This window comes from Musca autumnalis, unplaced genomic scaffold (genome assembly GCF_047663935.1).
Source record: "Musca autumnalis isolate F117 unplaced genomic scaffold, ASM4766393v1 scaffold_2, whole genome shotgun sequence".
NCBI classification, from domain to species: domain Eukaryota; kingdom Metazoa; phylum Arthropoda; class Insecta; order Diptera; family Muscidae; genus Musca; species Musca autumnalis.
Window position 1 is genome coordinate 197,761,203 of NW_027411755.1, and position 144,179 is coordinate 197,905,381.

The 144,179-nt window shown below is 36.2% G+C and overlaps 3 protein-coding genes across 4 annotated transcripts; 1 reads left to right on the plus strand and 2 right to left on the minus strand.

The window, feature by feature from the left end:
* Window positions 1-10,215: 10,215 nt before the first annotated feature.
* On the plus strand, window positions 10,216-18,970 carry Oseg5 (intraflagellar transport protein Oseg5). Its single transcript, XM_073970507.1, has 8 exons — window positions 10,216-10,513; window positions 10,576-10,853; window positions 10,919-11,097; window positions 11,178-11,405; window positions 11,472-11,851; window positions 11,913-12,082; window positions 17,902-18,301; window positions 18,369-18,970. The coding sequence occupies exons 1-8, from the start codon at window positions 10,326-10,328 to the stop codon at window positions 18,943-18,945; spliced, it is 2,400 nt and encodes a 799-aa protein (XP_073826608.1). The 5' UTR covers window positions 10,216-10,325; the 3' UTR covers window positions 18,946-18,970.
* LOC141395086 (glyoxylate reductase/hydroxypyruvate reductase-like) lies at window positions 18,888-30,021 on the minus strand. Its single transcript, XM_073970508.1, has 4 exons — window positions 29,588-30,021; window positions 19,624-19,955; window positions 19,432-19,557; window positions 18,888-19,099 (listed from the first exon to the last, which is right to left on the minus strand). The coding sequence occupies exons 1-4, from the start codon at window positions 29,995-29,997 to the stop codon at window positions 18,981-18,983; spliced, it is 987 nt and encodes a 328-aa protein (XP_073826609.1). The 5' UTR covers window positions 29,998-30,021; the 3' UTR covers window positions 18,888-18,980.
* A 17,885-nt stretch (window positions 30,022-47,906) lies between these two features.
* Window positions 47,907-65,099, minus strand: LOC141395087 (glyoxylate reductase/hydroxypyruvate reductase-like). Of its 2 annotated transcripts, XM_073970509.1 has the most exons (6): window positions 65,045-65,099; window positions 64,646-64,820; window positions 59,949-60,434; window positions 59,546-59,883; window positions 59,348-59,473; window positions 47,907-48,212 (listed from the first exon to the last, which is right to left on the minus strand). In XM_073970509.1, exons 1-6 carry the CDS (start codon window positions 65,088-65,090, stop codon window positions 48,094-48,096), a joined length of 1,290 nt encoding a protein of 429 aa, XP_073826610.1. In that variant the 5' UTR covers window positions 65,091-65,099; the 3' UTR covers window positions 47,907-48,093. The 2 variants fall into 2 exon arrangements, 1 of the variants encoding a protein (XP_073826610.1); XR_012410540.1 differs by lacking the exons at window positions 47,907-48,212; window positions 64,646-64,820; window positions 65,045-65,099 and adding an exon at window positions 54,174-54,351 and having other exon boundaries at window positions 57,811-59,473; window positions 59,949-60,602.
* Between the last annotated feature and the right edge of the window lie 79,080 nt (window positions 65,100-144,179).

Sequence of the window (144,179 nt, forward strand, 5' to 3'; positions counted from 1 at the left end):
CTGTAGGTCGCAATAATAGTCCGATCGCCTCGAAATTTTAACTAAGGTAAGAGTATATGACAAAGAAGAAGCTTGCAATTTGAGATGGGGATCAGGTAATATTTATAACCATCTAAATATTACCTGATCAACATCTCAAATGGACCACAACTTTTGTGTGAAAATTGCGAAAATTTTTAATATACAGCTTATTTATATCTTTATTTCTAGAAGACACATTCCAGCCAAGTAAGCTATAATTGGAAAAGAAACTCTTGGCGTTTCTATTGATGCCAATTGTGTTGGTGTACATGATCAGTTAACAGGGTTACAACCTAATGTATGGAGTTATTTGTTTGTAGTGTAATCATAAACACGCTAGAGGTCGCAATTATAGCTCAATAGTCACGAAATTTTGCACGAGGTAAGAGTTTAGTTCGAAGAAGATGCCTACAATTTTGGATGATAACCTGATATAATTTAGGGGGTGAAATGGGTCATTCATTACTTTTGTATGAAAAATAAAAAAAATATTTTTGGTTTATATTTTATTTCCTGAAGGCCATATACCGGCAAAGTAGCACTCATGGGACCTACTGTTTATCACCGAGTCCGAATGGCGTGTCCTAAGATACAACTTTTAGAGAAGTATTACATGACTGAAATACGCAGGAAAAATGTGGCCTGACCTGGATTTTCTACACATCATATTTTCAACGGTGGCAAAATACCCCTCAGTAATGCTGGCGATATTTAATGAGTATATTAATGTATGTAAAACTTATCTACAGGTGGTGTCTTAGGACACGCCGTTCGGACTCGGCGATAAATAGTAGGTCCCATATTATTGAGTTTATATAAATCGGGGTGCACTCCCTGTCCGTTCTGGGAACAATTATTATATTATTTGTGGAACAATTATTATATTATTATTTAAGCTTGATGTGGTGGCATAATCCAAAGTTATTTCACGGTGCTCTTGAATCAAATTTAAATGGAAGGTGCTTACACCTGGGAAGTTTTTGCGGATTCTGAAACTACAATGTTAATAGATGAGAAAAATCAAAAAACAAAAAAAATCGCCGAAGCGCTTTTTAAATAAATCGCGATTCAAGTTGACATTTTTAGGGGTTATTTAGGTTTTTGCGATTTTGTTGGAAACCGCAAGTCCTATCAAAATATAAGTTAGAAAAATGTTGTAGCTATCAAAATTCTCTACAAGATTGACCTTAATGATATTTTCGTAGGTTTTACAACTTTTGAGATATAGAAGTTGAAATTGGGACAATTCAAATTCAATTCAATTCTGTATCGTCTCCTTATAAAACAATGTCATGACTGCAATTTCCCAACTTAAACTTATATTTCTAAAAAATGGTACAACCTTGGAAAAAATATATAAGCCAGCCTTGTAGAGAATTTTCACAGCTATAACATTTTCTCAGGTCCCATGCCGATAAGACTTGCCGTATTCAATCAAAATGGCGAAACCATAACAAAAAAACCTAAAAATGTAAACTGAGCTTCTTTATCTCAAAAATGGCACAGCCTGAGAGCAAATCATAAACATCAAGCCTGTAGAGAATTTTCACGGCTACAACATTTTCTTTAGCTCCCTTTCGATTGGACTTGCGGTTTCCAAGCAAAATCGTGAAAACCTAAAAGACACCTAAAAATGTGAATTTTGACCGCGATTTATTTAAAAATCCCTACAGCAATTTTTTCTTGTTTTTCGATTTTTCTCATCTATGAACATTGCTGTTTCAGAATTCATAAATTTTTTCCCTGTGTAAGCGGTTTTCATTAAAAGTTAGTTAAGGCGCACCCTTCATTACATTGTTTTATAAGGAGGCGATACAGTTGGTGCATTGTCCCAATTTGAACTTCAATATCTCAAAAATGGTAAAACCTACGAAAATATCAATAAGGTCAATCTTGTAGACAATTTTGATAGCTGCAACATTTTCTTTACTCTCATTTTGATAGGACTTGCGGTTTCCAAGTAAAATCGTAAAAACCTAAACAACCCCTAAAAATGTGAACTTGAATCGCGATTTATTTAAAAAGCGCTCCGGCGATTTTTTTGTTTTTTGATTTTTCTCATCTATGAACATTGTAGTTTCAGAATCCGCAAACATTTCCCAGGTGTAAGCACCTTCCATTTAAATTTGATTCAAGGGCACCGTGATTTCTTACAATAAGTTTTTTACAGTGTTTTATTTAACTTGCTTTGGTGTCTGTTTAGTTCAAATCTAGTAACTCATTTTCCACACAGTTGCAGTTGACCAGTCGAATTAAAACTTTGCAGATTTGGATGACAAAACATGATTATGAAACCAAAACCATGAGTCCAATTTTTCATATAGCCCCCATATAGCGGTGCCACACGATTTAAAGTATTTTAAGAATTCTATATTCATTTTTAGGCCGAATTGACTGTAATTTGGCATTTGGGGTTCCCAAGGTTTTCGTATAGCCTTCATAAGCGGTACCACCCGATTTCAGGTATTTTAAAGATTTTATCTTCATTTTCAACCCGAATTGGCTGACGCTTGGCATTTGGAATTCCCAATGGTACAGAAACTTCCCCACCAAAAATTATGGACATAAGTCCAGGTTTTGATATAGCCCTTAAACAACGGCACCACACGAGTGCATGCATTTTAAAGTTTATATCTTAATTATACCCTCAGCATTTATGCTAACGAGGGTATATGGTAATATTAAAAAATGTTTTACAATCGTTGAAGTTGAGGTTCACCATTTAATAAGTCGCGAACTGTCAATATATTTTATATAATATGAATATATTTTTATTAATTGAAGTGTTTTAGCCGGGGTCTCATAATATAGAACATAATAAATAAATTACGTAGAAGCTGTGTTTGTGGTAATATATAAAAATGGGTAAAAATGTGTTGAAGTTAGCAAGTTTTTTTGTGTTTTTTCTTGATTTCTGGTCAAACCAGGGAAAATTCAGACCTGAGCTCAAAGAAAGAATTGAAGAATACCCCTTGGGCAACATGGTTCTAATGTATGACTTCTCGATATATACAGTGCATCCATCTTAAATCGATGCTGACATTTTGAAGTTTTGAAATCGGGGTTTTTTGAATTTTTCTTATAATTGGAGGGCGCAACCAGATAATGACCTAAACTATTTATTGGATTGTAGAACTCGTGATTCCACGTCGTTTGATGTATATCTCATAAGTGTGCTCCGTACAGCTCCCTAGTAATAGGAGTCCAAAATCGAATTTTTGGTGCGTAAATTTTCCTTAAAAACCTATTTTTTGGCTTCAAAATTTACAATTGTGACTCAGGTACCCTTGAATCCCGCGTGATTTTAGTTTTTTTCCGCGCCGGATTTAATGAGCCCTACCGCGATCGAATCCATCCACTAAAACCGCTGATATAGATACCCTGAAAATAGGAAAATAAGCAAAATTTTATTTTGACTAATCCGCATACTAAACCGCGATTTCCCTTAAAATTTTTTACATATATGGAATCCTTTATACGCGATTATAATATTTGTCAAAAAGGTGTGTCATAAATTACAGAGATTCGGGAGTAGTATTCGTATTTAATCAAAAATAGAATCAGGTAGCACATCCGCGGTTCTTGACGAATCTGTATAAAATTTGTCTTATTGACGTATTTTTAACAGGGGATCACTGAAATCGGATGCGCCTATGAATCATATGAATTGCGTTATTTTTACCCACATGAATCATTTTGGTGTAGTAAGATGCAACTGATGGCACACTTTGGTCGCTGAATGAAACATGGAAAAATGCAAACATATTGACAGAGATGCACTCGCTCTATGCGAAAAGCACATGCGCCTCAACTGATTTTAACTATTTCGCGTGTTATACGGTTTTTAACTTTTATGTTTTTTCTTTGATTGTAATATCAATATCACTCTTTATTTCCTAATTCTAGTGCTTATCACACTAAGCAAATATACTTTCACTATGATAAACTATTTTCCTTGAAGAGGTTTTAGCAAAATAATTCAGGTTTTGTTTGGAAATTTAGCGAAATAGTAGAATAACTCTCAAAAAATGTTCTCAAATTTTTCGTATTAAACCAAAAAATATATTCTTGAAATAATGTTCCAACAATAAACTTTTGTCTTTTGTTGTAGCTGCAATATGCAATTTAAAATCCTAATCTATAAAGTTTTGGTCTCACATTTTTCTGGACATTGTCTAGATTCTGTACGTAATTTATTTTTTAGAGATTTTTATGGACTCTTAGTTAGGATAAATAAAATTTACTCCTAGATTCCTTCATTATTTTTTGATTTTCCGCGAAAATGAAAATAAATTTAGCAAATATTTAGGCGTCTACGGATAGATATTAAATGTTGTTACCGATTTATATATAAATTTTGGTATTACAACTCAAAGGGAAATTTTAAATATTTTTTCTTTATAAGGGAATAAAACCCCCCATAACTTTTGGGCGCAGCATCCAAGTTTGTGAACGCGAACAGATTTGAAACCACGATTTTTTTCTTAACCCATGTACCAAAAATCGTGAATGTGCTTGTAAACAAATTTTTTAATTTTTTTTCGATGGAATTGTAAAGGAATTTTGAAATTTACCATATACACTTTCATACGGGCAAAATGTGCCTCATCGAAATAATGGTTTTAGACCCCAAGTATGTTTGGACGAAATGTGTTTCAGACAATTTGGAGTCGATTTAGCAATGTCCGTCCGTCTGTCTGTCTGTCCGTCTGTCTGGCTGGCTGGTGCGCACGATAACTCTCGAACGGATGAACCGATTTGGTCGGAAATTTGGCTTTCGCAATATTTTGTCCAATCTTAGTTTAAGTTCGAAGATGGGCTATATTGGTCCACTCCTTCCGGTACCTCCCACACAAAAGTTCGAAAATGTTCGGAAAATGTGTGCGCACGATAACTCTTGAAGGGAGTAACCGATTTGGTCCATACTTTGCATATCGTGAAACTTGTACCAGACTTAGATAAGGTTTCAATATGGACTCAATCGGTCCACTCCTTCGGGTACCTCCCACACAAAATTTCGGAAAAGTTCAGTTTAGGGACATCTCTCGAATCGCTTTGATTTTTGTTTTAGCAACTTGTATTTACTGCCCCCATACGACGGTACAAGTTTAATTAGCGGCAAGTCCATACTTCCTTAGAAAATAGCATGAAAGTTGCAATAAACACCTATAACACCGAGTGAGGAGGTTTGAGCGCAAGATAACTCTAGAACGGATCTGCCGATTCAGTCCAAAATTTGGACTTAGTAATATTTTGTCCAAACATAGTTTAAGTTCGAAGATAAGCCATATCGGTCCACTCCTTCAGGAACCTCCCCCACAAAAGTTCAAACATTTTCGGAAAAATTGTTCGTACGGTAGCTCTTGGAGGAAGTGGCCGAATTGGTCCATACTTTACACATCCTAATATATCTACCAGATATAGATCAGGTTCAAATATGGACTATATTTGTCCGCTCCATCCAGTTCCTCCCAAAATTTCGGATAAGTTCACTTTAAGACCTAATATCGAATCACTTTGATTTTTGTAAAAGTTTTTTTCAGGGGCAAGTCCATACTTCTTGAGCAAACAGCCCGAAGGGTGTTAAAACCCCCTATGACACCATATGTAGTGGCTAGAGATCCACTTCCATAATGGTCAATGTCGATCGATTCCTTTTAGTATATCCTCCGCAAAACGTTTGATCTTTAATCCTAATCAACATTTTTGTCGGTTCAAACGCTCAAAATTTTTAAAACCCCTAAATACATACGTTTTTTGGGAAAAAATTGTTTCAATATATACAGGCTGACACTGTTTTACTTGTTTTTTCCCAAAAAACGTATGTATTTATGGTTTTTTTTTAGTTTTGGGCATTTGAGCCGACAAAAATGTTCATTAGGATTAGAGATCAAAAGTTTTGCGGAGGAGATACTAAAAGGAATGGATCTACATTGACCATTATGGAAGTGCATCTCCAGCCACTACATATGGTGCCATAGGGGTTAGACTCTTCGGGCTGTTTGCTCAAGAAGTATGGACTTGTCCCTAAAAAAACTTTTACCATCGTAATTGAGGCAGCGAATGCAAGTTGCTTCAACAAAAATCAAATTGATTCGATATCAGGTAAAGTGAATTATCCGAAATTTTGTGTGAGAGGTATCGGATGGTGTGGACAAATATAGTCCATATTTGAACCTGATCTATATCTGGTAGATATATTAGGATGTGTAAAGTATAGACCAATTCGGCCACTCCCTTCAAGAGTTACCGTACGAACAATTTTTCCGAAAATTTTTGAACTTTTGTGGGGGAGGTACCTGAAGGAGTGGACAGATATGGCTTATCTTCAAACTTAAACTATGTTTGGACAAAGTATTACTAAGGCCAAATTATGGACCGAGTCGGCAGATCAATTCGAGAGTTATCTTGCGATCCAACCACCTCACACCATGTTTTGCAACTTTCAGGCTATTTTCTCAGGAAGTATTGACTTGCCCCTGATAAAACTTGTAGCGTCGTATGAAGGGCAGTGAATACAAGTTGCTAAAACAAAAATCAAAGCGATTCGAGAGATGGCCATAAACTGAACTTTTCCGAAATTTTATGAGTGGACCGATATTGAAACCTTATCTAAGCCTGGTAGACATTTCACGATGGCCAAAGTATGGACTAATTCGATTACTCCCTTCAAGAGTCATCGTGCGCACAAATTTTCCGAACATTTTCGAACTTTTGTGGGGGAGGTACCGGAAGGAGTGGACCGATATAATCCATCTTCGAACTTAAACTAAGTTTGGACAAAATATTGCGAAAGTCAAATTTTGGACCAAATCGGTTGATCCGTTCGAGAGTTATCGTGCGCACCAGCCAGACAGACGGACGGACATTACTAAATCGACTCCAAATTGTCTGAAAGACATTTCGTCCAAACATACTTGGGGTCTAAAACCATTATTTCGATGAGGCACATTTTGCCCGTATGAAAGTGTATATACCCTCGTTAGCATAAATGCTGACGGTATAAAGAAGAATTGTATTGGCCAACAGCCACTTCTCGTCAAACAAAAAGAACGCTTTACAAAACACTGTACTACCCCTGCTGATGTATGGTTCCGAAGCCTGGGTACTTGCGCAAGCAGACATGAAAGTGCTTGGTGTGTTTGAGAGAAAAATTCTTCGAAAGATCTATGGACCAATCTGCATTGACGGTGAATATCGACGTCGCATGAACCACGAGCTGTATCTGCTACACGCAGAGAAAAAATATAGTTGGAACAATCATATTCTAAGAGCAAAATAGTGTATTTTAAAATTCTTAAAATATGTATTGTGTCATCATGTTTCCTAATAAAAAATATATGGTTGAAACAACAATATATTTTCAGATTTTTAAAATACACTATTTTGCTCTTAGAATATGATTTTTCCAACAATATCTCTTCTCTGTGTGTATACAACGACATCAGTATTGTTAAACGTGTCGAGATGCAACGATTGCGTTGGCTAGGCCATATAATAAGAATGAGCGATGACGAACCCGCTAAAAAGACGTATAAATTCGGGCCACATGGCGGTGCACGCAGAATTAGCAGACCAAGGAATAGATGGAGCAAACAAGTGGATGAAGAGATGAAAAGGAGCGGTATTCCAGAAAGCGAAGCAATAAACAGAGAGAAATGGAGATATTTTCTCAGATCGGCCTATCGAATAAATGTTCTGTAATGGGCCAGCTAAGTAAGTAAGTATGTGGTGAAATTTTTATGTTTGCACAAAATACCAAAATCCTATATATTCATAATTAGCATAAAAAATATTTTGTGGTTGCTGGACGGTTGGGCAGTTATCGATAATTGCAAAAAATCGTCATTCAAAACTGACAATGTGTACTGTACTTAAGTCGCTAAAAAATTTAATATTTGTTCTTCGCAAACGTTTTTTTTTTAGAAATCTTGCAAATTCTGATCATCGATATACAATGGATATATGTAATTCTGACTCGCGGGACTGGAATACATATGTGAACACATGTACAACAACATAATCATAACAACATAAACTCTGTTTGTCATAACTTACGGTTACAACATATGAAATTAACACCAAAATATTTTTAGTTTCCAAAACCACTAAAAATCTATTGCAATTTAAATGTTTTTCATTTTTTTAAATTATTTCAACGCAAGTTAAATTGATTGTTGTAACTAAAATATATATTTTTTAACTTTCAAATATTGACAAAACTGAAGCATAAAATGTAAATTTTTCACTAAAAAAATTAAATAAAAGAAATGCAAAAACACAAGTCAACAATAAACAATCCAATGAAATGTGTGGAGACAGTTAATATCCTTAAAAGGAAATGGAAAATTTTCGCTGATTTTTCGTGATTTTTTAGGTTTTACCTTTTTTGCCATGAGGCCATTCCGAATTGGTGAGAATTATTAAAATTAGTTCAGCCGTTCTTTAGTTATAAGCGTAGTAACTAACACAATTTCCTTTTATATACAGTATAGTCTCGATAATCCGGACACCACATGTTTCGGCAATGTCCGGATTATCGAATTGTCCGGATTACCGAGTAGTCACAAAAACACATAATTTTGTAAGTTAAAATCATTAATATCGGAGGTTTACTAGATAGTAACCTGACATCTATGGTAACCGAATTCATATTAAGCAAATATCACGGGTTGCGACCATTTTAAGTAGGTTTCATGGCTACCAGATTTTCTTCTTAACTTCTAAAACTTCTTTACAATAGCCCATGTACACATATTGATTTTCAGTGTCCATGGGACATAAGTCTCTTAGGACTTCAGATATAACTTCAAAATTCAAATGCACACATCTCATTATGGTAAATATACTCTACTTTAGCCATTTCTATGAACATCAGCAACTGGCTTTACCCTGTCGTCGAAACCAAAAAAGGTATTGTTTTATATATGTAAATGTTATATAAATGTTGGAATACGACAATGGAATTTAAATCTATTGGTTGTATAATTACGAGATTACACTACAACAATCAGTAGTTGCCTGTGATTTTGTATATCAAAGAATGAAAATAAAAGGAGTCATGCGATTTTTAATAATTTATTGCAATTTCTATACAAGAAATGCGATCGGTAAAACTAAATTGTTTATAATTTCGGTAATTAACGATATTTTTCAGTAAGTTAGTGATGAAAAAAGTGGTCGTTAAGTTCCGCCTATAGCAAGAGTGCTGTTAACTTTTATTTAAACTTTTCATTCATAATTTTGCGTTTCTATTTTACCGATGTTTGTCGGTAACTCAAAATATGAGTTTGAGAACCTAAAAAAATCAAAAAACTAAGATATTAATTCCTACGATTTAAAAGTTTTAAACATTTCTAGATAAAATACCATTGGAATACATTATACAGAACTAATTCCTTCAGAGGAAAGGAACACCCAAAATCGATTTTTAAGGGAACTAGGCTACACAACACTACGTTGAAAATACTGTTGCTTATTATAGTTAGATATCGATGGTTGAACGGGAGAAAAATCATTCGACAGATTCAGATAGTTAATTCTATATTGACTGTATAACTGTGTCAACAGTGGCTTGCCAGAAAGACGAGATGTGGAACGAAAACTTAAAACTTAATTTTTCCTATTTATACACCAATTGCTATTGCCAAGAACGAAAACGTCAATGAAATAAATAAGAAACTAATGCTCAAGATAGGAAAAAATATTGATGTCCGGATTATCGAGGTACGAAAAATATGAGATGTCCGGATTACCGAGTCTACAATGTAAAACATTCTAGTGTCCGGATTAGCGCGTTGTCCGGATTATCGAGACTATACTGTATATAGATTTTACATTATATATGTATTTTATATTTCATTTACATATTATATTTTATACATTAGTTTTTTAGGTATAAACGGCTTTTGGTCGGGATTTTTTATAAAACTTATGGTGTTGGCAACTCTAGCAGATATTACGCACCTTACTCAATTTCTCATCTAAAAGGGAACTGTCAGGCGCCATCTAGAGCATTCTAGCGGTAACTAATTCCCAATAAATAAAATAACCGCTATTTCTTTGCAAGCCAAATATCTTAGTCGATTCCACAACCAGTAGGAAATCTAGCAAAGAAAAATTGTAAACAACCCACTATTTTGTATTCCAGCAGGTGTTTACCGCCAAAAATTTTTACCCACAGGTTTATTTGTTGCCATGACAATTGTTTGTTAATGGTTAAATGACAAGTTGTTTTCTTTAGTCCTTAAAAATTCATTGAGTTTAGAAAAACCTCAAACGAAATATTACGGGAAATCAATAAAATGAAATTAAAGACTCATATCTGTAAAAAGACACCGTCAAATGTCAATGGAGAATATGGTTTCAACGTGATTTCCAACAAAGACATTGGAGGAGGACAACAAAATAATGCCAAAAGTGATAAAACTTTGGAAAATCTACCACTGAGTTGTGTGGATTGGAGCAGTAATGATGAAATTTACTTTGTGAGGTTAGTATGGAGTGGGCGAAAAATAAGTGAAACATTTAGTATTGATTTGATTCTCTCTCTAGTGATGATCATCAAATTTTCAAATGGAGTTCCACAACTAGAGACTCTGTGGAAGTGGCCAAATTGCCAGATGACTTCATACCCACCGACTTACATTGGTTGTTGTTGGGTGGTCGCAGCAGTGGAGGGGGTAAAGGCAGTGACACCTTGCTAATATGCAGCAACGATGGACGTTTTATTATTTTGAATAAAAGTTCACGTGTAGAGAGAAGCATTACAGCTCATACAGCTGCAATTTCATCGGGTAGATGGAGTCCAGATGCAGCTGGGCTATTAACTGGTAAGAAATGAAAGAGATTTATTGGGATGAAGTTGTTAACTGTGTGTGTGGGTTTTATTTCCTAGCTGGTGAAGACGGTGTCATTAAAATCTGGTCTCGTTCGGGTATGCTACGTTCAACGGTTATACAAAGCGATGAACCAATTCGATGTGCCAGATGGGCACCTAATTCAACATCGATTGTGTTTTGTCAAGGTAGCCATATTTCGGTGAAGCCATTGGCGGCCAACAGCAAGCTTATAAGGGTGAGTAGGATTATGAAAAAGAGGAATTTTAAAGATTTTAATTATGGCACTCCTTTGCTCTCCTTCTCTCTTTTTGCCAGTGGCGTGCCCATGATGGTTTGGTTTTATCCCTAAGCTGGTCAGCACAATCGAATATCATAGCCTCTGGAGGAGAAGATTATCGGTTTAAGATATGGGATTCACAGGGTGCAAATTTATTCACCAGCACCACTGAAGAATATGCCATAACTGCAGTGGCCTTTAATCCTGAAAAGGATATACTATTGGTTAGCACTTTTAATATGTTGAAATTGTGTTCCACGGCAGGGGTTAGTATTAATATTTCTTCTAAAACCAAAATTATAATTAAAATAATTATTTTCTTACCTTGACAGTGGCCCTACAGCACGGCACGTTTCAATGAACCTGCCGTTGGTTCATTCCATGCCCTCTCATGGTCCTCAGATGGAACCCAGGTGGCTTGTGGTACCTCAACAGGTCAATTAATTGTCGGCTATATTGTACAGAAGCAAATGATTTCGAGAAATTTGAAGGCAACAACAACAGGACGCAAGTCGTTACGTTTAGAGGATATAACCAATGGTAGCAGTGATATGTTGGAATTTACGGAACGCATAATTAACTTCGCTTTGGGTTATGGCCATCTCATTGTGGCCACATCAAATCAAATTCATATTTATAATGAAAAATATATAAATACGCCAATTATTATTGATGGCCGTACCGACGTGAGAGTTATACAAGTGGGAAAGAAGTAAGTGAGAGAATTTTCTAAAATTTTGAAAATTATAAAAATCTGCAATTTTCTTTTGTAGATTTTTCATGGTCTTGGACTCAACATCAATATGGGTTTATACATATACGGGACGTTTACATTTGAATCCACGTTATCCTGGTAGTCAAGCTCAAATTCCGCTGCTTAATGGACGTAGTATTTCTTTGGGATTGGATACACTGGTTGTTCGCGATAATTCCGATACTATGGGTAAGTTAATCGGAATTTGTTTACAAGGCCTTACAGTTCTACTTGTAAATTTTAATTATACCCTCAGTCCATGGTACAAGAATAGTAATAATAGTGGAATGCCGTCTGCCTTTAGAATAATTTTGGTATATAAACTTTTTTACGATCAAAAATGTGACCCATCGAAATAATGGTTAGGACAAAATCTATTTCAGATAATTTGGAGTCGTTTTTTCGCTAAAATGCTCTCCACGATAACTTTCTAAGGGAGTAACTGATTTAGTGCAAACGATGCTAATGTTTCTTCCAGATATAGATCAGATTCGAATATTTGCCGACATATACCCTCAGCCTATGTGAATTGAAACTTTTATCTACGGTCAGATCGAATGTATTTCTGGCCTTTTCATTATTTTGTGCCCTTTTTTGGACATTTGAACTTGCCGACGAAAATATGGATTAGGATTAAAGTTCACAAGGGTTGCAGAGGACGTACTTATTTTGGGAGTTATATCTTTCCGATAAATGTTGCGCCCACTAGTGCGTCATCGTATAACTTTTGGACCAGTATGCCAGGAAGCATGGACTTGTCCACGGAAGACATAATACCGCTGTAAGCAGGACAACAACAAACAGCATCGGTATACATTTTCAAATGATCTTCGAACAGATCCTAAACTGCACTTAGACACAAATGTTGAACTTTTGTGGAAGAGGTACCCTAAGGTACCTCCATTTTAGAAGTTAAACTAAATCTGGACAAAATATTATGAGATCAAAAGTTTAGACCAAATTTGTTGATGAGATATCGTGCATACCATTTAAGTGAATTTTTTTTTTAATATTTGGGGGAAGTACCGGAAGTTGTGGACCGGTATTGCTTATCTTCGAACTGAAGCTATGACAAAATATGACGAAGGCCAAATTTTGGACCAAATCGGTTAGCTCGAGAATTATCGTGCTCTCCACCCACTACATATGGTACTATAAAGGGTTTTTTACGCCTTTCGGGCTGTTTTCTCAACAGGTATGGACTTGCCCCTGAAAAAAACTTTTAACGTAGTAATTGAGGCGCCAAATGCAAGTTGATTCAACAAAAATCAAAGTGATTCGAGAGCAGGTCTTAAAGTGAACTTATCCGAAATTTTGTGTGAGAGGTACCCGAAGGAATGGGCAAATATAGTCCATATTCAAACCTGATCTATATCTGGTTAATATATTAGGATGTGTAAAATATGGACCAAATCGTTCCGTCCCTTTAAGAGTTATAGTGCGCACAATTTTTTCGAACACTTTTGAACTTTTGTGGGGGAGGTACCTGAAGAAGTGAACCGATATGGCTTATCTTCGAACTTAAACTAAGTTTGGACCAAATATTATGAAGGCCAAATTTTGGACCAAATCGGTTGATCCGATCGAGAGTTATCTTGCGCTCCAACCACTACACACAGTGTCATAGGGTTTTTTTTGCATATTTCAGGTTACTTTCACAGGAAGTATGGACTTGCCCCTAATGAGACATGTACTGTGGTAAGCGTGGCAGTGAATACAAGTTGTTAAAACAAAAATCAAAGCGATTCGAGAGCAGGTCCTAAACTGAACTTTTCCGAAATTTTGTGTGGGAGGTATCCGTAGGAGTGGACAGATTAAGTCCATACTAAACCCTCATCTAAGTCTGGTAGAAATTTCACGATGTGCAAATTATGGACCAAATCGGTTATTCCCTTCAAACTCACAAATTTTCCGAACATTTTCGAACTTTTGTGGGGGAGGTACCGGAAGGAGTGGACCGATATAACCCATCTTCGAACTTAAACTAAGTTTGGACAAAATATTGCGAAAGCCAATTTTGGACCAAATCGGTTCATCCGTTCGAGAGTTATCGTGCGCTCCAGCCAGCCAGCCAGACAGACAGACGGACAGTGCTAAATCGACTCCAAATTTCGTCCATACTTGGGGTCTAAAACCATTATTTCGATGAGTCACATTTTGCCCGTATGAAAGTGTATATACCCTCGTTAGCATAAATGCTGAGGGTATAAATAGAGTAGACACCTCTCACATAAAGTTTTAAGTAGTACTTGTTGTTGTTGTAAAAGTGTTTATTATTATGTTTGTATGTTCGTTCTTCTGTTCAATCTGGCTCTGGCAGCCAGTTTCTGTATGTCGAAAGAAGAATGTGTGCGAAAGAAACACGTCCAAACTCATGTGTGTTTTTCAACTTTGTTTTTTTGTTTTGAAGCAAAAGCAAAGGTAAAATTATTTCGAAAACTAAAGTTCGGGCGTGTTTCATTCGCACACATTCTTCTTTCGACATACAGAAACTGGCTGTGGGTCTATCTCCAGTTCCAGGAAAAGGGCTGCTTCGATGGGATGTAGCCACAGATCCACTGGAGTTAGATGAGTAGGTTTGGCGGGGCAATTGAAAAGGTGCTTTGTGTCGTGCGGGCCCATGCCGCATACTGGGCAGATATCTTGCACGGTTCGATCGATTTCCGTCCAATAAGAATTTAGGCGACTGCAATATCCCGAGTGTAATTGAGCCAAAACTACTCTGGCCTTAGCAACTGCATCCGTGTATCTAGAGCGTGGATATCCTTCATGATGTGGCTGAATGTGTCGGGCCTACCCACCTCTCACTGTAACACCCAAGCAAGTACTGCAACGAAAGCATCTCATTGTGTTGCTGTACTGGAAGAATCTTTGCCTCCTCATGTAGATGGTCCACTGAAGACTTGAGGAGGCACCCTGTTGCTGTTCGCAGGGCGGCATTCTGACAGTTTTAAATCTTGTGTGTACTTGTGGTCTTTGTTACAACGTTAGTTTCCGAAGCCTGGAAAATTGGCAGGATAGCCTGCTTTTGAAGCCATGCCTCTGTGTTAGTCTTGTGCCAGACTATGAAAATTTTCATGAAAATGTTTTGAACTTATGGGTAAGAAGGGAGAAAGGGAGCTCCTTCATCTCCGCTCTCTCCTAAAAGCTAAAATATTTTCATGTGTTATTTTCAGTGTCTGACACAAGAGTTTGTTGCTGTATTTTCTCAATCTTAATCGCCTTAACTAACTTTAAATGAAAGGTGTTTTTGCGTATTCTGAAACTACAAGAAAAATCAAAAAGAATTTTCAAATAAATACTAATAGGGAAAAAGTGTACATACACCACAATGAAATATGGATATTGTGCCTGATATCTTTAAGGCAAAATAGGAACATATTTGTGGATTAATTGCCGTTATTTCAGGTCAGATTTCGCGTATAGCTCGTTAAAGTAGAACTTTGCAGATTTCTTTGAGTTTTTGATTTTTAAATAAAAAACTTTCTGGCCTAGGCAACTCGCAGTGTCGCCAGTGTCATTTGACATTTTTTTTGGAAAGTTTGACAGTTTTTAGGCTAAGCGTACTCAGGTCAGTTTGACATATGACCATGTCTTGGGTTGTTTACAGTGGCTTGATTGAGACACCTCCAAACCATGGGTTTTGAACGCTATTACAACATCTTCTGGCGACGAAAATCGTTGACCACGCTTTTTTTATTGATTTGCTGGAATCAAATGAAGTCACTGGATCCCTAGTCGGGACTGTACGGCGTATGACCCATCAATTCCACGTTTTGTCCGGTCAAACATGCGCTGGTTTGAATCGATATGTGAGAGCTCGCATTGTCATGATGCAGAACAATTCGTCTTCTCTTGTTGGTTTTTCGAAATTCTCAGGAGATTTCAGGCAAACAAATTGTAGTGTAATGCTCAGAATTAATCGTCCTTTATTTCTCAATCTGTAGAGTCGCCACACGACCAGTTTTGCCGAAGAGACAGGCGAACATTTGCTTCGAAGTTATATTTCCATGAACAACTCTGGTTGGATTTGGCTCGCTTTCGGAGGCCCAAACGGTCGATTCCTGTTTTGTTTCGGGCTTCTAAGCATATATCCAAGATTCGTCAACTGTGACGATCTTATAAATGCCGTTTGAAGCACCGCGATTGTTTTATGCACAATTTCTTTGCACTAATCCACGAGATCCTTTTTTTGAGCGATTGACCTATTTTGCTGAATCTAGCGAGAAAAAGCCATTTTTGCGGACACGTGTTCATGCAATATCGAATGCTTGTTGGTGGAATAAATACCCAAGGATGTCTCTATCTGACGGTATTTAACATGGCGATCTTGGATTATCCGTTCACCCACGGCTTAATTTTTTTCTGACACAACGGCCGTTTTTGGACGACCTTCGTTTTTTAGCGAGTGTCCGCCACGACTGAATTCATTGAACCAGTTTTTCATAGTCCTATAGGATGGTCCTATAGTTTGATCGATGCACTCTTGCCGTGATTATCCACGTGGAAAGTTCTAAAAATTGTTCGGACGAAAATGTTCACAAGTAAATTCCCTTTTTTCGCAAAGTAATTTTTTCAAGTCACTGTAAAGAACCCAACACATGGTCATATGTCAAACTGACATGAGTATGCTTAGGATAAAAACTTTCAAACTTTCCAAAAAAAAAATGTCAAATGACACCTGGCGACACTGCGAGTTGCCTAGGCCAGAAGGTTTTTAGTGCCCCTCGTAAAACCCCAGAAAATCATTGGAGCTGATAATTTTGAGATCCTAAAGCGCTTTGAAGTTTTTCTTGTGGACATTATATGCTCCTGAACTTTGCTAAATATACGAATTCCTGACTTTTCTCATAAAGTTTATAGGTTTCACATTTCACATTCCAAGGGGCAAATACAAGCTGGAATTACGGCCCCTAGCCGAGATGATGATTCCTCGAGTCAATTCGGTACAGAGAACAGGCAGTCGGGGGTTATGTAAAATAAGTCGTTTTGCCTTGTACATTTTAAAGAAATAATCCATTATTTTTCAGCCTAATAATGCATAACGTAGCTTGTTTACATTATTTTGTAATGGATATTCGGCTTAAATGTCTCACAATGCTTTAAGCATTAAAAATTCTTAGTATTTCTGCTAAAAGTGAGTAGCGGTGCCAAACATTATGTGCCACCGTTACTCATTACTTGGTAATGAGTAAAATAAGTGGTTTCGTTTTGTTAAAATTTAAAGGAGTAACCCGTTAATTTCCATCCTACTAGTAATGCTAAAATATCTTGTTTGTATAATTTCGTAATGTTCGGCTCATATACATAGCTCCAAAATATTCCTGACGATTCTACTACTATCGATAACTGGATACCAAATATCTTCCTCTTTCTTGGTAACTTTAACGTAAATTAGTAGCTTTTTAAAATTGACCGCATCCATCTTCCTCTCCATATGGTACGAGATTTTGTGGGCACTCCGCTATTTGGTAGTAGCACTAGAAGACGGTAAGCTCATTTTCATCTCTTTTGGGATCTCAGCGGCGTTAAGCACTTCAGAAAGGATCATTCATCGTCTACTTGCGTGCATCCTGGTGTGTTGTGTTGAATTTCATGGACTAAAGAGTCCACGAGTTCTACAGTGATGAAATGATATGCACATCCGCCTTGAAGGCTGAATGCCGGGGTTCGATTCCCACGCCAGGCAACATGAAGTTTCCAACGGTGGCAAAAATACTTCTCAGCGTAATGTAGCCGAAATCTCTTGAGTATCTTAGCCATGTAAAACTTGTCTGGTGTCTTAGGACACTCGGTTCGGACTTGGCGATAAACAATAGGTCCCATACCATTGAGCTAATATGAGTCGGGGTGCATTAAGTGATATGAAAGAAGCCTCTTTTATCCCTTCTGGGAGGTTTGTGCAACATTTATAAAACTATAAAGGTTCCATGGTCTCCATTAACCGAATTTTGAAACAATTTCTTCTGCTACTTATAGTGTTTCTTTTATTACTAATTTTCTTTTAGTTCTTCACATCTTCGATCTGATACCAGGAGCGACTAGGCAATATGAACCGTTTACGTTGAAGGCAAAAACACAAATTGCTGAAATTGCCGCCTGTCGAGCTGGTACGGTGGATGATCAATTTGTTGTAATGATCGATAACAATCGGGAATTGTATATAACTGAGACTCGTAATCTAAATACGAGCAATGAGCGAAGCACTATAGTTGGCAACGGAATCAGTGGAACAACAACGGGTGAGATTTATAAAATTGGTACTCAGGTGACAACGGTAAAATGGGCCAGTGAATCCAATATTTTGGTGGGTGTACACGACGCTTGCTATAGTATTTGGTATTGTCCCGGCGAAGGTGCACCAGATCCAACAATTATTGCTTTGACCACGGTGAACATAGATGCCACGTAAGTTTGAGAGACTTTGTATTTTTTATAAGCTTCACATAAAAGTAATTTTTATTTGGTCTTCCAGCGAATTTGGTAAAAACATTGCCATTGAATCTTTTGAAGATTCCATTGTCACCTTTCGTTGCGCCGGAGCTTTGTTACCCATCGCCGTAAATATGTATTGTGAAATCTTACATCGCACCCTGGCTGAGGGTCAATGGCAGCAATCGTTGAAAATTTGCCGTTTGGCACATAATGCCTATTTATGGGCAACCTTAGCAGCTGTTGCTACTCGAAAAAATCAGCTGCAAATTAGTGAGGAAGCCTATTCGGCTGCCTTACAAATCGACAAGGTTAGCTATTTACAGCACATCAAAACTTTAGACCCATCAAGTCCGGAATATATGGCTGAAAATTCACTTATGTTGGGAAGACTTGTAGAGGCTGAGACAATTTTGATACATAATCGCAAGTATCGTCAAGCCGTGGAGTTGTGCTTGCGTATGCATAATTGGCGTAAGGCATTGGAGGTGGCCCAGAAACATGAACCGGATTTAATGGAAGTTGTGCTGGAGCAACGAAAGAAATATTTAAATGCCTTGAATCGTGAAGAATGGGATACTTTATTTATAAGTTTAAGTGTTAAAGATAATGACGAATAAATGTGTGTTAAGATTTAAAATAAAATGTTTGGTTCTTAATAGGCTGGACAAATCATTGGTCTTCCCTCCAGGGCATTGATAAGATTATTGGCTGCCAACATGGCCATTTCAGTGGTGGTCTTCAAGGTTTGGGTACCAAGATGAGGTATTACAACTGAAAAAGAAGGTAACAATAGAGGGTTAGAATATTTTGGAATTGCTTGGACTTTTCGAAATCTTCGAATTAAGTTAAAGTTTGTTGCAAAATACAATTTGTTGGTCTGTTCCAGAATCTTCAAGAGGCTACTACGTTTTACTACGATAACATTTTTTTCCTTTATGTTATCGGAAAAAATAGTAAAAATTAGTAGATTCTTGCAGTTCTGGAACAGACCATGTATGTTTTTTTAAAAAAGATACTTATCCTATGCCATATTGTACTAAACTTAGTTTTTACTTGGCAAATCTTGGGTTATAATTATTTATTATAAATTATTTTATACTCACCACAATTTGGTATTTTCAATAACGGATGATCAGCAGGCAATGGTTCAGGAGTCATTACATCCAAACCAGCGGAAAATATTTGCCCCGTTTTCAAGGCCTCAATCAAGGCATCTTGATCCACAATTCCTTTTAAAAAACAATATATATTATTTATTTAAATTGCAGACCATACCTCCCTCCCACCATCCTTACCTCCTCTACCCACATTAACGAAAACACAATTCTTTTTCATTTTTCCAAAGGCCTCACCATTAAATTTTCCCTTTGTTTCGCTTGTTAAAGGACATGCCACCACCAGAAAATCACTTTCCTTTAGTAGTTCATCAAAGGTGACATGTTCGGCTCCAAAGTCACCATCATTTTCTCTTCGCGTTCTCGTGTGATAGATAATCTTTTTAATATCCCAACATTGTAGACGTTTTGCTATGGCCTGACCAATACCACCAAAGCCCAGAAAACCAATAACAGAGTCACGTATCTCCTGACCCATTAGCCAATTGTAGCGTTCCGTTTCCCATTGGGAACTGTAAGAATAAAATTTAAACTTTATATAATGGCCACCCTAAGAAATGTTAATCAAAGCTCATTTAATTACAGATGTTAACACATGCTCTGTTAAATAACAGAATATAAACAGAAGTTAATGTTAGATAAGCTTTGGCAACTAAGAAGCTTTTGTTTTCTTTAACCCTCATAAGAGAAGAACAAACAAAAACGACGTAACCTTTTTATACCCTCCACCGCGAACTGAATTGAGGTGGAACAATACCGAAAAAATGCCATGTGGAAAGTTGTATACCCCCTACGAAGACTAAATACCAAATTTCAGCCGGTGGGATATTGAGGTCACAATCTTCAAAGTACCGAAAATTGGAAGGTACCGTTCCATACGGGCTATATGAAGACATGAACATATACAGACAAATTTCTGGTGGAAAGTTTTATACCCACTACGAAGAAACGAAGACTAAATGCCAAATTTCTGCAATTTCGGTGGGATATTTAGGCCTCAACATTCCAAATTCCGAAAATCGGGAGGTACCGTTCAATTGGGGTATATGAAGACGTGGACCTATACCGAACATTTTCAGACGAAAAGTTGAATACCCCTAACGAATACCAAATTTGAGCAATTTCAGTGGGATATTAAGGCTAAAACCTTCAAAATGGAGAAAATCGGAAGGTAACGTTCTATTGGGGCTATATGAAGACGTGTACCTATATCGATACATTTTATACCCCCAAACTTTCCAAATTAAATTTATCGAAACGAAGACTAAATATCAAATTTCAATCATGTCGGTGAGATATTGAAGCATCAACCTTCAAAATACGGAAAATCGGGAGGTATAGATCTATGGGAGCTATGTATGTGAAGACGTGAATCTATACCTAAAAATTTCCGGTGCAAAGTTTTATACCCCCAACAAAGACTTAATACCCAATTTCAGCCATTTTGGTGGGATATTAAGGCCACAACCTTCAAAATACCGAAAATCGGCAGGTACCGATCTATGAGGGCTACATGAAGACGTGAACCCATACCGAAAAATTTCCGGTGGAAAGTTTTATACACCCAACGACTACTAAATACTAAATGCTAAATTTCAGTGTGATATTGCCTCAACATTAAAAATTCCGAAAATCGGGCGATACCGTTTAATGGGGGGAAGACGTGGACCTAACCCGACAAATTTCCGATGGAAAGTTTTATACCCCCAAGGAAGACTAAACGCCAAATTTCAGCCATTTCGTTGGAATATTGAAGCCACAACATCAAAATACCAAAAATCTGGACGCACCGTTCTATGGGGGCTATATGAAGGTGTGAACGTATTCCGACAAATTTCTGGTTGAAAATTGCATACTCCCAACGAAGACAATATATACCATGGCACAAATACCCAGGTAGTGGCATCGTAAAATTTTGAATATGTTATGTCAAAACTTTCTTTATGTTGTTGGGGAAATTACAACAAAAATAATTTCTTTATAAAGGGATTTGACTTTTCATATTCGATCAGCTGGTGTGATACCACTACCTGGTAGTTCTGCCATGATATATACCAAATTTCAGCCATTTCGGTGTGATAATGGGACTAAAACAGGGTTAGGCACCATACTTTTATATTGCATACTTTACGGGGTGTCCTTGTGTGAGTGCATGCTTTTTCAATTGGTTGAATTGTGAGTGCATGCTTTTTCAATTGCAGTGTCTGTTTCCACAGTGGGCAGCTGCAAACAGCGTCTGTACTCTAAGAAGAGCGGCTGAAACGAAGACGGTAAACTTTAAACCCATCAGAAGATAAGGGGAAATCACTGATGTATTTATCCCTTGAAAACCATATAACAATGAATGCAGAACAAAACACACGGCCCTCAATCTCCGGTAACTCGAGGGTGCTAAGAATCCCCGGAGTTAAAACCAAAAAGACACTTAATATTGGTACATGAAATATCCGAAGTGTATATGAAGCAGGTAAACGAAACAATACAATAGCTGAAATGGACAGACTCAATGTGGACATACTGGGAGTGTGTGAAACTTGGTTGCCAAACTCTGGAGATTTTGTATCTCAAAATGCCAAAATATACTTTTCAGGTAACTCGGATAGAAATCATCGGAATGGAGTTGGCATTATAGTGAAAGAACATATAGCCAAAAGTGTCATCGGATTCATTCCAAAATCTGACAGAACTATGATAATAAAAATATCAGCAAATCCAGTCAACGTTAATATAATTCAAGTCTATGCACCTACAGCAGACAAAAGTAATGACGAGATTGAAACCTTCTACACTGAAGTCGAAGAACTAATTAAAATAACAAAACCGCACGAAATAACCATAATCCAAGGCGATTTCAATGCAAAGGTAGGAAGCGATATAGTTGCAGGAGTAAAAGGAAGATATGGTCTAGGAGACAGAAATGAAAGAGGTGACAGAATCATAGAATTTTGTCAGGAATTTAAAATGAAAATTACCAATACCCTGTTCATCCTACCGCCAAGAAGGTTATATACTTAGAAATCCCCCCAAGATAGAGTCGGCAATGAGATAAGAAATCAAATAGATTTCATACTTATAAACAGTCGACATTGCTCATCTGTAAGAAAGATCATCTGTGAGAAAGATCGCAGATGTACCATCTGATCACAATCTTCTGATGGCAAAAATCCACATTAAACAAGCACGACAATCAAAAAAAAAAAAAAAACACGAAATCGAAAAATTGACGTCGGAAAACTCGGAAATCCTACAATAAGGTCTGGCATTTCTTCTCAAGTCAACACAGAATTAATCAGTATCGACAGGAATGACGTGGAAAATATATGGAACAGTGTGAAGACCACAACCAATTCAATTGCACGTGACACGCTTGGAAACTACACAAAACCAAATAGTAAAAGCTGGATGACTGAAGAGATACTTCAACTGATGGATGAGCGTAGAAAATACAAAAATAGTAACTACGAGATGTATTGGGAAATCAACAGGGAAATTCAAAGGGAAGTGGGTATAGCCAAAAACAACCATCTTAACAGTCAATGCCAAGAAATTGAACGACTGATGACACTGCACGACGACTTTCAGTTACACAAGAAAATGAAAGAAACAGCCGGTATATACAGAAATAATAATTCATCAGTCCAATACAATAACAATAATGAACCCGTTCTTGAAACCGCTGTGAAGAAAAACATCTGGAAAGAATATATTCAAAACTTATTCAAAGATCCTACTAGATCTGATTATGACTACCGGATATCACAGCAAATGACAGGCGAGGCAATAACAAACAACGAAGTTAAAGATGCAATAAAATCCCTCCGAGAACGAAAATCCACGGGTCCTGATGAAATACCTGCCGAAATACTAAAAATGATAAATGATAACAATATTGATCTGTTAACGAAACTATTTAACTATATTTATGACACCGGAAAATACCCCGAGGATTGGCTGAAGTACACATTTATAACCATTCCAAAGAAATCTCACCCCAAAAGATGCAACGACTACCGACTTATTAGCTTGATGAGCCACGCCTTAGACGGTTATACGAAAAATGCGAAAAAGAAATGGGCGAAACACAATTTGGTTCTAAAGAAGCAAAAGGAACCAGAGAATCACTATTCTGCGTACAAGTGTTGGTTCAAAAATGTAGAAGTGTCCATAAAGACGTTTTTATGTGATTCATCGACTACGAGAAGGCATTTGACACCGTACAACATGACAAGCTCATTGATATTTTGGCGTCAATTGGAATAGGGGGAAAAGAAATTAGATGCATTAAAAGTCTGTATTGGCACCAAACCGCACATGTTAATATCAACGGAGAAATGACGGAAGAAATATCTATATCCAAAGGAGTAAGACAGGGTTGTACTCTGTCCCCACTACTGTTTAATATATATTCGGAAAAAATATTCAAAGAAGCAATATATAACGCTAAAGAAGGAATCCTCAAAAATAATGCTTATATAAACAATATCAGATACGCTGACGACACTACACTAATAGCAGACAGCCTATCAGGTTTACAAAATCTTGTCACCAGACTAATTGCGTGTAGCGAAAGATATGGATTAAGATTAAACATCAAGAAAACTAAATATATGATAATAAGCAGAAAAAACAATTATGAAAACATGAATATAATAATTCACAACACTCCACTCGAGAGAGTGTCGAGCTTCAAATATCTGGGGTTCTCAATAAATGATCAGTGGGATAACTCCAAAGAAATTAAATGCCGGATAGAAATGGCAAGAGACGCCTTTCACAAATATAGAAAAGTTTTGACAAGTCATGATATTAACATCACAACAAAGACATAAAAGCCTACATATGACCAGTACTGTTACGCACCGGAAGTATGGACTCTAAAAGCAGTAGACGTCAAGCGATTAGAATCACTCGAAATGTGGATATATCGGAGAATTCTTAAAATCCCATGGATAGCTCACGTGTCAAATGACGAGGTTCTACGCAGATGCGAAACTCAAAATACCGCATTCTACAATCAATTCTACAAGCCAGTATAGAAGGAAAACGTAGCAGAGGAAGACAAGAGATGTCCTGGCTCCAAAATATTCAACAATGCACTATAGGTAATTTGCCCTGTTTTTGAGACGAAAATTAATAAAAGCGGAATTAAAGGATTTTTTAACTTTTTAAATTATTTATGTGTAAAAGTGAGATAAAAAAAAGATTTTTACAGATAAATTCGGATATAAGGAACAACGGTTATAAGCAACTACGTATATAACGAACAAAGCTATTTTTTCCAATGCCATTTTCATTTGTTTTCTTATACACAACAAAGTGTTGAAAACGATCACGGTAGTAAGTAACAAAAATTTCGTCCCCGCGAGTAGATTTTCCAACGGATTTTGTACTACAGTTTTGTATATTTTATTAATATACGTTAATAAAGCCGAGTTTAGTACTCCTTTAAACCGTATTAATGATTAATATGTAATAGAGATATAAAATAAAGATTACTACTGCCGCACCGTCTATAGAAAACCACGGATATACCGAACAATTTGTCGCCATTACTTATTTTACTTGCAATGAAATTGTAAACAACAATATTTTTTACATTTATTATTTACTTTCTCAAACCAAACTTCCACAATTTTAAGACTTTTTATTGAGAAGTAACCTAATAAAATCACATAAATATCAAAAAACGGGCAAAATCTGGTTTTGAAACATAGTAATACCAAAGCAGAAGACTTTCAGTAATGTGTTCTAGGTGGCAAAATCACGGCCAATTTAGTATAAGTCTATATAAAGTGAGTTTAAGAAAAATAAAATATTTATTTCTGACTTTTTGTGTTTTTTGGTCGGTACCCAAAATGTTTAAGCTATATTATATATTAAATAAATTCCTCTCGCAATTACCAATCTATTCCATTTTACATACATTTACACTTAATTTATTTTTCCGCGGTTTTAAATACATTGAAATATGCATTATAATATCTATTTTTTTAGTTTGTCTTCGAAATTCTCAATTTGACAGCAATTTAAACCGCGATAATGGCGCTATTTTGAAAAATATCATTCATATTAATAAATTTTGACATGTTCTTTTTTCAATGCCAACTAAAAAATTATTATTATTAAAAGTTGCAAAATCGACTTTTTGCCAAAAACAGGGCAAATTACCTATAGTGCAATGGACAGAATTCCGAAATGCAGAAAATTTAATAAGTGTCGCAAGAAATAGAGATTTATTTTCTTATTTTGTCAATGATATATAAAATATTATACATGAAATGTAATATGGTCGCTAACATTCGAATATCGAATATGCAATAAAGAAGAATTGTGTGTGTGTGGAGAGCAACGTTCAATGAGCGCCCGTGGGGGCACTCTCGCCTGACGCTGGACTAAATTTTAGTCACTAAAATCTTCAAAATACAGAAAATCTCGAGGTATCGTTATATTGGGGCTATATAAAAATCGATATAGCCCATTCCTATACCAAACACCTATCTTAAAAATAACGAGCTGTATCAGGACCGCCATAAAATTCTGTGAGGAAATGGGATGTATTACCGACTATTGCGATATTTCCGTCGTTAGACCTCCTTTGTAAACCTACTTTGCATCATTGTAAAGGTGAGATTTTCAATTTTCATAGGCATGCATTGCATCAGCATGGGTAGTATCAGTGTTTTGTAAAGCATTATTTTTGTTTGACGAGTTGTGGCTTTGTTTTTGAAGTGCTTACTTAAGCCAAAGTAGCATCTGTTGGCCAATACAATTCTTCTTTTTATTTCACAACTGATGCCGTTTGTTGTGTTTACGGCGGTGCCAAGGTATACGAAGTCTTTTACTACCTCAAAATTATAGGAACCAACTTCAACCAACTTTTACCGCCAGACTCACATTAGCAGATTTTCCTTCGACCTTCATAAAGGTATCAGTTACTTATTTTACTGATCGTCCCATGATGTCTATGTCATCAGCATAGGCAAGTAATATGTGGCTATTGGTGTAGATTGTACCACTTCTTTTGACGTTTGCCTCTCGCATAACCTTCCCTAGCAGGATATTGAAAAGATCACACGAAAGGCTGTCTCCTTGCCTGAAACCTCTTTTGGTACAAAACTGAAGATCTTGTGTCAGTCAAGGCCATTTTACAAAGCCGAATGAGCTTTGCGGGGATACCAAATTCAGACATGACTTGGAATACCTTTGAACGTAGCGGGCTGTCGACAAAAGGCCGAGTAAATTTCGAACTGGGTTGCCCTTTTCATTTTTATTCTTTTATCAGAAGCAAGCAAGGTAAGCAGGCAAGGCAGTGTTACATACCGCCTAGTATCTGCTCTGGTGGTGGCCAGCATAGCTCGTGGAACTCTTCCCAGGGTCGGTTCCAACCCTACCACCAAGCACACGGGGATGCACAATTAAAGGGGGGATGAGAAACAAACACAAATACAACACAAACACAACACACACATGTGACAAGGGAACTTGGTGATGCTGTCCCCCCACTCTGCCCGCCCAACCTTGACCCTTGGTACCACTCCATATTATTTAAAGGGCCCCTCACTCCACTTGCACTTACCTTACCACAACGTACTCCCCACTTCCTTCTCTTATTAAGACTTTAGCAAATCATTTTTTGTATTATAAAATCAAACATAAAAATTATTATTTATTACAGCGGTCATTTTTTTTAAACCTAAGAACACATAAACATGTATAGTTAAAAATTCTGGACCACTAACGCCAACCTTGCACTTATTTCGTGAGCCAATGACTCGGATAACCTGTTGCTTACAAAGAGTTCTTTCCCCACAAAAACTCAATGGGATACACACTTTTCTTTTTTGACACCTACCTAAAAGAGCTCTCTTAGAGGGTATAAATAAGGACTTTAAATTGACGTTCACAGAGAACGTTCAACATTCCCGAAAACAAAACTCTTCGTAACCTAGGTAACCCTACTCTCACTGCGATAAAAAATTTGGTCGTTAATAATCCTCACATAAGAACAAAAGAATTATAAACTAATGTATAATAGGGGACAACACAACTTAACCTAAAATTTAAATCGATATTCAATGTTATTGTAATTAAAAATATATTAAATTTTAGCATAATTCATATAGTATGGTGGTGCCAATTTTTTTATGTGGCCATCTCAATTATAAATCTTGGCTTCACTTTTCTGTTTGGTTTGGTCTGAATGGTTTCTCAAGGGGATTTATTTCAAAAAATATCGTCTGCCTCATTTCCTTTATAGAGGAATAATCACGACTTGTTACCTGTTTTAACATGAACATTAATTATCCTTTTTATTTCTTTCCAGGGTTTACACCATCATATAGATTAAGGCAAGACGGCTCATGACTTCCTTTAAATGCTGCACTTAGGATTTTAAAGGGGATTTCCGCCCAATGGTCAAATGGGATTTCCCACTAATGGCTTCAGCACTGGCCAAACTTTACAGCACTGACAATAATTTTTTTTTTTTTTTGGTTCGGGTAAAATTAATGACGACCTCCTCCGAGCTGTTTGTTGAGGAGGCCGATGATCGTGGTCTTCAGTGATGTTGGCGATATCGTGAAATAAACAGAAACCTCTGTCAACATCCACATGACATAACACTGGGATTTAACAAAACTTACTCGTTTTATTTATCACACAACACATGTAATAACCAAAAAACACACGGGAGTTTGTTACCCCGAATTAAACCTATCCTCACGCAGAGTTGTATTTGCCGCCCGTCCCTCATGGAGTCGATCCCATTTGAAATGCAACCCTGAACTTGGCACCATTTTTTTCATTTGGAGGCTAGCAACTGGCCGTTTCCGGGTAGTCATTTTAAATTGGTGATTGCTGCAGTGAGACGAATGGTAAGAAAGGTTGGTGGGGACTTAATTATTTCCTTCACACAAAAAAATAATCGTGATAACCCACGCAACAGCAGTTTATGTACTCGTCCCTTTATTCTTTTATTTTTATTATATCAGAAATGAAGCAGGAAAGCAAGGTAAGCAGGCGAGGCTGCCTATGTACCCAGGTCTTAATGCCCCTATAGTTGGAGCATAAAGTCTTATCTCCTTTCTTACGGATGGGACACAGGATGCTCAGGTTTCAATCGTCGGGTACGCGCTCTTCCTGCCAGATGGAGCTAACTAGCTGATGCATACACCTTATCAGCGTGTCGCCTCCGGTTTTAAACAGCTCGGCTAGTAGGCCATCAGCTTCTGCTGCCTTATTATTCTTCAGCCGGTTTATTGCTGTCTTTACCTCATATTGGCCGGGTGGTATACATTCAATACCAACTTCTGGGATTGGATCTGTGGTATCTTCCGTATCCGGCGGTATTCGGCGTTAACGTAATAACATGCTTATAGTTTTTTGGCAGGTCAACAAAAAAACTAAAAACATGTTATTATTTTCTCTACGTTAGGATTCATTTAATGTATACGCCATGGCACAATTACCAAGGTAGTGGCATCGTAAAATTTTGAATATGTTATGTCAAAACTTTCTTTATGTTGTTGGGGAAATTACAACAAAAGTAATTTTTTTATAAAGGGATTTGACTTTTCGTATTCGATCAGCTGGTGTGATACCACTACCTGGTAGTTCTGCCATGGTATACGCTATGGAATTGACATTTGAACCCCAGTGTGTTTTTTTAAATCCCGTTATATTTAAAAATACCATAAGTCCCAAAGTTAACCAATACCTGGCCAACAGCGTCGACAAATGGCTGCAGACAACCTGTTACAACAACAAATTTGGCAGATCACGACAACAGACATCGGGAGTGAAACCTATTAGATTAGATCGGATTGAACATGGACAATGTATTCAAGACAACCTAGTTGTGACCTACTACAAAATCAATCTAATTTGGGTAGGTAGTGACCTAAGAAAGGGGTATTCCCATATTTTTCTAAGGAAAACTTTTCAAATCACCTTTAACAAATTATTCTCAGGCATACATTATATTTGAAACACCACATTGGTAATTTAAGGGTTAAATAATAATTTTCTTTTAGAAAAAGCTTTCATGTTGTAGTAAAAGCTTTCAATTAATTGAACAGCTGTTTGCTGTTCATTGATAAACAAAATAATTTATATATGTACATATATATGTACGTGTTTTACTTACTTTTCGATTTGTTGTCTCCCTGCATAGAAAAAACGTCCCGCAGCTATCATCAAACCTATGGCCAAATCAGCTACACCATTCTTAACCACGCCAGGTGTGTGACCTAATGGCATTTGACGGCGTTTAAATTCCGATACATCAACATAATCAATGCCCGATGACATTGTGGTAACCGCTTTCAGCTGAGAACCAGCAGCATCAAGTATTTCTCCATTCAATGGTTGATAAGAAGCCCAGAATATACCGTCAACTCCGGGTAATTTTTGCAAAATATCTGAACGAACAGGTGGGACATTTTCACAAACAATAGTTTCACATCCCTTTTGACGTAGGAATTCTAAGGCGGGAAGTGGCACCTCGGGATGTGTAACGAGTATTTTGTATAGGCGGCGAGCGGCGGCAGATGACATTCCGGTGTTTTGTGCGAAAATAAACTAAACAAGTGCAGAGAATATGCTAAATTTGCAATGGAAAAGTTTTTTTTTAACAACAACAACAACTATTTTTAAGAGAAGTATTAGAAGAGCATGGGAGAAATAGTGTAGGTTCTCTTACAAACCAACAGCAAATGAATAGGTACATATTTATATTGGAATAGAGAGAGCTAGACTGATGCGAAATTAAATTAACAAAGATCTCTCCAGGATTTTTTTTACCAGTTTTGTGGCAACCAGGGATGCCAGATAAGTTTGGTCGAAAATCGGCACTTTTCGGGTGCCAAAATCGGCAAAATCGGCAAAAAATTTTCAAAATCGGCAAAAAATCGGCAAATCAAATAACGTTTATTTCAATTCAAACTAATGCCATATTTAATAAGCATAATTTAAAAAATAAAATTTTAAGTGCAACAAAATAATTAACAATTCATAAACCAACAACCACGAAATGTGTTTCAGACAATTTGGAGTCGATTTAGCAATGTCCGCCCTTCTGTCTGTCTGGCTGTCTGGTGCGCACGATAACTCTCGAACGGATGAGCCGATTTTTCCAAGGTTTGGCTTTCGTATAGGGTTTTGGGTTTTCCCGGTTTTTATCATTCCCGGGAAACGGGAATCAAAAAATCGCCATTCCCGGGAATCCGGGATTTCCCGGGAAATTTTAAAATACGAGGGTGGATCAATATTTCCGTGATTTTTTATCTTCCCATAGTAACTTATATGAAATACAATATTTTCAAAGTGTTGCGGGCTCAAAAATGGAGGACACGTTTTCGCTCTATCGATTAAAAATGAAAAAATATGGAAAAATTCACCATGTTGCCCGGATTTTGCCCACACTGTCCATTTCCATTATTCAAAGCTAATGAAATCGCTCTATGGAAAGTGATTTGGCTCAAACAATGAAGTTATTGATCAGAAATTCCAATTTTATGGACCTCGAAAATCTTATGTTTTATTCTTATGCTTAAGATTGTATCAGTCAGCTGTGACGGCTGAGATATACCCTCAGCCTCGGACCTAAAGAAAAGAACCAAACACAATACTTCTGACGTTTCTAGTGGCTTTTTGAGTTTTTTTAGGAAGTATGGATTTGTCCCGAAAAAATTGTACCGTTTTAACTAAGGCCGCACAAACATGTTGCTGGGTATATCGGTCCATATTCCAACCTGATACATGACTAGATGAAATAATACGATATGCAAAGTTAAAACCAATCAGAAACATCCTGCGGGAGTTATCTTGCCAATTTTCCATTTTAGTTGTTGCCTTCAAGGTTTCTTGGAGCTTTTAAGACATTATCTCATTATCTTGCCCCGACTAAACTTGTATCGTTGTAAGGGGGACGTAAAGGCAAATTGCTAAAAAAATTTCAAATCGATCCGAGAGGAAATCTAAAACTTCACTTTTTCCGAATTTTGTGTGGAACCCGTTCTATGCCTGAAAGTAATATTACCATATGCAAAATTATGACCGATTCGGGTATTCCCTTCGAGAGTTATCGTGCGCACCATTTTAGCGATAATTGTTGAACTTTTGTGAAGAAGGTACCGGAAGTAGTGGACCACCGATATGGTCCATCTTCGAACTTAAACTAAGTTTGAAAAAAAAAATCTCGAATTCCAAATTTTTGACCTAGTCGGTGGCTTCGTTCGAATGTTATCGTGCGCACCTGCTAGCAAGCCGGTCCCTATTTAGCCCAATAGCTGAGGGTATAAAAATGGGACTTTAAAATAGAAAATATTCTTGCGCACTTAAATAAAACAGAATAAAAATCCGTCGTTATGGACCATGTTTTTGGTGCGGTTCTTATAACTTTTTCCCTGAAGACACTTTTGTAGATTAAAGTTATTTGCAAATATTTTGTAATTTAGTGATTCTGTAAAATCTAATCGAATTCTGATTCTATGGTATAAAAGTGACGGGCATAGTTAATTCATTAATTTAATATTGGTTGTGATAAATGTAAAAAGATATTTCCCGATTTCCCGGGAAATATTATTTTGTTTCCCGGGAAAATCCCGTAACCAAAAAAACGAGAATTCCCGGGAATTCCCGGTGCGGGATTTCCCTACCCAAAACCCTACTTTCGTAATATTTTGTCCAAACTTAGTTTAAGTTCGAAGATGGGCAATATCGGTCCACTCCTTCAGGTACCTCTCCCACAAAAGTTCGAAAATTTTCGGAAAATTTGTGCTTACGATAACTCTTGAAGGGAGTAACCTATTTGGTCCATACTTTGCACATCGTGAAATGTCTACCAGGCTTAGATGAGTTTCCAATATGGACTCATTCGGTCCACTCCTTCGCGTACCTTCCACACATAATTTTGGAAAAGTTCAGTTTAGGACCTGCTTTCAGATCGCATTGATTTTTGTTGTGGCAACTTGTATTCACTTCCCCCCATACGACGGTACAAGTTTCATCAGGGGCAAGTCCATACTTCCTCAGAAAATAGCCTGAAAGGTACAAAAAAGCCCTATGACACCGTGTGTAGTGGTTGGAGCGCAAGATAACTCTCGAACGGATCTGCCGATTCAGTCCCAAATGTGAACTTCGTAATATTTCTAATAAGCCCTACCGGTCCACTCCTTCAGGTACCTCTCCCACAAAAGTTCAAATATGTTCAGAAAAATTCTTCGCACTATAACTCTTGATGGGAGTGACCGATTTGGTCCATACTTTACATACTTTATGGACTATATTTGTCCACTCTTTCGGGTACCTCCCACACAAAATTTTGGATAAATTCACTTTAAAACCAGCTCTCAAATTACTTTGATTTTTGTTGAAGCATTCACTGCCTCAATTACGACAGTAAAAGGTTTTTCAGTGGCAAGTCTATACTTCTTGAGAAAACAGCCTGAAAGTTGTAAAAAACCCCTATGGCACAATAGGTAGTGGCTGGACAGTTAGAATACTACGTTCGTCTACACTTTGGATATCGTAATATTTCTTCGAATATTATATGGAATTCGAAGCTGGTGCTTTTAGGTCCACTCCTTCTGGTACTTCCCTATCTATCGGTATCCCCGCAAATTTTTGAGCTTTAATCCCACCCATATTTTTGTCGGTTCATACGCCCAAAATTTTGAAAACCCTCCAAAATACATAAGTTTTTTTGGCAAAAAACCTATTTCAATCCACACAGGCTGAGGGTATATCTCAGTCGACGATACTTTTTTACTTGTTTTAAGTAGTCTTTAGTAAAGAGAATTCCTTCCATCGAGTCCCTAACTAATCGATCTCGCACTTATTTTTATTTAAATTTACTTGGCTAGAAAATTTTTCCACATTTGCTGAAGAATGTGGCAAGACTAAAACATGTTTAATAAATTTGGACAAAATAGGAAATAATGATTCAGAATTTGCACATATTAGCTCTGTTCCTTCACGTTCAAGAATCTTCAAGTTTTACCACTTTTTACTCGAAAAGCGTTCCTTTACTTCTGACACAATACAAGTCATATGAGAGCAGTTTACAACTTTTACTACTATTGCCGGTTTTACCATTTTCAAAAGTAAAGGAACAGGCCAATTAATTCACGCATTGTTTTCCAAAATTCTAGCAACTCTACGTTTTTATCTTTAAACAAATTTTTGAAATTTGATTCTCGCTTTTCGTTTATGTTTATAAAGCATTCGTATTCCTTTATAATGTCGAAAAATGAATCTTGTATGCCATTTATTATAAAAATTTGATTTATTGAAGCTAGGCACTTACATTTCTTTTCAAAATTAAACCACTTCAAAATCTGAGCACAAAGTTCAATGTAAAGATTGTGCAGTTTTCAATAATTTCCACTAACCCACTTTTCGACAATTTCGTTTTTTGAACAATTTCCTTGACGTATATACTGAAGTACACGTTATGGTAATCAAGAAAATTCAAACTTTTTTTATAAAATGTTAAAAAAATGTTATTATTATTAATCAAACTCCTCTTGACGATATAGTTGTCTTTGTTATTCTAACAAATTAGTTCTAGCAACCACAATTTTCATACAAAATTGAAATTTTATGTGAACAATTTGCCTTAACTAAAAATCGGCATTTTAGGGGTAAAAATCGGCAAATCGGCATTTCTATTTTTTTGGACTAAAAATCGGCAAAATGCCGATAAATCGGCAAATCTGGCATCACTGGTGGCAACCAAAGGGGACAATGCGCGTGAATTTTTAAAAGATTGTTTGTGGCAACCAAAGTGGACAATAAGCGTGGATTTTTAAGGTTTTTTTGCCGACCAAAGGGAACAATAAGCGTGGATTTTATAAAGATTTTTTGTGGCAACCAAAGGGGACAATAAGCGTGGATTTTATAAAGATTTTTTGTGGCAACCAAAGGGGGCAATAAGCGAGGATTTTATTAAGATTTTTTGTGGCAACCAAAGGGGACAATAAGCATGGATTTTACAAAGATTTTTTGTGGCAACCAAAGGGAACAATAAGCGTGGATTTTATAAAGATTTTTTGTGGCAACCAAAGGGGACAATGAGCGTGGATTTTATAAAGATTTTTTGTGGCAACCAAAGGGGGCAATAAGCGAGGATTTTATTAAGATTTTTTGTGGCAACCAAAGGGGGCAATAAGCGAGGATTTTATTAAGATTTTTTGTGGCAACCAAAGGGGACAATAAGCGTGGATTTTATAAAGATTTTTTGTGCCAACCAAAGGGGACAATAAGCGTGGATTTTATAAAGATTTTTTGCGGCAACCAAAGGGGACAATAAGCGTGGATTTTATAAAGATTTTTTGTGGCAACCAAAGGGGACAATAAGCGTGGATTTTATAAAGATTTTTTTGTGGCAACCAAAGGGGACAATAAGCGTGGATTTTTATAAAGATTTTTTGTGGCAACCAAAGAGGACAATAAGCGTGTATTTTATAAAGATTTTTTGTGGCAACCAAAGGGGACAATAAGCGTGGATTTTATAAAGATTTTTTGTGCCAACCAAAGGGGACAATAAGCGTGGATTTTATAAAGATTTTTTGTGGCAACCAAAGAGGACAATAAGCGTGGATTTTATAAAGATTTTTTGTGGCAACCAAAGGGGACAATAAGCGTGGATTTTATAAAGATTTTTTGTGCCAACCAAAGGGGACAATAAGCGTGGATTTTATAAAGATTTTTTGTGGCAACCAAAGGGGACAATAAGCGTGGATTTTATAAAGATTTTTTGTGCCAACCAAAGGGGACAATAAGCGTGGATTTTATAAAGATTTTTTGTGGCAACCAAAGGGGACAATAAGCGTGGATTTTATAAAGATTTTTTGTGGCAACCAAAGGGGACAATAAGCGTGGATTTTATAAAGATTTTTTGTGGCAACCAAAGGGGACAATAAGCGTGGATTTTATAAAGATTTTTTGTGCCAACCAAAGGGGACAATAAGCGTGGATTTTATAAAGATTTTTTGTGGCAACCAAAGGGGACAATAAGCGTGGATTTTATAAAGATTTTTTGTGCCAACCAAAGGGGACAATAAGCGTGGATTTTATAAAGATTTTTTGTGGCAACCAAAGGGGACAATAAGCGTGGATTTTATAAAGATTTTTTGTGCCAACCAAAGGGACAATAAGCGTGGATTTTATAAAGATTTTTTGTGGCAACCAAAGGGGACAATAAGCGTGGATTTTATAAAGATTTTTTGTGCCAACCAAAGGGGACAATAAGCGTGGATTTTATAAAGATTTTTTGTGCCAACCAAAGGGGACAATAAGCGTGGATTTTATAAAGATTTTTTGTGCCAACCAAAGGGGACAATAAGCGTGGATTTTATAAAGATTTTTTGTGCCAACCAAAGGGGACAATAAGCGTGGATTTTATAAAGATTTTTTGTGGCAACCAAAGGGGACAATAAGCGTGGATTTTATAAAGATTTTTTGTGCCAACCAAAGGGGACAATAAGCGTGGATTTTATAAAGATTTTTTGTGCCAACCAAAGGGGACAATAAGCGTGGATTTTATAAAGATTTTTTGTGCCAACCAAAGGGGACAATAAGCGTGGATTTTATAAAGATTTTTTGTGGCAACCAAAGGGGACAATAAGCGTGGATTTTATAAAGATTTTTTGTGCCAACCAAAGGGGACAATAAGCGTGGATTTTATAAAGATTTTTTGTGCCAACCAAAGGGGACAATAAGCGTGGATTTTATAAAGATTTTTTGTGGCAACCAAAGGGGACAATAAGCGTGGATTTTATAAAGATTTTTTGTGGCAACCAAAGGGGACAATAAGCGTGGATTTTATAAAGATTTTTTGTGCCAACCAAAGGGGACAATAAGCGTGGATTTTATAAAGATTTTTTGTGCCAACCAAAGGGGACAATAAGCGTGGATTTTATAAAGATTTTTTGTGCCAACCAAAGGGGACAATAAGCGTGGATTTTATAAAGATTTTTTGTGCCAACCAAAGGGGACAATAAGCGTGGATTTTATAAAGATTTTTTGTGCCAACCAAAGGGGACAATAAGCGTGGATTTTATAAAGATTTTTTGTGGCAACCAAAGGGGACAATAAGCGTGGATTTTATAAAGATTTTTTGTGGCAACCAAAGGGGACAATAAGTGTGGATTTTATAAAGATTTTTTGTGGCAACCAAAGGGGACAATAAGCGTGGATTTTATAAAGATTTTTTGTGGCAACCAAAGGGGACAATAAGCGTGGATTTTATAAAGATTTTTTGTGGCAACCAAAGAGGACAATAAGCGTGGATTTTATAAAGATTTTTTGTGGCAACCAAAGAGGATAATAAGCGTGGATTTTATAAAGATTTTTTGTGGCAACCAAAGAGGACAATAAGCGTGGATTTTATAAAGATTTTTTGTGGCAACCAAAGGGGACAATAAGCGTGGATTTTATAAAGATTTTTTTGTGGCAACCAAAGGGGACAATAAGCGTGGATTTTATAAAGATTTTTTGTGGCAACCAAAGGGGACAATAAGCGTGGATTTTATAAAGATTTTTTGTGGCAACCAAAGGGGACAATAAGCGTGGATTTTATAAAGATTTTTTGTGGCAACCAAAGGGGACAATAAGCGTGGATTTTATAAAGATTTTTTGTGGCAACCAAAGGGGACAATAAACGTGGATTTTATAAAGATTTTTTGTGGCAACCAAAGGGGACAATAAGCGTGGATTTTATAAAGATTTTTTGTGGCAACCAAAGGGGACAATAAGCGTGGATTTTATAAAGATTTTTTGTGGCAACCAAAGGGGACAATAAGCGTGGATTTTATAAAGATTTTTTGTGGCAACCAAAGGGGACAATAAGCGTGGATTTTATGAAGATTTTTTGTGGCAACCAAAGGGGACAATAAGCGTGGATTTTATAAAGATTTTTTGTGGCAACCAAAGGGGACAATAAGCGTGGATTTTATAAAGATTTTTTGTGGCAACCAAAGGGGACAATAAGCGTGGATTTTATGAAGATTTTTTGTGGCAACCAAAGGGGACAATAAGCGTGGATTTTATAAAGATTTTTTGTGGCAACCAAAGGGGACAATAAGCGTGGATTTTATAAAGATTTTTTGTGGCAACCAAAGGGGACAATAAGCGTGGATTTTATAAAGATTTTTTGTGGCAACCAAAGGGGACAATAAGCGTGGATTTTATAAAGATTTTTTGTGGCAACCAAAGAGGACAATAAGCGTGGATTTTATAAAGATTTTTTGTGGCAACCAAAGGGGACAATAAGCGTGGATTTTATAAAGATTTTTTGTGGCAATCAAAGGGGACAATAAGCGTGGATTTTATAAAGATTTTTTGTGGCAACCAAAGGGGACAATAAGCGTGGATTGTATAAAGATTTTTTGTGGCAACCAAAGGGGACAATAAGCGTGGATTTTATAAAGATTTTTTGTGGCAACCAAAGGGGACAATAAGCGTGGATTTTATAAAGATTTTTTGTGGCAACCAAAGAGGATAATAAGCGTGGATTTTATAAAGATTTTTTGTGGCAACCAAAGGGGACAATAAGCGTGGATTTTATAAAGATTTTTTGTGGCAACCAAATGGGACAATAAGCGTGGATTTTATAAAGATTTTTTGTGGCAATCAAAGGGGACAATAAGCGTGGATTTTATAAAGATTTTTTGTGGCAACCAAAGGGGACAATAAGCGTGGATTTTATAAAGATTTTTTGTGGCAACCAAATGGGACAATAAGCGTGGATTTTATAAAGATTTTTTGTGGCAACCAAAGGGGACAATAAGCGTGGATTTTATAAAGATTTTTTGTGGCAACCAAAGGGGACAATAAGCGTGGATTTTATAAAGATTTTTTGTGGCAACCAAATGGGACAATAAGCGTGGATTTTATAAAGATTTTTTGTGGCAATCAAAGGGGACAATAAGCGTGGATTTTATAAAGATTTTTTGTGGCAACCAAAGGGGACAATAAGCGTGGATTTTATAAAGATTTTTTGTGGCAACCAAAGGGGACAATAAGAGTGGATTTTATAAAGATTTTTTGTGGCAACCAAAGGGGACAATAAGCGTGGATTTTATAAAGATTTTTTGTGGCAACCAAAGGGGACAATAAGCGTGGATTTTATAAAGATTTTTTGTGGCAACCAAAGGGGACAATAAGCGTGGATTTTATAAAGATTTTTTGTGGCAACCAAAGGGGACAATAAGCGTGGATTTTATAAAGATTTTTTGTGGCAACCAAAGGGGACAATAAACGTGGATTTTATAAAGATTTTTTGTGGCAACCAAAGGGGACAATAAGCGTGGATTTTATAAAGATTTTTTGTGGCAACCAAAGGGGACAATAAGCGTGGATTTTATAAAGATTTTTTGTGGCAACCAAAGGGGACAATAAGCGTGGATTTTATAAAGATTTTTTGTGGCAACCAAAGGGGACAATAAGCGTGGATTTTATGAAGATTTTTTGTGGCAACCAAAGGGGACAATAAGCGTGGATTTTATAAAGATTTTTTGTGGCAACCAAAGGGGACAATAAGCGTGGATTTTATAAAGATTTTTTGTGGCAACCAAAGGGGACAATAAGCGTGGATTTTATGAAGATTTTTTGTGGCAACCAAAGGGGACAATAAGCGTGGATTTTATAAAGATTTTTTGTGGCAACCAAAGGGGACAATAAGCGTGGATTTTATAAAGATTTTTTGTGGCAACCAAAGGGGACAATAAGCGTGGATTTTATAAAGATTTTTTGTGGCAACCAAAGGGGACAATAAGCGTGGATTTTATAAAGATTTTTTGTGGCAACCAAAGAGGACAATAAGCGTGGATTTTATAAAGATTTTTTGTGGCAACCAAAGGGGACAATAAGCGTGGATTTTATAAAGATTTTTTGTGGCAATCAAAGGGGACAATAAGCGTGGATTTTATAAAGATTTTTTGTGGCAACCAAAGGGGACAATAAGCTTGGATTTTATGAAGATTTTTTGTGGCAACCAAAGGGGACAATAAGCGTGGATTTTATAAAGATTTTTTGTGGCAACCAAAGGGGACAATAAGCGTGGATTTTATAAAGATTTTTTGTGGCAACCAAAGGGGACAATAAGCGTGGATTTTATGAAGATTTTTTGTGGCAACCAAAGGGGACAATAAGCGTGGATTTTATAAAGATTTTTTGTGGCAACCAAAGGGGACAATAAGCGTGGATTTTATAAAGATTTTTTGTGGCAACCAAAGGGGACAATAAGCGTGGATTTTATAAAGATTTTTTGTGGCAACCAAAGGGGACAATAAGCGTGGATTTTATAAAGATTTTTTGTGGCAATCAAAGGGGACAATAAGCGTGGATTTTATAAAGATTTTTTGTGGCAACCAAAGGGGACAATAAGCGTGGATTTTATAAAGATTTTTTGTGGCAACCAAAGGGGACAATAAGCGTGGATTTTATAAAGATTTTTTGTGGCAACCAAAGGGGACAATAAGCGTGGATTTTATAAAGATTTTTTGTGGCAACCAAAGAGGATAATAAGCGTGGATTTTATAAAGATTTTTTGTGGCAACCAAAGGGGACAATAAGCGTGGATTTTATAAAGATTTTTTGTGGCAACCAAATGGGACAATAAGCGTGGATTTTATAAAGATTTTTTGTGGCAATCAAAGGGGACAATAAGCGTGGATTTTATAAAGATTTTTTGTGGCAACCAAAGGGGACAATAAGCGTGGATTTTATAAAGATTTTTTGTGGCAACCAAATGGGACAATAAGCGTGGATTTTATAAAGATTTTTTGTGGCAACCAAAGTGGACAATAAGCGTGGATTTTATAAAGATTTTTTGTGGCAACCAAATGGGACAATAAGCGTGGATTTTATAAAGATTTTTTGTGGCAATCAAAGGGGACAATAAGCGTGGATTTTATAAAGATTTTTTGTGGCAACCAAAGGGGACAATAAGCGTGGATTTTATAAAGATTTTTTGTGGCAACCAAAGGGGACAATAAGCGTGGATTTTATAAAGATTTTTTGTGGCAACCAAAGGGGACAATAAGCGTGGATTTTATAAAGATTTTTTGTGGCAACCAAAGGGGACAATAAGCGTGGATTTTATAAAGATTTTTTGTGGCAACCAAAGGGGACAATAAGCGTGGATTTTATAAAGATTTTATGTGGCAACCAAAGGGGACAATAAGCGTGGATTTTATAAAGATTTTTTGTGGCAACCAAAGGGGACAATAAGCGTGGATTTTATAAAGATTTTATGTGGCAACCAAAGGGGACAATAAGCGTGGATTTTATAAAGATTTTTTGTGGCAACCAAAGGGGACAATAAGCGTGGATTTTATAAAGATTTTATGTGGCAACCAAAGGGGACAATAAGCGTGGATTTTATAAAGATTTTTTGTGGCAACCAAAGGGGACAATAAGCGTGGATTTTATAAAGATTTTATGTGGCAACCAAAGGGGACAATAAGCGTGGATTTTATAAAGATTTTTTGTGGCAACCAAAGGGGACAATAAGCGTGGATTTTATAAAGATTTTTTGTGCCAACCAAAGGGGACAATAAGCGTGGATTTTATAAAGATTTTTTGTGGCAACCAAAGGGGTCAATAAGCGTGGATTTTATAAAGATTTTTTGTGGCAACCAAAGGGGACAATAAGCGTGGATTTTATAAAGATTTTTTGTGGCAACCAAAGGGGACAATAAGCGTGGATTTTATAAAGATTTTTTGTGGCAACCAAAGGGGACAATAAGCGTGGATTTTATAAAGATTTTTTGTGGCAACCAAAGGGGACAATAAGCGTGGATTTTATAAAGATTTTTTGTGGCAACCAAAGGGGACAATAAGCGTGGATTTTATAAAGATTTTATGTGGCAACCAAAGGGGACAATAAGCGTGGATTTTATAAAGATTTTTTGTGGCAACCAAAGGGGACAATAAGCGTGGATTTTATAAAGATTTTTTGTGGCAACCAAAGGGGACAATAAGCGTGGATTTTATAAAGATTTTATGTGGCAACCAAAGGGGACAATAAGCGTGGATTTTATAAAGATTTTTTGTGGCAACCAAAGGGGACAATAAGCGTGGATTTTATAAAGATTTTTTGTGGCAACCAAAGGGGACAATAAGCGTGGATTTTATAAAGATTTTTTGTGCCAACCAAAGGGGACAATAAGCGTGGATTTTATAAAGATTTTATGTGGCAACCAAAGGGGACAATAAGCGTGGATTTTATAAAGATTTTTTGTGGCAACCAAAGGGGACAATAAGCGTGGATTTTATAAAGATTTTTTGTGGCAACCAAAGGGGACAATAAGCGTGGATTTTATAAAGATTTTTTGTGGCAACCAAAGGGGACAATAAGCGTGGATTTTATAAAGATTTTTTGTGGCAACCAAAGGGGACAATAAGCGTGGATTTTATAAAGATTTTTTGTGGCAACCAAAGGGGACAATAAGCGTGGATTTTATAAAGATTTTTTGTGGCAACCAAAGGGGACAATAAGCGTGGATTTTATAAAGATTTTTTGTGGCAACCAAAGGGGTCAATAAGCGTGGATTTTATAAAGATTTTTTGTGGCAACCAAAGGGGACAATAAGCGTGGATTTTATAAAGATTTTTTGTGCCAACCAAAGGGGACAATAAGCGTGGATTTTATAAAGATTTTTTGTGCCAACCAAAGGGGACAATAAGCGTGGATTTTATAAAGATTTTTTGTGGCAACCAAAGGGGACAATAAGCGTGGATTTTATAAAGATTTTTTGTGCCAACCAAAGGGGACAATAAGCGTGGATTTTATAAAGATTTTTTGTGCCAACCAAAGGGGACAATAAGCGTGGATTTTATAAAGATTTTTTGTGCCAACCAAAGGGGACAATAAGCGTGGATTTTATAAAGATTTTTTGTGCCAACCAAAGGGGACAATAAGCGTGGATTTTATAAAGATTTTTTGTGCCAACCAAAGGGGACAATAAGCGTGGATTTTATAAAGATTTTTTGTGCCAACCAAAGGGGACAATAAGCGTGGATTTTATAAAGATTTTTTGTGCCAACCAAAGGGGACAATAAGCGTGGATTTTATAAAGATTTTTTGTGCCAACCAAAGGGGACAATAAGCGTGGATTTTATAAAGATTTTTTGTGCCAACCAAAGGGGACAATAAGCGTGGATTTTATAAAGATTTTTTGTGCCAACCAAAGGGGACAATAAGCGTGGATTTTATAAAGATTTTTTGTGCCAACCAAAGGGGACAATAAGCGTGGATTTTATAAAGATTTTTTGTGCCAACCAAAGGGGACAATAAGCGTGGATTTTATAAAGATTTTTTGTGCCAACCAAAGGGGACAATAAGCGTGGATTTTATAAAGATTTTTTGTGCCAACCAAAGGGGACAATAAGCGTGGATTTTATAAAGATTTTTTGTGCCAACCAAAGGGGACAATAAGCGTGGATTTTATAAAGATTTTTTGTGCCAACCAAAGGGGACAATAAGCGTGGATTTTATAAAGATTTTTTGTGCCAACCAAAGGGGACAATAAGCGTGGATTTTATAAAGATTTTTTGTGCCAACCAAAGGGGACAATAAGCGTGGATTTTATAAAGATTTTTTGTGCCAACCAAAGGGGACAATAAGCGTGGATTTTATAAAGATTTTTTGTGCCAACCAAAGGGGACAATAAGCGTGGATTTTATAAAGATTTTTTGTGCCAACCAAAGGGGACAATAAGCGTGGATTTTATAAAGATTTTTTGTGCCAACCAAAGGGGACAATAAGCGTGGATTTTATAAAGATTTTTTGTGCCAACCAAAGGGGACAATAAGCGTGGATTTTATAAAGATTTTTTGTGCCAACCAAAGGGGACAATAAGCGTGGATTTTATAAAGATTTTTTGTGCCAACCAAAGGGGACAATAAACGTGGATTTTATAAAGATTTTTTGTGCCAACCAAAGGGGACAATAAGCGTGGATTTTATAAAGATTTTTTGTGCCAACCAAAGGGGACAATAAGCGTGGATTTTATAAAGATTTTTTGTGCCAACCAAAGGGGACAATAAGCGTGGATTTTATAAAGATTTTTTGTGCCAACCAAAGGGGACAATAAGCGTGGATTTTATAAAGATTTTTTGTGCCAACCAAAGGGGACAATAAGCGTGGATTTTATAAAGATTTTTTGTGCCAACCAAAGGGGAAAATAAGCGTGGATTTTATAAAGATTTTTTGTGCCAACCAAAGGGGACAATAAGCGTGGATTTTATAAAGATTTTTTGTGCCAACCAAAGGGGACAATAAGCGTGGATTTTATAAAGATTTTTTGTGCCAACCAAAGGGGACAATAAGCGTGGATTTTATAAAGATTTTTTGTGCCAACCAAAGGGGACAATAAGCGTGGATTTTATAAAGATTTTTTGTGCCAACCAAAGGGGACAATAAGCGTGGATTTTATAAAGATTTTTTGTGCCAACCAAAGGGGACAATAAGCGTGGATTTTATAAAGATTTTTTGTGCCAACCAAAGGGGACAATAAGCGTGGATTTTATAAAGATTTTTTGTGCCAACCAAAGGGGACAATAAGCGTGGATTTTATAAAGATTTTTTGTGCCAACCAAAGGGGACAATAAGCGTGGATTTTATAAAGATTTTTTGTGCCAACCAAAGGGGACAATAAGCGTGGATTTTATAAAGATTTTTTGTGCCAACCAAAGGGGACAATAAGCGTGGATTTTATAAAGATTTTTTGTGCCAACCAAAGGGGACAATAAGCGTGGATTTTATAAAGATTTTTTGTGCCAACCAAAGGGGACAATAAGCGTGGATTTTATAAAGATTTTTTGTGCCAACCAAAGGGGACAATAAGCGTGGATTTTATAAAGATTTTTTGTGCCAACCAAAGGGGACAATAAGCGTGGATTTTATAAAGATTTTTTGTGCCAACCAAAGGGGACAATAAGCGTGGATTTTATAAAGATTTTTTTGTGCCAACCAAAGGGGACAATAAGCGTGGATTTTATAAAGATTTTTTGTGCCAACCAAAGGGGACAATAAGCGTGGATTTTATAAAGATTTTTTGTGCCAACCAAAGGGGACAATAAGCGTGGATTTTATAAAGATTTTTTGTGCCAACCAAAGGGGACAATAAGCGTGGATTTTATAAAGATTTTTTGTGGCAACCAAAGGGGACAATAAACGTGGATTTTATAAAGATTTTTTGTGGCAACCAAAGGGGACAATAAGCGTGGATTTTATAAAGATTTTTTGTGGCAACCAAAGGGGACAATAAGCGTGGATTTTATAAAGATTTTTTGTGGCAACCAAAGGGGACAATAAGCGTGGATTTTATAAAGATTTTTTGTGGCAACCAAAGGGGACAATAAGCGTGGATTTTATAAAGATTTTTTTGTGCCAACCAAAGGGGACAATAAGCGTGGATTTTATAAAGATTTTTTGTGCCAACCAAAGGGGACAATAAGCGTGGATTTTATAAAGATTTTTTGTGCCAACCAAAGGGGACAATAAGCGTGGATTTTATAAAGATTTTTTGTGCCAACCAAAGGGGACAATAAGCGTGGATTTTATAAAGATTTTTTGTGGCAACCAAAGGGGACTATAAGCGTGGATTTTATAAAGATTTTTTGTGCCAACCAAAGGGGACAATAAGCGTGGATTTTATAAAGATTTTTTGTGGCAACCAAAGGGGACAATAAGCGTGGATTTTATAAAGATTTTTTGTGGCAACCAAAGGGGACAATAAGCGTGGATTTTATAAAGATTTTTTGTGGCAACCAAAGGGGACAATAAGCGTGGATTTTATAAAGATTTTTTGTGGCAACCAAAGGGGACAATAAACGTGGATTTTATAAAGATTTTTTGTGGCAACCAAAGGGGACAATAAGCGTGGATTTTATAAAGATTTTTTGTGGCAACCAAAGGGGACAATAAGCGTGGATTTTATAAAGATTTTTTGTGGCAACCAAAGGGGACAATAAGCGTGGATTTTATAAAGATTTTTTGTGGCAACCAAAGGGGACAATAAGCGTGGATTTTATAAAGATTTTTTGTGGCAACCAAAGGGGACAATAAGCGTGGATTTTATAAAGATTTTTTGTGGCAACCAAAGGGGACAATAAGCGTGGATTTTATAAAGATTTTTTGTGGCAACCAAAGGGGACAATAAGCGTGCATTTTTAATAGCAAACAAAGGGGACAATAGGCGTAAATTTTTTAAACATTTTTTGTGGCAACCAAAGGGGACCATAAGTGTCGATTTTTATACCCTCAGCCTTTAGGCTAAAGAGGGTATTTACACTTTGATACGACCAAAAATGTGCCTCATAGAAATAATGGTTTTAGACCCCAAGTATGTTTGTACGATATCCGTTTCAGACAATTTTGAGTAGATCTAGCAGTGTCCGTCCGTCTGTCTGTCTGTCTGTCGGTCTGTCTGGCTGGCTGGTGCGCACGATAACTCTCGAACGGATCAATCGATTCGGTTCAAATTTTGGGTATCGAAATATTTTGTCCAGATTCGATTTAAGTTCGAAGATAGACCATATAGGTCCACTCCTTCAGGTACCTTCCCCACAAAAGTTCAAAAATTGTCGCAAAACTTGTGCACACGATAACTCTTGTAGGGAAAAACCGATTTGGTCCATACTTTGCACATCGTGTAATTTCTACCAAACTTAGATGAGGTTCCAATATGGACTCAATCGGTCCACTCCTTCGGGTACCTCCCACACAAAATTTCGGAAAAGTTCAGTTTAGGACCTGGCCTCGAATCGCTTTGATTTTTGTTTACGCAAGTTGAATTCGCTGTCCTCTATACGACGCTGTCAGTTTCATTAGGGGCAAGTCCATATTTCCTGAGAAAACAGCCTGAAAGTTACAAAAAACCCTCTGACACCGTGTGTAGTGGTTGGAGCGCAAGATAACTCTCGAACGGATCAACCGATTCGGTCCAAAATTTGGCTTTCGTAATATTTTGTCCAAACTTACTTCAAGTTCAACGATGGATTATATCGGTCCACTCCTTCCGGTACCTCCCCCACAAAAGTTCGAAAATGTTCGGAAAATTTGTGCGTACGATAACTCTTGAAGGAAGTAACCGATTTGGTCCATACTTTGCACATTATGAAATTTCTACCAGACTTAGATGAGGTTCCAATATGGACTCAATCGGTAAACTCCTTCGAGTACCTCCCACACAAAATTTCGGAAAAGTTCAGTTTAGGACCTGCTCTTGAATCGCCTTGGTTTTTGTTGTTACATCTTGTGTTCACTGTCCCCTATACGAAGGTACAAGTTTCCTCAGGGGCAAGTCCATACTTCCTGAAAAAATAGCCTGAAAGTTGAAAAACAAAGCCTATGACACCATGTTTATGGGTGGAAGCGCAAGATAATTCTCGAACGGAAATGCCGATTCCGGCCAAAATTTAGCCTTCGTAATATTGTTTCCAAACTTAGTTTAAGTTCGTAGATAAGCCATATCGGTTCACTCCTTCAGGTACCTACCCCACAAAAGTTCAAAAATATTCGGAAAAATTGTGCGCACGATAACTCTTGATGGGAGTGACCGATTTGGTCCATACTTTACACATTCTCATAATATCTACCAGATAGAGATCAGGTTCGAATATGGACTATATTTGTCCACTCCATCCCGTACATCCCACACACAATTTTGGATAAGTTCACTTTAAGACCTGCTATTGAATCACTTTGATTTTTGTTGAAGCAACTTACATTTGCTGCCTCAATTACGATGGTAAAAGTTGTTTCAGGGGCAAGTCCATACTTCTTGAGAAAACAGCCCGAAGGGTGTAAAAACCGCCTATGGCACACCCATGGTCTATGTCGGCCCATTCCTTTAAGTACCTTTTCCGCAACATTTTTGAACTTTAATCCTAATCAACATTTTTGTCGGTTCATACGACCAAAATTTTGAAACACCCTAAATACATAAGTTTTTTGTGAAAAAAAGTGTTTCGATTTGCACAGGCTGAGGGTATATCTCTGTCGGCAAAGCCGACTGACACTTTTTTACTTGTTTTAATTTTTTTGTGGCAACCAAAGGCGACAATAAGACTGGACCTTTGAAATATTTTTTGTGGCAACCAAAGGTGACAATAAGCGTGGATATTTCAAAGAATAAGCTAAGTAGTATTATGATTTATGTCGCTCTGCTGATACTTTAAGTTATATTACAAGAATATTGAAGCCTTCATCTTCATTGGACATCTAAAGTTGTTTCTTCACAGATCGCTCTTTCCGCATTGGTGTTTCATAGACAAAAAACCTGTTCATGTCTGCACTTCGTTGCTAAAATAATTTATTGGTCATGTCGAACAAAACCACCCCAGGGTATTTAGCACAAAAATCTTGTTAATTTTAATTTAAAGAATGTGGCTTTTTTATCATACAGCGAATAATGGACAATACAAATCAATTAAAAAAAGGCATTTAAAACTTGTTTGGACGTTTATGTTTTTGTTTTACTCGTAAGAAAAGAAAAAACAAAGAAAACTGCAAACAAATTGGTTTTTTACATAAACTTCAATGTGTGATTCCTCGAAACCAGTTCTCCCGCCATATGCCTTGGCATCCAGTTATGTTGTCCAGGTGCTGATTTGTTTGTGGTGCTGTTGTTGATCCGATTAATATGCCGGCGACAACATTGGCTCTCCAGCCAAACCTCTTAAAACATTGTGAGCAGCAATTATGGCCATATCGGTGCGCGTGCGCTTAGTAGCTGAACCAATGTGCGGAGTAATGACTGTAATGGAAAGTTAAATAAATTATTCATATATATTTAGAACACATAGAGAATAAATTAAAAACTGAAACAAGAATTTTATTCCAGAATTGTTGCAGTGGGTCTGTAGTAACAGATACTAGACAGACACCAGGAAGTGTTACTCAGTCTATTAGGAAAATACTGGTTTGAGAAATGTAAAATATGTTTAAGGAAATTTAATCTGAACAAGGTCGACTAGCTGAAGATGTAAAAAAAAACCCTTCAATGGATAGGTGATGTATGAAGCTATTGTTCTTCTAATTGGTTTGTTAAACGCCTTATATTAGAGTAGAGCTAATTTAGGTTAAAGAAATTCAAACCATTGAATGGTCGTCTTATTTAATTAATAGCTGTAGAAGCCTAGGCTTAAAGGCCAAAGGTGCTCAAAGATGGGTAAGTAGGTTTCGAATAACAAATCTGCCTATATCCATGTACATAAGCACCGAATTTAATAAGAATACTGTTCTGAGGAACAAAATTTTTTACGTTTTTTCGTTAAATGGAAGCCTTCATCCAACTTGAAATCCTCACACAAAGGACCGAAAAGGAGAGTGACTCTTACTTGGTATATCCTATAAGGATTAATACCATGGTCGTGGAACCATGTTATTGGAATGATTCGAAAAAAAAATAATAAAGACCTCCTATGGATTTTTTTCAATATCTTATGGATTTTTTAAAATTCTTTGTAAAACCCTTAAAGAAAAATAAGGACGATTTTTTATGATTTGTTTAGCAACCAAAAATGACAATAAGCCTAGATAGTAATAAGTGTGGATTTGTTTATAGCGTTTTTTTTTTGCAACAATCAAACTTAACTATGAGCGTTTGTTGAGCCATCTAAGATGATTTTTTTCAAGATTTGTGTAGAACCCAAAGAGGACAATTAGTGGGAATATCTTAAAAATATTTTGTAGCTACTAATGTAGATAAGAAGTTGAAAAAAGCTAAATTTCTGTAGGAACGTGAGTAGCAACTAATAAACCTGCATTTTTTAAATGTTTTTCGAGCGGACATTTTTTTGAGGTTTTTTAAAGATTCGTTTGAAGCATGAATTGTTTAAAGCTTTTTTTTGCAACGTGTTTTTTGTTTTAATTCTTATTTTTATTTTCTTAATTTTTGAAGCGAAGATTCCTAAAGATTTTTAAAATTTCATTGTAGCATAGATTATTTAAAGTTTTTTTTTGTAGCTTGGATTATTTCGCAGATTTTTCCTGCCGTATTTTCTATGTTTTTAAAATAAGGGTGATTTTTTTTTATTTTATTGATAATCGTGGATTGTTTTTAATAAATTCGGATTATTTTTTTAATGAAGGTGGATTTTTTTATTTTTTTAATAAACGTAATTTTTTTATTTTAAAGTTTTTGCCTTTTTAGGGGCGAAGGCCATTATTTGTGAGATTTAATTAATTTAATTAATCGAGCTTTTTTTATGACCTAAGGAGATTACATTGAAAAATTGATATCTAGCGAAGTCCTACACACACACACATCAACCACTTTAAAATAAAACATTCAGCTGAGCCCGGCTGGGATTCGAACCTGGGTCGTCGCCAACTAACAGACAATGTTGCTGACGTCTTAGCGTTCTAAACCACAATCCACTTAAAAAATCTTTCGATTTGAAAGACATATATACAGTCTACGATGGAAAAATGCTATCGACTGTAATATGAATGTAACATTGAAAAAATTGATTTCTGGAATAGAAGGGGGACAAATGAGTCGTCTTTGGAAATAAAAAGCTGCAATTTGAACTTCACAAATGCAAAATTTGCAATCTTGGATGTATAAATAGGAGCTCCAAATGGCGAAAATTGTCTAGCAACAACAACACATTAATATGCCTGATGATGTTAGCCTAACCAGCTAACGAAACGATCGTCGCATAGTGGTTGATGTGTGTGTGTGTAGGACTTCGCTAGATATCAATTTTTCAATGTAATCTCCTTAGGTCATAAAAAAAGCTCGATTAATTAAATTAATTTAATGTAATTTTTTTAATATTTTTATTTTTCCAAATATTTTCAATTTTTTACTTAAGTGTGGATATTATTTTTAATTTCTTTAAATAAGTGTGGATATTTTTTTTTTAATTTTTTTAAATAAGTGTGGATACTATTTTGAATTTTTTTTTTAAATAAGTGTGGAAACTATTTTTAATTTTTTTGTTTTTAAATAAGCGTGGATATTATTTTTAATTTTTTTAATAAGCGTGGATATTATTTTTAATTTTTTAAATAAGCGTGGATATTATTTTTAATTTTTTAAATAAGCGTGGATATAATTTGTATTTTTTAACTAAGCTTGGATATTATTTTTAATTTTTATAAATAAATGTGGAAATTATTTTAATTTTTTTAAATAAGCGTGGATCTTATTTTTAATTTTATTTAAATTAGTGTGCATATTATTATGATATTGTTTTTGATTTTTTTATATAAGTGTGGATATTATTTCTATTTTTCGTTCTCAAATAAGCGTGGATATTATTTTTAATTTTTTAAATAAGCGTGGATATAATTTGTATTTTTTAACTAAGCTTGGATATTATTTTTAATTTTTATAAATAAATGTGGAAATTATTTTAATTTTTTTAAATAAGCGTGGATCTTATTTTTAATTTTATTTAAATTAGTGTGCATATTATTATGATATTGTTTTTGATTTTTTTATATAAGTGTGGATATTATTTCTATTTTTCGTTCTCAAATAAGCGTGGATATTATTTTTAATTTTTTTAATAAGCGTGGATATAATTTGTATTTTTTAACTAAGCTTGGATATTATTTTTAATTTTTATAAATAAATGTGGAAATTATTTTAATTTTTTTAAATAAGCGTGGATCTTATTTTTAATTTTATTTAAATTAGTGTGCATATTATTATGATATTGTTTTTGATTTTTTTATATAAGTGTGGATATTATTTCTATTTTTCGTTCTCAAATAAGCGTGGATATTATTTTTAATTTTTTTAAATAAGAGTGGGTATTATTTTTATTTTTTCGTTTTTAAATAAGCGTGAATATTATTTTTAATTTTTTTGTTTGTTTTTGTTAGATAAGTGTGGTTATTATTTTTTTAAATGAGCGTGGATTTTATTTTTATATTTTTTTAAATAAGTGTGGATAGCATTTTTATTTTATTTTTAATAAATTCACTATTCTTAATTTTTTTTAATATTATTTTTAATTGTTTTGTTTTTAAATAAGTGTGGATTCACTTTTTTTTCGTTTTTAAATAAGCGTGTATATTATTTTTAATTTTTAAATAAGCTTGGATTGTATTTTTATTTTATTTTTAATAAATTCACTATTTTTAATTTTTTAATATTATTTTGAATTTTTTGTCTTTAAATAAGCGTGGATATTATTTTTAAATTATTTTAAATAAGTGTGGAAACTATTTTTAATTTTTTTGTTTTTAAATAAGCGTGGATATAATTAGTATTTTTTTTTTAAATAAGTTTGGATATTATTTTTAGTTTTTTTTAAATAAATGTGAAAATTATTTTTAATTTTTTTAAATAAGCGTGGATCTTATTTTTAATTTTTTTGGTTTTTAAATAAACGTGTATCTTAGTTTTAATTTTTTTAAATAAGCGTGGATAGCATTTTTATTTAATTTTTAATTTTTTTAATATTATTTTTAATTATTTTGGTTTTAAATAAGTGTGGATTTTATTTCTATTTTTTCGTTTTTAAATAAGCGTGGATAGTATTTTTATTTTATTTTTAATAAATTCACTATTTTTAATTTTTTTAATATTATTTTTAATTTTTTTGTTTTTTTTTTAAATAAGCGTGAATACTATTTTTTATTTTTTAAATAAGTGTGGATATTATTTTTATTTTTTTAAATAAGCGTGGATATTATTTTTAATTTTTTTAAATAAGTGTGGATATTATTTCTATTTTTCCATTGAGCGTGGATATTATTTTTATAAGTGTGGATACTATTTTGAATTTTTTTTAAATAAGTGTGGAAACTATTTTTAATTTTTTTGTTTTTAAATAAGCGTGGATAATATTTTTAATTTTTTAAATAAGCGTGGATATAATTTGTATTTTTTTTTTTAACTAAGCTTGGATATTATTTTTAATTTTTATAAATAAACGTGGAAATTATTTTTAATTTTTTTAAATAAGCGTGGATCTTATTTTTAATTTTATTTGAATTAGTGTGCATATTATTATGATATTATTTTTGATTTTTGTATATAAGTGTGGATATTATTTCTATTTTTTCGTTCTCAAATACGCGTGGATATTATTTTTATTTTTTTTTTTTTTTTAAATAAGAGTGGGTATTATTTTTATTTTTTCGTTTTTAAATAAGCGTGAATATTATTTTTATTTTTTTGTTTTAAAATAAGCGTGGATATTATTTTTAATTTGTGTTAGATAAGTGTGGTTATTATTATTTTTTAAATAATCTTTGATATTATTTTTTTGATTTTTTTAAATGAGCGTGGATTTTATTTTTATTTTTTTTTGGTTTTTAAATAAGCGTGTTTATTATTTTTATTTTTTTTTAATAAGCGTGGATAGCAATTTTATTTTATTTTTAATAAATTCACTATTCTTAATTTTTTTAATATTATTTTAAATAAGTGTGGAAACTATTTTTAATTTTTTTGTTTTTAAATAAGCGTGGATATAATTAGTATTTTTTTAAATAAGCTTGGATATTATTTTTAATTTTTTAAATAAATGTGGAAATTATTTTTAATTTTTTTAAATAAGCGTGGATATTATTTTTAATTTTTTTGGTTTTTAAATAAACGTGTATATTAGTTTTAATTTTTTTAAATAAGCGTGGATAGCATTTTTATTTAACTTTTAATTTTCTTAATATTATTTTTAATTATTTTGTTTTTAAATAAGTGTGGATTTTATTTCTATTTTTCGTTTTTAAATAATCGTGTATATTATTTTTAATTTTTTTAAATAAGCGTGGATAGTATTTTTATTTTATTTTTAATAAATTCACTATTTTTAATTATTGTTTGCTGTATATTTATACTGGGCTGAATCGGTCACTATTTTTAATTTTTTTAATATTATTTTTAATTTTTTTGTTTTTTAAATAAGCGTGAATACTATTTTTTATTTTTTTAAATAAGTGTGGATATTATTTTTATTTTTTTAAATAAGCGTGGATATTATTTTTAATTTTTTTTTTTAAATAAGTGTGGATATTATTTCTATTTTTCCATTGAGCGTGGATATTATTTTTATTTATTTATTTTTTTTTAATAAGCGTGGATATTATTTATATATTTTTTTTAAATAAGCGTAGATATTATTTTTATTTTTTTTTTACATAAGCGTGAATATTATTTTCATTTTTTTTTTAAATTAGCGTGGATGTTGTTTTTGTTTTTTTTTAATTAGCGTGGACACTATTTCTGTTTTTTAATAAGCGTGGATATTATTTTTAATTTTTTTTACATTAGCGTGGATGTTGTTATTACTTTTTTATAAGCGTGGACATTATTTCTGTTTTGTTTTTAATAAGCGTGGATGTTAATTTTATTTTTTTTAATAAACGTGGATATTTTTTTAATAAGCGTGGATATTATTTTTAATTTTTTTAAATAAGTGTGGATACTATTTTTAATTTTTTTTAAATAAGCGTGCAAGCTACTTTTATTTTTTTTTTTTTTTTGTTTTTAAATGAGTACGGAAGCTACTTTTAATTTTTTTGTTATTAAATAACTGTATATTACTTTAAATTTTTTTAATAAGGATGGATATTATTTTATTTTTTTTTTTTAAATTAGCATGGATATTATTTTTATTTTTTTAAATAAGCGTGAATATTAAATATTATTTTTTTGTGTTTTTAAATAATCGTGGATATTATTTTTATATTTTTTTTTAATAAGCGTGGATATTATTTTTAATTTTCTTAAATAAGAGTGGATATTATTTTTAATTTTTGTTTTTAATTCGATTCGGTCCAAAACTTGGCTTTCATAATATTTTGCCCAAATTTAGTTTAAGCTCGAAGCTGGGCCATATCGGTCTACCCTTTCAGGTACCTCCCCCATTCGATTCGGTCCAAAATTTGGTTTTCATAATATTTTGCCCAAATTTAGTTTAAGTTCGAAGCTGGGCCATATCGGTCTACCCTTTCAGGTATCTCTCCCAGAAAAGTTCGAAAATGTTCGGAAAATTTGTGCGCACGATAACTCTTGAAGGGAGTAACCGATTTGGTCCATACTTTGCACATCGCATAGATGAGGTTCCAATATGGACTCTATCGGCCCACTCCTTCGGGTGGACCCGCTCTAGGATTGTTTTGATTTTTGTTTTAGCAACTTGTATTCCCTGCCCCCATTACGAAGGTACAAGTTTTATCTGGAACAAGTCCATACTTCCTGAGAAAATAGCCAGAAAGTTGTAAAAATCCCCTATGGCACAAGTGTAGGGGTTGGAGCTCACGATAACTCTCGAACGGATCTCCCGATTCGGTCTAAAATTTGGTCATCGTAATATTTTTTCCGAACTTAGTTTATGTTCGAAGATGGGCCATATCGGTCCATTCCTTTTGGTACCTCTCCCACAAAAGTTCGAAAATATTTGGAAAATTTGTGCCCACGGTAACTCCTGAAGACAATAACGGATTTGGTCCATCCTTTGCAAATCGTAATATTTCCACGAGACATAGATCAGGCTTGAATATGGACTATATATGTCAACTCATTCAGGTACCAAAATTTCGGAAAAATGCAGTTTAAGGCCTTCTTTCGAATCGCTTTTATCTTTGTTGTAATAGCTTGTATTCGCTGCCATCATTACGACCAGGGTTTCGGAGTCGAAGTCTACGAGTCGGAGTCGATCAATTTTGCTGGAGTCGGAATCTGAGTCGAAAAAAATAACTCGACTCCGACTCCGGGCAAAATTTTTTCCTTAACCTTAAATTTGGAACAAGAACATTCTTTTAAAATCATTATTTATTTTAAAAGAAAGGTATAAGAAAATATATATGCAAGTTATATATTATACTAAGTTAATGGACAATTCACAGGATATTTACTATCCTCTGAAGTGTAGTCTATTCATCCCTATTTTGTTGATCCAATTGATTCTTCACATTTTTGCAAACAATAGTAAAGTTCTATCAATCGAATTAAGATTGGACCTTTAACCTCTTTCGTCAGAAGTCTTACTGGTCTTCTCACAAAGGTCTTTTGGTATTCTCAACTAGTTTGTTTATGAGAAGTCATTATTGTCTTCTATTAAAGACATTGTGGTCTCTATGGGAAATCTTACTGAATACACTGTGACACAAAAGGGGGTTAAGATCTGGGGTAGGAAAATTCCTTTTGGAAATGAAAGCCCCAATTGAGAACTCCAAAGGATCCCATAGCTGAAATTTCTGAGTCATGACATGATTGACCCTCATCAATCATTGAGAAAATAGCTTTATATCTCTGTTTGGAGATATTGTTTCATAATTTTTAGATGACATGTTTTCAGTTAAATGGTATGAGGAACCTTTATGTCAAATATGCTGTCCTTCTAGCTCAGTTTCTTCCATGTCCTTTTTGTTCTTGAACTCATAAAGTAAAACAAAATGAAATTTTCTACAAAAATATTCCACCGAAAATTATATGTAGGTTTCCCATATCCAAGAAATCGATATTGTCACGTTTTCATTGTCCTTTATCAGTTTTACCAGTTACTTTCTCAAAAAAAAAAAACGTATGTTTATGTATTTCGGAAAATTTCGCATAATCTATTAACTATATATAAAATTCGGATGGTTACGCTTCTGAATTAGGCATCATAAATTCGTTGTTGGTTAACGACAGATTCGTCCCGCTATACTCGTAACTCAGAAGTCTGACAAACGGCGAATCTGTCATCTAGGATTCATTAAATTCTCAATGAGGGCTTTAGATGTAGATATTCAAATAGCAGAATCTGTCCGAGTTTTCTGCACAATCAATTGCATATACGAAATTCAATGAAATACATAATCATAGAGTTTTCATGAGAAAGGATCGGGTAAAAGTGATAAAGGACAATAAAAACATGACAACAACGATTTCTTGTCCTAGTGAACCGACCCTACATAAAATTTTCCTAGCAACATTTTCGTAGTATATTTTCATGCACGAAATCTCATCGTTTGCTAATTTTTCAGTTCCAGAAAACATCCATCTGCCTAAGTGCTGAGTGGTGTATCCACTCCACACCAAAGTTCAAAATGTGAGCGCTGAATTTTAGTTTATGGGGTGATCCCTATTTATAAATTTCAGAAAAAAGTATAGAGTATAAATAGCATAGAATATGTGGTCAAATTTTTAAGTCGATCGGAACAATATTGCCTCAGTATGAGCGTTGGATGGGAACAATTTATTTTATTTTGTAGGCAGCATATAAACCTTGTTTTTCTCGAAATCGGCCACAAAAATATATGGCAATTGGTTTATTAGTTTTCGAGATAGAGTTGGCACCGCAAAATGCTTTAATAACAAGTAAAAAAGTATCAGTCGGCTTTGCCGACAGAGATATACCCTCAGCATGTATATATTGTAACATTTTTCCCCAAAAAACGTATGTATTTAGGGGTTTTTAAAAAATTTGGGAATTTGAAGCGACAAAAATGTTCATTAGGATTAGATATCAAAAGTTTTGCGGAGGAGATACTAAAAGGGATGGATCTACATTGACCATTATGGAAGTGGATCTCCAGCCACTACATATTGTGCCATAGGGGGTTTTTGCACCCTTCGGGATGTTTGCTCAAGAAGTATGGACTTGCCCCTGAAAAAACGTTTACCATCGTAATTGAGGCAGCGAATGCAAGTTGCTTCAACAAAAATCAAAGTGATTCGATAGCAGGTCTTAAAGTGAACTTATCCGAAATTGTGTGTGGGATGTACCGGATGGAGTGGACAAATATAGTCCATATTTGAACCTGATCTATATCTAGTAGATATATTAGGATGTGTAAAGTATGGACCGATTCGACCACTACCTTCAAGAGTTACCGTATGAACAAATTTTCCGAACATTTTTGAACTTTTTTGGGGGAGGTACCTGAAGGAGTGGACCGATATGGCTTATCTTCGAACTTAAACTATGTTTGGACAAAATATTACTAAGGCCAAACTTTGGACCGAATCGGCAGACCTGTTCGAGAGTTATTTTGCCCTCCAACCTCCTCACACGGTGTCATAGGGGTTTTTTGCAACTTTCAGGCTATTTTCTCAGGAAGTATGGACTTGCCCCTGATGAAACTTGTACCGTCGTATGGAGGGCAGTGAATACAAGTTGCTAAAGCAAAAATCAAAGCGATTCGAGAGATGTTCCTAAACTGAACTTTTCCGAAATTTTGTGTGGGAGGTACCCGACGGAGTGGACCGATTGAGTCCATATTAAAACCTGATCTAAGTCTGGTACGCGCTCCACGATGGGCAAAGTATGGACCAAATCGGTTACACCCTTCAAGAGTTATCGTGCGTACAAATTTTCCGAACATTTTCGAACTTTTGTGGGGGAGGTACCGGAAGGAGTGGACCGATATAGCTCATCTTCGAACTTAAACTAAGTTTGGACAAAATATTACGAAAGCCAAAATTTGAACCGAATCGGTTCATCCCTTCGAGAGTTATCGTGCGCTCCAGCCAGACAGACAGACAGACAGACAGACAGACGGACGGACATTGCTCAATCGACTCCAAATTGTCTGAAACACATTTCGTCCAAACATACTTGGGGTCTAAAACCATTATTTCGATGAGGCACATTTTGCCCGTATGAAAGTGTATATACCCTTCATAGCCTAAAGGCTGAGGGTATAAAAACAAGGTTTCGTAGGCTTTTATTGAGCTTTACAACTGTTCTCCTTTTAAGGCAAAGCACACTAAATCGTCAATTGCTTATAGTTTTTATTGCATGTAGTCCTTACGATTTGTATTGTCCCATCATTTTCAAATATTTTGAAGGCTTAACGATTTTCTCACGCGGAAGAATTCCGTCCAGAATATACTCGTGCAAAAAAAAAATGAAAACCGACAAAAACTTTCTAACTTTGCTATTTTTCAATGTATGATTCGGCAGAAACAGCATTGATATGTTCGAATGTATTCGAACCAATGCCCTTTCTAATGAATATGTAAGGAAAAACTAACACATTAGCCTATATAGGCCAAAATATAGGCAAAAGTTAAAAAATTGTGCACATTTTATTCATTTTAGTGGTGTAGAAATTCTCTCTCGGAGTCGACCCGGAACCCTGATTTATTCACAATAACAAAAAAATTGGTAGATTGAAACCTATCAGCTTACCGTTTCAAGCCGCCTTATTATTTCATCATGATCCATACTTTTCACATCGTAATAGTTCTTTCAGGCATAGAACAGGTTCGAATATGGCCCACTCATAGAGATACTTCACACAAAATATCAAAATTGCTTGGTAAAATTTATTTTATGTCTCCAATTGCTTGGATATTTTTACTGCAGAAAGTCCTCGCGGTCCTTATAAAAACGTTATAATTTTATGACAAGAATACCTTTTGAAGGTCTTCTACGGTAAGAATACCTTTCTTTGGGAAGAAGACGTTTTGAAGGCATTCTGTACGAAGTAGACCTTTTGAATGTATTCTACAGGAAGATGGCATTTTAAAGGTTTTCTGTGGGAAGAAGGCCTTTTGAAGGTATTCTGTGGAAAGTAGACCTTTTTGAGGTCTTCTATGGAAATAACAACAATTTAAAGTATTCTATGACAAAAATACCTTTCCAAGGTCTCCCAACCTCAGAGATCCTAAAAGATTCAACTTGAGCTCGTCTCGTCAGCACTCTTCCCCAGCTCGTAGTTAAAAACTCTTTTTCTTCAGCTCGTCTATAATAGTCTATTTTCGTCAAATCTAAAAAACTGATTCCTACGAACATTTATTATTTTCGCACCGCGCATATGCGCTTCAATATATGTTCCCTTTGCAATACATCTTCATTAGATATTTAGAGGTCTTCGATAAGCGTATTCTTGCCATAATTTTAGAAGACCTTTCATGCCCCCCCTTTGTAAAGGGTTACTTTACAAGTTTGCTTGTCTAAAGAAACTTTAAGGGATATGTCTCTTATTACTTACCAATATTGGGCAAAGTCAACAATTTATCATTGGCAGATAAAGGTTCTGGATTCATGACATCAATACCGGCCGAAAATATTTGATTGGTTTTCAGGGCAGTATACAAATCATCCTGATTGACAATAGCTGCAAATGAGAGAGAAAAGATTATTAAATGTATTTTTGTAAACTCCACACAATTGCTCGGCCAAAACTTACGTCCACGAGCAATGTTTATCAAAACTGCGGTCTTCTTCATTTTGGGGAATGCAGTGGCATTGAAAATACCCTCAGTTTCAGGAGTTAGGGGTGCGGCAATAAACAAGAAATCACTTTCAGCCAACAACTCATGGAATTCAACCTTTGCAGCATTGAATTCTTGTTCCAATTCCTTATCGATTGGACGACGTGTGGTATAGAGAACACGGGCAATATCGAAACCCTTTAAACGTTTAGCAATAGCCTGGCCAATGCTGCCAAAACCAAAGAAACCAACTGTGGATTCACGAATCTCTTGACCCCACATCCATTCAATGTGATAATTTTCCCAAGTGGAGCTGAGATAATAAACGAAATGAAATTAATTCTGAGAAATTAAATAATCTTCTTCTTTAAAAATTACCTATCTATTTTAGTGCGACCTTCATGGAAACGACGGGCAGCAGATAACATCAAACCCATAGCCAAATCAGCAACTGCATTGCTTAGCACAATGGGTGTATGGCCCAGGGGAATTTTACGTTTCTTTAATTCCTCAACATCAACATAATCAATGCCAGCTGACATGGTGGAAATTGATTTCAATTGAGGACCGGCAGCATCCAATACCTCCTTGTTGAGAGGAATGTGAGAACCCCAGAACATGCCATGAACCCCCTTGGCTTTTTGTAGGATTTCAGTGCGATTTGGTGGCAAACTTTCACACATAATAAGTTTACAAGCACGGCCCATTAGCTCCAATGCCTCCTTGGGCACCTCGGGATGGGTAACCAAAATCTTAAAGACAATTTCACCAGATTCTTCACTTGATTCCGCACTGCTTCGTCCCCTAGGTCTGAGGGTTGTGCTGGTGGTGGTGGTGGTTGATGGTTCTTCTGTCATTTTATGTCTGCGTGAGCCGCGGCCAGCACCATTTACAGAAATTAAACAGCCAAATAATAAAACGAAAATAAATAAATTCAATTTTAACATTTTCAGTTATTTTTTTTATATTTTTTTTTCAGTTTCTTGCGTTGACTTTCGAAAGTCTTGCTTGTTTTGAAACAACTGATTTCACTGGAAGTGTTGTGGGTTCTTTTTAATATCTCCTAGTCTGGGGTTAACCTAATGATTACACATGCAAGTAACTTGCAGACAGTTGTGTATACATATTATAGTCGAAACTTCATTTTTTTCGAACTGACACTTGCATGTGTAAACGTTCGGAAAAAAATTGAAGTTACTTTCAAAGCACTTACATTGATTACTGACAAGAAAATTTTGTCGGCAGTGAGGTTGTTAGTTGGTGTGGCATTGAATATGTGTGAGTGTATTGGTATTTTTCGAACTGTCACTTGCATGTGTAAACGGGGGGTAAGACAAGACTATCAGTGGGCACTTATGGAGAGAACTTGAGAACAAGTTTAGAATCGCCAACCAACCAACAAGCTTATAAGATAAACTTTTGAACTTCAGTTTTTGGTTGTTTGCTTTGAACCATAGATGGGCAACATTTCTCTTAAATAGAATTTAAGGGAAAATTAGAACGGGGTTTTTGTTAAAATTTCTTTGCCTTTTTAATATTTTTTAAACACATACGGCATCTTAACAAGTCCAAAAAACTATTATATTAAAAACAAATTTGCAAAATTACTCGTAAATGTTTATTTATGTTGAAACAACGAAGAAGAGAAACAAAACATAGCAACGCTGGCGTGCAAGAAAGCCCATCTATGCTTTGAACAAAAGCGTATCTATCGAACATGAATGCTGCTGGCTGACAGGCCCACGTTCGAGTCTCTCTTAAATTTCTATAAATTATTCAACATTTCCAACAATATCAAGGGCACTCAGCGTTGCCAGTATTTCTCAGCCTCATTTCCCCAACTTGTCCAAAATTTTTCCCCAAAATTCCCCAGATTTTATTGAATTTCCCCAGAAAAATCCCCAAACATTTTTTAATAAATAATTGCCAAAAACCAAGATTAGTGTTATTAACAATTGAAATTTATTTCGTGCGTTTTATTTTACATAAGTGACCTAAGAATAGGGAAACGTCAACAATAAGTTTGTACTAAATAATACTTAAAATTTGTACATTGAAATTCAATTAAATTGGTTTCACATTTGTAAAGTATTTATTCTTATACTTTTAATATTGAAATTCATTTTATGGACTAGTATGCGTTTAGTTTTACATAAGTTACTTAAAAAAGGAAAACATCAACAAAAAGTTTGTACTAAATAATAATTCAAATTTGTACATTGAAATTCAATTAAATTGGTTTCACATTTGTTAAGTCTTTTAGATACTCACATTTCAGTTAAATTAACGATATTAAAAACTTCACTTTCAAGTGATTCAGAATCTTCAGTCTCATTCGATTTATATAAATTTTTATAATGAAAAAGTTGTAACATTTCTTTAGGTGGCTCAAAATTTCTACAACAAATGGAGTTGTTAGAAAATTGAGTATTAATTCTCAATATAGCTTCTAGTAACTCATACTGCATTTTATTTCTAAACTTAGTTTTTACAGAGTTCATAATAGAAAACACTCTTTCTACACATGCATTACTTGTTGGAACGGAAAGCATATTTAGTACCATCTCCGCAATTTCTAGAAATGGAGTTGACCCTGCAGCATCTTTATATAAAAAAACATTACACCAAAATGTGTTTAAATCATTAGCAGAATTATCTCCAAATATGTCCTTCCACTTTACGAAGGGTAATTTTCTCCATTGCGATTCGTAAACATCCATTGAGGTTTTTGTGCTGACAACTGGTTCTAAGAAAGTTCTTATAGAACTAAAATTTGGTTGACCCAGTGAATTGCAGCAAATATTGGGTGAAAATTGCTTGTAAGTTTTAAAAAAACGCATATTTGTTGGCATCCGTTTCAGCAGTTGTATTAACAAGCGTTTAAGATATTCGGCACAGGTCTTTTTAACTTTATTTGTTGTTGGCACATCCAAGCATTCTATGTCTTTTTCAAAAGTAAAGCCCAGATCCATAGCTCCCAATGGTAAATATGCCGAGTCGTTTTCAATCGATTCCACTATTTTTTCAATATCTTCTTCATCTTTTAAAGTGGCAGTTATAGATGGTTTCAAAATACGACTACACAGGGAAAAAATGCATAATAGCAATTTATCATAAGCTGTTCCCGGGTCCATTTTATCGCTTTGAAAACATAAATTAAGCATATTCATCTCTTTTATAATTGGAGCCATGAATGTTAAATAAAGTTTGATTTCATTATTGCCCATCAATCCGAAAATCATTTGTGCAGTTAGGTCATCTTCATCAGTTGAAATGATGGAAAAATGGTATTTCAATTCAACCCACTGTTCTAGTACACGGTCAATTGCCCAACCGCATGATAACCATCTCGTACTGGCTATTTTTACTAATTTTTTGAACTTTATGACGTCACTGCCAGTATTTATTAAATCAAATGCACGTTTGTATTTAATAATACGTAGGGGACTGTTACTAAAATAGTTATAAATCTCCTTAACTAAATACTCTACTCCTGGTGGAAAAACTTTAGAAGCATCGGAGCAACATAGATGTAAAGAATGACAAGTACATTTTACTAACAACAATTGTGGATTATCTTCTCTCATGAGTCCATATAAACCTCTACGAGTTCCACATAAGTTATTGGCTCCGTCTGTACCAAGGGCCAATATATTATTTTGATTAAGTCCAACTTTCTTTATATAAGATAATAAACCATTTAAAAGTTTTTCAGAGGTAGCTTCTTCTACTAGAAATAATCCTAAGAATTCAGTTCGGATCATACCTTTTGCCTTACTGAAATATCGTATGCACATGCTCATCCATTTGTTGCTAGAAACGTCTGTGGACTCATCTAATATTAAAGAATATTTGGACACGCCAACATCATCTACTAACTTGGAAAGTAATACAGGAGCAACGACATGTTTAATAATTGCAGTACATTTCGTCCGATGCAATCTAAGTTTATCAAACTCTTTTATTGAAAGAGTTTTTAGCATGTCAGTGAGATGATCAACACAAGAAATTGACGTATGGCTTGCTATAAAGATTGCTAGTTTGATGTCCAATATTTTTTCTTCAGTTTTGTCGCAAACAATTCCTAGAAGATATAAGTAGAATAATATTTTAATGTAATGCTTTAACAAATTTAATTTTTAATGCTTACCATAATTATGCAACGTATTTTTTGCATAAAGTGAATCAAAATTACTTTTATGTTTCATAGATTCACTATGCTTCTTTAAGTCTTTTTTTTGAGAATGAACTGCGCATGAACAAGCAACACACCATGAACCATTTTTCACATCACTGGCTTGTCGAAAAGCCTCTGGCGCAAAAGTTATAGGTTTCAGCCATCCTAAACAAAAAATATACATATATTAAAACATATTTAAGCTTTGAAATAATTATTATGTTACCTTTTGCCCAATCTTCACGTTCCCAATCAGCATTATGTTTTCTTTTGTTTGCACTGTTCATTTGTGTCGACATTTTTGCTGCTGAATGATTTTTTTTTTGTTTATTCTCCTCTTCACATAACGTTCGAAACTAGAATGCAACTTCTGGTACTTAAAGTTGAAAAATCAACGTTTTTGTTATACAAACATACTTTATTCTGCATCACTGAATTTATGCCAGTTGCTTGTTGCTTGCAAAATTATGAGATAGCATGTGTTCACGTTGTAGATAAACACAAGCGATAAAAAGAGACAACTTGATAAACACAACACTTCAAAGCTGTTATAAATTATTGCAACTGCGACTAGTTAGTATATTACGCATGTTATTGTGCGTTACGCGTCCGCTGCTGCTATTCACGTACTGAAATTCAAAAAGTTCAGGTAATCTGAAATAATTACTCAAAAAAGGAAATTCCCCAAAAATCCCCAAATATTTTTCAGATTTCCCCAGCAATTCCCCATTTCCCCAAGTCGAATTTTTTTTCCCCATTTCAAAAATAAATTCCCCAATTTGGGGAAAAATCCCCAATACTGACAACGCTGAGGGCACTATTGTTTTAAATCTCAGAGCACAATTCTCTTGTTCACTATTCAATAATAAAATTACTCTTAATTGTATGTTTTACTCACCCAATTGTTTTGATTCTCGTTGAGGTTCTGTACCCTTTAACTGCCAATTGCTTACTGAATTCATCAGCTGCTACTTGAATTTGTTTTGACCGCAGTGTAGACTCCGCTAGCTGTTGTTGTTTAATTGCAAATTTCAAAATATTTGCAATCATTGCTCGATTTGTAGATTCCTCATCTGAAGGGGGTTTCTTCTCTTAGATTAGATATCGTTGCACTTGTGGAGTGTTAATGCAAAGCAAATTTTCATTGTTTTCTATTAATTTGTAGTTTTGTTGTTTTATTTAATGTTGTTGTTTTATTCTAAACAACTTTTTTTCACAACACCGAATTTGATTAATAATTCTTTTGTTATTTTAGTGATTTAAATAATAATAAAAAATAATAAAAATAATGGATTACCAATCACAGCTGGAAGTTTCGTTTCTGGATAATCATTCATTCCCATCAAATAACTGTAGCACTTGTCGGATCTAATGGAATTCTTATCTAATCATTACAAATATATTTGTGTTTTAAATCCTCAATGTTTTAATTGTTCAGTTGTGGGAATAATTGTACGAACGTTAGGCTCTAACGAATCTATTAATAACTAATAATTGGTAGTTGCTCTGTTAGCGGATCTTAAACCTAAATACAACAAGTAAAAAGCACCAAGTCGGTCGGGGCCGACTATATGATACTCCACACCACTGTAAATATGTAAAATATATATGGGAGCTATATCTAAATCTGACCGATTTCGATATAATATGACACACTTATTACTTACATAGCTGGCTCATTACAGAACATTTGTTCCAAAAAACCAAACTAATAAAAGATCTGCAATTCTCTCTGTTTGTTGCTTCGCTTTCTGGAATACCGCGACTTTTCATCTCATCTTCCTCTTGTTTGCTTCATCGAAGCCTTGGCCTGCCCATTCTCCGTGTACCACCCTGTGGCCTATTTTTTTACGCCTTTTTAGCGAGCTCATCTTCGCTCATGCTTATGATATGGCCTAGCCAACACAATCGTTGTACCTCGATATAGCAGATACAGCTCGTTGTTCATACGATATTCACCGTCGACGCAGATTGGTCACGAGATCTTACGAAGAATTTTTCTCTCAAACACACCAAGCACTGCCTTGTCTGCTTGCGCAAGTACCCAGGCTTCGGAACCATACATTAGCACGGTTAGTATTCGTGTTTTGTAAAGCGTTGTTTTTGTTTGACGAGATGTGGCTTTGTTCTTTAACTGTTTACTTAAGCTAACGTAGCATCTGTTGGCCAGTACAATGTTTTTTTTATTTTACAACTTATGTAGTTTCTTGTGTTTATGGGGGTGCCGAGATAGACGAAGCCTTCTGCTGCCTCAAAATTATAGGAACCAACGTCAACAGTTGGTCCGAGCTCTCTGGATGCACATCGACACCATCAACTTGGTCTTCTCGCCGTTTACCGCCAGACCCACTTTAGCAGATTTCCTTTCGACATTTTCAGAGGTATAGTTACTTCGTTTACCGATCGACCCATGATGTCAATGTCGTCGGCATACGCAAGGAACATATGGCTGTTTGTATATAATTGTTCCACTTCTTTTGACCTTCGAATATCGTATAACCTTTTCCAACAGAATGTTGAATACGTCACACGAGCGGCTGTCTCCTTGTCTGAAACCTCTTTTGGTACCAAACTCTTCGTAGAGGGTCTCCTATTTTAACTGAGGACCGAGTATCAATTATTGTCATTCTACAAAGCCGAATGGGTCTTTTTCAGGATTTGTCTCAGGGTAAATATCTGGTCAATGGTGGATTTGCCAAGCCTAAAGCCGCACTGGTATGTCCCAAATATTTCATTGACCATAGGCTTTAGTCGTTCGCATAATATCCCTGACACTATATTGTAGGCAATAGGGAGAAGGCCCCTACTTGGAGCATATAGACTTATCTATTTTCTTGTGGTCGGGACGCAGGATACTGGGGTTCCAATCGTCGTGACCGCGGTCTTCTTGCCAGATGGTGCTAACTAGCTGATGCATACAACTCATTAGCATATCGCCTCCGGTTTTGAACAGCTTGGCTGGTAAGACATCGGCTCCTGCTGCCTTATTATTCTTTAGCCGGTTTATTGCTGACTTTACCTCTCCTTGGTTGGGCAGTATACATTTGATACCATCTTATGGGATTGGATCTGTGGTATCTTCGTCGTCTTTGCTAGTATTGGATACCAACAGTTTGAAAAACTGTTCTTTCCATAACCTGAGTACACTATATTTATCAGTTACCAAATTACCTTGCTAATCGTTGTATAGCAGATACAGCTCGTGGTTCATACGACGTCGATATTCACCCTCAACGCAGATTGGTCCGTAGATCTTTCGAAGAATTTTTCTCTCAAACATGCCAAGCACTTGCTTATCTGCTTGCACAAGTGCCCAGGCTTTGGAACCATACCCCCAGGAGTGTTTTGTAAAGCGTTATTTTTGTTTGACGAGTTGTGGCTTTGTTTTTGAAGTGCTTACATTGACTCTGTGCTATGTTGGCCAATACAATTCTTCTTTTTATTTCTCAACTGATGTCGTTTGTTGTGTTTACGGCGGTGCCGAGGTATGCGAAGTCTTTAACTACCTCAAAATTATAGGAACCAACTTCAACAGTTGGTCCGATCTCAATAGACGCATTGCGCGTCGACATCATCAACTTGGTCTTCTCGCCGTTTACCGCCAGACCTCCTGTATACAGGAGGATGTGCCTGTACCAAAGCCAACAGTTCGATGTTTCAGTCTTTGGTACTTGAATTTGTTTTGACCGCAGTGTAGACTCCGCTAGCTGTTGTTGTTTAATTGCAAATTTCAAAATATTTGCAATCATTGCTCGATTTGTAGATTCCTCATCTGAAGGGGGTTTCTTCTCTTAGATTAGATATCGTTGCACTTGTGGAGTGTTAATGCAAAGCAAATTTTCATTGTTTTCTATTAATTTGTAGTTTTGTTGTTTTATTTAATGTTGTTGTTTTATTCTAAACAACTTTTTTTCACAACACCGAATTTGATTAATAATTCTTTTGTTATTTTAGTGATTTAAATAATAATAAAAAATAATAAAAATAATGGATTACCAATCACAGCTGGAAGTTTCGTTTCTGGATAATCATTCATTCCCATCAAATAACTGTAGCACTTGTCGGATCTAATGGAATTCTTATCTAATCATTACAAATATATTTGTGTTTTAAATCCTCAATGTTTTAATTGTTCAGTTGTGGGAATAATTGTACGAACGTTAGGCTCTAACGAATCTATTAATAACTAATAATTGGTAGTTGCTCTGTTAGCGGATCTTAAACCTAAATACAACAAGTAAAAAGCACCAAGTCGGTCGGGGCCGACTATATGATACTCCACACCACTGTAAATATGTAAAATATATATGGGAGCTATATCTAAATCTGACCGATTTCGATATAATATGACACACTTATTACTTACATAGCTGGCTCATTACAGAACATTTGTTCCAAAAAACCAAACTAATAAAAGATCTGCAATTCTCTCTGTTTGTTGCTTCGCTTTCTGGAATACCGCGACTTTTCATCTCATCTTCCTCTTGTTTGCTTCATCGAAGCCTTGGCCTGCCCATTCTCCGTGTACCACCCTGTGGCCTATTTTTTTACGCCTTTTTAGCGAGCTCATCTTCGCTCATGCTTATGATATGGCCTAGCCAACACAATCGTTGTACCTCGATATAGCAGATACAGCTCGTTGTTCATACGATATTCACCGTCGACGCAGATTGGTCACGAGATCTTACGAAGAATTTTTCTCTCAAACACACCAAGCACTGCCTTGTCTGCTTGCGCAAGTACCCAGGCTTCGGAACCATACATTAGCACGGTTAGTATTCGTGTTTTGTAAAGCGTTGTTTTTGTTTGACGAGATGTGGCTTTGTTCTTTAACTGTTTACTTAAGCTAACGTAGCATCTGTTGGCCAGTACAATGTTTTTTTTATTTTACAACTTATGTAGTTTCTTGTGTTTATGGGGGTGCCGAGATAGACGAAGCCTTCTGCTGCCTCAAAATTATAGGAACCAACGTCAACAGTTGGTCCGAGCTCTCTGGATGCACATCGACACCATCAACTTGGTCTTCTCGCCGTTTACCGCCAGACCCACTTTAGCAGATTTCCTTTCGACATTTTCAGAGGTATAGTTACTTCGTTTACCGATCGACCCATGATGTCAATGTCGTCGGCATACGCAAGGAACATATGGCTGTTTGTATATAATTGTTCCACTTCTTTTGACCTTCGAATATCGTATAACCTTTTCCAACAGAATGTTGAATACGTCACACGAGCGGCTGTCTCCTTGTCTGAAACCTCTTTTGGTACCAAACTCTTCGTAGAGGGTCTCCTATTTTAACTGAGGACCGAGTATCAATTATTGTCATTCTACAAAGCCGAATGAGCTTTTCGGGGATATCAAATTCAGGCTGTCGAAGGCTGCTTTATAATCGACAAAAATATCGAAGGCGACGATCTGTATTTCTTGGGTCTTTTTCAGGATTTGTCTCAGGGTAAATATCTGGTCAATGGTGGATTTGCCAAGCCTAAAGCCGCACTGGTATGTCCCAAATATTTCATTGACCATAGGCTTTAGTCGTTCGCATAATATCCCTGACACTATATTGTAGGCAATAGGGAGAAGGCCCCTACTTGGAGCATATAGACTTATCTATTTTCTTGTGGTCGGGACGCAGGATACTGGGGTTCCAATCGTCGTGACCGCGGTCTTCTTGCCAGATGGTGCTAACTAGCTGATGCATACAACTCATTAGCATATCGCCTCCGGTTTTGAACAGCTTGGCTGGTAAGACATCGGCTCCTGCTGCCTTATTATTCTTTAGCCGGTTTATTGCTGACTTTACCTCTCCTTGGTTGGGCAGTATACATTTGATACCATCTTATGGGATTGGATCTGTGGTATCTTCGTCGTCTTTGCTAGTATTGGATACCAACAGTTTGAAAAACTGTTCTTTCCATAACCTGAGTACACTATATTTATCAGTTACCAAATTACCTTGCTAATCGTTGTATAGCAGATACAGCTCGTGGTTCATACGACGTCGATATTCACCCTCAACGCAGATTGGTCCGTAGATCTTTCGAAGAATTTTTCTCTCAAACATGCCAAGCACTTGCTTATCTGCTTGCACAAGTGCCCAGGCTTTGGAACCATACCCCCAGGAGTGTTTTGTAAAGCGTTATTTTTGTTTGACGAGTTGTGGCTTTGTTTTTGAAGTGCTTACTTTGACTCTGTGCTATGTTGGCCAATACAATTCTTCTTTTTATTTCTCAACTGATGTCGTTTGTTGTGTTTACGGCGGTGCCGAGGTATGCGAAGTCTTTAACTACCTCAAAATTATAGGAACCAACTTCAACAGTTGGTCCGATCTCAATAGACGCATTGCGCGTCGACATCATCAACTTGGTCTTCTCGCCGTTTACCGCCAGACCTCCTGTATACAGGAGGATGTGCCTGTACCAAAGCCAACAGTTCGATGTTTCAGTCTTTGGTAGAATTTTCCGATTTTATTCTGGCTCCTGTACATCTAGATTTTTTCACACTCTCGCTTTTCCATTTCACTCTTTTTTTACGTTTCTCCTCTCTCCTTTTCTCCCCATACCTCTCTCGTGCGCTACGCGTTGCTACGAATTATAAAGTAGCCTTATATGCCGCATTTTTCTCTTCGGTAGGAGCGCGACACTCCTGGTCACACCATGGATTCCTTGGTGAAGGTGTCTGGTATCCAGGTATGAATTTTGCGCCTATTTGCATGAAGTGGGCAATACTTTGCCATTGTGCTGATATGTTATCGGGACAAGGAGGGCTTTCATTAAGCAATTGGGCTGGTTGAGTGGAATATGCTGTAGCTATCTGTTGTGATTACAGCTTACCGATTTCTAACTTTCGTGTTGTGTCTTTTCGTACTTTATTTGCTACGTTTAATCGGGTACGTACCTTTGCTGCAACAAGGAAGTAATTCGATTCCGGTTAGGTGCAAAAATACCCCAAATGCATAAATTAGGTCAAAAAATTTATCTAAAAATTTCGTCAATCTGTTGGTACCTTTATATGGGGACTATACCAAAGTATTGACCCGTGTGTACGATTTTTGGTGAAGAAGTTTCGGGATCACTGAGAACTTCAAAAATTGTAGCTAAAATTCCCACAATACCGAAAATCGGGGTATCGTTATATGGGCAATACACCAAAACATGGACCTATGTACGTAATTTAGGTTAAGAAGTTTCTTGATCACTGCGAACCCTATACTCCAAATTATTGCTAATTCGTAAGTGTAGCTAAAATCGTCAAAATACCTAAATCGGGCGGTACCATTAAATGGTGCTATACCAAAATTTGAACCAATGTCTAAACATGTAGGTGAAAACGTCAAAATACCTGAAATCGAATTTGACCTGTCTGCAAACAAAAGACGCTTCTTTCCAAAAGTGACCTATCGATTTTTTGTGGATGCTAGAGTGACTACCACAGTCGGACGGACGGAAAGGCTCAGGTCCTTGACCAGGGTAAAAATCTGAGTCGACAACGTGTGACATAATGAAAAGAAACAAACCCAATATGGGTTATTAAAAAAAAAACAAGTAAAAAAGTATCAGTCGGCTTTGCCGACAGAGATATACCCTCAGCCTGTGTAAATTGAAACACTTTTTTACAAAAAAGTTATGTATTTAGGGGGTTTCAAAATTTTGTCTTATGAACCGACAAAAATGATGATTAGGATTAAAGTTCAAAAATTTTACGGAAAAGGTACTTAAAGGAATGGACCGACATAGACCATGGGGGTGTCATAGGTGGTTTTTACACCCTTCGGGATGTTATCTCAAGAAGTATGGACTTGCCCCTGATGAAACTTGTACCTTTGTATAGGGGATACTGAATACAAGATGTAACAACAAAAACCAAGGCGATTCGAGAGCAGGTCCTAAACTGAACTTTTCTGAAATTTTGTGTGGGAGGTACTCGAAGGAGTTTACCGATTGAGTCCATCTCATCTAAGTCTGGTAGAAATTTCTAATGTGCAAAGTATGGACCAAATCGGTTACTCCCTTCAAGAGTTATCGTACGTACAAATTTTCCGAACATTTTCGAACTTTTGTTGGGGAGGTACCGGAAGGAGTGGACCGATATAATCCATCTTCGAAATTGAACTAAGTTTCGACAAAATATTACGAAAGACAAATTTTGGACCGAATCGGCAGATCCGTTTGAGAGTTATCTTGCACTCCTACCACTACACACGGTGTCATAGGGGTTTTTTGTACCTTTCAGGCTATTTTCTCAGGAAGTATGGACTTGCCCCTAATGAAACTTACAGCGTCGTATAAAGGACAGCAAATAAAACTTGCTAAAACAAAAATCAAAGCGATTCGAGACCAGGTCCTAAACTGAAGTTTTCCGAAATTTTGTGTGGAAGGTACCCGAAGGAGTGGACCGATTGAATCCATATTGGAACCTCATCTAAGTTTGGTAGAAATTTTACGATGTGCAGGTAATGACCAAATCGGTTATTCCTTTCAAGAGTTATCGTGCGCACAAATTTTTCGAACATTTTCGAACTTTTGTGGGGGAGGTACGGGAGGGAGTGGACCGATATAACCCATCTTCGAACTTAAACTAAGTTTGGACAAAATATTGCGAATGCCAAATTTTGGACCAAATCGGTTCAGCTGTTCGAGAAGTATCGTGCTCACCCGCCAGCCAGTCAGACAGACGGACGGACATTTCTAAATCGACTCCAAATTGTCTGAAACACATTTCGTCCAAACATACTTGAGGGTATAAAAAACATTACTGTTGTAATGAGTACTGCGAGATCTATTCAAAATAAAATTTTAAAATTATCCGCCAATAGATCTCAACTTGTTCTTAACCCTATATGTTTGAACTTTTGTGGGAAAGGTACAGAAAGAAGTGGACAGGTATAGTCCAGAGCTTCGAGTCTATATGAAAGAGAACCTTCGAGTCTTCTAGGGGAAGATATTCGAGTATTCTATGAGAAGACCATCGAGCCATCTATGGGAAAACCGTTGGGATATCTATGAGAAGGTATTCGGGTCTTTTATGAGATGACCGTTGAGTTCTCTATGACAAGATTTTTGTGTCTTCTAAGAAGACATTCGGGTTTACTATAAGACGACAACTAAGTCTTCTTCTATGAGAAGACCTTGTTGTGTTCCAAGAAAAGACCTTGTGATCTTCCATGAGAAGATTTTATTGTCTTCTATGAGAAGACTTAGTGGTCTTCCATGCGAAGACCTTGTGGTCTTTCATGAGAGGACTTCCATGAGAAGTCTTTTTGGTCTTCTACGAGAGGACCTTGTGGTCTTCTGTGGGAAGACCTTGTGGTCTTCTGTGGGATGACCTTGTGGTCTTCTACGAGAAGACCTTGTTGTTCCCTTTGCGAAGACCTTGTGGACTTCTACACCAAGAAAGGTAAGAAGGTCTTCTATAAGAAGGCCTTTTGACTCCTATTGTAAGTCCTTCGTGTCCTCTATAAAAAGACTTGCTGGTCTTCAGTAAAAACACCTTCTGGTGTTCTATAGCAAGATCTTCTATTACAAAATCTTCTATAACAAGGTCTTTTGGTATTCTATAACAAGACCTTCTGCTCTTCTGCAGTTATATCTTCGGGTCTTATATACATACATAGTAATTCCTTCTGCTCTTCTATAAAAGAGCTTCTGGTCTTTTACAACAAGATCTTCTATTAGAGGACCTTCGAGTATTCTATAAAACTTACTTTTGGCCTTCTATAAGAAAGTCTTCTGTAAGTAGACCTTTGCTCTTCTATAAGACTTCTATTGCAATATCTTCTATTAGAGGACCTTTGGGTCGTCTATAAAAATACCTTTGCTCTTCCATAAAAAGATTTTCTGGCCTTCTATAGTAAAATCTTCTATATGAGGGGCTTCGCGTCGTCTATAATAATTCATTCTGCTCTTCTATAAAAAAAAAACATCTGGTCTTCTACAGTAAAATCCTCTATAAGAGGACCTTTGGGTCTTCTATAAGAATACCTTTCCATAAAAAAAGTATCTGGGCCTTCGCGTAGTCTATAATAATTTCTTCTGCTCTTCTATAAAAAATAGCATCTGGTCTTCTACAGTAAAATCTTTTATAAGAGGACCTTCGGGTCATCTGATATAATTCCTTTTGGTCCTCTATAAGAAGGCCTTCTGGTTTTCTATAAGAAGGTCTTCTGTAAGGTATTTTTTGCCTTTCTATAAGAGGTACTTAGGGTTTTCTATAAGAAAAACTTTTTGTCTTCTATAAGAGGACATTCTGGTGGCGCAAAACGTGTGTGTTCGGCAACAAAACCGAAATTGGTAAACGAGTTTTTGAATAACAAAAATACGAAAATATGTTCAATTACTTGCAAGTCACGGTGCTCTTGAAACAATTTTAAATGGAAGGTGCTTACACCTCGGAAGTTTTTGCGGATTCTGAAACTACAATGTTTATAGATGAGAACAATCAAAAAACAAAAAAAAAAAAATCGCCGGAGCGCTTTTTAAATAAATCGCGATTTAAGTTAACATTTTAGGGGTTGTTTAGGTTTTCGCGATTTTGCTTAGAAACCGCAATTCGTATCAAAATAGGACTAAAACAAATGTTGTAGCTAAGAAAATTCTCTACAAGATTGACCTTAATGGTGTTCTCTTTTGTTTTACCGTTTTTGAGATATAGAAGTTAAAATTGGGACAATTCAAATTCAATTCAATTCTGTATTGGCCCCTTATAAAACAATGTCATGACTGCAAATTCCCAACATAAACTTATATATCTAAAAAATTTTACAACTTAGGATAAGTTACTTAAGCCAGTCTTGTAGAGAATTTTCACAGCTTTAAGATTTTCTCAGGTCCCATATCGATAAGACTTACCGTATTCAAGCAAAATCGCGAAACACTATCAAAAAAACCTAGAAATCTAAACTGAGCTTCTTTATCTCAAAAATGGTACAGGCTGGGAACAAATGATAAACGTCTACCCTCTAGAGAATTTTCACAGCTACAACATTTTCTTTAGCTCTATTTCGATTTGACTTGCGGGTTCCAAGCAAAATCTTGAAAACCTAAAAAACACATAAAAATGTGAATTTTTACCGCGATTAATTTAAAAATCCCTACAGCGACTTTTTTCTTGTTTTAGGATTTTCTCATCTATGAACACCGCTGTTTCAGAATTAACAAAAACTTTCCCCGTGTAAGCGGTTTTCATCAAAAGTTAGTTAAGGCGCACTCTCCATGACATTGTTTTATAAGGGGGCGATACAGTCAGTGTATTGTCCCAATTTGAACTTCTATATCTCATAAACGGTAAACGGTCGATCTTGTAGAGAATTTACATAGCTACAACATTTTCTTTAGTCCCATTTTGATAGGACTTGTGGTTTCTAAGCAAAACCGTGAAAACCTAAACAACCCCTAAAAATGTCAACTTAAATCGCGATTTATTTAAAAAGCGCTCCGGCGATTTTTTGTTGTTTGATTTTTCTCATCTACGAACATTGTAGTTTCAGAATCCGCAAAAACTTCCAAGGTGTAAGCACCTTCCTTTTAAAATTGTTTCATGAGCACCGTGAAGTGTTTTGAAAAAGCCTTAAAGTTCGTAAGCATGACACCCCAGCAAAATGTTCGATGCCAAAGATGCCATTCAATCATGGGTGCAAGTGATCTGGCATGTCATCTTTTTAGCATCTTCATCGATGAATTTTATATGAGCGTGGACCCCAAAAGATGCTATTCATTTTTGGATCCAAAGCATATCATTTACACCAATGCTTTGACATATAATTTTCACCAATGCACGATGGGGCCGATGACATGTTTTTGAGGCAAAAAATCACAGGGGCAAGCTAGACCTTCAAAATTTCGTGCAGATGTTTATAATCGGCCTAGAAGCTAATCTGCCAAATTTGGTTGATATCGGTTCATATATAGATATAGCTCTCATATATATGTTCGCCCGATTTCGAGTAATTGATGGACCAAACACGAAAATTCTGTCCAATTATGATGATATTTGGAATATGTGGCGGAATTCGGACTGGAAATAAGTTAGCCAAGTTATTTTGAAATCGGTTCAGATTTGGATATAGCTCCCTTATGTATTTTCGCCCGATTTGAGGTATTTCGTGCAACAAGCACGCAATTTCTGTCCAATTTCGAAAAAATTTGAAATGTGTGACAGTATTTGGTCTTGTTTGCTAAATTATATCGAAATCGGTTTAGATTTGGATATAGCTCCCATATATATTTTCACCCGATTTTAGGTATTTCCTGCAGCAATCACGCTATATATGTCCAATTGTGATGACATTTAAAGTGTGTGACGGAATTTGGTCTAGAAAACATTATTGAGACATCATATTGAAATCGGTTCAGATTTGGATATATCGTTCATAAATTTTCTCTGTCGAAGTTAATTGTTTTCTCAATTTAGTTGGTTGATACCGAACTTCCTTGAGAACATAGTTTAAATATTTTTCTGTTGACAAATTGGCCGAAACAGAGGCGGCATGAATCAAGGGTTTGGTATTGTTGCCGTGTTCATAGCAGACTTCCGAAGCAAGTTTTTTTCCTTCACTATAATCCACATTAGGGCGCCCTCTCTTCTTTTTATCATTACCTTGCTCTAGCGTAAATACTGTGTCGCTAGCTAACCATAAGCTTTCCAATTGTAATACACGACTTTTTGATCTCCAATTTTGTATCCATTTTTGGTTAAGGCGTGCACAAATATTATAAATTTGCTTGTTAACTTCGGTCATGAAATTGCCTTTGACACCTCGATTAAATTTTGCAGAAATCCATTCTATAAGGTGTTTAGGTTTTCGCTGATTTTCCAACCAAAAATTAAAAATATCCAAATTTTTAAGTTTTTCGAAATCAGGAAGTTGATAATTTTTTTATTCGCAAGTATACGCAAAAATTCTTTTCAAAATCTGTTAGCCGACATTGTCACCTTTCACCAGATACATATTTTTACGAGAAAGCTCCCTGAAGTCAAAAGTTCTACTCCAAAGAACACATGGACGATACCACAGACTACATCAAAAACCATCACTTACTGACACAACAAATTATTGACCTCATCTAATATTACATTTACACTTTTAATAATAATCTTAATTTACATACCATTTCCCATATTTTCCATTTTTAAAAAATAGATAATATCAACAGATCAGGTTTTGGCGCCAAAATACTTAAATTGTTTAATTACGACTGAATGTCAGAAATAAACGGAATCATAATTATGGCATCTTTGACAGCTTGGCATGTCGCCGTGGGTCGTTGCCAGTTTGTAATTTTTTGGTTTTGGAGGTTTGAAAGTGTTAAGAATATAATTCCGTTATTATTTGATTTCAATCGCTGACTTGAAAAAATGACTTTTTGCCTCAAAAACCTGCCATTGGCCCCATCGTGCAATGCTTTGGCATGTCATTTCCACCAATGCTTTGGCATGTCATTTTTACCAACCCTTTGCAATGACATTGTCATTACGACGAAAGTTTTAACAACGTTGGTTGTGATTTCGAGTCTCCGAGTCTTCTATTTAAAAAATTTATATAAATAAAAACACAATATTCATCTCTATTGGATCGATGGAATGGGTTCAAATACTGATGAAAAGATCGGATCTTTCACGACTTCCTTTGCATTGGTTCAAATGCTAAAGAAAAGATCTGATATTTTACGACTTCGTTTGAACCAATGCAAAAGATGCCATGAAATCACGTCATCGCATGGAACCCCTTCCTTCAAATTTTGCTGGGACGGTGTGTAGTGTCTACAAAAACCCAGCAAAATGTTCGATGCCAAAGATGCCATTCAACCATGGGTGCAAGTGATCTGGCATGTCATCTTTTTAGCATCTTCATCGATGAATTTTATATGGGCGTGGATCCCAAAAGATGCTATTCATTTTTGGATCCAAAGCATGTCATTTTACCAATGTTTTGACATGTCTTTTTCACCAATGCTTTGACATGTCATTTCCACCAATGCTTTGGCATGTCATTTTCACCAACCCTTTCCCATGACATTATCATTACGACGAGAGTTTTAACAACATTGGTTGTGATTTCGAGTCTCCGACAACATCAAGCCTATTGTAAATAATAAATCTTATATATTTAGAAAAATGTGTATAAATAAAAACACAAAATTCATCTCTATTGGATCCATGGAATGGGTTCAAATACTGATGAAAAGATCGGATCGTTAACGACTTCCTTTGCATGGGTTCAAATGCTGATGGAAAGATCGGATCTTTCACGACTTCCTTTGCATTGGTTTAAATGCTAATCAAAAGATTGGATCTTTCACGACTTCGTTTGAACCAATGCAAAAGATGCCATGAAATCACGTCATCGCATGGAACGCCTTCCTTCAAATTTTGCTGGGTATCTATAGAAGTTCGCATGTTCTGACAATAGCAATTACTTACCAAAAAGTACCCCTTGGTAAACATCGCCAATTTTTTCACACTAATAAATTAAAGTTGTTTTAATAAAATATTAAAACAACGACTATGGGATCAAGCCTGACTATTAAGAAAAAAAAAAAAAATAGAAGTCGTCATCCCAAACAAAAAACGCCAACCCTCCAAATTGTGAAAATATTTTTGAAAACAATCGCGAATAGTTTTACAAAAACATTTTATCTTCTTAAATTGTGAAAATATTTTTTGTAAAAAAATCGCGCGATTTTTTAAATATTTTGCGGCGCTTTTCGTTTTTCAGAAAGTATTTTAATAATAATTGTTCCACAAACATTCCATGCGGGACAAGGGAGACTTCTCTCATATCAATGAGTGCACCCCGATTCATATTAGCTCAATGATATTGCACCTAATATTTATTGCCGAGTCCGAAGGGCGTATCTTAAGACACCACTTGTAGAGAAGTTTTACATGGCTGAAATACTCAGGAAATGTCGCAAACATTACTGAGGGGTATTTTGCCACCGTTGAAATTGTTGATGTTGCCTGGACTGGGAATCGAACCCACGACCTTCAGCGTACAAGGCGGGTGTGCATACCAATGCACCGCGGTGGCACCCGAAAGTATTTGAATAATTTTACAACAACTTTTTATCTTCTTAAATTGTGAAAAAATTTTTGTAAAAAATCGCGCGATTTTTTTTAAAATATTTTCGACTGCGGCTCTTATCTTTTTTCAGAAAGTATTTGCTAATTTTATCAGAAACTTTTTATTATCCTGTAGGCAGCATTTTTCGTTTAAAATAGGTTTGAAGGCAAATTTTGAATATAGTTCGATTTTGTACTTAATTTTCTTAAAAATTTTAAATCAATTATAAACTATTTTATGAAATGAAAAATTTTTAATTTTTTCTTATACATTTGAAATAAAAATGTATTTAAATAAAAATCACATAAAGTTTAAGGGGGGTCGGTTCCAAAAAAATTTGGGAGCTATGTCCGCAAACCAAGGCGGACATAACTCCCAAAATCGTTTTGGGAGTTATGTCCGTTGGGAGTTATGTCACCTTTGTCATCCATTTATTTCAGTTTGAATCTTCAGAAGCGTTTCGAAGTCTCTTCACATTAATAACGCTTTAGGGTATTCGAAAATAATTCAGGAACTTGTTTGCATTCATGTTTAAAGAATTCCATAAAATCTGAATTACAAATTTTTGCAACTACGAGTACTTAATCAGTTTTCAGTTTCAATAACAACATCCTCTTGCATGATAACCAGGAGACCTACTACACTTTGGCAAAAAGTTCACTTTTTCTTGAAAATAAATAAAACAAAACAAGAAGAAAGAAAATCCGAAACAAAAAAATAAATCGCGTGACTAAAATGATTAATAATTTTTCCATTATGAGTAGTATTTCCCTTTTGCTGAAGATGTATTGCACATCAAGCTGCAAATGAATGAATGAACGAACGAACGTGTGAAATTCAAGCGGCAACATATTCAAGATTATCAAGCCAAGCATCATTGCCAGCATCTGGCTAAGGGTTCCTGTTAAAATAGTCTGCTTTGTTTCTTTATTTTTTCTCGGTCGTTTTTATGGGTTTCCAGTTGATACTGCTGCTGCATCTGTTTAAACTGGGTGTCTTTGTTTGTGTTGTTGCTGCTGCTGGGCTCTGCGGTTGCTCTTGGAACGAACGAAACATCTGATAAAGTCAAATATGGTTGCAGTTGCAAAAAAAGATTTACCAGCTACATAAGCTGTTGGCCTGTTCGAAATACCAGTTGGGGATTTCCCAAGAGACTCCTAAAATACGCCCACGCACCTTGAAAGCCATCACAACATGGGGTATCCCTCCAAAGTGCAGCATTATTTGCAGCTGTTGCTCCTGCTTTTCGTTAGCAATGGAGTTGTAGTTATTGTGGGAATAAAAAGTAAAAAAAAACAAAAACAAAATGGAGTTGTTGTTCTCCTTTACATAAAAAACTTGAAAGAAAACACTCAGCCACACATAGATGTTCAATGGAGTGCAGTTCTAAGGGTCCCTTTCCCCTTCTTTCGGGATAGAATGCTTGTGTTTTTATTGTATTTTTCTTTTCCCCTTTGGTATTACTCCCCTTATCTGTGGCTGGGGTAATTTTACTCAGAATTACATACTTCTGAGTACATGTGTGCGTGCATATGTGTCTATGTTGGTTAGCTAATTATTATTATCGGAGCTTTTTATGTACTTTTTCCAGAAAACACACAAAAATGTTTCTCATTTTTGTCCGCACGTTAATGGGCTTTCAGATGCGGCAACAAGTCTCCTTGACTTCCATTTTTGTCCCCATGTTGTATGGCATTTTTTGTTTTCAAACAAAGCGCATAGCACAATCAGAACCTTTAACCAATGGACAAATATGTGATCAATGGCGTGGATGGGCTACAAAAACTGGGAGGTACCACTTTATCGAACATTTTATAACTTTCGACGATTTGTGCATGAATATTCTAAAGATATATGTCCCGATGAAGAGAATAACTATACCCAATGTAAGTGACTACAAGCCCCTCCCGATTCCATCGACTACGCCCATGCATAAGTTAAGAGAAACAATTTTGTCCTTCTATAAAAACCTAAAAAAAGCACACTGAACAAGCACCACAATATTAAGCAGGAGACTGCTATTCTATGAAATTGTTTGATTACAACTAGGAACAACTGTGTGACCACAGGTTTGTCCAGGACTTACATTCTATTGTAGTGGACAAACACACAATAGGAATACAGATGTACATGTATTGTGTCTCTTTGCTTTAAATTACTTACATATGTTCGTTCTATTTTTTGGTCACACTGCATCGTATCGTATAGCCACCTTGTTTGTCTGCGGTCTGATAAGTCCATAATGTTTACAACAACAATGATAACACAGATGGGGTGCTAAAAACCTTATCCGAAAATGTGGTGGCATTTTTATGATAGCCCTGTGTCCGCAGCGTTGCCGTTTTTGAGCATTTTGGAAGAAAGTCTGGTCGAATTAGAAATGAAGAATATCACTTTCTTTTAAACAAGGATTAATACCAATGAGAAATGAGACCTATACCGACCATGGACCGGTGTCGACCAATTTTTGGAAGACAATTTTCTGGCTCCAAAGAAGACTAAATGGCAAACTTCAGCCATTTTGGCTAGATAACATCAACATACCAAAAATCGGGCGATACCGTTGTATGGGGGCTATATCAAAACGTGGACCTATTACTTACATACTTACTTACTTCCTTAGCTGGTGCATTACAGAACATTTGTTCAATAGACCGAACTAAGAAAAGATCTCCAATTCTCTCTGTTTTTCGCTTCGCTTTCTGGAATACCGAGCCTTTTCATTGCTTCATCCACTTGTATGCTCCATGTGGCTCGAATTTATACGCCTTTTTAGCGGGTTCATCATCGCTCATTCTTATGACATGGCCTAGCCAAATCAATCGTTGCATCTCGATACGTTTTACTATTCATGTCTTTGTATAGCTGATATAGCTCGTGGTTCATACGACGCCGATATTCACTGTCAACGCAAATCGGCCCGTAGATCTTTCGAAGAATTTTCCTCTCAAACACACCAAGCACTGACTTATCTGCTCGCGCAAGTACCCATGCTTCGGAGCCATACTTAGCACGGGTAGTATCAGCGTTTTGTATAGTGTTATTTTTGTTTGACGAGATGTGGCTTTGTTTTTAAATTGCTTACTTAAACCATAGTAGCATCTGTTGGCCAATACAATTATTCTTCTTATTTCACAACTGATGTTGTTTGTTGTGTTTATGGCAGTGCCGAGGTAAACGAAGTCTTTAACTACCTCAAAATTATAGGTACCAACTTCCAAAGTTGGTCCGAGCTCTATGGACGCTTTGCGCGTCGACGCATTCAATTTGGTCTTTTCGTCGTTTACCGCCAGACCCACTTTCGCAGATTCTGCTTCGACCTTCCTAAAGGTATCAGTTACTTCCTTTACTGATCGTCCCATGATGTCTATGTCATCAGCATAAGCAAGTAAAATGTGGCTAGTGGTGTAAATTGTGCCATTTCTTTTGACATTTGCATCTCGTATTACCTTTTTCAGCAAATTATTGAATAGGTCACACGAAAGGCTGTCTCCTTGTATGAAACCTCTTTTGGTACTGAACTGTTCGGAGAGGTTCTTTCCAATTTCAACTGAGGACCTAGTATAAGGTAAAGTCATCTTACAAAGCCGGATGAGTTTTGCGGGGATACCAAATTCATACATTGCATGGAATACCTTTGATCGGAGGGGACTGTCGAATGCTGCTTTATAATCGACAAAAAGGTGATATGTGTCGATCTTCAACTCTTGGGTCTTCTCCAGGATTTGCCGCAGGGTAAATATCTGGTCAATGGCGGACTTGCCAGATCTAAAGCCACATTGGTATGGTCCAATTATTTCGTTGACCATTGGCTTTAGTCGTTCGCACAGTATCCCTGACACGATCTTATAGGCAATAGGGAGAAGACTTATGCCCCTATAGTTGGAGCATACAGTCTTATCTCCTTTCCGGTGGACGGGACACAGGATGCTCAGATTCCAATCGTCGGGTACGCGTTCTTCCTGCCAGATGGTGCTAACTAGCTGATGCCAGTTCGGCTCGTAAGCCATCGTCTCCTGCTGCTTTATTATTCTTCAGCTGGTTGATTGCTGTTTTTACCTCATCTTGGCCGGGCGGTATACATTCTATACCATCTTCTGGGATTGGGTCTGTGATTGGGTCATCGACTTCGATATTATTGGATACCAGCAGATTGGAGAAATGTTCCTTCCATATCCTGAGCACGCTATCTGTATCTGTTACCAGATTACCTTGCTGGTCTCTACAGGAGGATGTGCCAGTACCAAAGCCATCTGTTTGATGTTTCACTCTTTGGTAGAATTTTCGGACTTCATTCTGGCTCCTATAAATCTCGATTTGTACACACTCCCGCTTTTCCATCTCTATCTTTTTCTTGCGGAAAAGACGTTTCTCTTCTCTCCTTTTCTCCCGATATCTCTCTCGTGCGCTACACGTTGCTACTGATTGTAAAGTAGCTCTATATGCAGCATTTTTCTCTTCGGTAGCAGCACGACACTCCTGGTCATGCCATGGATTCCTTTGTGGAGGTCTCTGGTATCCAAGTATGGATTTTGCGGCTGTTTGCATGGAGTGGGAAATATTTTGCCATTGTCCAGATATGTTATCGGGACAAGGAGTGCTCTCATTAAGCAATTGGGCTAGTTGAGTGGAATATGATGTGGCTATCTGTTGTGTTTGCAGCCTATCGATGTCCAACTTCCGCGTTGTGTCTGTTCGTGCTTTATTTGCAACGTTTAGACCGGTACGTACCTTTGCTGCAACAAGGTAGTGGTCCGAATCAATGTTTGCGCCTCGGAACGATCGTACAACCAAGTCTTCCATCTATCACAACATAATCAATTTGATTACTTGTTCTTTGATCTGGAGACAGCCAGGTGCCCTTATGAATATCGAGATGATTAAATCTGGTACTGCTAACTACCGTGTTTTTTGCAGCTGCAAAGTCTATCAGCCTCATACCATTGTCAGATGTTTCACTGTGGAGACTGAATTTTCTGACTGTTGGGCCAAAGATATTCTCCTTTCCAATTTTGGCATTAAAATCGCCTAGAATAATTTTAATGTCATGGGCAGGGCAACGGTCATATGTTTCTTCTAAGCGCTCGTAAAATATATCTTTGTTCGGTTCGTTGAAGAATGTTGAAGAATTTAGCTTTTATTCGAATTGCAGCAAGTCTTTTAATAACGGGGATGATGCTGGATACCAGATGTTTAAGTCTGCGACTAACCAAAAATCCGCAACCAAACTCATGCTTTACGTCATGACAGCTATAATACAGTGCGTCACCTTTAGGTGTTGTTGTGACGCCTTTCACAATCCATCGTATTTCCTGTATGGCATTAATGTCGGCCTTGTACTTTTCAAGTACATCTGCCAATGCGAAGACTGCACCTTCTCTATGAAGAGTGCGAACATTCCAGATGCAGATTCGCAGATCATGGTCCTTAAAACGTTTGCGGGATTCGTCAACTTTAGAGGGGTTCGTTTTCCTTTTCTTTTGTTTTTTTTTTCATAGTAGGCTGTTTTTTTCTTAGGGAGGGTTACTAACCCGACGACCAAACCCAAGTTTTTAACGTTCTTATGGGTGAACGCGCGGCACATGTTAGCTCGCAGATCATGGTCCTTAAAACGTTTGCGGGATTCGTCAACTTTAGAGGGGTTCGTTTTCCTTTTCTTTTGTTTTTTTTATAGTAGGCTGTTTTTTTCTTAGGGAGGGTTACTAACCCGACGACCAAACCCAAGTTTTTATACCCTCCACCATAGTATGGAGGGTATATTAAGTTTGTTTTTTCCGTTTGTAACGCATTGAAATACTCATTTGCGACCCTATAAAGTATATATATTCTTGATCAGGGTAAAATTCTGAGTCGATCTGTGCACGTCCGTCCGTCCGTCCGTCTGTGGTAATCACTCTAGCATCCACAAAAATGGAGATAGGACGCTGAAATTTTGGGAAAATGCGTCTTTTGTTTGCAGGCAGGTCAAGTTCGATGATGGGCCATATCGGTCCACGTTTTGGTATAGCCCCCATATAACGGTACCCCCCGATTTACGGTATTTTGACGTGTTTAGCTACATTTTCAGATCGATTTAGCTATAATATGACATTTAGGGTTCTTAAGTTCCAATAAACTTATATAACAAAAGTTGTGGGCATAGGTCCACGTTTTGGTATAGCCTCCATATAACGGTACCCCCCGATTTACGGTATTTTGACGTTTTTAGCTACATTTTCAGACCGATTTAGCTCTAATTTGACATTCAGTGTTCTTAAGATCCAATAAACTTATATAACAAAAGTTGTGGACATAGGTCCACGTTTTGGTATAGCCCCCATATAACGGTACCCCCGATTTGCGGTATTTTGACGTTTTTAGCTACATTTTCAGATCGATTTAGCTATAATTTGACATTTAGGGTTCTTAAGTTCCAATAAACTTATATAACAAAAGTTGTGGACATAGGTCCACGTTTTGGTATAGCCCCCATATAACGGTACCCCCCGATTTACGGTATTTTGAAGTTTTTAGCTACATTTTCAGACCGATTTAGCTCTAATTTGACATTTAGGGATCTTAAGCGTTACTAAACTTATATAACAAAAGTTGTGGACATAGGTCCACGTTTTGGTATAGCCCCCATATAACGGTACCCCCCGATTTACGGTATTTTGACGTGTTTAGCTACATTTTCAGATCGATTTAGCTATAATGTGACATTTAGGGTTCTTATGTTCCAATAAACTTATATAACAAAAGTTGTGGACATAGGTCCACGTTTTGGTATAGCCCCCATTTAACGGTACCCCCCGATTTACGATATTTGGACGTTTAGCTACATCTTCAGACCCATTTAGCTATAAATTGACATTTAGGGTTCTTAAGTGTCAATAAACTTATATAACAAAACTAGTGGACATAGGTCCATGTTTTGGAATAGCCCCCATATAACGTTACCGCCCGATTTCAGGTATTTTGACGTTTAAATTCACATTTCTAGACCGAATTAGCCATAATTTGATATTTAGGGTTCTTAGTGACGAAATAATTATGAACGTAGGTCCATGTTTGGTATAGCCCCATATAACGGTACCTCGGTATAACGGATTTCGGTATCCCCATATAACGGATTTTCGGTATTTTGAGAATTTTACCTTTATCTGTATTTTATCTGTATTATCTGTAATTTGAACATTTGAAATTCTTAGTGGTCACCAAACCTCTCCACCAAAAATTGTCAAGAAAGGTCGATGTATTGATAAAGCTCCCATGTAAAAGTACCTCCCGATTTTCAGTAATTTGATGATTTTAACTACAATATTAAACCGAACTAGCAGTAATTTGACATTTGAAGGTCTTAATGGTCACAACACCTCTCCATAAAAAATTGTCCACATAGGTCCATGTTCGGATATAGCTCCCATATAACGGTACCTCCCAATTTTCAGTAACTGACAATTTTTGCTAAAATTTTTAACCGAACTAACTGTAATTTTACATTTGAAGGTTGTAGTGTCACCACACATCAACAATTTTTAACATAGCCCCAATATAACGATACTTCCCGATTTTCGGTACATTGAGGATTTTACTTAAAATGTTTAACCGAACGTAGGTCCATGTTTTGTTAACCCTCAAAACATACCTCCCGATTTTCCGTACCTAAGCTTTTTTTTTTTTTGACGAACTTTCTGTAATTTGAAATTTAAAAGCCAACAAAAATTGTTAATTTAAGTTCATGACATTTGAAGTTCCCACGTTATGTACCGATTTTCGGTATTTTGAGGATTCTAGCTACAATTTTTAACCGAATTTGGAGTTATTTGACATTAAAGGCTCCCATCAAAAACTGTCAACATAGGTCCATGTTTTATTATAACCCCTATATAACGGTACCTACCCATTTTTAAGCCCACCAAAAATTGTCAACATACATAGCAAATATAGGCACCATAAAAAAGGGCTTACCGAATGACACATTTTATGTACATTATCTGACATTTTAACGTACACACTTAAAGTTGCGGACAGGAATGAAAACTGATTATTCAATTTTAGTTCAGAATATTTTATGGTGGAGGGTATGAAAAGTTCGGCCCGGCCGAACTTAACGCTTTTTTACTTGTTAACGTTCTTATGGGCACATGTTAGCTCACTACCTTTAACGGGTGTTAAAGGCAGTTCCCCAGGTGACACACCACGGTCAGAGGTCAGTGTCCACTTAAGATGAAAGAGGGACCAAGATAAATCCTGGGCTTTGCCATGTTAAAACTGGTCAGGACCGTTCCTTGGTATCTTCCATCCCCTACGTCACCTATTAAACCTACGTAATTTAACTTAAACCTTCAAAATACAGAAAATCGGGCGATACCGTTCTATGGGGGCTATATCAAAACGTGGACCTATACTGACAAATTTCTGGACTAACGTTTGAAGCCCTATAGAATACTAAATACCAAATTTTAGCCATTTTGGGGTGATAATATGGCTTAAACCTTTTTAAAACCGAAAATCGTGACGTACCGTTCTGTGGGAGCTATATCAAAATGTACTGACAAATTTCAGGAAGAAAGTTGTGTAGCCTAAAAGAAGGATAAATACCAAATTTCAGCCACTTTCCAAATCTGAAAATCAGGAGGTACCGTTTTTAACGAGTGGTTTTGTCTGGGACTGAGGTAGGTTCAGTCGTACTATGGATCCACAAACCTTAAGTAATACTCGAGTGCTTACAAATGCAATATTTATTATAGTACACAGGGGTCTATGTTACGAATAATGTGTGAGGAATAGGGACTGATCAAGTAGTTGAGGTTGGTCCGTTGACAATCGGATGGTAGTTGTCGGTTCGATGGTAATCGGGTTGTTGTAGGCTCGTTGACAATGAGGATGTTGTTGGCTTGATGGCAATCGGATTTAAAGCCAGGATCTGTGCAATTCGGTGGCTGTCGGCTCGACAGTCGGGTCGCTACTCGGGTTGCTTTCGGCTTGGAACAATCGCGTGGCTGTCGACTCGGCAGTTGTCGGGTGTGGCTCGGCTCTGCAATACACGGTTTGCTCTCGGCTCGGGACAATCGGATGATTGTCAACTCGGTAGTCGTCGGGTGTGTGATTCGACTCTGTAGTATTTGGGTTGCTGTGGGGGAAGATATCGGTTAACGGGAGCTGGCTAATAACATTGAGTTAGCTATGAGCTTGAGCTGGCTGGGAGCTGAAAGCCTGCTAAGGGCTGGGAGCTTGCTAAGAGCTGAGAGCTTCCTACGAGCTGGAAATGTGCTCTGCGCACGATCCAATCCTGGCTAACTAGTATAGTAGACTGCGGACGAGCCACACCTCTATTCGTACTTTGTCGGCTAGTAATCGACCTCTTAGGTGGGGAAAAACTGAAATACACATTCGGGTGGTAAAAAGAAGTAAATAAAAATTACTTCTTTGTCGTTAATTGCACCGGAATTACATTTGTCCACTATGCCGACTATGCAGTGGTAGTAGATGGTAATGCAGGAGTATATGAAACGGTCACGTTACACGTTCTATTGGGTCTATATCAACACGCGGAGTTAGGAAACTTACTCTAACTCTTGGATTTTCATGGTTCGTACAATGAAGCTCATCACGCTCGTTTGCTAGCACTGGGAAATTTGATCTAAGGCAGTTGTGATTGGTAAATTCTCCGAATAATAGTCAATCAGCTTTTCCATGGTTCAGAAAATTACGACGTTGAGAGGTTATTAAGTTGGATGGCCTGTTAACGGAGATGATGAAAGGAAGGTGGTCTGGCGCAGGCGAAATGGCGGATTGCCAGGAAACGTCATTTATCGGACCGCTACCACCATAGCAATCTCGTTCATCGTGCTAAATTTGGAACTATTAAATTGTCTACCAGCGCTGTACAGTTCTGGCCATTACCTAGGATTGAATGCCAAAGCTCATGATGAGAATTGAAGTCCCTAGCATCAGACTGCAGGTTATTGCCTTGCTAAATCGAATTAACATCAAGAACAGGGCACAATTATTTGTCGGCGGTATGTACACATTAAACACCTCTACTTCGACAGTCCCTCACTTACCCCAATAAATTCCATCACGGTTCTCTTGAACCAACTTTAAATGGAAGGTGCTTACACCTGGGAAGTTTTTGCCGATTCTGAAACTACAATGTTCATAGATGAGAAAATTCAATAAACCAAAAAAACGCCGGAGCGCTTTTTAAATAAATTGCGATTCAAATTGGCATTTTTAGGGGTTTTTTTAGATTTTCACGATTTAGCTTGGAAATCACAAGTCCTATCGAAATGGGATTAGAGAAACTATTGAAGCTGTAAAAATTCTCCACACGATTGACCTTTGTGATATTTTCGTAGGTTTCATCGTTTTTAAGATACAGAAGTTCAAATTGGGACAATGCACTGATTGTATCGCCTTCTTATAAAACAATGTCATGCACGGTGCGCATTAACTAACTTTAAATAAAAACCGCTTAGACCTGGGAAGTTTTTGCGGATTCTGAAACAGCAATGTTCTTGGGTGAGAAAAATCCAAAAACACGAAAAAATCGCTGGAGGGGTTTTTAAATGAATCACTATTTTGCTTGGAAACCGCAAGTCCTCCAGAGGATTATTTACCTACTTACTTAGCTGGCCCATTACAGAACAATTGTTCCATAGACCGAACTAAGAAAAGATCTCCAACTCTCTCTGTTTAGTGCTTCGCTTTTTGGAATACCGCGCCTTTTCATCTCTTCATCCACTTGTTTGCGCCATATATTCTTTGGCCTGCCAATTCTGCGTGCACCGCCATGTGGCTCGAATTTATACGCCTTTTTAGCGGGTTCATCATCGCTCATTCTTATTATATGGCCTAGCCAACGCAATCGCTGCATCTCGATACTATTGATGATGTTGTATAGCAGATACAGCTCGTGGTTCATACGACGTCGATATTAACCGTCAACGCAGATTGGTCCGTAGATCTTTCGTAGAATTTTTCTCTCAAACACGCCAAGCACCGCCTTATCTGCTTGCGCAAGTACCCAGGCTGCAGAACCATACATCAGCACAGGTACTATCAGTGTTTTGTAAAGCGTTATTTTTGATTGACGAGTTGTGGCTTTGTTTTTGAAGTGCTTACTTAAGCCAAAGTAGCATCTGTTGGTCAATAAAATTCTTCTTTTTATTTCACAACTGATGTCGTTTGTTGTGTTACGGCGGTGCCGAGGTATACGAAGTCTTTTACTACCTCAAAATTATAGGAACCAACTTCCACAGTTGGTCCGAGCTCAATGGACGCATTGCGCGTCGACACCATCAACTTGGTCTTCTCGCCGTTTACCGCCAGACCCACTTTAGCAGATTTTCCTTCGACCCTCATAAAGGTATCGGTTACTTCTTTTACTCATCGTCCCATGATGTCTATATCATCAGCATAAGCAAGTAACATGTGGCTATTGGTGTAGATTGTGCCACTTCTGTTAACGTTTGCCTCTCGTATAACCTTTTCTAGCAGGATGTTGAAAAGGTCACACGAAAGGCTGTCTCCTTGCCTGAAACCCCTTTTGGTACAAAACTCTTCGGAGAGGTTCTTTCCTATTTTAACTGAAGATCTTGTGTCAGTTTGAGTCATTTTACAAAGCCGAATGAGCTTGGCGGGGATACCAAATTCAGACATTGCTTGGAATACCTTTCAACGTAGCGGGCTGTCAAAGGCTGCTTTGTAATCAACAAAAAGATGGTAAGTGTCGATCTGCATCTCTTGGGCCTTCTCCAGGATTTGCCGCAGGGTAAATATCTGGTAAATGGTGGATTTGTCAGGTCCAAAGCCGTATTGGTATGGCCCAATTATTTCGTTGACCATGGGCTTTTGTCGTCCGCACAATATCCCTGGGACTATATTGTAGGCGATAGGGAGAAGACTTATGCCCCTATAGTTGGAGCATAAAGTCTTATCTCCTTTCTTATGGACGGGACACAGGATGCTCAGGTTCAAATCGTCGGGTAGGCGTTCTTCCTGCCATCTGGAGCTAACTAGCTGATGCATACACCTTATCAGCGTGTCGCCTCCGGTTTTAAACTGCTCGGTTGGTAGGTCATCAGCTCCTGCTGCCTTATTATTGTTCAGTCGGTTTATTGCTGTCTTTAGCTCATCTTGGCCGGGTGGTAAACATTCAATACCATCTTCTGGGATTGGATCTGTGGTATCTTCGTCGGCTTCGCTACTATTGGATACCAACAGTTTAGAAAAATGCTATTCCCATATCCTTAGCACACTATCTGTATCAGTTACCAGATTACCTTGCTGGTCTCTACAGGAGGATGTGCCAGTTTCAAAGCCATCAGTTTGATGTTTCACTCTTTGGTAGAACTTTCGGACTTCATTCTGTCTCTTGTACATCTCGATTTGTACACACTACCGCTTTTCCATCTCTCTCTTTTTCCTACGGAAAAGACGTTTCTCCTCTCTCCTTTTCACCCCGATACCACTCTCGTGCGCTACGCGTTGCTACTGATTGTAAAGTAGCCCTAAATGCCGCATTTTTCTCTTCGGTAGCAGCACGACACTCCTGGTCATACCATGGATTCCTTGGTGGAGGTCTCTGGTATCCAAGTACTGATTTTGCGGCTGTTTGCATGGAGTGGACAATATTTTGCCATTGTGTTGTTATGTTATCGGGACAAGGAGTGCTCTCATTAAGCAAGTGGGCTAGTTGAGTGGAATATGCTGTGGCTATCTGTTGTGTTTGCAGCCTATCGATGTCCAACTTCCGCGTTGTGTCTGTTCGTGCTTTATTTGCAACGTTTAGACCGGTACGTACCTTTGCTGCAACAAGGTAGTGGTCCGAATCAATGTTTGCGCCTCGGAACACGCTCGATGAATGTCTTCCATCTATCAAAACATGATCAATTTGATTACTTGTTCTTCGATCTGGGTACTGCCAGGTGCCCTTATGAATATCGAGATGATTAAAGCTGGTACTGCTAACTACCATGTTTTTTGCAGCTGCAAAGTCTATCAGCCTCATACCATTGTCAGATGTTTTACTGTGGAGACTGAAATTCCCGACTGTTGGGACAAAGAGATTCTCTTTTCCAATTTTGGCATTAAAATCGCCTAGAATAATTTTAATGTCATGGGCAGGGCAACGGTCATATGTTTCTTCTAAGCGCTCGTAAAATATATCTTTGTTCGGTTCGTCATTTTCTTCAGTGGGAGCATGAGCGCAAATAAAGCTGATGTTGAAGAATTTAGCTTTTATTCGAATTGCAGCAAGTCTTTTAATAACGGGGATGAAGCTGGATACCAGATGTTTAAGTCTGCGACTAACTACAAATCCGCAACCAAACTCATGCTTTACGTCATGGCAGCTATAATACAGTGCGTCACCTTTAGGTGTTGTTGTGACGCCTTTCCCAATCCATCGTATTTCCTGTATGGCATTAATGTCGGCCTTGTACTTTTCAAGTACATCTGCCAATGCGAAGACTGCACCTTCTCTATGAAGAGTGCGAACATTCCAGATGCAGATTCGCAGATCATGGTCCTTAAAACGTTTGCGGGGTTCGTCAACTTTAGAGGGGTTCGTTTTTCTTTTCTTTAGTTGTTTCATATTAGGCTGTTTTTTCTAGGGGAGGGTTACTAACCCGACGCCCAAACCCAAGTTTTTAACGTTCTTATGGGTGAACGCGCGGCACATGTTAGCTCACTACCTTTAACGGGTGTTAACGGCAGTTCCCCAGGTGACACCACGGGGAGGTCAGTGTCCACTTGAGATGAAAGAGGGACCAAGATAAATCCTGGGCTTTGCCATGTTAAAACTGGTGAGGACCGTTCCTTGGTATCTTCCATCCCCTTTTTAACGAGTGGTTTTGTCTGGGGCTGAGGTAGGTTCAGTCGTACTATGGCTCCACAAACCTTAAGTAATACTCGAGTGCTTACAAATTCAATATTTATTATAGTACTCTGGGGTCTATGTTACGAATAATATGTGAGGAATAGGAATTGATCAAGTAGTTGTTGTTGGTCCGTTGACAATCGGATGGTAGTTGTCGGTTCGATGGTAATCGGGTTGTTGTAGGCTCGCTGACAATGGGGAGGTTGTTGCCGGCTTGATGGTAATCGGATTTAAAGCCAGGATCTGTGCAATTCGGTGGCTGTCGGCTCGACAGTCGGGTTGCTACTCGGGTTGCTTTCGGCTCGAAACTATCGCGTGGCTGTCGACTCGGCAGTTGTCGGGTGTGATCGGCTCTGCAATACACGGTTTGCTCTCGGCTCGGGACAATCGGATCGGACTCGGTAGTCGTCGGGTGTGTGATTCGACTCTGTAGTATTTGGGTTGCTGTGGGGGAAGATATCGGTTAACGGGAGCTGGCTAAGAACATTGAATTAGCTATGAGCTCGAGCTGGCTGGGAGCTGAAAGCCTGCTAAGGGCTGGGAGCTTGCTAAGAGCTGAGAGCTTCCTACGAGCTGGGAATGTGCTCTGCTCACGATCCAATCCTGGCTAACTAGTATAGTAGACTGCGGACGAGCCACACCTCTATTCGTACTTTGTCGGCTAGTAATCGACCTCTTAGGTGCGGAAAAACTGACATTCGGGTGGTAACAAGAAGTAAATAAAAATTATTGTGCGGCAGTGATTGTCGTTAATTGCACCGGAATTACATTTGCCCACTATGCCGACTATGCAGTGGTAGTAGATGGTAATGCAGGAGTATATGAAACGGTCACGTTACACGTTCTATTGGGTCTATATCAACACGCGGAGTTAGGAATCTTACTCTAACTCTTGGATTTTCATGGTTCGTACAATGAAGCTCATCACGCTCGTTTGCTAGCACTGGGAAATTTTATCTAAGGCAGTTGTGATTGGTAAATTCTCTGAATAATAGTCAATCAGCTTTTCCATGGTTCAGAAAATTACGACGTTGAGAGGTTATTAAGTTGGATGGCCTGTTAACGGAGATGATGAAAGGAAGGTGGTCTGGCGCAGGCGAAATGGCGGATTGCCAGGAAACGTCATTTATCGGACCGCTGCCACCATAGCAATCTCGTTCATCGTGCTAAATTTGGAACTATTAAATTGTCTACCAGCGCTGTACAGTTCTGGCCATTACCTAGGATTGAATGCCAAAGCTCATGATGAGAATTGAAGTTCCTAGCATCATACTGCAGGTTATTGCCTTCCTAAAGCGAATTAGCTTCAGGCTCAGGGCACAATTATTTGTCGGCGGTATGTACACATTAAACACCTCTACTTCGACAGTACCTCACTTACCCCAATAAATTCCATCACGGTGCTCTTGAACCAATTTTAAATGGAAGGTGCTTACATCTGGGAAGTTTTTGCGGATTCTGAAACAGCAATGTTCATAGGTGAGAAAAATCAATAAACCAAAAAATCGCGAGAGTGCTTTTTAAATAAATCGCGATTCAAATCGTCTTTTTAGGGGGTTTTAAGATTTTCACGATTTAGCTTGGAACCACAAGTCCTATCGAAATGGGGTTAGAGAAACTATTGCAGCTGTGAAAATTCTCTACACGATTGACCTTTATAATATTTTCGTAGGTTTCACCGTTTTTGAGATATAGAAGTTCAAATTGGGAATTTGCACTGATTGGTATCACCTTCTTATAAAACAATGTCATGCACGGTGCGCATTAACTAACTTTAAATAAAAACCGCTTACACCTCACCTGTTCATAGGTGAGAAAAATCCAAAAACAAGAAAAAATTGCTGGAGGGATTTTTAAATGAATCGAAGTTTTCGACTAATAGCCTTAAACTGCACTTAAGCAAATGGTTTGAACTTTGTTTCTTTAATTTTGGTCAATTTCACATTTCTAATAATACGGCAACCATTCGTTGTTTGTGTTGTAATGACATAACATGTTCTATACAATTTTGGATGTGAATGACCACCGCTGATGGTATTTTTATGGCATATTTGAAATGCTTTTTTGTGTGGTTTTTGTGGTTGACCAATTCTTTGTGTAGTCCTTGTGGAATCCTTTTGTGAGAAGTATTACATTTTCTTCCCTCCATGAAAGCCAATGACAAAAGAAAATTGTGTATTGGCAATCGTATTGAACTCTTGACCTTTGTGCCATATTTTGTATTGACTATGTGTGTGGATATGGATAACATTTAACCAAAAATATGTTATGTTATGTCAGGGAAACGTTTATAATACTGGCAGGTCTTCTCACACATGTTGTTAAGATAAAGTGTTCTCACAAACTTATTGTCTGTACAATTGCCACAATATTTATTAATTTCCTACCTCAATATTCCATCCAGCCTATATAAATTCCAGCTTTTGGAATAACTATCAATAACGAATTAAAAATTGCAAACTATTTCACAAGGTTCCTGGCAAAGAGATTATACTTTGTGATTTAATTTTTCCAAAATAGTATATATACATTAGGTTTATGACTTTTTAATTTTTTCTCAAAAATGATTTCCAGTAGCGAGAATGAATGAACTTTTTGCTGCTAATGCCAAAAATAACGTTCATTCCATTTAATTATTAAAAATTCCAATTTTTTTAAATACTATGAAATGAAAAAATTTCAAAAAATTATTTCTTGTTGCATGAATGAATGATCTTTTGAATATTAATAACTAAAATAACTTTTATTTCATTTAAATATTGGAAAAGGTCACGCACAAGCCACGTTCAATTGATATGATATGTGGAATAAAGTTATTTATCATCACCATAAATGCCCGAAGTCGTATCACCACAAAAGTCAAAATTAGTTTTTTGATTGAATCTAATATATAAGACTAAAACACATGATCTCAAAGTTTCAAGGTTATACGTTAAAAGATAACGATCCTATTCAAGAAAAGGCATTACGGAAAATGGGATAACATAGCAGATTTTGTTGTAATGACGGATCCCAAAATCAAGCGTTTCCGCAGTTAAGGTTACATTACTTACTCCCATTCGTATATGATTGATAATATCCCATATACTCGCCTTCATAAGATTAATATTCCATATAACAGTTTTTCATTTTATAACATAATATTATTATTATTTTGTTGGTTACGACTTTTAGCATTTAATGTGACGATAAAATGATTACTTACTTACACGGAGGAAAAAAACGCCTCTTTAAGATATGTCCCAAACATATTTTGCAGCAAACATACATTTGTTTGCAATCAGTCCCAAACATAACATATGTTTGGGTCCTGCAAAAGAAAATGTTGTAGCTGTGAAAATTCTCCAGAGGACTGACCGTTACAAATATATGTGTGGGTGCAAACAAATTATTTGTTTGGGTGCAAAAAAATTATATGTTTGGGTGCAACCAAATATTTGTTTGGGTGCAAACAAATACAAACCCAAACGCCACAAAAAAACAAACACATGCACCAGTGGGCGCTTTCTGAGAGAAAGGGAGCGTAAATTTCAATGTGAAACACATTGAAATGTATGCTCACTTGGTCTCAGTAAGCGCTCACTGGCTATCTCAAACATATACACACATTTATAAATGGTGGTGGTTTATTAAAAGACATACCCCCATTATTATAAGTCTTCTTTTGTTATAGTTTGGATTTACCGAACAGATTTAAAGCGTTCCGGTTAAGTTAAATATAAAAGTGATGATTGCATTTCAGGGAGGAGCTTCTTGCCATTAACTTTCAATGCGAAAATGATATTTTTTATACCTCCAAATTAGTTTATTTTGCATTAGGGATACGTATTGAAATGCAATAATCGGTTTTCCGATTACTCGGTTTTCGTCTAAACATAAAACTCGATTTTCGGTTAATCGATTTGGTAAAAGTGTTCCGAAAGTCGACTTTCGATCTTTCATTTATAAGCGAAATCCGGTTATAATCGACTGTTTTCAATAGCCAACTACAACTAGTATTCGACCAATCCCACGGTAGCGGGTTCTTTCGTACCCGATTGACCCGAAACCATAGTGTTTCGGCCAGCGGCTGCCAACCCAGAACCAAACCTGTGCTTCACGTAGGTTTCTATGCTGCTACAATAACTAATACATAGTCGATTACGATTAATGGTCAACTACGACTAAAGCGGGGTACACACGATCAGTTTTGACTGTCGATTTTTCGGAATTATCGATAACTGTCCAACCGTCCAGCAACCACAAAATATTTTGTGGTTGCCTAATGACTGACAAAAGTGAACGGCCACACTGGCAAGCAACCGATTATTTGAGCAAAACTGACAGTCAAAACTGATCGTGTGTACCCCACTTATGCCAGTAATTTCTAGCCCTAGGTAACCGGGTATGTAGCTACCTATTAGTTATCTTTACCTAGGCGTTTGGTATTTTTCTACGTGTCATTCACCGAGGCGTGTAAATTTTGAAAACTTTTGGTAACATTGGTGACTTTCATACATGATTTCGAAAAAACATTGCCACATATAAGTGTTTTACAATTTTTAAGACATTGACAACGATCGACCAGGCAAAATCCTTGGTGTAAGTAACACGGCCGTTTTCGACCCGGTAACTTTACCTATGGATTGAAATTATAAAATTTTGCTTACACGGGGGATATCTATGAACTCATAGATAACTACGCGTAGAAATTACGGGCTTTAATTGTCAACTCCGTTTTTCGAAAGTCGATTAAGAATAATCGATTATCCGGTTTTCACACAGTCAGTAGTCGACTACGGTTTTTAGACAATTTACGGCCAATAATCGATTAATCGGTTAACCGAAATCGATTTTACGTATCCCTATTTTGCATTTTGAAATCCATCAGATAGTAAAAGAACACATGTAATAATGGCCCATAGAAATAAAGCAAAAGCAACAACAGGCACATAGGTACATAAAAAATTCCAAAGAAATACATAACAGACTTTAATGAAAGAAAAACTGAATGAAATAATTTATAAAAAGTCGCACTTTTAAAAAGAAAAATTATATAGAAACATCGTTGAACGCTTCTCCTTAGTTGTGAAATATAAGCCATTTTCCTCAAAGTTGAAATCATCAGCGGGAAATCGGCATCTAGAATCAAATGATTGTATAATGTAATAAATAGGTACAACCATATTTCAAATGTACATATGTATGTATATGAAAAATGTATTGGTGTAATTATCAATACTCTGGATATGGAAGGAACATTTTTCCAAACTGTTGGTATCCGATAGCAGTGAAGACAGCGAAGATACCACAGATCCAATCGCAGAAGATAGTATTGAATGTATACCGCCCAGCCAAGATGAGGTAAGGACAGCAATAAGCCGGCTAAAGAATAATAAGGCGGCAGGAGCAGATGGCCTACCAGCCGAGCTGTTCAAAACCGGAGGCGACACGCTGATAAGGTGTATGCATCAGCTAGTTAGCACCATCTGGCAGGAAGAACGCGTACCCGGCGATTGGAACGTGAGCATCCTATGTCCAGTCCACAAGAAGGGTGATAAGACTGTGTGCTCAAATAACAGGGGCATAAGTCTGCTCCCTATTGCATATAAGATAGTATCTGGCATATTGTGTGAGATACTAAAGCCTATGGTCAATGAAATTATTGGACCCTATCAGTGCGGCTTTAGACCTGGCAAATCCACCATTGACAAGATATTTACCTTGAGACAAATCCTGGAAAAGACCCAAGAAATGCAGATCGACACCTTCCATCTTTTCGTCGATAATAAAGCAGCATTCGGCAGCCCTATACGTTCAAAGGTGTTCCAAGCCATGTCTGATTTTGGTATTCCTGCAAAGCTCATTCGGCTTTGTAGAATGACATTAACTGCGACGAGATCCTCAGTTAAAATAGGAAAGAACCTCTCCGAAGAGTTTATTACCAAAAGAGGTTTCAGACAAGGAGACGGCCTGTCGTGTGATCTATTCAACATCCTGCTGGAGAGGTCATACGAGACGCGAAGGTCAAAAGAAATGGAACGATATACACGAACCGCCATATGTTACTGACTTATGCCGACGACATTGACATCATGGGTCGATCGGCAAAGGAAGTAACTGACACCTTTACAAAAGTCGAAAGAGAATCTGCTAAAGTTGGTCTGGCAGTAAACGGCGAAAAAACCAAGTTGATGGTATCGACGCGTAATATTTCCACAAACCCCGCACCATTTGTGAATGTTGGTACCTACAATTTTGAGGTAGTAAAGGACTTCGTCTACCTCGGCACCGCCATAAACACAACAAATAACATCAGTTGTGAAATACGAAGAAGAATAGTGTTGGCTAACAGATGCTACTTTGGGCTGAGTAAGCAGTTTAGGAATAAAGCCACCTCTCGTCAAACAAAAGTAACACTTTACAAAACACTGATACTACCAGTGCTAATGTATGGTTCCGAAGCATGGGTACTTGCTCAAGCAGATAAGGCAGTGCTTTGTGTGTTTGAGAGAAAAATTCTTCGAAAGATCTACGGGCCAATCTGTGTTGACGGCGAATATCGGCGTCGTATGAACATCGAGCTGTATCAACTATACAATGACATCAATATAGTTGAACGAATCGAGATACAACGATTGCGATGGCTAGGCCATGTTATAAGAATGAGTGATGATGAACCCGCTAAAAAGGCGTATAAATACGGGCAGCATGGAGGTTCTCGCAGATCTGGAAGGCCAAAGCTTCGTTGGAGCGAACAAGTGAAACGAGATATCACAAAGCTACATATCCCAGATTGGGAAAATACAGCAGCAAACAGAGAGGATTGGAGATTTTTTCTTAGTTCGGCTTATGGAACAAATGTTCTGTAAAAGGCCAGCTAAGTAAGTAAGTAACGTTCGATAGCATGTTCAAGTCGTCCGCGCATGCCACAGCTATTTGCAATAAGATCAGAAGTAGGAACAAGGTTCTCAAGTCGCTGGCCGGCAGCACTTGGGGTGCTGATAAAGAAACCTTGTTGACCACCTACAATGCAATAGGCCGGTCTGTGGTAAGCTATGCGGCGCCAGCGTGGTCCGCAAAGGTTAGCGCATCGCAGTGGAAGAAGATTCAAACCTGCCAGAATGCCGCCCTGAGGACTGAAACAAGGTGCCTCCTCATGACACCAGTGGACCATCTTCATGAGGAGGCGAAGGTTTTACCGGTGCGTCAGCACAATAAGATGTTGTCGATGCAGTACCTGCTTGGGTGTTACCGCAGTGAGCATCCCTGTCACGATTTAATGGACAGGCGCCCCCACCCAGGCACGTCAGGAGAGACCTTCATGATCTAGAGAGAGAGGTCCAAAGGTATAAAAGAGAACCGCTAGATCAACGAGCCTATCAGGCAGGCTTGAATCGCATTCACACCAACATGGTTGCGCAAGCAGTACGAAGATACAGTGTGAATGCCGTACTTGGAAACCATCCCCCATCCATCGCAGCAGAAGAACGACAGCTGCCAAGGCAAACACGAGTGGTTTTAGCTCAGTTAAGATCCGGACGATGCAGCCGCCTCAATTCGTATTGGGCCAGAATTGACGCCACGATACCCAACATATGCCCAGCATGTCGATTGGGACCACACGATACTCTGCATTTATTCAACTGCCCAGCTAACCCCACTCACCTGTCTCCTCATTCTTTGTGGACGCAACCAGTCCAGGTTGCAGAATTCTTGAGTCTGGATACAGAGGAACTTGATAACTGAAATAATACACGAACGAACATATATGCGTTGCTACAACAACAACACTAGGTTTAAAATACTTTTGCTTATCATAGTCAGCCATCGATGGTTGAAGAGTAGACAAATTATTCGACAGAATCTAATAGTAAATTTCATATTGACATTATAACTGAGTCAACAGTGGCTAGCCAGAAAAACAAGATGTGGACCGAAAATTTTGAAAAATTTAATTTTTTCTTATTTATACACCAGTTGCCATTGCTAAGAACGAAAACGTCAATGAAATAAATAAGAATCTAATGCTGAAGATAGGAACAAATATTGATGTCCGGATTATCGAGGTACGAATAATATGAGATGTCCGGATTACCGAGTCTCCAATGTAAAAAAATTCTAGTGTCCGGATTACCGCGTTGGCCGGATTAACGAGTGTCCGGATTATCGAGACTACACTGTATATGAAAATTGTATTGATGTAATTACCAATAATAAATGCGATTTCTTCCTTGTTCAATAAAATATTTCTATTCACGTTTTGGTTTAAATTATAAAATATATTGGGCATATAATTAACTAAAAAGCACTACTTTTTTAAGAAAAGACAAAACACCGATTTATTCACTCACTTTACCGATTTATTCACTCACTTTACCGTCCTTACTCAACGATAGTATTTAGAAAACTGAAGAAAAAAGAACAACATAATTAATACCAATTTTTATTTTGCTCTTCGCTTGCTACGTTGGTTAACAACAACAAACACGAAACACATGTGTTGTACCGCAAACACACACCAAAGCTTCTGCGTGTGATATTACACCATACACACAGCTCTTTATTATAATTGGTCTGTTCCTTTACTTTTGAAAATGGTAAAACCGGCAAAAGTAGCAAAAGTTGTGAACTGCTCTCATATGAATTGTATGGTGTCAGAAGTAAAGGAACGCTTTTCGAGTAAAAAGTGGTAAAACTTGAAGATTCTTGCACGTAAAGGAACAGAGCTAATAAGTCGACTTTCGATTAATTGATTAATCGAGTTTTTGCAGTCAAAAGTCTAAAGGTCAACGTACTTTTAGGACGATTTTCCGGCATATAAAAACTTTTATTTAGCTAAAAACGTTTGAAATAGAATATATACGGTATTATTTAGAGATTACAAAAGACATTTTTCAGTTAGGCTTTGATATTCACGAAATGGACCTCGATGACTGTCAGTTTTGCTTGTCAATGTGTACTATACTTAAAAATCGTAGTTGACTTTTAGCTGGAGGGAAAATCGCATAATCGATAATCTTGTGGTCGATTTTCGAGTTTGCCCATAGATTGTTGACTTGGCGGTTTTACAGTTTCAAAAGAAAACTTGAAAATGGACGAATAGTCGATTATAATCGACTTTCTGCGGTTATGAAAAAGTCGAAAGTTGAGTTTTAAGACAATTGAAATAATCGCCAAACCGAAAATCGCATTTTTAATTTTAGACCAAAATCGAAAACTCGATTATTGCTTTCCATTACCTATCCCTACGCGAAAGCCCCGTTGTTACTCTCTCTCTCCACCCATAAAAATATGTTCTAACATAAAAAATATGTTGGCACCCAAACAAATAAAATTGAGATATGTTACAAAATGTTGCAAACCGCATCGAACTGCTGCCTTACTTCTCCAATCTTGGATGCCATATTTTGTGATATCATCTTTAACTTGGTCTTTCCATCGGAGTTTTGGCTTTCCCTTGGGGCGCATACCGTCGAGTGGATGCCTTTCTGGCGGGGGCATCCATCCTTCTAACATAGCCCAGTCAACGCAGTCGTTGTAGCTCGATCCGTTTTACTATATCGATGTCGGTCGGCTGGTACAGCTCGTGGCTTGGAACACCTGTGATCGAATTGGGCCTTATAGTCGACCAACAGGTGATAGATTTCGATCTTTCTTTCGTGAGTCGCCTCCAATATTTGGCGCAGTACGCAGATTTGTTCAATTGTTCAGAGATATCGCGCCTTGAAAAATTCGAATTCTGTCAAAATTGCATGCCAAGAAATACTCATCACTTCTTTAATATTGGTCCAAAAGAAAAAATCTTGTTTGCCTTTTAATCGGCTATCTAATAAACAAATAGAAATAAATAATAAACAAGTAAAAAAGTAAGAGACGTCTTTCACAAATATAGAACAGTTTTGACAAGTCATTATATTAACATCACAACAAAGACAATGTTCATAAAAGCCTACATATGGCCAGTACTGTTATACGCAACGGAAGTATGGACTCTAAAAACAGTAGACGTCAAGTGATTAGAAGCATTCGAAATGTGGATATATCGGAGAATTCTTAAAATCCCATGGATAGCTCACGTGTCAAATGACGACGTTCTACGCAGATTAAACAGAACAAGAGAACTCTTCAATCATATAAAAAGGAGAAAAATTGCATATCTTGGGTATATAATGCGAAACTCAAAATACCGCATTCTACAATCAATTCTACAAGTCAGTATAGAAGGAAAGCGTAGCAGAGGAAGACAAGAGATGTCCTGGCTCCAAAATATTCAACAGTGGACAGAATTCCGAAATGCAGAAAATTTAATAAGTATCGCAAGAAATAGAGAATTATTTTCGTATTTTGTCAATGATATATAAAATATTATACATGGAATGTAATATGGTCGCTAACATTCGAATATCGAATATGCAATAAAGAAGAAGAAGAAAAAAGTATCAGGCGGCTTTGCCGATAGAGTTATACCCTCAGCCTGTGTGAATTGAAACGTCAATCTATTGACAATATTGAATCTACGGATTAAGGATTTTGAAGCTCAAACGTGTCGCGGAGGATGTACTTGAAGGAAAGGACAGACATAGTCCATTTTGGAAGTGAATCTTTTTTTGGGAGTCATTCCTTTTGATAGATATTGTGCCCACCAGTCATTTCAGTTAGTCTGAAAGCATGCCTCTCACACAAAATTTCGGAAAAAATCCGTTTAAGGCCTGCTATCGAATTGCTTTGATCGTTGTTGTAACAATTTTTATTCGCTGCCATTACGAACTGCATTTTCCCGAAATTTTGTGTGGGGGGTACTCGAAGGAGTTGACATATACATACATACATATAGCCGATTTTCGAACCTTATCTACGTCTCGTAGAAATATAACGATGTGCAGAGTAGGACCATAAGGACCAAATCGGTTACTACCTTCGAGAGTTATCGTTTGCACCTTTTCTATCATTTGTATGGACTTGCCGCAATTTGAAAATCGCTCAATAAAAGGCTCTTGTCGATTTATGCGAAGAAATTGTGCATAAATATCATCGCGGTGTCACTTTTGGTTCTGTAATGCCTCGAAATATTGGTCTTATCTGGCTTTACATCATTGTCAGTTCATGTTCATTATAAATTCATAATAAATTGTAATGAATTTTTAGAACGCAATTATGTGCCAATTGTCATGAAATTTCGCATGGAACATGAGACCTTATGACAAGGACAAGGGCGAACTTTTAGATCGTGGTCGTGTACTATTTTATTTAGTGGGTCATATATTTTACGCGAAACACTTTAAAATGTGTATTGTAATGATGAGTAGTTCTGAGGAACTAAGGCAAACGGGAAGAGCTAGAATTCTGAAATTTAGAGTGAGGGTCACTAATGGAGAGTTAGAAAGATGTACCAAAGGGAAATTCGAACGCCAAGTGTACGAAAAGTACTAAAAGTTACTAAATTTTGTATCAATTGTGTATTTTTAACGGATATAGCTAGAATCTTGATATTTGGTATGGGAATCAAGGTTGGGAAATGGTTTTGATATAAGGAAATGGTTTTGGAAATTCGTACTTATGGGTGAACGGATAGAGCTGGGAACCTGAAATTTGGAATCAAGATTAATGTTGGACTGTAAAAAAAAATACAATGAAATCAATCTCTGAAAAAAGCCTTGGCAAAAGCAAGAAGTCCAATAAAAATGATTGGATGACAAACGAAATACTGAAATTAATGGATGAGCGACGCAAACACAAAAATCAGAATTACGAATTATATTACAACATCAATAAGGAAATAAAAGCGGAAATCAGAATGGCCAAAAACAAACAACTGAATTTGCAATGCCAAGAAATCGAAAAGCTCCAAAGTTTACACGACGATTTTAATCTTCATAAAAAATTAAAAGAAGCAGCGGGAGTATTTAAAAAAAGAAACCCAACTGTCTTATACAATAATGACAACAAACCAATAATATCAATAGAGGACAAAAAGAAAGTATGGAAAGAATATATTCAACAACTGTTCACTGATAATAGTCGATCAGACAACAGTGAACAAATACAATTGCCACTTTCAGGAACCCGTATAACAAGAGATGAAATAGAGTCCGCTATAACATCACTTAAGGACAACATATCGCCGGGTCCTGATGAGATTCCATCAGAAATATTAAAACTTATAGATTCCAACAATGTCGACTTACTAACAATACTATTTAACGAGATTTATGAGACGGGAATATATCCTCAAGATTGGTTAAAATCAACTTTCGTAACCCTACCCAAGAAAAGCTACGCCAAATCATGTAATGATTACAGGCTAATAAGTCTTATGAGCCACGCTTTAAAAATATTCCTCAGGATAATCCACAAGAGAATTTATGAAAAATGCGAAAAATATATGGGCATATCTCAATTTGGTTTTAGAGAAGGTATGGGTACTCGTGAAGCTTTACTCTCCTTACAAATTATTATTCAAAAATGCCGAGAAGTGCAGAAAGATGTTTTCTTATGCTTTGTCGACTATGAAAAAGCGTTCGACAAGGTACAACACGACAAACTAATTGATATCCTGAAATCAATTGGTATTGACAGCAAAGAAATCAGATGTATCAAAAATCTATATTGGTACCAATCCGCACAAATTGAAGTCGATGGAGATATAACGGAACCTATTCTTATATCGAGAGGCGTAAGACAAGGATGTATATTGTCTCCACTGTTATTCAATATCTACTCCGAAAAAATGTTTGAAGAATCCATCAACAAAACGTCCAAAGGCATATTCATTGGTGGTAGATACATTAATAACATACGATATGCTGATGATACTACAATATTAGCTGGCAGTATCTCACAACTACAAGAATTAATGGACAAATTGGTAACATGCAGTAACAAATATGGCCTAAATATAAACACAAAGAAAACAAAATATATGATTGTGAGCAGGAGAAATAGCCACAACAACATTTCCCTAAAAATACAAAACTTCTCAATTGAAAGAGTCCAAAACATTAAATATCTTGGAATAGACATAAATGACGAATGGAATTGCTCCAAAGAAATAAGAAGGCGTATTGAAATTGCACGAAACTCATTCTTTAAATACAAGAAAGTTCTGAATAGCCATGATATTAACCTGGAAACAAAATGTAGATTTGTAAAAGCATATATATGGTCAACATTATTATATGCTATGGAAACATGGACAATAAAAGCAGTAGATGTGAAGAAATTAGAATCCTTCGAAATGTGGGTATACCGCCGAATTTTAAAAATTCCATGGACGGCCTTAATTACAAACAATGAAGTGATGCGAAAAATGAATCGAAGTAGAGAGATCATGATAAACATCAAGAGACGAAAAACAGCTTACCTTGGTCATATCATGAGAAATTCAAAATACAAAATACTGCAAGATATCTTAAAATCGAAAATAGAAGGTACAAATCCTAAAGGCCGAAAAGAATTATGTTGGATTGCGAATATTCAAGAATGGACAGGATTTCGAGATGTTGGATACCTACTAAGTGCTGCCAGAAGTAGAGACATATTTGCCGATATTGTGAACAATTTATGAATTTATCTAATATTTTTATTTAAAATCGAATTTTTATTGTAATTTTATTGATCGCTAAAATTCGTATGACGAATAGGCAAATAAAGAAGAAAAAAAAGTAGGATTCAGATATGAAGGTAGTTTTGGAAAGTTGTACTTATGTGTACGAAAAGTACTAAATGGCACTAAATTTAGTACAACTTGAAACTGATAGAACTAGAATCCTGAAATATGAAACTAAGACTAATATTGGAGTATAAGATGGAGATAGTTTTGGAAATTCGTACTTATGGGTACGAAAAGTACTAAATGGTATTAAATTTGGTACACTTTAGATTTGGGTGAACGGAGGAGTGCTATTGGATTGTAGGATTGAGGTAGTTTTAGAAATTCGTACTTATGGTTACGAAATGTACTAAATGGTACAAAATTTGGTACAATGAGGATGTGGGTGATTGGATAGAGCTCGAATCGTGAAATTTGAGTTAAGATTGCTGTTGGACTGCAAGGATTGAGGATATTTTGGAAATTCGTACTTATCGGCACGGAAAGTACTAAATGGTACTAAATTTGGTACAAGTTGGACTTGGTTGAACGGATAGAGCTGGAATCCTGAAATTTGTTGGACTGTAGGATAGATGTAGTGTTGGAAATTCGTACTTATCGGTACGGAAAGTACTAAGTGGTACTAAATTTAGTACAACTTGGATTTGGGTGAACTGATAGATTGCTACTGGGATGTAGGATTGAGGTAGTTTTAGAAATTCCTACTTATGGTTACGAAAAGTACTAAATGGTACTAAATTTGGTACAGTTAGGATATGGGTGAATGGATAGAGCTCGAATCGTGGAGTTTGTTTTAAGATTGCTGTTGGACTGTAGGATTGTGGATATTTTGGAAATTCGTACTTATCGGCACGGAAAGTACTAAATGGTACTAAGTTTAGTACAATTTCGATTTGGGTGAAAGGATAAAGCTAGAATCCTGAAATTGGAATTAAGATTGCTATTGGAGTGTAGGATTGAGGTAGTTCTGGAAATTCGTACTTATGGGTACGGAAAGTAGTAAATGGTACTAAATTTGGTACAATTTTGATTTGTTTGAACGGATAGAGCTGGAATCCTGAAAGTTGGAATTAAGATTGCTGTTGGACTGTAGGACTGAGCAAGTTTTGGAAAATTTGGTATAATTTCGATTTGGTTGAACGGAAAGAGCTGAAATCCTGAAATTTAGAATTAAGATTACTGATGGACTGTAAGATTGAAGAAGTTTTAAAAATTCGTTGATATGGGTTCTAGAAACTAGAGTCCTGAAATATGAAACTTAGACTAATATTGGAGTATAGGCTTGACGTAGTTTTGGAAATTCGTACTTATGGGTACGAAAAGTACTAAATGGTACTAAATTTGGTATAATTTGGATTTGGGTGAACGAATAGTCCTGGAATCCTGAAATTTGAAATTATGATTAATGTTGGCCTGTAGAATTGAGGAAGTTTTGAAAATTCGTACTAAATTTAGTACAATTTGTATTTGGGTTAACGGATAGCGCTGGAATCCTGAAATTTGGAATAAAGATTACAGTTGGAGTGTAGGATTGAGGAAGTTTTGAAAATTCGTACTTATGGGTACGAAAGGTACAACATGGTACTTAGTTTGGTACAATTTGGATTTGGGTAAACCAAGAGAGCTGGAATCATGCAATTTGGAATAAAGATTACCGTTGGAGTGTGGGATTGAGGTAATTTTGGACATTCGTAATTATGGATACGGAAAGTACTAAATTTGGTACAATTTGTATCTGAGCGAACGGATAGAGCTGGAATCATGAAATTTGGAATTAAATTTACTCTAAAATTGAGGAATTGAGGTAGTTTTGGAAAGTCGTACTTATGGTTCTAAGTTTGGTACAATTTGGTATTGTATTAAGGCATATAGATGGAATCCTAAGATTTGGAATTAACCCACATAAAGCCACTGGCCACCAGAAAATGGTTGCAAAAATTGACGAACAACTCGGGTATTTTTGCATATTTTTGTGGGGTTTTTTGCATTTTGTTATAGTATTGTCTGTTATCTGACATTTTACGCTTATAAAGTTGCATTTGTCCCACGCATTTCCATGCAATTGGCCTAAAACGCAAGCAATTCAGAAAAATCGACTTTTTTGTAATTTTCTATTTTTATTAATAATTTAAATAAGCGATAAAAATTTAATCATAAATGTTACATTCATATAAAGTCAGGGATTTGTTAGGTGTGTAGTAAGAGTATTTTCTCAATCAAAAACCAAGCGATTGGCATATAAGAGTACACCTATGTTATCCTCCAAAATTTTTGGCACTATAAAAAGAAGGCCCGATTGCAGGAAAACTATACGGTTTAGTGAAAAAAGTTATTTTTTTAAAATCTGCTTAAAAAGTCTCTAAAATATCAATTTTATATAAAATTTTAAGTTTTCTCGCAAAAAAATTATTGGCGCTAAATGGGTTAAGATTACTGTTATTATTCTGTATTAATGTCAGTGTAGGCTTGAGATATTTGGTTATCGAAATACGTACCATAATTATACGAAAATTACTAAATGGTACTCAATTTGCTGTTGGGTGTAGGGACAGAGCTGGAATCTTTATTTTTTGTAATTAGGGTGAGTATTAGTGTGTAATCTTGGTATATGGACGTGGAATACGTACCATAAATTGACGAAAAGTATCGAAGCGATCTAAATGTTGTATCGGGTGTTTTCGGAGTAGGAGTCGAGCAATTTTGCTGGAGTCGGAGTCTGAGTTGAAAAAAATATATTGGCTCCGACTGCGGGCAATTTTTTTCTACATTATAGAAATATAACATTTAATGCCGGACACCACCATTTTTTTTCCAAAAAATCATTATTTATTTTAAAAGAAAAATATAAGAAAACATTTACGCAAACGCTATTTTATACTAAGTTAAAGGGCGATTCACAGGATATCTACTATCCTTTGAAGTCGAATCTTTTCATCTCTATTTTGATTACAAAATGCATGTTGAATATATTTTATGGTCCAATTGATGATTTGATTTTTTTGCAAGCAAAAGTAAAATTCTATGATATTCGAATTTTAATTGGGCATTTAACGTCTTCTGTAAAAGTTCTACAAGTCTTCTGTCAGAAGACCTAGTGGTCTTCTCACAAAGGTCTATATTGAACAAATTTTACATAAAATTAGATAAAATCTTAGTTATTAGCTGATTCTATAAAAATCAAGAAAGGACATCAGAATCCAGAAATTCATCGATCGATTTTATTTGTCATATTTTGTTGGCCCGTTTTATGACAAAAACGTCAGGTCTTAAAGCCAAACATTAATAGGTGTGTCCTTTTACGTACTGAACTTTACTGAACATTGTTTCTTCAGTAATGTTTAGCAACATTTCAATTATACAATTGTCAAAACTTTACTGAAGAAAAAATGTTCAGTAAAGTTCAGTACGTAAAAAGACAAACCAATTATTTCTAATATTTTTTACAACATCGATAGATGAAGGAATAGACTTTAATGTTCTTGATAAGACCACACAAATATATGGCAATCGGTTTAGTTTTCGAGTTGGCACCGCAAAACGCTTTTATAAAAAGAGAGAGAGAGGCCGTATATGAAGGCCATTTGCCACAAAACTTCGTAATATTTTTCAAGTTAAAGTTCAGAAAGCAGATTTTGTTATGTTCTTTTAGATGAAGAAACTCTTTCGAAAAAACTAGAAATGGGCGGAACTTGCCCCGCATACTTTGGTTACTTTCCAATGTAAACTTTAAAACGCCGATATACGTGTCTCATATTTTTAGCTCTATTTTAATAATCTTTTCAGTTTTTCCCATCATTTTGAAAAAAAGTTAATATTGTTGCGCAGTGTTTTAAAACCTTTTCATGAATTGCTTATAATTTTTACCGCATGCAGTTTTTATTATTTGTATTGCCCCCTCATTTTCACATATTTTGAAAGCTTAACGATTTTCTCAATAGGGAAGAATTCCTTCTAAAATTTACTCGTGCGAAGAAAAAAATGACAAACCGACAAAAGCTTTCTAAATTGTATTTTGTTGCCCTTTTTGAATATAAGATTCAGTAGAAATAATATATATATGAATGTTACTTCATATTTATGTTCCGTAGTTGAGTACTAGTGTCCTTTCTACAGAATATATTAGGAAAAGCCAATAAATTAGCCTATAGCCAATAAGTTAGCCAAATATAGGAAAAAATTAAACATTTGGGCAAATTTTATTAATTTTTGTGGTATAGGAATTTACCCTCGGAGTCGGAGCCGGAGTCGTGAAAAAAGCCGGTCTGGGGTCGGAGTCGATGTATTTTTGGCTGTTAGGAAAGTTTGTTCTTAGAGTGACTGTTGGTGTGTGGGTTAAGATATGGAGATGGTTTTGGAAATGCATACAATGAAAAGTATATAAGATATAAGAAGGTACAGTTAGTCAACTAAATTATTGCAAAACCAAAATTATTACAAAATTTTAAATAAAACATCATTTTATTGGTATAAATAAATATCATTATTAATATTTTTGTTAACAATACAATTCTTACACATGTTTATTAATATAATAAAATAAAAAGTAGCTAAATTTCACTAAACATTTTCTTAAAATTAACAAAAATGAGTACAACTCATTATTTGCACTGTCAACTAAAGAATTGCAAAATTCACAACTTTTCAGTTTTTCACGGTATTTTTCGAAAATTTGGTTTTAATATTTCCTATGTCCACATTTGGCATCAAAAACAGCTTGTAAACGTATCTGAATTTAATAAATAAGTTTCGGAATGTCATATTCCAACGGTATTTTTTGCCATTCTTCTTTATTGCATTTTATTAAGTCCCTTAGGTTAGTGGGCGACCTATTCCCGACTTTTTTCTTCAGGTGTTCCCATGAATTGTCGATGTTGGGTTAATATTTAGGCTTTTGACTGAGGAGTCAATGACTTTGATGCAGTTGTATAACAACCTAGTCCTACATAAATACGATTTATGCGTAGGGTCGTTGTCTTGGTAGTATTCATATTGCATTTTCAGGGTCAACAGGTCCAAATTTCTTGACGTTTTTGGTTAAATAATTTTTAAAACACGTAAATAAACGTACTCTGTCATTGTTTCCTTCAAAATCTGGATGTCACCAACGTCACTGCTTGGTATACAACCCAATACCATAAATGACAGTTTTCCGAACTTTGCGGTATGTATTAAATTCTTGTTTTCCATGGCTATAAAGGGGGTTTGCAGTACTTTTTGAGGCCCATCGTGATAGTACAACATAATTTTAGTCTTATCAGAAAATATAACGTCATCCCAATACTTTAGATGACATGAAAAGTTGTCTGTAACAAGTCTGAATAATTTCTATATGTTGTGCTGGGAGGGCAATAGTTTTTACCTAGTCACTCATGATGAAGGCTTGTTATTATGTAGCACTTTTCTGACTTTTCCATGTGAAACACTTACTCCAAATTCTATTTTGATTAGAAAAAGCAATTATCTGGCGCTGCTTTGGGGTCTTTCGTCAATTTCTTTAATCAGTCTCCTGCCAATTCGTGGATTTACAACTTTTGGCCTACAATGTGACGTCTTTAGTTTGAACCTGCCTTCTCTCTCGGTGAGGTATATGATGTTGCATATAGTTATCAGCTTACGAGAGGTGATTTTAGCGATTTCTCTGGCGGATTTACCATTATTATAATTGGAGTAGACCAAATGTAGCATATTTTTCGAACTCCGTTTACCTGAGTTTCTCTTTTTCTGAATATACCGCCTATGTTACACTCAGAACAATTAATTTATGATCAAAAATTATGGGTTTACATGTCCACATACCACAAAATCATAAAAATCCTTAATTGAAAAAAATCGCTGGGAAAATCCCACGATTTTATTGCACATTCATTCATTTTGCAATTATTTAGTTGACACCACAAAAACCAGGTACCTATACTTTTTCCCCGTTGTTTTTGTAATTTACGACCGATTTCTGCATTTTTTGGCTGGATGTTGTCATTAACAGGTAAATCAACAGATATGTACAAAAAACCCAACATTATTGAAAGAATTTCTTTTAGTAATTCCTAATTAAAAATATAAATGTTTAACAATTCATCGTTTGCAATAATATAGTTGACTAACTGTATTTTTTTAAGTTATATCCAGGTGTAATAAAAGCGCTAAATTTGGTACCATTTAGTTATTGCATGAAATGCTTGAAATGCTTTCAAATTCTGAAATTTGGTATGCGGGTCGCTGATGGCTGAAATGGCATTGAAAATACCTACTATAAAGCTACAAAAAGTTTTAATGGCACTTAAATTGATCTTGGGTTTATTTGTTTAAAAGAATGTTTAACCTTCTGAGGAAAGCCCTAAATTAAAATCCCTTAAAAAATGTGGCTCGCTGTTGATGGCTAAGGGTGAGATAGGGCTGATTTTTCTTTTTTTTTTTTTTTTTTTTTTTTTGAAAATCGAACTAAGTCGTACGAATAAAATTTAATATTGATTAAAACTGGTATTAGTGCAACAAAAGGGTTCGCCATTTCCATATAAAATGTTGTTTATTTGTTTTTATACACCACTATGTGGAAAGGGTATTATAAGTTTGTTTTGGTAAAAATTCATGTAACACCGCGAAATATTCGTCGGAGACCCACAATGTGGTATATCAATCTTCATATCTCGGCGAGATAAAGCGATTTTGAGATGTGTGTCCGTCCGTCCGTGTGTCCGTCTGTCCATTATAAATTGTAATCAAACTCCAGGCCGCAATTATGGACCGATCGTCACGAAATTTGGTATGGAGGTCGGTTTCACATCAGAATAGATCGCTACTATAATTGGTGGTGATCGTGAAATATTTAGCAGGTGAAATGGTCCAAAAACATAATTTTTATCCGATTTTGTAGCTGCTCTGTAGGTCGCAATAATAGTCCGATCGAATTTTAAATAAGATAAGAGTATATGATAAAGAAGAAGCTTGCAATTTGAGATGGAGATCAGATAATATTTAGACGGTTAAATGTGTGAAAATTGTGTGAAAATTGTGAAAAGTTTTAATATACAGCTATTTATCTTTTTTGCTGGAAGAGACATTCCGGGCAAGTAATCTATACTTGGAAGAGGAACGCTTGACCTTTCTATTGATGTGAATTGTGTTGATGTATGTGATCAGATAACAGAGTTACAGTCTAATATATCCAGTTTTTTGTTTGTAGTGTTATCATAAACACGCTAGAGGCCGCAATTACAGCTCAATATTCGCGAAATTTTGCTGGAGGTAAGAGTTTAGGTTGAAGAAAATGCCTTTAATTTTGCATGATGATCTGATATTATTTAGCGGGTGACATATACCATTGCTTTTGTATGAAAAATATACAAATTTTATTTTTAGTCCATATTTTAATTCCTGGAGGACATATGCCGGCAAAGTAGCCTACATATGGAATAATAACTACTGACATTTCCCCTGATGCAAACTGCAATAATGTGTCTTCTAAATAACGGGCCTACTGCAAAATATATAATGGGTTTTGTGTAGAGAACCACAGTTTCCTCCCATGCTACAAATTATCTCTATCATGACAGAAAAATTTTCAGTTCAGTTGTCCAACTGGATTTTATATACAAATATTGCAGCATTTGGTCGCTTCGGCACACTTCGCCATACTCGCGGCTTTCAGGGTAAAGGAAATATATACAAAATACGACCAAAGATGTGCCCCATCGAAATGATGGATTTAGAACCCAAGTATATTTGGACGAAATTCGTTTCAGTCAATTTGGAGTCGATTTAGCCCTGTCCGTTCATCTGCTCTCTTACTGTATAGATGGCTGGTGCGCACTATACACTTCGTAGTATTTTGCCCAATCATAGTTTAATTTGGAATATGAGCTATATCGGTTCACTTCCTCGGGCACCTCTCCCACAAAAGTTCAAAATTTGTCTGAAAAATTATGTCGAAGTCAGCAATCGATTTGGTCCAAACTTTCCATATATTATTATTCCTTTCAGATATAGATCGGTCCACACCTTCAAGTACCTCCCTCAGAAAATTCGGAAAAGTGAAATTTAAGAGTCCCCTCGAATCGTTTTGAATATTTTCAGCAGCTTGTCCTTGCGTTCCCCTTTACGATGGTACAATTGCAGTGGCAATTCCATACTTCCTGAGGTTATGGCCGAAAAGCTCCAAGAAGCAATGAACAACAAACAAGAAACCTAACGAAAATGGCAAATCCGCAAGATAACTCTTAAGGGGATTTTCTGATTGGTCCAAACTTTGTACATCCTATTATTTCATCCAGTCATGTCCTTCGAGAACCTCCCACACAAATATTGGGAAAAGTGCAGTTTGAGGACCCGTCTCGGATCTATTTGAATTTTTTTGAAGAAGGTTCTTTTCACGGTCCCTATTGCAACGGTACAATTTTTCCGGAGTAAGTCCATACTTCCTGAGATAATGGTCCAAAGTTTCTAAAAAATAATTCTCAAACTTTTTCAAACAATGAACACAATGAACTATTTATATAATTGTTCCACAAACATCCCAGTAGGGACATGGGACGCTTCTCTTATATCAGTGGATTTATATTAGATCATTGATATGTGACTTAGTTATTATAGCTGAATCCGAAAGGCTTGTCCTAAGTTGCCACTTGTAGAGAAGTTTTTCATATCTGAAATACTCAGGAAATATTGCCAACATTACAAAGGGGTATTTTGCCACCGTTGAAAATTTTATGTGGCCAGGCCTGGCGATCCAAACCGGGCATTCAGGGTGCAAGGCGGTTGCACATAGCTAATTCCAAGAGGTTGTGGTGTAGGGTATCACATGGTCGGCCCCGTCCGACTATAGACTTTGCTTACTTGTTTTTTTTATATCCCTTCCGCATACGAAGTAGCGGGTACTTTGCTAGTGTATTATATTATAATAAACTAGCGGACCCGGCGAACTTCGTCTCGCTATTAAGGAATAAAATTTCATACAAAAACTCAATTTTCGATTTGTCCAATTTTCCGACTTTTCCAGAAAGATTTTCCAAAATTTTCTTCCGTAAAGACCTTCTCCTCGAAAATGCGAATAACTGACAAAAAATTTCACTGAAATCGGCCTAGCCGTTCTCATTTTATGAATTACTATACATTTTTTACACCATTTTTATATATATAGATGTTTAAATAAGTTTAAGAAAATTTATAAAATTTGTCCACTTTTAAATAGAACTCACCTTTAATATATTGTTGCATAAACCACACATACTTAAGTAAACATGTCCTTTTTCATTCTGGTGCCTTCTAGCATCACCAAATAGTCAACAGTCATGAACATAACACAATTTTATTGATATTCCAATATCAATTGAAATCAAATGTGTGAAATGAAGAACCAAAAGAAACACTTGATAACCATTTGTCTGCAATGCTACAAACCCCAACTCAAGTTTTACGCTCCAACTCTTCTCCATTAATTTACACTTGAAGCAACAATTGAATTCCTGAAAAAAAGTCTATGACTTGTGTATTCATTTATATAAACGCCTGTGGTAAAATGGATACCCCTGCCAATCCAAAAAAATCAGGGATATAACAAGAATAGAACAACACTAGAAGCGTGTCGGGGAAAAAACATGCGCATTTCCCATTTTCCTTATCAAAATACATTCGGTTTCGCTTTGTGTGATTGCAAAGAGCCACATTTGTTTTGGTGTTGCTGTTGTTGGCAATGAAAAATTCCTTCACATTTTCCAGAAAACATCCTTGCACGATATGAACTCCTGGTTACTGAACATACAACTAGGGTCCCCATGAGTCATGCATGCCATCGGGGACAATGACCAAACGCTTAAGACTAAAACATGATGGTGCTTTTGCCAAATGAGAAAAAATCACAACATACATATATTTTTTTCCTTTTGGGGAATGGGAAACAGGACTTGTTGGCAACTTAGAAAATTTGTTGTTGCTATCCACTTGTTGGACATTAAGTCATATACCTTTTAAAGTTAGACGTCCATGGTATTCCATTTTTTAAATGACCTCATAAAGTAATAAAAATAAATCACTTTAATTTAAACAGTTGCTTATTTATTTCTCCGTGGAAAACAAGTGGGTGTTGTCCATTAAATTAAAACAAAAAAACGGTGACTTAATTTACATTGTTTATAAATTTTTGGGTGTAAACAAGTTATGTGTGTTCGGTAATCGGGACATTGATTGATTTAACACCCCAGCAAAATGTTCGATGCCAAAGATGACATTCAATCATGGGTGCAAGTGATCTAGCATGTCATCTTTTTAGCATCTTCATCGATGAATTTTATATGAGCGTGGACCCCAAAGAATGACGTTCTTTTCTGGATCTTAAGCATGTCATTTTAACCAATGCGTTGACATGTCATTTTCACCAACCCCTTGGCATGAAATTTTCATGTCTTGTTTGGAAAATGGAAATGCTGTATTGAAATATGGTTTTCATGAAAAACAAAACTCTTTATTAATTCAAACGAATTCATGAAATAGCTACAATTAATTTATCAGTTTAGTTTTTCAAAAGTTTACATCCAAAATTGCAATGTAATCACCACCGCTGCAACGCAAAAGATTACTTCCTCCGTTCTCCGCAACTGATATTCTTTCATCTTACAAAAGGTTTTTTCAATTATCTTCCCATCACCAGTTCAGATTTCAACATGGACTCCAAATGTACTCCTTTAAGTATTTTTATTTCGTAAATTACTTTTATTTTATAATTTTGTTATTTTATAACAACATTTTGGTAATTTATATTCTTTTGTTTAGTGACGGAAATATGTAGGGATCTACAACCCGGCTTGCTTTAGGGATCTCTATGAACAAAATGTAACGAACGGGGAGGAGAGACTTTTTATGGAAAATACCATTTATGCTTAATTAAATTATTTTTAATTGTTTCTTTCCAAAAGTAGTTTCTTCTTTATTTTCAGAGTCTTGTTCCTTTTCGTTTCGGTCTTTTTTTTTTTAAATTCCAAGAAGCGAGATTTGATTGATTTCATTCTATGTCAGATTTAGAACACACCAAGGGAACTTTTAAAATAGCAATGTGTGCAGTCCGATTCTATTTTTAGCTCGATGGTTGGGACTTCATATAATACCAATTGTTTAGAAATTTTAGTTGTTTGATATGCAGGAAATGTAAGACAACATCACGACGACAGTTCTAACAACATTGGTCTGTTCCAGAAACTGCAAGAATCTACTTATTTTTACTACGATAACAATTTTTCCTTTATGTTATCGGAAAAAATAGTAAAAATTAGTAGATTTTTGCAGTACTGAAACATACCAAAATGAAAATAAACAGGTGTGTAAATAAAAACACAAACATCATCTCTATTGGATCGATGGAATGGGTACAAATGCTGATGAAATGATCGGATCTTTCACGACTTCCTTGGCATTGGTTCAAATCCTAATGAAAAGATCGGATCTTTCACGACTTCCTTTGAACCAATGCAAAAGATGACATGAAATCACGTCATCGCAAAGAACCCCTTCCGTCAAATTTTGCTGGGACATAACTTATCCACGCACGATTTTAATACACATGTATTTTTTTAATTAGGGTGGAATGTGTGAAATTAAGAATGTGACAAACCAAGGACATTTGATTAAACACATCAATTTTAAAAACTTTGAATTCAAAATGTTTTTAGGAATAGTTGAACTTAAAAAACTATAGAACAAGTAAAAAAGTATCACTCGGCTTTGCCGCAGATGTATATCCTCAGCCTCTGTGAATTGAAATACCTATTTCCCAAAAAATCTTATGTATTTAGGGGGTCTTCAGAATGTTGGGCTTTTGAACTTTCCGACAAAGACATGGACTAGGTTAAAGTCTCAAAAGTTTTGAGGGGAAGGTGCCTGTAGGAATGGACCAACATAGTCCATTTTGGAGGTGTGCCTTATTTTGGGAGTCATTCCTCTCGATAAGACCATTATATAAGGAAACATGGACTTGGCCTCTAAAAGCATCGTATCGCTGTTAATGGGGTTACTAGGAGTAATTTTGGTAAAAATTTCCAATGGATTCTTGCACAGACCCTTAATCGCACTTAAACAAAAATGTTGCTCATTAATTTTAATTAATTTCTCGTTGGGAGCTTAAAGACCGTTTATTTTTGCAGGTGAAAAAGGAATGCCGAAGATTCGAACCAACACAGCCACCACTATGTGGCTTTGATAGAGGGCGGCTCATCAGACATATCGGCTGTGGAGTGGCTTCTCTCTCATCGAACTTTTCCTCTTTCAAATCCATTTTTTGCTTTTTTACAACAACAGTGGGTGTTTGCCCATTTAGTTGTGCATTAATGACAAACGCTTAGCCCTGCCTTTGAATGTAATAAGTTTGGCTCTGAAAGCTAACACGCCTTGACAACACCTGTTTTCTTGTGTTTTTCATGGACATGGGTTCGAACCCCAGCCTGGCTCAGCTGATTTTTATTTATTAGAAAATTTTGCCTATTAGGGCGTAGATCATTTTTATACCCTCAGCATTTATGCTAATGAGGCAAAATGTGCATCATCGAAATAATGGTTTTAGACCCCAAGTATGTTTGGACGAAATGTGTTTCAGACAATTTGGAGTCGATTTAGCGATGTCTGACTTTAGTCCAAAATTAGGCTTTCGCAATATTTAGTCAAAACTTAGCTTTAATTTGAAGATGGATTATGTCGGTCCACTCCTGCCGGTACCTCCCCCACAAAAGTTCGAACATGTTCTGAAAATGTGTGCGCACGATAACTCTTGAAGGGAGTAACCGAGTTAGTCCATACTGTGCACATCCTTAAACTTAGATGATGTTCCAATATGGACTCAATCGCTCCACGCCTTCAAGTACCTCCCACACAAAATTTCGGAAAAGTTCAGTTTAGGACCAGCTCTCGAATCGCTTCGGTCTTTGTTGTAACATCATGTATTCACGGCCCCCCATACGGCGGTACAAGTTTCATCAGGGGCAAAACCATACTTCCTGAGAAAATAGCATGAAAGGTTCAAAAACCCCTATGACACCGTGTGTAGTGGTTGAAGCACAAGATAGCTCTCGAACGGATCTGCCGATTCGATCCAAAATTTGGCCTTGATAATAGTTTGTCCAAACTTAGTTTAAGTTCGAAGATAAGCCATATCGGTTAACTCCTCCAGGTACCTCCCCCACAAAAGTTCAAAAATGTTCGGAAAAATTGTGCGCACTAGAACTCTTGAAGGGAAGGACCGATTTGGTCCATACTTTACGCATCCTAATATATCTACCAGATATAGATCAGGTTTGAATATGGACTATATTTGTCCATTCCTTCAGGTACCTCCCACACAAAATTTCGTATAAGTTCACTTTAAGACCTGCTCTTGACTAACTTTGATTTCTGTTGAAGCAACTTGCAATCGCTGTCTCAATTACAACGGTAAAAATTTTTCTCAATGGCACGTCCATACTTCTTGGGAAAACAGTCCGAAAGTTGTAAACAACCACTATGGCACCATATGTAGTAGCTGGAGAGCACAATAACTCTCGAACTGATTAACCGATTTGGTCGGCCTTCGTCATATTTGGTTCAATCTTAGTTTAACTTCTAAAATGGTCCATATCGGTCTTCTCCTTAAGATACCTCCCCCACAAAAGTTCAACGTTTGTGTCCAAGTGCAGTTTAGGGTCTGTTCGGAGACCCTTTGCAAATTTATACAAGCTTGGTCCAACAGGTGTACGATAACCCCCTGAAATGACTAGTGGGCCCGATATCTGAAGATATGACTTTAAAAATAAGATCCACTTCCGTAATGCACCATTTCGGTCCATTCCCTCCTCAGCAAAACTTTTGAACTTTAATCCTAATCCTCATTTTTGTTGGCAAGTTCCAATGTCCAAAAGAGCCACAAAATTCTGAAAAGACCCTAAATACATTCGAACTGTCCTTAGATGAAAGTTCCAATTCACATACATATGCTGAGGGTTTATCTCTGTCGGCAAAGCCGATTGACACTTTTTTACTTGTTTTAATTAATTTCTCGTTGGAATCGTGCTTAATGACCGTTTATGTTTGCAAGTGAAAAAGGAAAGCCGAAGATTGTTGCTCATTTGTGTGGGTAATACCCTAAGGAATGGACCGATAGGGCTCACTATTGAACATAATCTAAGTTTGGAGAAAATATTTCGAGATCCAAAGTTTGGACCAAATTGGTTGCTCCGTTTATGAGATATTGCGCTTACCATTTTAGCAGAAGTTTCCGAAATTTTGTTAGGAGGTACCGGAAGGAGAGGACCTATAAGCACAATCTTCGAATTTCATCTAATATTCGAAGAAATATTAAGATATGTAAAGTGTGGCCCAACAGTCGGGAAATTCAGTCTCCATTGTGAAACATCTAACAATGGAATGAGGCTGATAGTCTTCGCACCGGCAAAAACATGGTAGTAAGCATTACCAGATTTAAGCTTCTCGATATTCATAAGGGCACCTGGCTGTCTCCAGATCAAAGAACAAGAAATCAAATTGATCACGTTGTGATAGATGGAAGACACTCATGGAGCGTGTTGGATGTACGATCGTTCCGAGGAGCAAACATATATTCGGTCCATTAACTGTTGCAGCAACGGTACGCACCCGTCTAAACGTTGCAAATAAAGCACGAACAGATACAACGCGGAAGTTGGACATTGGTAAGCTGCAAACACAACAGATAGCCAATTGCTTAATGAAAGCATTCCTCGTCCCTATAACATATCAGCACAATGGCAATGTATTGCCCACTCCATGCAAACAGCCGCAAAATCCATACTTGGATACCAGAGACCTTCAGGAAGGAATCCATGGTATGACAAGGAGTGTCGTGCTGTTACCGAAGAGCATAATGCGGCATACAGGTTTACTCTACAATAAGTAGCAACTCGTAGCACACGAGAGAGGTATCGGGAGAAAAGGAGAGAGGAGAAACGTCTTTTCCGCAGGAAAAAGAGAGAAATGGAAAGGAGGGAGTGTGAAAAAATCGAGATGTACAGGAGCCAAAATGAAGTCCGAAAGTTGTACCAAAGAGTAAAACATCAAACTGATGGCTTTGGTACAGGCACATCCTCCTGTAGAGACCAGCAATGTAATTTGGTAACTGATACAGAAAGTGTGCTCAGGATATGGAAGGAAAATTTCTCCAAACTGTTGGTATCCAATAGCAGCGAAAACGACGAAGATACCACAGATCCAATCGCAGAAGATGGTATTGAATGTATACCGCCCAGCCAAGATGAGGCAAAGACAGCAATAAACCGACTGAAGAATAATAAGGCAGCAGGAGCCGATGGCTTACCAGCCGTGCTTTTGTTAAAAACCGGAGGCGACACGCTAATAAGGTGTATACATCACCTAGTTAGCACCATCTGGCAGGAAGAACGTGTACCCGATTATTGGAACCTGAGCATCCCATGCCCTGTCTACAAGAAAGGAGATAAGACTGTAGACTTACGCCCCTATAGTTAGAGCATTGCATACAAGGTAGTATCAGGGATAATGTGCGAACGACTAAAGCCTATGGTCGATGAAATAATTGGGACTTACCAATCCGGCTTTAGACCTGACAAATCCACCATTTACCAGATATTTACCCTGCGGAAAATCCTAGAGAAGGCCCAAAAGATGCAGATCGACACTTACCATCTTTTTGTTGATTACAATGCAGCCTTTGACAGCCCCCACGTTCAAAGGTATTCCAAGCCATGTCTGAATTTGGTATCATTGCAAAGCTCATTCGGCTTTGTAAAATGGCATTAACTGATACTCGGTCCTCAGTTAAAATAGGAAAGAACCTCTCCGAAGAGTTTAGTGTGACCTTTTAAACGTTCTGCTGGAAAAGGTTATACGAGATGCGAAGGTCAAAAAAGTGGCAATATATACAAACAGCCATATGTTACTTGCTTGTGCCGATAACATTGACATCATGTGTCGATCGGTAAAGGAAGTAACTGATACCTTTGAAAAAGTCGAAAGGGAATCTGCGAAAGTGGGTCTGGCGGTAAATGGCGAGAAGACCAAGTTGATGGTGTCGACGCACAATGCTTCCATAGAGATCGGGCCAACTGTTGACGTTGGTTCCTATAATTTTGAGGTAGTAAACATCAGTTGTGAAATACAAAGAAGAATAGTGTTGGCTAAGAGATGCTACTTCGGACTGAGTAAGCAGTTTAGGAATAAAGCTACATCTCGTCAAACAAAAATAACGTTTTACAAAACACTGATACTACCCGTGCTGATGTATGGCTCCGAAGCCTGTGTACTTGCGCAAGCAGACATGACAGTGCTTGGTGTGTTTGAGAGAAAAATTCTTCGAAAGATCTACGGACCAATCTGCGTTGACGGTGAATATCGACGTCGCATGTATCTGCTATACAACGACATCCGTTTAGATAAAGGTATCGAGATGCAACGATTGCGTTGGCTAGGCCATATGAGAGCGATAATGAACCCGCTAAAAAGGTCTTTAAATACGGGCCACATGGCGGTGCACCCAGATTTGGCAGGCCTAAGCGTAGATGGAGCAAACAAGTGGATGAAGAGAAAGCGAAGCAGTAAACAGAGAGAGTTGGAGATCTTTTCTTAGTTCGGCTTATGGAACAAACGTTCTGTAATGGACCAGCTAAGTAAGTAAGTATGTAAGTAAAGTGTGGAGCAGCGCAGTATTCGGTTCGGGAGTTGTCGTGCGCACCAGCCACTACACATGGACTTGCCACTGAACTGAGTGGACCGATATAACCCATCTTCCAACTTAAACTATGTTTGAAGAAAATATTGCTAAAGCCAAATTTAGTTCGAATCGGTTGATCCGTTCGAGAGTTATCGTGCGCACCATCCAGACAGACAGACGGACGAACATGGCTATCGACTACAAATTGTCTGAAACACATTTTGTCCAAAAATTTTTGGGGTCTAAAACCATTATTTCGATGAGACACATTTTGGCCGTATGAAAGGGTATATACTCTCCTTAGCATATGGTAAAAAACCTAATGCGGTTTCAGCCTAACCTATATGCCCTATGAGAGGTTCCTCATTTTCAAAATAATTGTTTGTTGGTGACAATATAAGTTTTTGAAGCTTCCATTGACAGATCCGATCAACAAAAACTTAATACTTCTTATATTGAAAGAATAAAACTTGGGCGGAGTTCTTAGAATGTTCGGGGCATTATCGAAAGAATGAAGTATAGAAAATAAATTTATTGCTTCATAACAATTACTACAGTAAACTTAAGTGCCGCAGGGGGCCATTTCTTTAGAACTTTTGGACCCTGTCAAGGAGCATCGACTTGTCACGAAAAATATATCGGTGTAAACAAGGAATAATTTCGGCAAAAAAATCAAACAACCTGCGAACATCCCATATGCTGTAGTTAAATTAAATATAGAACAGTTGTAAGAGAGTTACACGTAGGTGTTATGCGATAAAAAATTCTTGAAAATGATATAAGACCAATACTGGATATTCAAATAAATTGTGTTGCTCATCAATAATTTTAGTCGATGTATGGCATTTTTATGAATTTTGGACGAATATCTCAGCAATTCTGGAATTGCCTCAAAAAAATTTTAGTGTCGTAAATTTTTAAACGATCAGAGGCATGTTCTTAACCCACATAAAACCACTGGTCGTTTAAAAGCCGCAAAAAATGGTTGCAGAAATTGGCGTTAAACTCGGATATTTTTTGTGGATTTTTTGCATTTTGTTATAAAGCTTCATTTGGCCTTTGCATTTCCTCGCATTGGGCGTAAAAAGCAAAAAATCGACTTTTTGCAATTTTCGACTTTTGATGTAAAATTTAAATATGTCAAACCATCTCATGTGATTTACTCTTGACGTAAGAGTGCTGAGATCTACTGAACTTTTTGACATCGACTTTTGCCTTAATTTCCAGACTCAGTTACCTTCGCATCGTCTTTAACTGAATGGAAGTCTTTCTCTTGGTCTATTCTCCGCATTGGGCATGTAGGTCACATTAACCACTTTCAATAGACCTCAGAAACATTCTGAGGTATTGCCGGTATTATACCATCCGGTCCTGGTGATTTGTACGGCTGAAAGCTGTTAATTGCTCATTGAAGTCTTAAGAGACTAATTAAGCTGTTTGTCAGCTGTTCATTCTCTACAGTTCTGGTTTGATCGTAACTTGTTGTAGGCGAACCCTTGGTAGCTGATAGAGACTCTAGTTCAGAGTTAGTCCAGGCAGCGTAGCAGCTCCACTTAATACCACCGCTCCATTAACTCCCTCTATAGACTCACTAAAAGCATTCTTGATTTCACTATTGTGCTTATTGAAATTGACCTTGTTGGCATCCCAGTCAGTACTGCGTTTCGTCCCAATTCCTATGTTATAAAATTTCCTGTTTATTCCAACAAACCGGTTTGGATTCCTTCCCAGGATAGGTGATTGGACATGAGTCCTCTTAGCATGTCAGCAGAGTATTCGACTTCCCCGACTATGTCATAACTATTGTTTCCGCATGATTTGTAAAGTCATCGGGGCTTTGAGTTATGACATGTAGATCGAGGACAGTATTAATGACTTGTTCGCTTTGCTTCCATACCTACCGTTGTGATGCCAACTCAACTGCAATTAGGCAAAAGTATTAAATTAAGGTTATTTTTAGCAAAATGCTTTCACCTTGTCCCCATTCGAGGCCGAGAACACAGGTTTTGCCTCTTAGTCCGCTTACCTTATTTTCCTTTTTATACCCTCAGTATTTATGCTCATATGGGCAAAATGTGCCTCATCGAAATAATGACTTTAGACCCCAAGCATGTTTAGATGAAATCCGTTTCAGACAATTTGGAGTTGGTTTAGCCATGTCCGTCCGTCTGTCTGTTCCTCTCTGGATGAAGAGCACGCTAACTCTCGATTCGGTCCAAAATTTGGCTTTCGTAATATTTTGTCCAAACTTAGTTTCAGTTCGAAGATGGGTTAGATCGGTCCACTCCTTCCATTACCTCCCCCACAAAAGTTCGAAAATGTTCGGAAAATTTGTCCACACGATAACTCTTGAAGGGAGTAACCGACTTAGTCCGTACTTTGCACAACGTAAAATTTTTACCATATTTAGATGAGGTTCCAATATGAACTCAATCGGTCCGCTCCTTCGGGTACCTCCCACACAAAATTTCGGAAAAGTTCAGTTTTGGACCTGCTTTCGAATCGCTTTAATATTTGTTGTAACAACTTGTATTTACTGCCCACCATACGACGACAAACGTTTCATTAGGTACAAGTCCATACTTCCTGAGAAAATAACCTGGAAGTTGAAAAAACCCTATGACACCGTGTGTAGTGGTTTGAGCGCAAGATAACTCTAGAACGAATCTGTCGATTCTTTCATAATATTTTGTCCAAACTTAGTTAAGTTCGAAGATAAGCCATATCCGTCCACTCCTTCAGGTACCTCCCCCACAAAAGTCCACCAATGTTCGGAAAAATTGGGCGCATGATAACTCTTGATGGAAGTGACCGATGTGTTTCATACTTTACACATACTAATATATCAACCAGATATAGGTCAGTTTCGAATATAGATTATATTTGTCCACTCCTTTGGGGACCTCCCACACAAAATTTCGGATAAGTTAACTTTAAGAACTACTCTCGAATCACTTTGATTTTTGTTGAAGCAACTTGCATTCGCTGTATCAATTACGACGGTTAAAGTTTTTCATGGGCAATTCCATACTTCTTGAGAAAACATCCCGCAAGATGTAACAACCCCTATGGCACCATATGTAGTGGCTGGAGAGCATGATAACTCTCGAACTGATCAACCGATTTGGTCTAAAATTTGGCCTTCGTCATATTTTGTCAAAAACGTAGTTTCGGTTCGAATATGGGCAATACCGGTCCACAACTTCCGGTATTTCTCCTCAATATTTTACAAATGTCACTAAAATGATGTGCACGATATCTCATAAACAGAGCAACCAATTTGGTCCAAACTTTGAATCTCCTAATACATTGTCTAAATTTAGTTTAACTTCTAAAATGGTCCATATCGCTGCTCTCCTTAGAGATCCTCCCCACAAAAGTTCAACATTTGTGTCTAAGTGCAGTTTAGGCTCTGTTCGAAGATCCTTTTGAAATGTATACCGATGCTTTTCGTCCTGTTAACAGCGATATTGTGTTTTCCGTGGACAAGTCCATGCTGAAATGTCCCACTGAAATGGCAAGTGGTCGCGATATCTATCGAAAAGATATGACTCCCATAATAAGAGCCAACTCCATAATGGACTATGTCGGTCCATTCCTTCAAGTACCTCCTCCGCAACATATTTGAACTTCAATCCTAATCCACATTTTTTCGGCAAGTTCAAACGTCCAAAAGGGGCCACAAAATTCTAAAAAAGACCCTAAATACATTCGATCTATACGGCAAAGACGACTGATACTTTCCACTTTGTTTATATAAATGAGGAATTCAGCAGCAGCAACTTTGCAATGATGCCGATTTATCTGCACAAAGCTAAGCTCTTGCTGCTTCATTCCTATTGGTACTTTTATCTCTTGTCCCCAATATTTTGCGCTGTACTGGGCAATATTTAAGATAAGGTTTTGAACTTTGACGGATACCTTTGTATTGAAAATCTAATCTAGAAAATATATACCTAAAGGAAGATTTTTACTCCCTAAAATACCTAGGTATAAATTTACAGCCAAATCGTTTGAAAAATGTGGCCAAGATCATCGAAATAGTTAAAATCAGAAGGTACCCTCATATGTGTGCTATGCCAAAAGTTAAACATACGAGTATATATTGTAACGATATGGTCCATTTTTATACCAATTCCCTCTATCAAAGTTCAAAGCTCTATATGAAATCTAGCGAATTATAGCGCTAAATATTGGGGACCCCATGTGTGTGGTTAAGGCTGTATATAAAAAAACCCAAAAATAGCTTGACCTGAGAACCCAAAACTCGTTGTGGATTTCTTGGACCAACTGTTGAAGTTGGTTCCTATAATTTTGAGGTAGTAAAAGATTTCGTATACTTCGGCACCGCCTTAAACAAACAACAATGGACGCATTGCGCGTCGACACCATCAACTTGGTCTTCTCGCCGTTTACCGCCCAACCCAGTGCAGTTTAGGATCTACACTCGCATCATTTTTATTTTTCTTGCAACAGGTTGCGCTGAAGGCCCTTATTACGATGGTACAAGTTTTTTGAGTGGCAAGTACCCTACGTCCAACATGTGTAATGGCTGGTACGCACGACAACTCTCGAACCGAATACTGCGTTAGTCCACACTTTGTATATCGTAATATTTCATTAAATATTAGATGAAATTCGAAAGTGGTGCTTATAGGTCCACTCCATTCGGTACCTGCCCCTTAAAAGTTTGAAAATATTCACTAAAATGGTACGCGCGATATCTGAAACTTGGGAATATTTTGTTCAAACTTAGTTTGTGTTCAAAAGTGGATCCTATTGGCCCACTCCAACTTTTTTGTTTAAGTTCGGTTAAGGGTCTGTTCGGAGATCCTTTGGAAATGTTTACCGATGGCCCTGTTTACAGCGATATTATGTGTTTCGTGGGCAAGTCCACGGTTTCTTATATAATAGTCCAAAAGCTCTAAATTATATGGTTACCAACAGAAATGGCTGGTGGGCGCTATATCTAACGAGAATAAAACCCCTTCTGAGAATCCCTTAAATACATAACAAGTAAAAAAGCGTTAAGTTCGGCCGGGCCGAACTTTTTATACCCTCCACCATAAAATATTCTGAACTAAAACGGAATTATTTTTTTCTATCTTGTCGACAATTTGAGGCGGAGATATTCTGGGACCATTGATACCTAAATAAGGTAAACAAAATGCATATAGAAATGCCTTCAATCGGTTGGCAACCTTATATGGGCATAAATCAAAGTGTGGACCACTGGGTACCTCAAACGTCAAATTACAGGTAGTTCCGTTAAAAATTTTAGGTACAATCCTCAAAATACAGAATGTCGGGAGGTACCGTTATATGGTGGCTATACCAAAACATGGACCGATGTTGACAGTTTTTAGTGGAGATATTTTATGACCACTGGGAACTTCAAACGTAAAATTACAGATAAAGCTTAAATCCTCAAAATACCGAAATTCGGGAGGTTATATGGGGGCTATAACAAAACGTGGACCTATGTTGACAATTTTTGGAGAATATGTTTTGTGACTTATATGGGGGCTGTACTAAAATGTGGTCCTATGTTGACAATTTTTGGTGGAGTAGCTTAGTCCAAGCGTAAATTTACAGGTAGTTAGGTTAGAAACTGTAGGTTAAAGCTTTAAAATACCGAAAATAAGGAGGTGCCGTTATATGGGGGTTATACCAAAACATGGACATTTGTTGACAGTTTTTCGTGGAGATATTTCTGTCAATACAGGTAGTTCGGTTGAAAATTTTAGCTTAAATCCGCAAAGTATCAAAAATCGGGATGAACCGTTAAATAGGGAGGCTGCACCAAAACATGGACCTATGTTGGCAGTTTTTGGTGGTGATGTTTTGTGGCCACTGGGAACTTCAAACGTCAAATTACGGGTAGTTCGGTTAAACATTGTAGCTATAATCCCCAAAACAGCGAAAATCGGGAGGTACCGTTATGTGGAGGCTATACCAAAACATGGATCTACGTTGACGGTTTTTTGTGGAGATTTATTTTTAACACTAGGAACCTCGACTGCCAAATTACAGGTAATTCGGTCAAAAAATGTAGCTACAATCCTCAAAATACCAGAAATCGGGAGGTACCGTTATTTGGGTGCTAAACCAAAATATAGACCTATGTTGGCAGTTTTCGGTGGAGATATTTTGTGATCATTGGGAACCTCAAACGTAGTTCGGTTCAAAATTGTAGCTAAAATCCTCAAAATACCGAAATTCGGCAGGTACCGTTACATGGGGGCTATACCAAAACATAGACCACTGGGAACCCAAAACGTGAAACTACAAGTAGTTTTATCGAAAACTGTAGCTAAAATCTTCAAAATACCGAAAATCGGGGGGTACCGTTATATGGGCCTGTGTTACAAACAGAAAAACAAACTTAATATACCCTCCATACTGTGGTGGAGGGTATAAAAAATTGTTTCATTCACACGGTTTGTGGGTATATTTCTCTTGGCTACTTTTTATACCCTCCACCATGATATGGAGTAGAGATGGACAGTGGGTAAATACCCAATGGGTAAATACCCGGTAAATTGGGTAAATACCGGGTAAATACCCATTTGTGGGTATTTATTTGGGTATTTACTATATTGAATCACCAATACAACATCATACACCCTATTTATGGGTTTAGGTTGTGAAATCGTTTCAAAATTGATAGTTTTACAATACTTTAAACAAGTGGGTAAATACCCGAGTATTTTCCCAAATGTTGCGTAAAAACTCTCTAACTGCCGAACCACTTGACGTAGGCTGATGAAATTTGGCTCAAATCTTTATTATATCAAGAGAACATATGTTATTGAAAATGGGGTCTCTGGGTCCATGTTTTGATATAGCCCCCATATAACCGTAGCCATGTCCGTTCTACAATAAAATTAATTATTCCATATAAGTTCAGAATTTCATGGTGGAGGTGATGAAACCCCCAGTAAAATCAAATTCTGCATCACTTAACTCCGTTAGACGTCTGTAAGTTACATGAATATCCTGTGGACTAAACACGCTATTTTTTGACGAAATTTTATACCTCTGGGTCAGTTTGTCAATACTTTCTATGGTAAACTAACTGTAGTCATTATCCGCCAGATATCACTTTAATGTGATACTCTTGAACAGATGTTGGAGTGCACGCAGAGAAGAGATATTGTGGGAGCAATCATATTCTAAGAGCAAAATAGTGTATGTTAAAAATTTGAAAATATATATTTTTGTTTCAACCATATATTTTGTATCAGGAAACATGATGACACAAAATATATTGTTGCACCAACAATATATATTTTCAGATTTTTTAAATACACTATTTTGCTCTTGGAATATGATTGCTCCCACAATATCTCTTCTCTGCGTGTGTGCAACACTAAAATGTAAACACGTTCCAATGGTTCGCATCAACCTAATATACATATTTGACTTATTCTGATGACACCATCATCCTTTTAGGGTTGCGTGATCGCTAATTCTTCCAGCCAGATTTTTACATGACTTCAGTTGCAAATTTTAAATAGTTTTGCAATGTCTTCATATTTTTACATGATTAATGTTGTTACAAAAATCCAATAAACATGTGAATGAAGTTCATGCGTCAATTCAATTTTTCTCTGAAAATGTAACTTTTCTCTGAAAATTTAAATACATTTCGTAGAAAACCTGAAGTAAATACTTCTGCCTTTCCTTCATTTTAAAAACCCCAAAGCAATGACCCCTAATATTTACATTTTTAAAACTATATTACAAACAATTAAATTAACAAAATCACCATCAACACTTTCAACCACCGTTCCATTCTATCCATCCATGCAACCATGTCTATTGCATCAATTTCCAGGAAAAGCGTGTAGAAAAAAAGCCTCCTAAAATCTACTGAAGGTGTCCGTGATGATGATGTTTTGTAAATTTGAATTTTTGCAATTTAATTTACATGAAATTAAATCAACTCAAATAATAATATAGGCAGACATAGACGGAAGGATGCAAGAAAAAAAACACAACAAAAAAAACGAACAGACTGACAGACAATCATATTTGCAGAGACATTAATTTCCCCTGTTAAAAATTAGCCACAAGAACAGCAACAATCAACACCAAGAGCCAAAGACAACACTGATGTTCGCCAACCACCAACCAACCAAGTCAAATAACCAAAAATATGTAATTCAAATTTTTGCCAAACAGAAACAACGAGAAGAAGATGCATTCTCCACCTTTATTCCACATGCAAAGCCGCCAAGTAGGGTGGATGGATGGCTGAGTGGATGGGTGGTGTAATGTGTTGCATGCCACAATGCCATGTTGTATTTGGAAATGTTGCAATGATTGAAATTGCAAAAGACGTTGATGATGCCATTGCCGGGTTGTCGCGTGTTTTCCTCTTCCTTGGTTCTGGTAAAACATGCACCCACTAAACGCCATGCATTCACCTTCATTACAATCCAAACACACCCAGGAAACCAAGGAAATTTAAAGGGAAAAGACACCCAACAACAACAGTACTACAACCCGCTGGCCCAAGTTGTGGGCGGTCGTTTGTTGTGTTCAGTGCATGTATAATCCGCCTATTGCAACATGTATGCAAGCAACAGCACAACACTGCAGCCTATGGGCCGGGAACAGCAATGTACTTCCACTAGATTCTCAACCTTATTTAGCCACATGACAATAATTTTGGATTTTGCTTACCTTTCGGAAAGGCATGGACAAACACTCTGTCGTACCAAGAAGACACTGTCTTTGAATGTGTGTGTGTGTGAGTTCTGGTGTGGCAGACAGTGAGGCAGACATCACCGCCGCCGACGTAGACTGGCGGATGCAAAGGCGACAAATTGCAATATAAAATGTAGACAAATATGAAATTGGATTTTTGATTGTTGTAGACTAAGTAGGCAGTGTGTGAAATCAGGGAAAATTTTAGATCAAAGCCCTATCATGCCTTAGTCGCGAGCAGTACGAGCTATGATACCCTGATATTCACACCCATTAAAGACCAATAACAGTAGATTTTTAAGAATATTTTTACAACCACCATCAGAGCAATAAACGTGGAGTTTCTAAAAAAATGTTTCAACCACCAACAGACCAATAAACGTGGATTTTTTAAGAATATTTTTTCAACCACCAACAGACCAATAAACGTGAATTTATTAAGAATATTTTTTCAACCACCAACGGACCAATAAACGTGGATTTTTTAAGAATATTTTTTCAACCACCAACAGACCAATAAACGTGGATTTTTTAAGAATATTTTTTCAACCACCATCAATAAAACCAATAAACGTGGATTTTTTAAGAATATTTTTTCAACCACTTTCAGACCAATCAATTTGGATTTTTAAGAATATTTTAACAAAAACCATCATACCAATAAACGTGGATTTTTAAAGAATATTTTTTCAACCACCAACAGACCAATAAACGAGGATTTCTTAAACAATTTTTAACAACCATCATACCAATAAACGTGGATTTTTTAAGAATATTTTTTCAACCACTTTCAGACCAATCAATTTGGATTTTTAAGAATATTTTTTCAACCAATAAACGGAATTTTTTAATAACGTTTTTTCAACCACCATCAGACCAATAAACGTGGATTTTTAAGAATATTTTTTCAACCACCAACAGACCAATAAACGTGGATTTTTTAAGAATATTTTTTCAACCACCAACAGACCAATAAACGTGGATTTTTTAACAATTTTTTTTCAACCATCACCAGAGGAAAAAACGTGGATTTGTAAAGAATATTTTTTCAACCACCAACAGACCAAAAAAAGTGGATTTTTTAAGAATATTTTTTCAATCACCAACAGACCAATAAACGTGGATTTTTTTAAGAATATTATTTCAACCACCATCAGACCAATAAACGTGGATTTTTAAAGAATATTTTTTCAACCACCATCAGACCAATAAACGTGGATTTTTAAAGAATATTTTTCAACCACCATCAGACCAATAAACGTGGATTTTTAAAGAATATTTTTTCAACCACCAACAGACCAATAAACGTGGATTTATTAAGAATATTTTTTCCACCACCAACAGACCAATAAACTTGGATTTTTTAAGAATATTTTTTTTCAACCACCATCAGACAAATAAACGTGGATTTTTTAAGAATATTTTTTCCACCACCAACAGACCAAAAAACGTGGATAGACCAATAAACGTGGATTTTTTAAGAATATTTTTTCAACCACCAACAGACCAAAAAAATTGGATTTTTTAAGAATATTTTTTCAACCACCAACAGACCAATAAACGTGGATTTTTAAGAATATTTTTTCAACCACCAACAGACCAATAAACGTGGATTTTTAAGAATAATTTTTCAACAACCATCAAATCAATAAACGTGGATTTTTAAAGAATATTTTTTCAACAACCATCAAATCAATAAACGTGGATTTTTAAAGAATATTTTTTCAACAACCATAAAATCAATAAACGTGGATTTTTTAGCTCTGTTCTTTTACGTTCAAGAATCTTCAAGTTTTACCACTTTTTACTCGAAAAGCGTTCCTTAACTTCAGACACAATACAATTCATATGGGAGCAGTTTTCAACTTTTACTAGTTTTGCCGGTTTTGCCATTTTCAAAAGTAAAGGAACAGACCATTTATAAACAAACTAGAAGAAAGAAATTTTCCGCATACTAACCTCGTAATAACAGTTATAGGTTCTCTCACATCTCTTGCATTTTGGTTACAGACTCACAACAATATTCAAAGTAAGCAATTCCTGTTTCACCAAGCGTTTCTAATCACAAGACTAATGTGGAGGAGGAAACCATCCAACCACTTACTACTTCACGGAATTATCGTTTAATACCGGGATGATGATAATAGCGTTATCGTTTAGGTGGCTTGGGGTGGGTGGTTGGAGTTTTTTATTGAAAGAAAACTCTGAACATCTATTACTTAAAGTTTTCCAATGAACAACAAGCATTTGACAAATATGAATGTCGTTGGAACAACGCAAATTCTATGCGCCTTTGTTGCTTCTCTATACAGTGGCAAAATTGTTTGTTGTCGTTTGCTATGGGCGCTTTTCTATTTTCTATTTCCCTCCCCACACAAAGCAGTTATTCCCACATACATATTTTCATCAATTTTACATGAACATACCCAGAGCAATGTATGAATGAATGGGTGCTCCAAGAATTGAGCAGCCATATCCAAAACCAAATAACCGAGCAAAGGCACCGAAATCACTTGAAACAACAACAACACACATTTCCACAACGAAATGTGAAAAGCTTTCAACAGAAAATTATGATTTCCTGTTACAAAAAATACGATGCGTCACTTTGACTGACGTAATTTAGACAGATGTCAATCGTCGTCGTTGTTCAGGTCTTTTCACCCACCACACATTGACTTTATAGGTATTGTCTGTTGGCATGCGATGATACTGTATCTTGACACTTATTCAGCACACACAAAAGATTGCCGCTACCACCATAACGTCTCTTGGAAAACGGACTGGAACTCATATAACAATCAAGTGTCACTTGTGACACTACGTGTTCCATCAATTGGGAGGGAAGAATTTTAAAAAGCTAGAGTATGGAAGCCCCATACTAAGAAGAGGTGTTGGCAACACTTGACATATGACAGAGCATAGCACAATTCGGAAAAAAGTTCACAAAAACGCACACATACAAGGTGGTGCCACTACGGATGTTATTAATTTGGTCGGATATTCTTCAGTTGACTTTGAAATATATTTTTAAAATTCGCAACAGAGCCATGGATAAAAAATCCATGCTTATTGGGCCTTTAGGTGGATGAAAAAATATTCTTCAAAATCAACGTTTATTGGTCTGATGGTGGATGAAAAAATATTATTAAAAAATCCACGTTTATTGGTCTGATGGTGGATGAAAAAATATTCTTCAAAATCAACGTTTATTGGTCTGATGGTGGATGAAAAAATATTATTAAAAAATCCACGTTTATTGGTCTGATGGTGGATGAAAAAATATTCTTTAAAAATCCACGTTTATTGGTCTGATGGTGGTTGAAAAAATATTCTTTAAAAATCCACGTTTATTGGTCTGATGGTGGTTGAAAAAATATTCTTTAAAAATCCGCGTTTATTGGTCTGATGGTGGTTGAAAAAATATTCTTTAAAAATCCACGTTTATTGGTCTGATGGTGGTTGAAAAAATATTCTTTAAAATTCCACGTTTATTGGTCTGATGGTGGTTGAAAAATATTCTTTAAAAATCCACGTTTATTGGTCTAATGGTGGTTGAAAAAATATTCTTTAAAAATCCACGTTTATTGGTCTGATGGTGGTTGAAAAAATATTCTTTAAAAATCCACGTTTATTGGTCTGATGGTGGTTGAAAAAATATTCTTTAAAATTCCACGTTTATTGGTCTGATGGTGGTTGAAAAAATATTCTTTAAAAATCCACGTTTATTGGTCTGATGGTGGTTGAAAAAATATTCTTTAAAAATCCACGTTTATTGGTCTGATGGTGGTTGAAAAAATATTCTTTAAAAATCCACGTTTATTGGTCTGATGGTGGTTGAAAAAATATTCTTTAAAAATCCACGTTTATTGGACTGATGGTGGTTGAAAAAATATTCTTTAAAAATCCACGTTTATTGGTCTGATGGTGGTTGAAAAAATATTCTTTAAAAATCCACGTTTATTGGTCTGATGGTGGTTGAAAAAATATTCTTTAAAAATCCACGTTTATTGGTCTGATGGTGGTTGAAAAATATTCTTTAAAAATCCACGTTTATTGGTCTGATGGTGGTTGAAAAAATATTCTTTAAAAATCCACGTTTATTGGTCTGATGGTGGTTGAAAAAATATTCTTTAAAAATCCACGTTTATTGGTCTGATGGTGGTTGAAAAAATATTCTTTAAAAATCCACGTTTATTGGTCTGATGGTGGTTGAAAAAATATTCTTTAAAAATCCACGTTTATTGGACTGATGGTGGTTGAAAAAATATTCTTTAAAAATCCACGTTTATTGGTCTGATGGTGGTTGAAAAAATATTCTTTAAAAATCCACGTTTATTGGTCTGATGGTGGTTGAAAAAATATTCTTTAAAAATCCACGTTTATTGGTCTGATGGTGGTTGAAAAAATATTCTTTAAAAATCCACGTTTATTGGTCTGATGGTGGTTGAAAAAATATTCTTTAAAAATCCACGTTTATTGGTCTGATGGTGGTTGAAAAAATATTCTTTAAAAATCCACGTTTATTGGACTGATGGTGGTTGAAAAAATATTCTTTAAAAATCCACGTTTATTGGTCTGATGGTGGTTGAAAAAATATTCTTTAAAAATCCACGTTTATTGGTCTGATGGTGGTTGAAAAAATATTCTTTAAAAATCCGCGTTTATTGGTCTGATGGTGGTTGAAAAAATATTCTTTAAAAATCCACGTTTATTGGTCTGATGGTGGTTGAAAAAATATTCTTTAAAAATCCACGTTTATTGGTCTGATGGTGGTTGAAAAATATTCTTTAAAAATCCGCGTTTATTGGTCTGATGGTGGTTGAAAAAATATTCTTTAAACATCCACGTTTATTGGTCTGATGGTGGTTGAAAAAATATTCTTTAAAAATCCACGTTTATTGGTCTGATGGTGGTTGAAAAAATATTCTTTAAAAATCCACGTTTATTGGTCTGATGGTGGTTGAAAAAATATTCTTTAAAAATCCACGTTTATTGGTCTGATGGTGGTTGAAAAATATTATTAAAAAAACCACGTTTATTGGTCTGATGGTGGATGAAAAAATATTCTTTAAAAATCCACGTTTATTGGTCTGATGGTGGTTGAAAAAATATTCTTTAAAAATCCACGTTTATTGGTCTGATGGTGGTTGAAAAAATATTCTTTAAAAATCCGCGTTTATTGGTCTGATGGTGGTTGAAAAAATATTCTTTAAAAATCCACGTTTATTGGTCTGATGGTGGTTGAAAAAATATTCTTTAAAATTCCACGTTTATTGGTCTGATGGTGGTTGAAAAAATATTCTTTAAAAATCCACGTTTATTGGTCTGATGGTGGTTGAAAAAATATTCTTTAAGATTCCACGTTTATTGGTCTGATGGTGGTTGAAAAATATTCTTTAAAAATCCGCGTTTATTGGTCTGATGGTGGTTGAAAAAATATTCTTTAAACATCCACGTTTATTGGTCTGATGGTGGTTGAAAAAATATTCTTTAAAAATCCACGTTTATTGGTCTGATGGTGGTTGAAAAAATATTCTTTAAAAATCCACGTTTATTGGTCTGATGGTGGCGTGGAAAAAATATTCTTTAAAAATCCACGTTTATTGGTCTGATGGTGGATGAAAAAATATTCTTTAAAAATCCACGTTTATTGGTCTGATGGTGGATGAAAAAATATTCTTTAAAAATCCACATTTATTGGTCTGATGGTGGTTGAAGAAATATTCTTTAAAAATCCACGTTTATTGGTCTGATGGTGGATGAAAAAATATTCTTTAAAAATCCACGTTTATTGGTCTGATGGTGGTTGAAAAAATATTCTTTAAAAATCCACGTTTATTGGTCTGATGGTGGCGTGGAAAAATATTCTTTAAAAATCCACGTTTATTGGTCTGATGGTGGCGTGGAAAAATATTCTTTAAAAAATCCGCGTTTATTGGTATGATGGTGGTGTGGAAAAATATTCTTTAAAAATCCACGTTTATTGGTCTGATGGTGGATGAAAAAATATTCTTTAAAAATCCACGTCTATTGGTCTGATGGTGGCGTGGAAAAACATTCTTTAAAAAATCTACGTTTATTGGTCTGATGGTGGATGAAAAAATATTCTTTAAAAATCCCCGTTTATTGGTCTGATGGTGGTTGAAAAAATATTCTTTAAAAATCCACGTTTATTGGTCTGATGGTGGTTGAAGAAATATTCTTTAAAAATCCACGTTTATTGGTCTGATGGTGGATGAAAAAATATTCTTTAAAAATCCACGTTTATTGGTCTGATGGTGGTTGAAAAAATATTCTTTAAAATCCACGTTTATTGGTCTGATGGTGGATGAAAAAATATTCTTTAAAAATCCACGTTTATTGGTCTGATGGTGGATGAAAAAATATTCTTTAAAAATCCACGTTTATTGGTCTGATGGTGGCGTGGAAAAATATTCTTTAAAAAATCCGCGTTTATTGGTATGATGGTGGTGGGGGAAAATATTCTTTAAAAATCCACGTTTATTGGTCTGATGGTGGATGAAAAAATATTCTTTAAAAATCCACGTCTATTGGTCTGATGGTGGCGTGGAAAAACATTCTTTAAAAAATCCACGTTTATTGGTCTGATGGTGGATAAAAAATATTCTTTAAAAATCCACGTTTATTGGTCTGATGGTGGATGAAAAAATATTCTTTAAAAATCCACGTCTATTGGTCTGATGGTGGCGTGGAAAAACATTCTTTAAAAAATCCACGTTTATTGGTCTGATGGTGGATAAAAAATATTCTTTAAAAATCCACGTTTATTGGTCTGATGGTGGTTGAAAAAATATTCTTTAAAAATCCACGTTTATTGGTCTGATGGTGGATGAAAAAATATTCTTTAAAAATCCACGTTTATTGGTCTGATGGTGGATGAAAAAATATTCTTTAAAAATCCACGTGTATAGGTCTGATGGTGGATGAAAAAATATTCTTTAAAATCCACGTTTATTGGTCTGATGGTGGATGAACAAATATTCTTTAAAATCCACGTTTATTGGTCTGATGGTGGATGAAAAAATATTCTTTAAAATCCACGTTTATTGGTCTGATGGTGGATGAAAAAATATTCTTTAAAAATCCACGTTTATTGGTCTGATGGTGGATGAAAAAAATATTCTTTAAAAATCCAGGTTTATTGGTCTGATGGTGGATGAAAAAATATTCTTTAAAAATCCACGTTTATTGGTCTGATGGTGGATGAAAAAATATTCTTTAAAAATCCACGTTTATTGGTCTGATGGTGGATGAAAAAATATTCTTTAAAAATCCACGTTTATTGGTCTGATGGTGGATGAACAAATATTCTTTAAAATCCACGTTTATTGGTCTGATGGTGGATGAAAAAATATTCTTTAAAAATCCACGTTTATTGGTCTGATGGTGGATGAAAAAAATATTCTTTAAAATCCACGTTTATTGGTCTGATGGTGGATGAAAAAATATTCTTTAAAAATCCACGTTTATTGGTCTGATGGTGGATGAAAAAAATGTTCTTTAAAAATCCACGTTTATTGGTCTGATGGTGGATGAAAAAATATTCTTTAAAAATCCACGTTTATTGGTCTGATGGTGGATGAAAAAATATTCTTTAAAAATCCACGTTTATTGGTCTGATGGTGGATGAAAAAATATTCTTTAAAAATCCACGTTTATTGGTCTGATGGTGGATGAAAAAATATTCTTTAAAAATCCACGTTTATTGGTCTGATGGTGGATGAAAAAATATTCTTTAAAAATCCACGTTTATTGGTGTAATGGTGGATGAAAAAATATTCTTTGAAAATCCACGTTTGTTGGTCTGATGGTGGATGAAAAAATATTCTTTAAAAATTCACGTTTATTGGTTTGATGGTGGTTAAAAAAATATTCTTAAAAAATCCACGTTTATTAGCTCGATGGTGGTTGAAAAAATATTCTTTAAAAATCCACGTTTATTGGTCTGACGGTGATGTGGAAAAAATATTCTTTAAAAATCCAAGTTTATTGGTCTGATGGTGGATGAAAAAATATTCTTAAAAAATCCACGTTTATTGGTCTGATGGTGGATGAAAAAATATTCTTTAAAAATCCACACTTATTGGTCTGATGGTGGTTGAAGAAATATTCTTTAAAAATCCACGTTTATTGGTCTGATGGTGGATGAAAAAATATTCTTTAAAAATCCACGTTTATTGGTCTGATGGTGGTTGAAAAAATATTCTTTAAAAATCCACGTTTATTGGTCTGATGGTGGCGTGGAAAAATATTCTTTAAAAATCCACGTTTATTGGTCTGATGGTGGCGTGGAAAAATATTCTTTAAAAAATCCGCGTTTATTGGTATGATGGTGGTGTGGAAAAATATTCCTTAAAAATCCACGTTTATTGGTCTGATGGTGGATGAAAAAATATTCTTTAAAAATCCACGTCTATTGGTCTGATGGTGGCGTGGAAAAACATTCTTTAAAAAGTCCACGTTTATTGGTCTGATGGTGGATGAAAAAATATTCTTTAAAAATCCCCGTTTATTGGTCTGATGGTGGTTGAAAAAATATTCTTTAAAAATCCACGTTTATTGGTCTGATGGTGGTTGAAGAAATATTCTTTAAAAATCCACGTTTATTGGTCTGATGGTGGTTGAAAAAATATTCTTTAAAAATCCACGTTTATTGGTCTGATGGTGGCGTGGAAAAATATTCTTTAAAAATCCACGTTTATTGGTCTGAGGGTGGATGAAAAAATATACTTTAAAAATCCACGTTTATTGGTCTGATGGTGGCGTGGAAAAATATTCTTTAAAAAATCCGCGTTTATTGGTATGATGGTGGTGGGGAAAAATATTCTTTAAAAATCCACGTTTATTGGTCTGATGGTGGATGAAAAAATATTCTTTAAAAATCCACGTCTATTGGTCTGATGGTGGCGTGGAAAAACATTCTTTAAAAAATCCACGTTTATTGGTCTGATGGTGGATAAAAAATATTCTTTAAAAATCCACGTTTATTGGTCTGATGGTGGTTGAAAAAATATTCTTTAAAAATCCACGTTTATTGGTCTGATGGTGGATGAAAAAATTTTCTTTAAAAATCCACGTTTATTGGTCTGATGGTGGATGAAAAAATATTCTTTAAAAATCCACGTTTATAGGTCTGATGGTGGATGAAAAAATATTCTTTAAAATCCACGTTTATTGGTCTGATGGTGGATGAACAAATATTCTTTAAAATCCACGTTTATTGGTCTGATGGTGGATGAAAAAATATTCTTTAAAAATCCACGTTTATAGGTCTGATGGTGGATGAAAATATATTCTTTAAAATCCACGTTTATTGGTCTGATGGTGGATGAAAAAATATTCTTTAAAAATCCACGTTTATTGGTCTGATGGTGGATGAAAAAAATATTCTTTAAAAATCCACGTTTATTGGTCTGATGGTGGATGAAAAAATATTCTTTAAAAATCCACGTTTATTGGTCTGATGGTGGATGAAAAAATATTCTTTAAAAATCCACGTTTATTGGTCTGATGGTGGATGAAAAAATATTCTTTAAAAATCCACGTTTAATGGTCTGATGGTGGATGAAAAAATATTCTTTAAAAATCCACGTTTATTGGTCTGATGGTGGATGAAAAAATATTCTTTGAAAATCCACGTTTGTTGGTCTGATTGTGGATGAAAAAATATTCTTTAAAAATCCACGTTTATAGGTCTGATGGTGGATGAAAATATATTCTTTAAAATCCACGTTTATTGGTCTGATGGTGGATGAAAAAATATTCTTTAAAAATCCACGTTTATTGGTCTGATGGTGGATGAAAAAAATATTCTTTAAAAATCCACGTTTATTGGTCTGATGGTGGATGAAAAAATATTCTTTAAAAATCCACGTTTATTGGTCTGATGGTGGATGAAAAAATATTCTTTAAAAATCCACGTTTATTGGTCTGATGGTGGATGAAAAAATATTCTTTAAAAATCCACGTTTAATGGTCTGATGGTGGATGAAAAAATATTCTTTAAAAATCCACGTTTATTGGTCTGATGGTGGATGAAAAAATATTCTTTGAAAATCCACGTTTGTTGGTCTGATGGTGGATGAAAAAATATTCTTTAAAAATTCACGTTTATTGGTTTGATGGTGGTTAAAAAAATATTCTTAAAAAATCCACGTTTATTAGCTCGATTGTGGTTGAAAAAATATTCTTTAAAAATCCACGTTTATTGGTCTGACGGTGATGTGGAAAAAATATTCTTTAAAAATCCACGTTTATTGGTCTGATGGTGGATGAAAAAATATACTTTAAAAATCCACGTTTATTGGTCTGATGGTGGCGTGGAAAAATATTCTTTAAAAAATCCGCGTTTATTGGTATGATGGTGGTGGGGAAAAATATTCTTTAAAAATCCACGTTTATTGGTCTGATGGTGGATGAAAAAATATTCTTTAAAAATCCACGTTTATTGGTCTGATGGTGGATGAAAAAATATTCTTTAAAAATCCACGTTTATTGGTCTGATGGTGGCGTGGAAAAACATTCTTTAAAAAATCCACGTTTATTGGTCTGATGGTGGATAAAAAATATTCTTTAAAAATCCACGTTTATTGGTCTGATGGTGGTTGAAAAAATATTCTTTAAAAATCCACGTTTATTGGTCTGATGGTGGATGAAAAAATATTCTTTAAAAATCCACGTTTATTGGTCTGATGGTGGATGAAAAAATATTCTTTAAAAATCCACGTTTATAGGTCTGATGGTGGATGAAAAAATATTCTTTAAAATCCACGTTTATTGGTCTGATGGTGGATGAACAAATATTCTTTAAAATCCACGTTTATTGGTCTGATGGTGGATGAAAAAATATTCTTTAAAAATCCACGTTTATAGGTCTGATGGTGGATGAAAATATATTTTTTAAAATCCACGTTTATTGGTCTGATGGTGGATGAACAAATATTCTTTAAAATCCACGTTTATTGGTCTGATGGTGGATGAAAAAATACTCTTTAAAAATCCACGTTTATTGGTCTGATGGTGGATGAAAAAAATATTCTTTAAAAATCCACGTTTATTGGTCTGATGGTGGATGAAAAAATATTCTTTAAAAATCCACGTTTTTTGGTCTGATGGTGGATGAAAAAATATTCTTTAAAAATCCACGTTTATTGGTCTGATGGTGGATGAAAAAATATTCTTTAAAAATCCACGTTTATTGGTCTGATGGTGGATGAAAAAATATTCTTTAAAAATCCACGTTTATTGGTCTGATGGTGGATGAAAAAATATTCTTTAAAAATTCACGTTTATTGGTCTGATGGTGGATGAAAAAATATTCTTTAAAAATCCACGTTTATTGGTCTGATGGTGGTTGAAGAAATATTCTTTAAAAATCCACGTTTATTGGTCTGATGGTGGTTGAAGAAATATTCTTTAAAAATCCACGTTTATTGGTCTGATGGTGGTTGAAGAAATATTCTTTAAAAATCCACGTTTATTAGTCTGATGGTGGATGAAAAAATATTCTTTAAAAATTCACGTTTATTGGTCTGATGATGGTTGAAGAAATATTCTTTAAAAATCCACGTTTATTGGTCTGATGGTGGTTGAAGAAATATTCTTTAAAAATCCACGTTTATTGGTCTGATGGTGGTTGAAGAAATATTCTTTAAAAATCCACGTTTATTGGTCTGATGGTGGTTGAAGAAATATTCTTTAAAAATCCACGTTTATTGGTCTGATGGTGGATGAAAAAATATTCTTTAAAAATCCACGTTTATTGGTCTGATGGTGGATGAAAAAATATTCTTTAAAAATCCACGTTTATTGGTCTGATGGTGGATGAAAAAATATTCTTTAAAAATCCACGTTTATTGGTCTGATAGTGGATGAAAAAATATTCTTTAAAAATCCACGTTTATTGGTCTGATGGTTGATGAAAAAATATTCTTTAAAAATCCACGTTTATTGGTCTGATGGTGGATGAAAAAATATTCTTTAAAAATTCACGTTTATTGGTCTGATGGTGGATGAAAAAATATTCTTTAAAAATCCACGTTTATTGGTCTGATGGTGGTTCTAAAAAAATTCTTAAAAAATCCACGTTTATTGGTCTGATGGTGATTGGAAAAATATTCTTTAAAAATCCACGTTTATTGGTCTGATGGTGGTTGAAAAAGTATTATTTAAAACTCCATGCGTATATTTCCTTAGATAGTCCTCCAAAAATATTCTTAAAATATTATTTTTCATAAATTATTGGCCAAGATCTCCCAAAAATGGCAACACTGTGAAACAACAGTTATTTTTTGCTCGCATTATCTTTCCCTACTTAACAAATAAGATAACCAACCAAGTAAGCGACAAACACTTTCTACAAATTATCAACTCTTAATGCTGGGCGTTTTGATAACAGCGCCATGTGACGCTAACTCCATGAACGGCTTCACTCCATGTGAATGATGGGGACGGCTATGTCGACAGTGACTGTGACACAACATGTAAGCGATATACAACACCGATG

Coding starts and splice junctions, on each gene's coding strand:
- LOC141395086 (XM_073970508.1), bottom strand. CDS start 29,997: ATGTCATCTGCCGCCGCTCGCCGCCTATACAAAATACTCGTTACACAT. Junction 19,558..19,623: donor CGTTAATGTGGGTAGAGGAG/GTAAGGATGGTG, acceptor GTTTTTTAAAAG/GAATTGTGGATCAAGATGCC. Junction 19,100..19,431: donor ATTGAAAATACCAAATTGTG/GTGAGTATAAAA, acceptor CTTCTTTTTCAG/TTGTAATACCTCATCTTGGT.
- LOC141395087 (XM_073970509.1), bottom strand. CDS start 65,090: ATGGGAATGAATGATTATCCAGAAACGAAACTTCCAGCTGTGATTG. Junction 64,821..65,044: donor GAAACTTCCAGCTGTGATTG/GTAATCCATTAT, acceptor AACCCCCTTCAG/ATGAGGAATCTACAAATCGA. Junction 48,213..59,347: donor GTTGACTTTGCCCAATATTG/GTAAGTAATAAG, acceptor TTTCCATTACAG/TCATTACTCCGCACATTGGT.
- Oseg5 (XM_073970507.1), top strand. CDS start 10,326: ATGAAATTAAAGACTCATATCTGTAAAAAGACACCGTCAAATGTCAAT. Junction 12,083..17,901: donor CGATAATTCCGATACTATGG/GTAAGTTAATCG, acceptor ATTTTCTTTTAG/TTCTTCACATCTTCGATCTG. Junction 18,302..18,368: donor ACGGTGAACATAGATGCCAC/GTAAGTTTGAGA, acceptor TTGGTCTTCCAG/CGAATTTGGTAAAAACATTG.